The 144,179-nt window shown below is 46.3% G+C and overlaps 3 protein-coding genes across 7 annotated transcripts; 1 reads left to right on the top strand and 2 right to left on the bottom strand.

The window, feature by feature from the left end:
• Positions 1–7,035: 7,035 nt before the first annotated feature.
• cobll1a (cordon-bleu WH2 repeat protein-like 1a) lies at positions 7,036–12,413 on the bottom strand (the record flags this gene model as incomplete). The annotated part of the gene is made up of 5 exons (XM_084446560.1): positions 7,036–7,104; positions 10,641–10,847; positions 11,410–11,613; positions 11,802–12,003; positions 12,322–12,413. 5 exons carry the CDS (start codon positions 12,411–12,413, stop codon positions 7,036–7,038), a joined length of 774 nt encoding a protein of 257 aa, XP_084302686.1.
• Positions 12,414–20,777: 8,364 nt separating this feature from the next.
• scn1lab (sodium channel, voltage-gated, type I like, alpha b) lies at positions 20,778–77,384 on the top strand (the record flags this gene model as incomplete). 5 transcript variants are annotated; one of them, XM_084447267.1, is made up of 26 exons in its annotated part: positions 20,778–21,044; positions 22,452–22,562; positions 22,732–22,829; positions 23,278–23,406; positions 24,656–24,747; positions 26,393–26,683; positions 31,979–32,042; positions 32,479–32,620; positions 32,862–33,068; positions 33,782–34,057; positions 38,534–38,885; positions 39,436–39,585; positions 40,239–40,477; positions 40,693–40,866; positions 41,054–41,410; positions 44,199–44,759; positions 49,317–49,449; positions 49,953–50,107; positions 51,296–51,469; positions 52,813–52,935; positions 54,015–54,290; positions 54,699–54,752; positions 71,876–72,017; positions 75,353–75,477; positions 75,794–76,064; positions 76,189–77,384. In XM_084447267.1, the coding sequence occupies 26 exons, from the start codon at positions 20,778–20,780 to the stop codon at positions 77,382–77,384; spliced, it is 6,159 nt and encodes a 2,052-aa protein (XP_084303393.1). The 5 variants fall into 5 exon arrangements, with proteins under 5 accessions (XP_084303393.1, XP_084303394.1, XP_084303395.1 ...); XM_084447268.1 differs by having other exon boundaries at positions 38,534–38,875; positions 39,459–39,585; XM_084447269.1 differs by having other exon boundaries at positions 38,534–38,854; positions 39,459–39,585.
• Positions 77,385–89,663: 12,279 nt separating this feature from the next.
• LOC311315863 (cysteine/serine-rich nuclear protein 3-like) lies at positions 89,664–98,555 on the bottom strand (the record flags this gene model as incomplete). Its single annotated transcript, XM_084446561.1, has 5 exons — positions 89,664–90,395; positions 90,438–90,728; positions 96,199–96,510; positions 97,626–97,885; positions 98,417–98,555. 5 exons carry the CDS (start codon positions 98,553–98,555, stop codon positions 89,664–89,666), a joined length of 1,734 nt encoding a protein of 577 aa, XP_084302687.1.
• Positions 98,556–144,179: the final 45,624 nt, after the last annotated feature.

A 144,179-nucleotide genomic window follows, 5' to 3' on the forward strand; every position in this document is an offset into this window, starting at 1 on the left:
TCAAAGACCTTTAGTTGCCGAAAACAATTTTGGCACAAACCGCTCACAAAAATATGATTCCAATCATTATTTACTGCTGCTGCTCAACTAGTTAGCTCTAATTAGAGTTTAAGACATACACAGGCTACTGATCTGATTCCCCTTTTTTTTTTTTTTGGCTTCTTTGCCGGCGTTTGTTTTCTCTTCTCGCCGCCACGCTGAGTGACACTGAGCCTGTCCCTGTCAGGGCGCTCTTGTGTTTCACTTCAGTGCACATTTCACTGTCCTCTGCGCTCCCCCGGCAGACAACAAGGCTTCGGACTGAATACATTATCTCTGCTGTTGTTCTGTTTGTTGTTGTTTTAGCATCGAGGAAAGGAAATGAATTATTAATCATGACAGAGATATGGGTCGCGTGGCATTTTAGGAATTCTATCCATTCATGCGGCGTATTTCCACCAGTTGTAGGCTACTACTAGGTGGGTCCTGTCAGTTCAGTTCATTGTTGGCTCAATACCTAAAGGAATAGTTTGGTATCAGGATCATAAGCCCAGTTATAAGGTTATTTATGATCATAAACAGTGACCCATATAAACAATTTTGACAGACTTTGCACTATTGAGATATTATTGCATTGTTCATGTGGAAACTAAGTACACAATAATCTCAATGGGCGTAATACTGTACATGTGTCCTTCTCCATGGACCTTAATATGGACATATACCTGTAGATCCATTGTGGACTAGCCTACTGTACTAGCACTAATATATCAAGAGTGCAAAGTCTGACAAAATGTTTATATGGGCCTTTGTATATGAAGGCAAATAACTTTAACATGCTAATGATGCTGAATACCGAACTACTCCTTTAAGGTCATGGTCTTGGGGGACTGGACTTAAAGGAAGCAGTTGTATACTCAAATATATAGCACAAAATAAACTTTAATCTACTAAAGAATTAGTTGGCTATAAACAAATATTTGGTTTATCTTTGATAAAGTCTAAATCAAGCATGTCAGATTTTTTTTACATGCAGTTTACACTAACATAATTAGGTTATATTGTCTGGTTTTTGGTGTATTACCTGGTTTACATTACCGCACACCAGGCCATATCCTCAGAATGAGCCTGTTACGTTGACAGCACATTAACTGTAAATAGTGATTACTCTGCCCCCTATTGGTAATAACATAGTATTACATTATCATAGACTACTGCCATCAGATCAGAACAAAATGATCTCGTAAGTACCTCCATGACTGATTCCTCCAGAAGGAAGACTCCAGAAGAAAGACTCCAAAAGCCCCGAAGTGGGAGAACAAAATATTCCATCTTATATTTGATCCCATTGTTTCTATATTATCAGATCAGATCAATAAAGATATGTACATCATCTATATCAGATGAAGATTATAAGGCCACTGATGAAAAATGGACCCGCAAAATTTGTCAGTGGATTGAATATGAGACACAAAGAATTTGTCATAAAGCTACATTTTTCACTCAGAGAGCGTCCCCTATTTATGGGGGAAATGAAGAAAAATGGCGTGAGGAAGTAGGTTGTCCCTATCCATCACGGTTCTCAAGCAGACTAGCCGCGGTCACCCATCAAAACATAGGCCGGACGTTTCTGTTGTTCCTAAACGATTATCGGCCGTGCAGGGTGCTAAGCGAATAACCATGGCTCCATATATCAAGCCTCTCTGTCTGGCTTGGTTGTCAGCTTTGCTTCGCCATGTCCTCTATAAAGAAAGATATGATTAGGAACGCTTGTGTCTTCCTAGGCCAATTCAGCTGTGTGCTTAAATCTTAACCTTACTGTAGGGAATAACACATGGGCGTACGGTAGTAAAATACACAATTGGACAAAATCAGATGTCGTGAAAATCAATATCATTGTGTGAAATATAGCCTATGGTGAGAGAATTTAATGACAGATAGCCTTGTTGAAATTATGGTGTATTTTATATTGGATTATATTAGAAAACACTCCTTGCTTTACATTTACACAGACAACCAACTATTCGTCTCATCAAAGGAGAACATAAATGTAATTTCCATAACATTTGAACCATTTTACCACATACATATTGTACAGAAATACCACTGTAAGCGTCTGACAACACCAATCAGATGAAACCAAGTGATTTTCCATTTTCCAAAGCGCGGAGCGATTGCAAAACATGAGCCGAGGTCAAAGGTTGTCCGCGTTCTTCCCCCGCATCAGTTTCCCAGAATCCCCTCCGGCGGCGCTGGGAACTTTTCAGCCGACTGCGTGTCAGTTTTGGGGAGGCCTGCCAGCCGGGTGTAGAGTCTGCTGCTCTGCTGGGCGGTCCAGGAGAACAGCGCTCTGGGTCACATTCACCCATTGATTATTTCTATCCCAGTAAAGACACTCCCTAAACAAACACATGGAAAAGCAGTCTCTCTCTCTCACACACACACACATGCACAAACACACACGCACACGTACACACACGCACATGCACGTACACGGGCACGCACACACACACTCGCGCACACATACATGCACACACACACACTCTCGCACATGTACACGCACACGCGCACACACGCGCACACACAGCAGTGATACCCCCCTTCTAGCTCACCATTATCCACATTCCCATTCTGTATCCTGAGGCATCAATAAAAACACATTGCAGATGTCATGGATAATGTAAATGTACTCTATAGCTGAATGAACAGATAGATGGATACAGTATGATAAACACAATAATGGAACAGTACTTATGTAGGCTGTGCTGTTATTGATTTCCGTCATTGTCTTGAGTGTTACAGTTGTTTGTATGCCTGTATGCATGTGAGAGAGTGAGTGTGTTATTATTAGTCAATTTCATGGTTTCATGCATGTGAAGTATGTGTGAAGTATGCATGCACACTGTATGCACATATCTGCATTTCTGAGCAGGTGTGTATTCTATTCAACATCCATTTCGATGTTTTGCTCCGTTTGTGTGACGTGTTTCTACGGCCGTGAACACGTGTGCGTTTCGGAGGTGTCATCCTGTATTCACGCCGTGTTTCGCTAGTTAATTCATCCGAGCAAGGCTGTGTTAGTTAATTCATCCGAGTCAGGCTGTGTTAGTTAATTCATCCGAGTCAGGCTGTGTTAGTTAATTCATCCGAGTCAGGCTGTGTTAATTAATTCATCCGAGCCAGGCTAGTTAATTAATCCGAGTCAGGCTGTGTTAGTTAATTAATCCGAGTCAGGCTGTGTTAATTAATTCATCCGAGCCAGGCTAGTTAATTCATCCGAGTCAGGCTGTGTTGAATGCGCCCGAGTGGGGCCCACTCAGATCACATGACCAGTTTGCGCAACTCCGCTACGTCCCCCTCACCCTCCTCATCCTCGCCGCAGAACTGAGCGTCTTCATGTAAATGATCCTGGTTGAGAAACATACTTATCGATATTGAATCACACACAAAGCAACAGCATATAACTCAGTATGACAGAGTCCTGTGCGCATGCTGTTATATGTTGTTGTACCTTCAAATGAGACTCCCTTTGACTTCTCGCTGTCTGTATAATTATCTGACGGTCTCCTGTGTAACGTCTTAGTCAGTCTACAACTCCACCTTTAATGCTTAAAGGGATAATGCCAGTTTTCATTGCACTGGGCTTTGGCAGTTGGGGGGGGGGGGGGGAGGCATGCCTTTAGTGTGTATGCTGGTGTGTGTGGTCGGTGAACACACGTGTGTTTGTGTGTGTGTTTCTCCTTTCCCAACCACCTTTTACCTTTGAGACGTGGCTCTCCCTCAGGGGTGGTAATGGCATTCTCCATGACAACGGCTGTGTGACACGCCGATGCCCTTGAGGGCCGGGACGCCCCCTCCGGAGGGATTGCCACGGAAACACGGCGGGGTCAGGGGTCACCTCCCATCATCCGCTCCCTCCTCTCCTCTGGTGGAGCGAGGGATGGAGAGATAGCCCACTCATAGCCCACTGGGTCCACGGCTAGCCCACTCATAGCCCACTGGGTCCGCAGCTAGCCCACTCATAGCCCACTGGGTCCGCAGCTAGCCCACTCATCCCCTAGACAGGGAGAACTGGCAGCTTCGGCCCCGAGCGTTTGGCTGGGTCTACCGCGCATGGCTGGCTGTCTCTCCATGGCCGGCGCCCGATCGATAGCGCTGTGGAATCATCCTGGTCCCAGCAACGCTGTTGCAAACCAGAGCCCCAAGGCAACGGCCGTTTAACACAACTGTGTGTGTGTACTATGTGGGCATATTCAATAAGGTGTTTAAATATAGAATTAACATGGACCTATTCTTTCAAAAGACAAGACATTTCCAATAATATATCTTATAAATGTTGTATCTCCTAAAAATGTAACAAAAATAATTATTTCTGTTGTAAATTATGTTCTTGAATATGGATCTCTTCAGAGGCGTATATTAAAATTCTAATATGCGGCTAGCTTCATAATATGGGGAAAAAATAATCATACCATTCACAGCATAGATGCCGTAGATATGACAATGTAAGTTAATTGTTCCAGTCTTCTTAAATGTCTGGAATCAAATATCTGCAAATGTCATCCTATGAAGATGAAGCTGTACTTCCTTTTTATCACAAGGTGCAGCACAGTATCTCAGAAGAGAGCAGCAGTCATCTAGGAACTGTATTCTACTGTCACCTAGTGGACAAAAAACAGAACACTCCAATTAGTTTATAGATTTCATTGTTTTTGTATAAACTTGAAAATATTTAACGAAATAAAACATTGTATTTACATTGGACACTCCTAAAGAGAACAAAGGGCCTCACTCTATGAAAAAATAAAATTATTTGAAATACTTCCACAATTTTGTCTTTGACAAAGAAGTCATTGCGTCATACCACTTAGTCTTGGCACATCCCAACACAAACCAGAGGAAATAGAAAAGGAAACAGGATGCTGGGAGCAATAAATGGAGGCCCAGCCTGTAAAAACACATTCTCCGTGCATAAAACAAAAATACACAAGAGTGACATAACAAAATGAACACAAGAGTAACATAAGAAAAGTATACTGCATAACATTTGCCAAAAGAAGTGCTTTGAAGTACCTCGCAGGAACGCAACATACACATACTGTAAAAACAGTTGCCGACTATGATCTCTGAAGAATTTATTGTTATCATTAGAAGATTCCACTCCACTGAAAACAATTATCCTGCTAACCTCCCGAGGAATTTGGCAGCTGACCTCAATGTGGGGTCGTTGAGGGAGGGGCACGTGACTGGTCTGGGCTCCCTCTGCGTAAGACGATTGTCTCACCCTAAACAGGAAGTTCCATTCGGAGCGCCACGAGGCAGCCATTCTGGCTCCTGGAGGAGAGAGGACGCAAATATGTTTACATCATGCGCTTCCTCTTCAAGGTCTACGGCGCACACACATGCGCACACACACACACACACGCAAGGGAAGACCCCAGTGACAAACATGAAGATATCTCAGAGATGACCAGACAGAGAGGAAGGTGTCCAACAAGACAGATGTTTCCATACATTCAACCTGGATTGCAAATAGATGACGTTTACTCCTTTCCTGTCTGTAGGGTTCACCTGGGTACAGAGGGTTCACTGACTCTTCATTCTGTCTGTAGGGTTCACCTGGGTACAGAGGGTTCACTGACTCTTCATTCTGTCTGTAGGGTTCACCTGGGTACAGAGGGTTCACTGACTTCATTCTGTCTGTAGGGTTCACCTGGGTACAGAAGGTTCACCGACTCTTCATTCTGTCTGTAGGGTTCACCTGAGTACAGAAGGTTCACCGACTCTTCATTCTGTCTGTAGGGTTCACCTGAGTACAGAGGGTTCACTGACTCTTCATTCTGTCTTAACCATATCCACTTTTACAGAAATAAGCCCTTGTGTGAAAGAAAACTCATCAAGTATGGCGAGCTTAAACAATCCTTGTCCGATCCTCATCAACCATAAAGCAACATGTACAGTAGATCATACTAGAGTGAAAAACAACACTGAGATGAATCAAACTCTGTCTCATCATCATCTTATACTGTAACAGTTAGAACTGTCTCATCGGTGTCATTGGAGGTCAAAATCCCCCTTACCGCGTCGGCGCACAGAGAGGCGGAGTTGGGGGAGGAGCCTGGAGGGCTGCTTGGCAACTCCGGGCATGGGCCTCCGCCCGGCGCAGCCCACTGAGATCTCCGGACCGCCAGCGCCACCGCCTGGGCAAAGCGAGAAGGGACGGTGCCGGTCCTCCTCAGTAACTTGGCGGTGAAATCGGGCGCTTTCTTCCTGGGGGGCGCCGCACGGGACGGCGGATCTCCGGCGAGGGAGGGGCCGGCCGGCGGAGACGGCGGGGCAGGGTCCTTCTGTTCCTCAGAGGAGCACTCGCCGCCGGCGTCGGTTCCTTCCTGGAAGAACAGCGGGGGAGGGGGGGGAGGGAAGCCGTCCTCCTCGTCCTCCTCCCGACGATGCTGCGCCACCGTCCCTGTGCTCACCGCCAAGCCGTTGGTGTTCCGGAATGTTCCACCGCTGGGGTCCTGCTCCGAGGTGAAGGTGACGCGGTCAGCGGGGACGGAGGCCGAAGGCACGGTGGTAGGTGACGCCATCTCCTCGTCGGCCGGCGTCTCTAGATCGTCCTCGGTTTCTTCGGCGGAAGACGCCGACGTCTGGGAAGGCCGGGTCTCACGACCGGACGCGGCCGACGGCGATGAGGGGGAGTCCGTTCCCGAACTGGTTGAGTCAGACTCGGACGCGTGGACCTCGGCCTCTGGACTCTGCGCTGGTCCGGGCTGGTCCTGGGTCCGGCGCCGGCATCCTCTGGATTCGACAGCAGCAGCAACTGCTGGGGTAGCGTGCGTGGGTTCCTCCCGCCTCCGGGCGGGGTCTGAGACCACCAGCGCGGACAGCCCCAGCTCAAACACCCTCTCCCTGACCAGGGACCCCCGTGGAACCACCGTGAAGGTGGTCATCCCCCCACTCTGAGACCCCCCTCTCGGGGTGGGCCGGAGTTTGAGTGGAGAGCCATGCACTGACAACAAAGCTCCGTTGTGAAGAAGAGGTTGTGTTGGGAGGCCATTACAGGCTCTGCTGCTTGGTGGGAAGCGTGGCTGCGTGGCTGAACTCTTCGACGGCCTGACTGGTCGTCTGTTGGCCAGGGAGGTGGTTAGGATCTCAGCCAGGGAGAGGGGAGCAGGGGGCCCAGCTCCCCCGCCAGAGGAAGCAGTATTTGGGGATGGGTGGTTGTCCTCCCCCCTAGGATGGAACAAAGGGCTGGGGGGTGCTAGCAATGGGGGGTCCATCTCCTCACTCTCTCTCTGCTCCTCAACTGTGTATAGTGACGCTTCAGATCCTGAAAAAAACAAGGGAACTGTTAGTAGTGGGCGCCATTACAAAAACTATGGAATAAAATTACTGTATGTGGCAGCATTATCTTCATTCAAAGTGATAGAGACACTACAGTACAAAAAATGTAACTTAGAAAGTTTATTATAATCAATTGACATTGGATTAATACATTTTAGATAACAAAATAAGAATGGGGTATATAGAAGGTTGGAGGTAGGGTGCACTCCAAAATACTTGAAGTACAGTGCTGGACTCAAAAGTGGAATATTCAACAGGGCTGTCTTTAAAAAAAGAACAGACAGCAGCACAGGTCGCGCTCTGACGAAAGCCAAACGCGTCAACGTTGTTACTCAGCCGAAACATGTCAGTGTTGTTACTGGCCAGGATAAATGATGAAAGAGAATTTTTGTCTCAGATTTTTACTGGTCTTGTGCTGCACTATCTCTGTTCTTTTCTTAGACAGCCCGGTTGAAGTGAACTTAAGATCTCACAAAACTTTGTTCATCACATTTGAGATAATTAGGGAAGGTAATGGTAGAAAACATAAAAGAGAGAGAAAAAGGGAGATAGACAGGAGAGAGAGAGAGAAAAAAACATGGAAAGAACAAAAAAACGTTTGGTAAGACAGACAGTTGAGGGTTGAGAGCAAAAGGGGCCTACGGTAAGTGACATCTTGGGAGGATGGAAAATTAGTTTTATATATCATTTGAAAGGTTTGTGAGCTCTATAAAATGGTAAAGGAATAAGGTACCTATCATTTTTACTTTTTGAAATAAAGGCTGAAAACATAAAAGCAAAAGTGAAAACCTTCATGAGTTTGGTGCACAAAAGGCGTAAGTGCAGGTCAAGTATTTACGCCTTTAGTGGTGAGGAATTCTGATATTCTAATGGTGAGGAAATGTCTGTCCTGTATAAATAAAAACAAAGTATTGACCAAATGCCATGCTAGCTACAGTACGTAGCTAGTTCCCCTATAATTGTACAAGGCTGCCAGGTCAAGTCATGCCAAAAAACTGTTTTTCTTTGCCACAAATAGTGGACTTGGAGGAAGCCTTACTTTTACAAGGTTATGAATTTAGTAGTAGAGTAATGAATAAATAATGTTTTTAAATAGGCTGTTATTGACAATTTATAAAATACATTTTAGACTAATCTGGGCTTGTTACTCTCTGTTCCACTAGCACATATTTCTGAATGTCACTTAGGCCCTTAACAACAAGTAATACAATGTTGCTGCACAAAAGTGACATTTTGGCTTAAATGTAATAGTTCTGTAAAATTATGAAAATGGCACTTAGGCCCTTTTTGCGCCTCAATTAAAAAGTGTTACATTAATTCTTTCCTGGTTACCTATAGTATAACTGTATAACCCTAACCCTGTATAGTAGCAGATTCAGTTGTTCATCATCTTGCTAAATAAAGTATCCAGCCTTGTCAACGCAGGTGCTACCACACTAGTTTATGTCTTTACAGCCACGGTAATGTACTGTATATTCATGATAAATGAACGATGCTACTACTATAAACCATGCCCACACACGCACACGCGCACGCGCACGCGCACACGCACACGCACACGCACACACACACACACACACACACACACACACACACACACACACACACACACACACACACAAACTGCGGGTTACACGGGCGAGCATGACAAACAACAGTTACAACAAGAGGTCACAAACTCCCCACCAACGCAAATGAATCACAGCTTATCAAGACAACACACAATGGAGACAGAAGACAGTGGGATAACCAACAGTCCGGAAGCACAAACGGTTAGGAGGAAGAGGAGGCCACCACAGGAGGAGGAGAGGAGCGGGGTGGAGCGGAAGACAGGAGGAGCAGGAGGAGGAGGAGGAGCAGGAGGAGGAGGAAAAGGACACAGCTGTCATTCGCCCCCTTCAGGTGACACAGAGTCTGCAGGTACTGTAGGAGAAAAAGCTCTGCTTTAGAACTGGAAGCTCTGCTTTAGAACTATGGAAACTGCTTTAGAACTATGGAAACTGCTTTAGAACTATGGAAACTGCTTTAGAACTATGGAAACTGCTTTAGAACTATGGAAACTGCTTTAGAACTATGGAAACTGCTTTAGAACTATGGAAACTGCTTTAGAACTATGGAAGCTCTGCTTTAGAACTATGGAAGCTCTGCTTTGGAACTATGGAAACTGCTTTAGAACTATGGAAGCTCTGCTTTAGAATGATGGAAGCTCTGCTTTGGAACTATGGAAACTGCTTTAGAACATAGCCAAGAGTAGACTTCACTTCATTATGAAGAAATGATATGATGTTTAACATGAGACCTTTTATAGGCCATGTCCAACTGATGGAAATTATCATTCTATCAGGTTATGCTGAGAGACTGGACTGGAGACAACTAGGCAACACTGCCCTGGAGAACTGGGGTCCAAGCAAGACTTGTCAGTCAAAGTACATGCTGTGTGAGAGGTGGAAAATGGACTGAACGAAAAAGCTACACTGGTCAATATTGTCATGAATAAAAACAAAACAAAACATCAAGCTGTTCATCAAGTAAACTATTGCAGCAGGGTTTCTAACCTAAAAAATATCATTTCGTTACAAAGGTCACAAGCCAAATCATTTGAAGGTGACTAACCTTTGACCCCTGTGTCCTGGGGTGGTATTTCCTGTGTGTTTACACAGGGGGGAGGAGGGGCTCTCCGCTTGGTCCTCTTTAGGGTCTGTCAGGACACAGGACAATCAGACAGGGCCAGTCTAGAAACACAACCTACATTGCCATCAACTACATGATGTCACAGTCAAGTTACACTATACGTTTAAAACATTAGGAAATCTGGTGCAATTGAATTCTAAACAATGTTTATGAACCTCAAAATTCAGTTTTCCTTGGACGATGAATATTCTGCATTGTATCATTTCATTGCCTTCCAACTGGCTATGATACTCTTGATTAGCAACAAAGCATGTGTTTGTACTATAAAGCCTTCTGTATGGACATTGGGAAAAGAGCTGTTGAGCAAGAACTGGAGAGAAAGTTTGAATTAGTCTGATTCAACGGATGTAGGTTTTGGGAAATAGGCCTGCAATTTGTTTATTTCTGCCCAATCAGTGGTGCCAATTCATGTGGTTGGCCAATCCAGACTATGTAAAACAACAAGCTAGCAACCGCTCCGCTGAAGACGATTGTGATTGGTTTAAATAAATACAGCGTCCCACCCCACCCCCCAATGGTAATGAGTCCAGCCAGACCTTTCTCCAGCGCTGGCACAGCGTAAACAAAGTGTGGAGATAGGTCTGGTTATGCGAGACTTTGTATCTGTCTGAGGATTCAGCACTGACCTGTCCCTCGGGCGAACCCAGCTGGGGGGTGTAGAGGTGGTGGGCGTGGAGGTCGGCGGGGACGCTGTGGGAGGCTCCCATGGGGGGCAGTGGGGCTCGCCTCTTCTTAGGCATGTCTACGGGCAGGCGGTCGGACGCGTGCACGCCCAGCAAGTTAGCGCTGACGTGGTCGTTCACAGCAGGTGAGGGCGGGGCAGTCAGAGCCACCTATTTGGAGGACAAAATTTTAATTAAAAACAATCCAAGCACACATACAGTACATAGCATTATGCTAGGATTTTACAGATGAAATACTAATTTGGACTTGATAGATGTCAGAGGTACGATCGCGTACCTTTTCGGGTTTAATCTTTCTTCTCCTGAATAAACTGAAGAAGCCCTTGTTCTCTTTCTTTGAATTGTTCTCCTCTGTTTTGGGCAGGTTTGCTTCTTCAACACATGCTAATACAGTATGTGAATCATATATATGTTAATAAAGTTTGCTGGGATTCCACAGTTGATTTAAGTTAAAAGAGGTTTTAGTGTCTAATTATAACCAGGTCTATAGTATTCTACCTTCTTGTGTTGGTGATGGTGGCGGTGTTGGTGGTGGTGATGGGATGACATCTGTGGGACTGACAGCTGCTTTTGGGAAGGGGAGGATGACATGTTCACATGCATTACTATGCCTCAGTTTACAAATTTAAAAAAAACTATCTCAGATTGCAAATGTGACAATAAAGCCAAGGTAACAACCCATCCTGTCACCTGCAGTGTCCTTGGAAAACACCTCCCTCACGCCATAGTCATTGAGGGACTTGGTCAGGTCCAAAGGCTCCTGGGAATTGGAGTCCCTCAGTAAAATGGTCGTCTCCACATCGAACTCACACTTCTCACACACTGCTGACATGAGCAGCCCCAGGGGCACTCTGGGATTGACTCGCACAACTGCCTTGTGGGATTTTTTATAGTTGATCAACAGACGCACAGTCGCCTGTCGGATAAAAATCAAATAGGTACACTACATCAAACAGGAACAGGAAATAGGGACACTACATCAAACAGGAACAGTAAAGAGGGACACTAAATCGTGACACAAAACTGAAAATGTGAAGGGACAGTTGCAACACAATACAAATACAAACATTGCATGTGAATCGTGTGGAATTAGTCTGTCTTTACCTCTGGTATATAAGGCCTCCTGATCTTCTCCTCACTTTCTTTGGGTCTCAGTAAGATCTTCTCAGCTTCCAGGCTGCCAATGGGAGAGTTTGCTTTAAAGGTGATGTGGTTTCTATTGGCTGACAGGAGTTCCACAGAGTGCTCTGAAGGGTTCAGGTGATATCTTGCGCAGAGTATGACCAGTAAGTCCATAACAGGCTTGCTAGGGGAATAACAAGAGAGGAATTCAATAATAACTGGCGGTTATATGGTGAATTACAGCTCATGAGATGCAATTCGGCATATTACTGCCAGTTTTGTCTGGTATGCAACATACTGTAGGCTACAAGTCATAAATCCCACCCGTTTGAATGGAACACAGTAATTTATAGATTTGTGTAATCTGAATGAATTTTGCACTTTGAGGTTGTTTTCATAATGAAAAGTGCTTTATAAATTATTATTGGTATTACTATTATCGTTATAATTAATAGTGTTATTATTATTGTTATTAGTTGTTGTTGTTGTAGTTGTACAGTACCTTCCATGCACCGTGGTGGTTTTCTCCAATCCTCCAGGCAGGATAACAGACAGATTGTGGTCCCTCTCCAGTGGGTTCTCCTTCTCTTCCATCGGGCCTCTTCACAGCTCAAACCAATCAAGGATGACCTGCGTGTCAGGTGTGTGTCTAGCCCCAGAAAATCTACAAAAACAAAGCAAACATTCAAGGACACAATTATTTAAATTCGTTCTATAAATATTGTATGCTATCAAAATGTTAGCATACAATTAGCATGCTTGTAGAAGAGCAAGCATTTTTAGGCCATGGACTGTAGATGGTAATATCGATTTTCCGACCTCCTCGTCAAGCGCAGAGCGAAAAATACTCACTTCAACAGATACTAGCCTACCATGTCTTAATGAACTGACTATAAAAACACGCTGGGTCGAATAGATATCAGTAACGCCCAGTGTTTTAGGATCTGCATGCAAGAAGGCATGCCATCGCAACAGCTGTATGTGTGTCAACATATATTGGCACATTGGTCTCTAGTGGATGCTGGCGGTGCTTAAACTATAGAACTGCTCCACATTCGTTAAAAACGTACCCATGCAATTTAAAGAACACTAATAAATAACCGTATCCTAGCCTACTATCGTAGGAATATTGACCTATTCTACCAACTAGCCCACTTGAAACGAAACGTGCAGCCCTGTGACAATCATCTGCTCGTTTTGCCGTCGTGCCTGAATGGAACGACAAGTAGCGATCTAGGCCTAGTCAAATCTACATGTAGGCTCACACAACAACATTGCAATACTATTTTAGTAACTAACCCTAACCCTAAAACGTAATGATGAAACCCTTATCATGACCCATACCATAAACACAGACCACATGTTGCCTTGAGCCACGCTGGTCAGCTCTGGTAATGACTTAAACTAGATTAGCCTGTCACCTGAGAAAGGGGAGATTAGTGCTAAAACTACGTCCAAAGACAATGAGAGAACAATTCTCAAAAAATAGGCTAGCCGTACGCATTTACTCACCTCTTCCATAAATGTTTCCTTCTTCCTACATGACTGTCATGTTTTACTGTGGATCAGATTGTTTGGAAGGAAGGGCTACTAACAGACATACGGGAGAGAGAGAGGTTCTGTTCTGATAATCCTTGTTGAACAGAGAACCTATCACACCTTCTGGCCCTGCCCAAGCTTGTGACATCACCGTGTCCTGTGTTTGCATGTAACCTGTTCAAGTAGCAGCCCAAACACTGCCCGAAAGCTGTTCTCCGGCATTTTTTCAACCAAAGGAAGTCGGAACCCTCCTGCCTTCAATTCACAAAAAGGGTTATAAGCTTCTTATCTCCCTCACCCTGTCATCTCTGTTCAGTATGGCTAATGAGATTAGAATTATTAGTGCCAATGTGCAGTCCTTACTGTGTTTTCAGTTATGTTGGTCAGTGCGATAGGACATAACTGTGGGGTACAATGTAAATGCCAGGGTTTCCCTGAGGGATTACATAAAAGCTTGACCTGACCTATTCGCTGTTCCTGAGTCAGATATTCCTTAATCCCCATAATGGTCCAGGTCTGTGTTGAAGGTGAAGTAATCTGATCCTTCAGTGATTCAGAGCCCTGCCAGTCCTGAGATAGTGAATGAATTGTAGCCTAGGCTAACGGCTAGCTAGCTCAACTGAGTTGAACATGCAGACATCCCATAGAGTCAGAAAGATTACAGAGGGATATTTAATATACAGCAGTGGGCAGGTCCCTGTACGTTCTTCTGCATTCTCTCGTCTAGTGGGAGTTTAATCAAATTAAGTCTAGAGACCACATGGTCACGTTGACTGTAATCTACTAATCTTATTCTTGGTTAGTGATGGCCATTCTCAAAAGAAACAGATGATTGTGGGGTGTGATCCATCACCTACATCGAATGGCTACAGATTAAAAGAAGGAAAGCTGATCGCTCCCGTATGCTCTTACATTCTGTAATGGATCATGTCTTATGCCTTTAGCTGTATTTTGTGAAACACACACACGCACACACACACACACACACACACACACACACACACACACACGCACACACACACACACACACACACGCACACACACACACACACACACACACACACACACACACACACACACAGTACATGAGCTCCTTGAGATGGAGCAACTTGAAATTGGTAATTTTCACTATAAAGCTCTCTCACCTTGCTGGAATTTTACCCCAATATAATTAAACTTGATTTATACAGTAGCGCTGTATGTATTTTGTAGTCTATTTTATATTCCCATTATTTGTCATAATACTTACATGATTCAGACATTTTTTTTTAGATGAGGGAACTATTGAGCTCACCGTTTTATCTCCAAACTGTCCTTACTGTGTTTAGACTACCGTAGCAGTCCAGGTCATGTGAACTCTGTGAAGTGATCCAGGCACGCCTGTGTGTGCGTTTCCTTGTGCGTGCATGAGTGCCTGCGTGTTTGCTTGATTGTCAGCATTTGCACATGCATGTGTGCATGCGCGTGTGTGTGTGTACCACAGCTGATGAGGTTTCCTCTATCACCTGACGAATGTAAGACTTCCATATGGAACTGTGGTATGTCCTGACATTGTGTAGAAGTCAGAACGGAGTAGGAAAGTTTAGCACGTGGACACATCTCCCATCCACTGTGACCTGCTCGAACCATAAGCACCTACTGTATGAGCTGCAGGTTCCGACTGCTTGAACCGGCCTCCCAAATTCATCGCCATTCCTCTAATGAAAAGTACAGGGGAGTCACAGGTCAGTGCTAAGAGGGGAGACCAGCCATGAACTCAGCCTTAAAGACATAGCTGACATTGTTTCAGCAGATTGAAGCCACTCTGCATGCTATGAGACTCTCCATGCATTGGCAAGCACAAGTGTTTCATTGCCGGATTCATGGATTGGTTGGTCTGATGCTACATGTGACTTGGTAGAGTTAGGCTGTTTCAAAGACAGTGAACCTGTCCAGTTAGGTGTGTGTCTTGCCCAAGGACAAAATGAAATGTGGATAGGAGGAGCCAGGATTCGAACCACCGACCCTACGATCATTGATGTAGATGTGGACGGGTTGCTGGTTAGAATCCTCGGACATGACCAGAGATGAGGACAGGTAGAGATTCCCCTGACAGCCGGTAGAGAGCTGTGGAAATTGATGAGACTTTTTTAGCTATGGCAACTGTGTTGCTTGTCTAGGCGCGACAATCTGGAAGAACAAAATAGGTTTGTGGCAGGAAGTCATACAGTAGCATTGGAATGACACAGTGAAGAAGGGATGACGAATCAAGGCAATCATACGGAAAAGTAAGTGCTTCTGATGATTCATACGCCAAAGTGAGTCCCTGTCATAAAATGTACCCTTGCAACATACAATTACTAGCACAGTAATTCACACTCCTTTCAGTACTGTAGACACTCACATGACAAGCACAGAGAAACTCAGAAAGAGCGACTTCCCGCACTTTCTCACTCCTGAATGACTCGACAGTATCTAACGTATAGAACCACTATACCCCCCCCCCCCCCCCAAAAAAAAAGTACCCGATGCCTCCCTGCTTGGCACTCAGCACCAAGGGGTGGATTGGGGGTAAATCCCTGCGACATACTCATGTCCAGGGGGTGTGGCCTACTTGTACATCAAGCTGCCTCACGCTAAAGAATCAGGAGATAGGCTTCCTGTGGGCCACTACGTTCCAGAACCATTGGTTCTCAAGGCTACTTATTGCGTGTACATAACACCCCCATGGTACGCCCATCAGCCATAAGCCAGGCTAGACCTGGCCTGGGTTTCCAACGCGCTTTACAATGGCCTCTCATTCACCCATTCACACACCAATGGCGGAAGCTGCCATGCACGGTGCTAGCCTGCTAGTTCCCAGCTAGCAATTATTTGTTCTAAGAATGTTCTACGAATGTGAAAACATTAGCAGAACATGTTGGGAATGTTTCCCCAATGTTGTGGGAGCATTCCCTGCTAGCTGGGTTGGGAGCAATTTGGCGTTCAGTGTCTCGCCCAAGGACACTTCAACATGGAGGGCTGGGCCCAACATGGCTGGGATTCGAGCCGTCCACCCTGCGGTCATTGGACGATCCACTGTGCCTCTGGAGCCACAGCCGCCTCACAGATAAAATATACTGATAAAACAAACTCTCACAAGCCATGGTAGATTGATATATACCGGAGTGTACCGTAGCAATGCTGGGTAGGCATGGAGACAGACCATAATAAAGGGACAGGTGAACCTCACACACTTCAGTGCATGGCAGTCGACAACAGTGTAGGGCTGAGAGAGGTTGTATGTAGAGGTGGAGATTCAGACACTGTGTATTTGGGATACAGTAAGACAAATCACCAGCAGGGGGCATAAATCCACTAGAATCACGGGGTGGGTCACCCTATACGACACCGACGGTCAAGCGGTGTTCTGGTGAATTCTCTGGAATTCAACACTTGTGTTGTGTTAACACTTTGTTTGCACATTGTCTTAGCGGATGCGTCTTTGGCACGATCCCTTCTCGGCCACGTCATACAGTCTAGTAACTGGGTGTTCCTCGCATGTCTGCTTTGACACGTTCCACTGGTCTGTCCTTTGAGAAGAGAGGAAAGAAAAATGCCCCTGTACTTTCTTCCTCGATGCTTTTAATGCTTTTATGGTGTGAGTGTAAGGTTATGAAGATGAAGGAAAGAGGTCGTAGCCTACTGATTCTTGAAATGGTTCATCATCAATATCATACTCATAAATAATATTTGAAAACAACACAGAACAATAACGTATTTTACATTTGAAAAAACGAGAGAAAATAATACACATTATTTATGACATATCACATTCGGATTATTTGACCATTCTGTCTGTGTGGTTATGTCCACTGTTACTTCCAGAAGTTTCGGCATTTTACATGAAATGCATTTAGCATAAAAGCCTATATGCTACTTTCACTGCACGGTGACGGCTTTGGGAACATTCAATTCCCACCCTGTATGTCTTTCCAAACCGGAAGCGCAGATCGATTTTTGTTTTACAAGAGCTGCTACAATCTTACCACGGTCCTTTTCACCTTTGATATAGCCTATGAATCGCCTACCTGCGTATATATAGCCTAGCTTTAGAAGAGGGGCGCATCTTTAATTCAGTAGGCTAGGCTTTCAGTGAGAAAGGATAATTCGCTCGGATAATTGTGATGGGATCCACCTTTGTGAGTAAAGCCACCTGCCGGGGATTATAATGGTGGTGAGTAGGATCGTTATGTCAGATCTGTCGGAAGAGCGCTATTAAAATACACAACATAAGCGCGGTAGGCCTAGTGATGAAAACATATTTAAGGCTTTTCATAATAAGATCACAACTGATATTTCTTTTCACGTTTCCAGACAGCAAACATGTTCATTCAAATTATATAGCCTATTAGGCCTAGGTGAATCAGTGTTACTTTACCTGGCATTTTGTTTATGATTTCCATTATGGTTTTTAATAACCTTTAATGACGTCAATTTTAGATTCAGAGAGGATTTAGAAACCTCTGTATTGTTTATAGGACATTTTCGTTTTGGGTCATGCACGAGATTGAAGGACCGAGGCATATACCGTTATGATCTAAGTTTGTCTGGAAATATGATACATAAATGCGTAGCCTACAATATTTTGACAAAATGTGTAAGTAAGGCTTTTCCCATGGATAGGCCTCCACCAATGCCTGATCATTCAATGCCGTGTATTAAAAGGGGCAGAAGCGAATTGGATTGATTTTGAGTTAACCTCTTTCAGGAAGTAAGATTTACCCGACTAGGACAGACAAAATACAGAGAAAATAGATCTAAATAAAATCTGTATTCCTGCTTCAAGTATGCTAATGGTTCTATAGTGTAGAACAGGAGGAATAGCCACATCTGGCAAGGGCACGCCCAGGCGCATCGGATTCATTCAGTTGTACAGACCGCGAGGATGGTTGGGTGGCTGACGTGTTTGGAAAAAACGCTCAACCTCTCTGTAGTTACTGTGTTTCGTCAATTGATTGAGAGCGACATGGCTACGTGTGTTCCTTCAGGTCCTTGTCCGTTCCAAGTATAATCTGAGCCTCGATTTTGGAGCTGAGCGTGTCAGACTAGGCTGCAGGAGCTGGGTGGAGATGTTAGAAGCCATAGTCCTGAAAGCGCTCGGAGACATGGCGCCAGTTATTACCTCCTCTGCTTTTTTTGAATATTAAGGTATGGCATCAAGACTCACCTTGTTTTAGCAGTTGCCTGTTTATCCTCGTGTATGCTACATATTTCGTCACATATTGATTTCCAAGTGTTCTAGATTTGTCTGTCGGGCTTTTAGACCATGAATTGAAACCTCTAACTTATCTCACACATATTCTTGTATTTTAGACTATGCTACGCGATGGAAAAATGTCAGATATATTTTTGTAGGCTTGAATATAGTGTACCATCTATTTTCTACCTGTTGCCAACTGCAACCAGCGGTGTTGTTTTTCAGCACCACGGAGAGCGACCGCTGTTTACAAATTATGCAATAATTCGACGTTGGCTAAATGATCGATTAGTACAGGCCAGAAATGAATTTGTTAGTATATGATATTTGTTTTATGGGATAGAGAAGGCCTCAGATCACTTTTGTTTAGATCCCATGGTTCCGTCTAGTGATGCGTAGGCTAACACAATTCTTAGAAAGACAACCACGTTTATGCCATTTTTCGAAGGCTTTTTGCTAAGGCTAAGACGTCTTGAGCTGTTAGATTTTTCTGTGACGAGATGTGTCATTTAACTAGCTGTCTCTTGAGATGTTTAATATGTCCGAACCACATCGCTTTTGGAAACCCTCGAGTAGTCCATGATGAGCTCCCATTATTTAGTCCATCGTAGAGAATATTGAAATACTTAATAGCCGTTTTTGGTAGCCTATAGTCTGCTGTGTGTGATTCCAGGCCCTGTCTAGCAAGGGGTGGGTGTGTGGAGGGCCGAAGGTCGACCAGGCCTCTACTTCTATCCCTCACGCTTGACATGCTGTCAACTTTCATATCAGAGCAGTAGGTCCCCAGGCAGCCTTTAAAACACAAGCTGATGGCTCCCCTCGTGGGAGAAGCTAGTTGATATTCTCTATACATTACGACTATGATGACAGGAATATCCTGCCTCCAATGTAACTCAATTCATGTTCCAAGACATGTTTTAGCAGTAACTATAAATGTCTCAGACTTATTTGTAAGATCATGACTACATTATATAAGGTTAAAAATGCAATGATTGCACTGAGATCAAGAGACACCAAACCAAATCATAGACATAAAACGTAAAAAAAGAAGAAGTTCAAAAAAAAAGAAATCTAAAAAGATCCCTCAGTGACCAAGCATAATGTAATGTAATAAATCATGTACTACATGGTGGGGTGTCACCAGCCCCGTGTGTTTTGGTCCCAGGCACGGGAAGCTCCTCCCTGTTACCAGACAGGCCGCGTACGGTGTCTCCAGAGGGACAACACACCCCTCTGAAGGCGGAGAGGTTTAGACGGCATGGGCGGTTTGTTTCTAATGGCCCACCAGGGTTTTGGGGTAGAACTTGTTTGTACTTGGCCGTTTGTCCCCTGGGGGGGAGGGGGGGGGGGGGGGCGGCAGGTGAGCCCTTGGGTGCATGGGAAGGGAGGGGTGAATCGCAACGCGCGAGAAAACGAGATATCTGTCAATGTTTGGAGTAGCATCGCAAGATGTATCCAAAACAAAAATGTGGATTGCGCTACTGTCCGGTGCGCAACTGTCCGGTGCAGTGTAGGGTTTTGAAATGCACCGTTGCCATCCTAAGCCAGCGGGCTTTAGCATATGTGGTATCTCAGCAGCCAGACTACAAAGCAGAGGATGAAGGGATCATTTTTGCCTGGCGCTCGGCTGAGGGAGTGACCCTCGGCGCTCTCCTCCTCGCGTTGTCCACCCTGGTCTTCTGCGGCCATGTCCCTCTGCATCACCTCAGGGACCTCGTCGCCCCCCGCCCCAAACCAAAGACATCACCCCTGCCCCGGCCCAAAGACCCCAACCCCGCCCCAGCCCAAACCTCATCCCCGCCCTAGCCCAAACCTCACCCCTGTCCCAGCCCAAACCTCACCCCCGCCCCAGCCCAAAGACCTCACCCCTGCCCCAGCACAAACCTCACCCCCGCCCCAACTCAAAGACCTCACCCCTGCCCCAGCCCAATCCTCACCCCCGCCCCAGCTCAAAGACCTCACCTCTGCCCCAGCCCAAACCTCACCTCTGCCCCAGCCCAAACCTCACCCCCGCCCCAGCCCAAACCTCACCCCCGCCCCAGCTCAAAGACCTCATCCCTGCCCCAGCCCAAACCTCACTCCTGCCCCAGCCCAAACCTCACCCCCACCCCAGACCAAGACCTCACCTCTGCCCCTCCCTCTCCGCAGCCCCCTCCCCGGGCGGAGCCCCACGCTTCCCCTTGAAGGAGCAGGATGACAAGATGGCACAGCTGCTTGTACCGCCCGGACCTGACAGCTTCCGCCCCTTCTGCCCCGAGTCGCTGGCCGCCATCGAGAGGCGCATTGCAGAGGAGGAGGCCCGGAGACCGCGGACGGACCGCCGCAGCGACGGCGATGACGAGGACGGACCCAAGCCCAACAGCGACCTGGAGGCAGGGAAGTCCCTCCCCTTCATCTATGGGGACATCCCCTCAGGCATGGTCTCCACACCGCTGGAGGACTTGGACACCTTCTACAGCAATCAGAAAGTGAGTCCAGAACAGAGCTGTACTGGGTTCTACACCCAGACCAGAAAAGAGCTGTACTGGGTTCTACACCCAGACCAGTAGAGAGCTATACTTGGTTCTAGACCATACCAGACCAGAGCTGTACTGGGTTCTAGACCCAGACCAGACCAGAACTGTAGCTAGGTGAGTTCTAGACCATACCAAACCAGAGCTGTACTGGAACAAGGTGAGTTCCAAACCATACCAGACCAGAACCAAACATCAAATGAATAAATAAAATATTCAAATGTGAACAGTAGCAAGCAGGATACGTTCTAATCTCAATAGATCCAATAGCAATTATTTTAAGGACTTGATTGTTGTAGTCTTGGTGCACTGTATTATTGTACACAATGCCTGCGTAATAGCTACAGTTGCTGCAATTACGTTTACCCTTTAGAAAAGTAGAAATGTGCTATTCTAGTGTTTCTTTCTCCACATCAGGAGAGAGCATTAGGGGCTATTGTGCATCGCGATGCAACTAAAAATAAGTACAACACAATCACATAAATAGACAGAGCAGCGTTTGCCTGCCAACGGGGTGAGCATGCAATACTGTACGCCCTTCAAGGGTCACATCACAGACAGTCTGCAGGGGCGTTATAAGACAGTGGCAGGTATGGAGATATACTCCAAAATAAGAACTGGTGATCGGGACTGCGGTGCCAGCTGAAGTCATCCAGCTACACACACACACACAGACACACACACACACAAAGTGTGTCCCCGGGGCATGGACTGTGCCAGACAGAGGGAGGAGAAGTAACAACATGTCTGTCCCAGGATAGCAGAGGTCTGTGCGAAACTGCGCAGTACGCCATCACATTCTGTGTACTCTGTCAGGTGCGTCGAATGTTTTCTGGAGTCAGAATCCAAATCGGATTTCAGATGGTGTGTTTTGGATTTGGCAACAGTTTGCCCCGAATTTGTTTATCAACACCTTGTGTTTTAGCTTAGCGCAACAAGTGGAAAAAGTCAAAGGAGATTATAATACTTTCACTTTTTTAATTTATCTATAATATTAGCAAATGAACCAGGTTACATCTAGAGATACTTTTTGCACTAAAAGATACCCTCAGTACCGCGATCACTATGTAAACAGTGGTCAGTGAGGCCAGGAGAAATCAACAGGCAATATCAACCTCTACATCTGTGGTAAGGAGATACTTTGACACACATCCATTTCACAAACCCTTTTTATTTGCTAAAATAATGTTGCCATGTTGACATTTGGATAATAATGTTGCCATACTGTATGAAGTAAGACATTCACATTACAGTAAGTTGCTATTGTTTTCTCACTCTCACTAACGTACTCTCACTAATATTAATCATTCTCTCTCTCTCTCTCTCTCTCTCTCTCTCTCTCTCTCTCGCTCTCATTTTCAGACCTTTATAGTATTGAATCGAGGGAAGGCAATCTTCCGTTTCAATGCCACTCCTGCCTTGTACATCTTAAGCCCCTTCAACCCTCTAAGGAAAATATCGATTAAAGTTTTAGTACATTCATATCCTTTCACAACAAGGGATAAACACATGCTAATCATTGCATTGTACAGCACATGGTTTGCTCAGTGTTCATTGTTAGGTATGCTTTGTGTGAATGTTCAGGATGAATGGCTTTGCTTTTTGAATCCTGAATGAGAATGTTCAGTTCCTTGACCTGAGTGCTTCTACCATGTTCAGCATGCTGATAATGTTCACCATCCTGACCAACTGTGCGTTCATGACCCTGAGCAACCCCCCAGAATGGGCCAAGAATGTAGAGTAAGTCCCTGACTTCTAACATTGTTCAGCTTTGTTCCACACTCGTCCATCAGGAAAGTGACATGATAGAAAGATGTCACTGGTCCATATAGAATGTGTGGATTGCTGTTTCATGGCACTATGAATTTTTCAGTCCATATTTAGCCTGTCCAGTGTTTAAAACAAAACAAAAATTCCTGTAAAAAGTGTAATCTCTTTGTAAATCACTGAACATGGATGGATACTGTAGCAGTGGCTCTTGCACTGTATACAAAAGTCTTAATATACAAAGCATCTGCTTTACTGGCAAGAATGTCCAGTATATGTTTTTCTCTCAATGCTATTTCCACTCATTGTTTTTCTTCCATATTCTGCCTCCCTCTCTCTCTCTCTCTCTCTCTCTCTCTCTCTCTCTCTCTCTCTCTCTCTCTCTCTCTCTCTCTCTCTATCTCTCTCACCCTCTGACCAGGTACACATTCACAGGGATTTATACCTTTGAGTCCCTCATCAAGATTTTGGCCAGAGGATTCTGTCTGGGGAAGTTCACCTTCCTTCGTGACCCATGGAACTGGCTGGATTTCAGTGTTATCCTCATGGCGTGAGTAGCCCAGTCCCTACAGATGCGTCCACATTAATTTAAACCCCTAAAAATAGATGATAAAGCTTTCCTAACCTTGAATAGATACTTCCCCAGGATGCAATGGCTATTATGCCACTATCAGTCCTGTAAGCATTTCACTTCTCAGAGGTCGGATTGGCCTGCCCCTCTCAAACATTTAGGCCCAATCCCAATACCCCCCCTTAGCCCTAGCCCTTGGCCCTACCCCTACATCTGTAGGGCAGTGTGTCCCATTCCTTTTAGCTTCTAGGGATAGGGAGCATATCGAGGGCTAGTGGGCGTTCAAACAGCCCTCTAAAACGAGGGTTTTCAGATGCTGACTTGAAACCGAGGGGTAGATGAAGACTCACACAATGCTTTGCGAACCGAGGCAGTGATATGAAACATAGCTGCCGGTTCCGTGAAAGATTGCAAATAATCATTCATAAATTGTAAATTCTGTGGAAAAACCTAGTTTAATGTACAGTAGATGCGAAGCAACATGACATTGGATCGTTATGACACACATTTCAGAAATGCAATGTTGAATCTAATGTAATCAATAGAACTTTGTGTAAACAACGATTTTTGAGTGACAGTTGATTCCATGTCTCGTTCGTGATCAAGTCTGAAAAATAATCCAGTAGCATTTTTTTTTTTGCACTTCCCTTCTCATCTGATATCAGTGCATTTATATGGGCAGGACTAACGTTAACAGAAGATGTGTAAACATGTTTCCTGGCTGTACAATTGATTAATCTGTCTTGTTCTGTCCTGAAATTTGGTCAGATTTGTCTCTATAATAATATTAATATAATTATTATACTCTAACATCCCAGGGACTCCACAGAAGATCAGGCAACTAATACAATAATTCAGATTGAAGACGTAGCGAGTGATGTCCCATTTCTTAGCTAAAGATTTCAACCCCTATCCTTTGTGGCTCCGTTCTGAAGGGCCAGTCGAGGGCTCTCCAAAACTAGGGGCTAGGGTTAAGGATTGGGATTGGGCCTTAGACTGAGTTATCCGGCTTGGGTTCAAATCATAATCCTGCATGCTCTTGCAATGGATTTAGACCCCTACAGCAACAGGATCTTATATTTCTGTATCACGGTTGAGTAGCCTAAGCTAGCTAGCTGCATGCATGTGTGTGTGTGCATGCATGTGTGTGTGTGTGTGCATGGGTGTGCGTGCACATTTGTGTGCCTTTGTGCATAACTGACTGGTAACTGTGCATTTGATCCTGCAGGTATATAACAGAGTTTGTAAACCTAGGCAATGTTTCAGCTCTGCGCACATTCAGAGTATTGCGAGCTTTGAAAACTATCTCAGTGATCCCAGGTAAGGCATCTCTGTGCCTGCTGCCAACGCATCAGCCATGTTGTCTCCGTGTGTGACTGTTTGTCCCCCCTCCCCCCCTATCCCACCCACCCCTCTACCCTCACCCGTTTGTCTTATTTTGGTGTGCGTGTGTATTTGTTTGTGTGTGTGTGTGTACGACCACCAACCCCCCCCCCACCCCCACCCCCCCAATTGTCCCCTTTACCCCAAACAATCCCCCTCCCCCGCCCTCCCCCTCCTTCCCTTACAGATATGTGACAGAGTTTGTGGACCTGGGCAATGTCTCAGCACTGAGAACCTTCAGGGTTCTGCGAGCCCTGAAAACTATATCAGTCATCCCAGGTGAGGGAGCCAGGGTCGTAGGTCACAGGCTTAATGCCCCCCACCCACCCCCCGCAAGAAAAAAAACGCTAAAGGCTAAAGGCTGGCCTTCACCTCCATCTGAGCTATTCTGCTGCCCACATCTCACTATAGCTGGCCTGAAGAGGAAACACCTCTCTCTCTCTCTCTCCCTGTCCCTCTCTCTCTCTCTCTCCTTCTCTATCTCTCCCTGTCCCTCTCTCCCTGTCTCTCTCTCTCTTCTCTCTCTCTCTCCCTCTCTCTCTCTCTCTCTCTCTCTCTCTCTCCCTCTCTCTCTCTCCCTCTCTCTGCCCCAAGGCCAGCAAAAGCAGGAATCTGGGCCCAGTCCACAGTGATGGAAAGGATTCTTAGCTTATAGACCCATTACTCAAGTGCATTTCCTGTTATGGGATGCACCATCCCTTGCCTTGGGAATTATTGGTAGATTTTTTTAAATCGTTTATCTCTCTCATCTTTTTGCATGAGACATTGCAAAAGCCTTTTTTTTTCTCCCAGTGTCGATGAGCAGTAGTGTGTGTATGTAGGAATCCTCTCCTCCTGGTGTTGTGTTTGTGTGTGCATGTCTTGTTAAACTGTGTTGTTATTGGGTATTGTGACATGGTGAGTGATGTTTTTTACAATGCCATAACACACACTCTAACAAAATACTGTGGAAGCATTTCTAGGTTTCATGAGAGATCACCTCATTGGCCCTATGCTTAGTGTGGGGCTATCTAACCATAGTCTGCTCACATTCTCTCCCATCACACCCACACATATGGTCCCTGTCAAACTGCGAAGGTTAATTTAATTTCTTATGTAAGTGTAGTGCTGCAGTGATAGTACTTAGGATGTGAAAGGGATTGTAAGCAAAGCGATCAATAATTGAATCTAAATTATATTTCTCGGTAGGCGTTTTTCAGGCCTTGCTTTGGGCACCTCAAGGGGTCCCTGGAACTTGGAATGACAAACACAAGATACAGTACCATCTCCAAAAGCAACAACTTCCTGTTAACAGTTTGCCAAGGCCATTGTCAGTGTGTAATGAAAAGAGCTACTAACAGCACCATGTCTGGAGCTCTGCATTAGAGTTCCAGGGTATCTCACCTAGGTTCTTGTATGAATGGCATAAATACATATACACCCATGCAGGAACCTGGAATATTGATCTCCTCTGCACGCTTGCTAGCTACCGTTAGCAGCTAAGCATTTTCCCGCTTATTTTCCACACGTGAACCTGTGGACTCACTGTCTGCTAACCAAAGACCTTCCGGTGTGTTCTTTCCTTCCGTCTGCCGTTGGGCAGGGCTGAAGACCATCGTACGCGCCCTCATCCAGTCGGTGAAAAAGCTGTCGGACGTCATGATCCTCACCGTCTTCTGCCTCAGCGTCTTCGCCCTGATCGGCCTGCAGCTCTTCATGGGAAACCTGAGGAACAAGTGCGTCCGCGTTCTCACGCCCAACAGCACGGACGCCGACGACTTCCTGCTCCTGAACGGGACTCTGCTCCTGAACGCAACGCTGAACCCGGACCTGAATGAGACCGACCTGAACATCACCGGCCTCTTCAACTGGACGGACTACATTTCGGATAAGAGTAAGTGCTCCCGGCCTTTGTTGTGTCTGCGCGGCGTGCGAGAGGTTAACGAGGAGTCGAGTTACGAGGCCCCAGACGGTCTGAATCACACACTCCTCACTTGATATAGCGAGTGGGGGGGGGGGGGGGGCTGGAGGCAGCCCGGACCCCGCCCGATGACGATGCAGCCCGTGATAGGGAGTGACAGCGATGGCCGGGAGGAGGATCCGTGCTCTAACGAGGCCTGGTGGGAAACCATGGCGAACGTGTTGGATAATCGGCTAAACAATCCCCCCACCTCCTCTCTCCTCGCTCCCGTCTGTGTGTGACACACGCGCTGCTTCACGCCCGGGGAGACTGAGTCACTGCCTGTGAGTGGTGCGATGAGGAGACACAGACCAGCAGCATGACACACTGATTTGAGAGAGAGAGAGGAGAGGGAATGATATGGTAGAGAGAGAGAGAGAGAGAGCAAGAGAGAGGTATGGCAGAAGGATAGAAGGAATAGGAAGAGCTAAAGGAAGGAGAGAGAATGATGAACTCTTTTTCTCTGCCATGAACCCTGGACGATTTATCCTTTGTACATGTTATGTTAATTGATACATCTGAATTAGAATGGGAGAGTGAGTCATAGAGATCTGCTAGCGAGGCATCATCTCTCTCTTTCTGTCTTTCTGTCTTTGTTTCTTTCTTTCTGTCTTTGTTTCTTTGTTTCTTTCTGTCTTTCTGTCTTTGTTTCTTTCTTTCTGTCTTTGTTTCTTTGTTTCTTTCTTTGTTTCTTTGTTTCTTTGTTTGTTTGTTTGTTTGTTTGTTTCTTTCTTTCTTTCTTTCCTTTCTTTCTTTCTTGTTATCCTACAGAATGTTTTTCTTGAGTTCTACTGGTCTTGTTCATGAGCTTTCATGCTATACCATTTTCAAGCTGGGACCGTGTTGAAACCAGGCCAGGTCTTTTGTGTGTTGGCTGGCTTGTTTCTGTGCGGGACTGGTAGGACGGTAATGTTTGATAAATAAAGATGGGTCTTGTCACCTGGACACATCAGTTCCAATGCTTCCAATGCTAATCCAGCACAATGAGAGCGAGATAGCCAGTAAGCTCATGGGCTCACAACAACTAGCAGCAGCTTCCATAACATTAATGGTAGCGGTCAGTGGCTAAAGCAGTTACACTGATGATTCCTGTAATGTTAGCTATTTTGCTGCAATGGGTTCAACTGGATAAAGGTCATGACTTGCTGTTTTGCACTTTGTAGAAGATTTTTAACTGATCTAGTTAAAAAGGATTGCCAAGATTCGCTCAAACAGGTTAAGTCTGGTTTATTGAGAAAACATACGAGCGCAAGGACTTCAGGACAACACACGTGAGTTGTTCATCCAACAGAAGTGCCGCAGTCTGGTCTTGCACGGCTTATATTCAAAGCAACACAGGTATGACGCTTCCAGGGATGTGATTGGCTAACCCATTGTACACGTCATATTAAATGGCAGGCATTATCAACAGTGGTCGAGAATACAGACACGTGACATGAGAAAAGGCAGTAATTCTTGCAGGGACAATGGGACAAAGGATGGTTATTCTGGAGCAGACAACGTCTAGGTGTGTTGACCTCCTGGAGGTCATCCTGTCATAAATTAGATTAGCACAGCTATGTGAAAGGTTGAGGGAGGTGGTGAGGTGGTGAAACAACAATTTCTATGACAATTCTCCACTAGGTGGAGCAGAGTTAAAAAGGCCTGAGAATTCTATTATGAAACATTTAAGAAAAATTAGATTATTTTTTTTCCACATGCAAATGATGCACCAAAACTTGGTTCAGAAATTTGACAGGAAACAAGGTAAAAAGATGACACGATTACTAGTCTAAAAAGGGGAAAACCATTCACCAAAAAAAACTTGATTTAAAGTTTGACAGAAACAATGTAAAAAGATGACATGGTTACCAGTGTAAAACAGTCGAAGTTCTGAAAAGGGCAAAAAACCTCTTGTTCAATTTAGAGGAAAAAAACCCAAATAAATAACCCTTCAAACTCATTTATCGGCTCATGTTTCAACCATTATAGCTCTTCTAAAACAAATATCATACATTTCTTCAAGATAATTTCAAAGTTCATTCACTCCTGTTGTGGATAATCAAATGTCATTGGGGAAAATAAGGCGGCGACTCTTCTGGATCGCAGCTTCCATGTTTGCGTGTCTGAATGTTCAATGTTGGTTCCAGTGTGTGCGTGTGTGCGTGTGTTTTGATGCAGTCATTGCTGTTGAGCTTGTCCACTGAATGTTCTATGTAGGTTCCAGAGAGTGTGTGTGTGTGTGTATGTGGTGTCTTGTGAGGTCATGGCTGTTGAGCCTCTCCATGTTGTCATAACAACGACCACGAGAAGGAGGTGACCGGCAAGGTCACTCTCCGATTGCTCATCAGAGGAGAGGACAGTGTGGCGGCCCACTGCTTTGCCCTTGAGATCTCTGGTTCGGCTGCATGGACCGTCCTCTGCTGCTTGGACCCCCCGGCAACGGCTCTCATGGACCCACAAAATCCAAGAGGGTTCGTTCAAAACCTACCTGTGAGTTCAGGAAGCCAGTGAAAGAACGGGGGAAATCATCTCACCTTGTGCTCTGGCGCAAGAGAGAAGATTGCTTTTCCAAAAACCCACTATGGATCCGACATGTCTGCCGACCCGTTCATCCACTCGGATCCTGAAGCAACACAAGCAGTTCTCCCTTTTCATCCGTGTCGCCAACTGTAAAAGATTTTTAACTGATCAAGTTAAAAAGGATTTGCCAAGATTCGCTCAAACAGGTTAAGTCTGTTTTTTTGAGAAAACATACGAGCGCAAGGACTTCAGGACAACACATGTGAGTGGTTCATCCAACAGAAGTGCCGCAGTCTGGTCTTGCGCAGCCTTATATTCAAAGCAACACAAATATGACGCTTCCAGGGATGTGATTGGCTAACCCATTGTACACGTCCTATTAAATGGCAGGCATCATCAACAGTGGTCGAGAATACAGACACATGACATGAGAAAAGGCGATCATTCTTGCAGGGACAATGGGACAAAGGATGGTTATTCTGGAGCAGACAGCGTCTAGGTGTGTTGACCTCCTGGAGGTCATCCTGTCATAAATTAGATTAGCACAGCTATGTGAAAGGTTGAGGGAGGTGGTGAGGTGGTGAAACTACAATTTCTATGACAACTTCCCTTTAGGTGGTGAATAAGTAGACCCAGGACACAGTGGGTTATTTGGACATCTACTAGGATCTTGATATTATATTGATATGAAGATATGTTTATGGTTATTCTGGAGCAGACAATGTCTAGGTGATCATGGACACAGTCACTCCCATCCATGATCAGATACTGCTGTCTGGCCATGTCCTGTCCGGGTGGGGCTTGCACCTGAAGACCATCTTTGGGGGGGCTGGACATCAGCGTTGCACAGCAGCCGACATGCATTAAAATAGTGCATTAAAATATTGGCCAAAAATAACATTTATATAAAGCCTTTTTTGTGTCGCGTAGACATACAGTACATTTAATCTTCATAATAACATGATATGGTGTTGAATAAAAACAGTGGTCAGAGCAGATTCCTGGTGCCACAGCACAGGTGGTGTTGTAGTCCTATCCCCAACTGAAAATATTGATCTAGTGATTAGTCAACCCATTGCTAAATCACAAACTACTAAGCTATCCCATAGGAATGAGCCTATAACCATACCAGCTGGGCAAGCTGACTTAGCTAGCTACCTAACCTAGCCCTAATGATATTGTCCTGCTCGATTGCTGTGCAACATATCAACTGACCAGTTGTTAAATGTATTTCACAACACTGGTTATTCTACTCACGAGACAGTCCCAGTCAGCTGACATTGCTTGCTGTGTGAATGGTTTAGCTACGTACGTTGTGAGGCAAGTGTTGGTGACAAGGACTAGCTAGCTTGTAGTAGCTAACCTTAGCTAAAGCACTTTGAGAGAACGTGCACAGTATCTCCAACTCCTCGGGCCTTGAGTTAGGTAGCTAACACTAGCTAGCGTGTTAGCTAGCACTAGCTAATGTTAGCTAGCTATCATTGGGCTTCATTTCCTGAACTTAGCTTTAGCTGAGCGTGCAGCCAGGTTATGGGTTACTGTTTACTTCAGATATTACTCTACATTTCAACTAGCCCTTCTCAGTCCCGTTGTTACATTCCTGTCGGCCTAGTTAAGAGAGGCGCTCATATTTACAAGTGTCAGATAAACATGAAACTTCACTTACCTAAGCAACCGGGTCTATTTTAACAAATGCTGGGTTTTGAAGCCTCGGCGCTACCAATAAACAACTTATTTAGACGCATTCTGTCCGAGTGAAATTATTTTTCCGAGGTAGTCTTCTTCTGTGGTGGTGGCGGTGCTTTGAAGCTTCAACCCAGCATTTGTTAAAATAGACACTTTTGCTTAGGTAAGTGAAGTTTCATGTTTATCTGATACTTGTAAATATGAGTGCCTCTCCTAACTAGGCCGACACCGATTTATTTTGACGGCAAAGTGAATGGACCAGCAAAGGACTGTTGTCTGGCATGAGCGAGCGGAATGCGACAACGGGACTGAGAAGGGCTACATTTCAACCAGACATTACAGTGAAACCAGGTAGTCAAAATAACTTACCTGATATAAAATGGGCACCCCAAACACAGGCATTTTTGATTTTCCTCAGTCCAGTCCGTACGCTTAATAATGGCGATTTCGTCTGTCTTCCTCTGCTACTGTTACAAGAATGCGCGCGCATACTTGGCTGACTAGGCTGTAAAAGGGTCTATAATTAACAAATATGACCCACGCTCGTTACATAACTTCTACAACATCCAGTTTCAAAATATGTCATGGTACCTTGGTATGTCTACACCAAGGATTGAACTCACAACCTTCGAGGTGCACTATCCACTCGTCCACCGCTGACCTGGGAATTCTGTGGAGTCTTTTTGTTTTGATGTTCTGGGACCACTGCCTCTTGTGGTAGCAACATAGAACTGCAGGTCAACAACGACAAGAAAGAGGAAGGGAGCGACAAATAGGATTCCCTCTTCTTGGTGTGTCGGCACACAAAAACATACTTCCTGAACTCGCTCTCTCTTTTTAGAGCACTTTTACCTAGCTACTGCGTTGATGTTTGATACCAAAACATACAGCTGAGAGACTATCCAGGGCCTATGATGTTTAGACTTTTCAGTCCTTCCTTATATTGTTCCCTCCTGAAGACGGGCTTGACTCATTCTCTCTCTCTCTCTCTCTCTCTCTCTCTCTCTCTCTCTCTCTCCCTCTGTCTCTCTTCTTCCCTAGATAATTACTATTTCCTCCCCAACCGCAGGGACGCACTCCTCTGTGGGAATGGGAGTGGCGCTGGGTAAGACTGGCTTGACATGTTTTATTTATACGGCCAATTAGAAACGGCACCATGCATGTTGATTTAGCTACAGCCTCCTCCGTTTAAGACAACCAAGCTTCGCTTCAGTGATGCAAACAGCAATGAGCACAATCCAAAACCATAGACGTGTTTGCCATTCGATATGGAGTCTGTGTCGTAAAGTAATTCAGAGGATTTTTGTTTAGTGATTAGGCGGCTGTTTTGTAAGGATGTGTCAAGCTTAGCTGTACTGTACTGGTCAAGCTGAGCTCGGCTACTGTGTTCCATCGTAGTTGTTGGAAAATGTCAAGTCAGAAGGAAAGCGCAGTTCATCTCTGGTCAGCGAGATGATGTGAATAATGGCCAGTGTGCAGTTGTTGTTTATGTACGTTATCGTTAGCGGTGGGTCCGTTCACTCCCATGGTTCACTCCGCAGGCAGTGTCCAGAGGGCTTCTCTTGCATCAAAGCGGGCCGGAACCCAGACTACGGCTACACCAGCTTCGACACGTTCAGCTGGGCCTTCCTGTCACTGTTCCGACTCATGACCCAGGACTTCTGGGAGAACCTCTACCAGCAGGTAGGGAGACTGTAAAAAAAAAAAAAAAAAATTCATTGGAAGACGCATGTTGATCCAGTGTCTGGGGTTAGAGTGTGTTTCTCTCTCTCTCTCTTTCTCTCTCTCTCTCTTGCTCTTTTTCACTCTTATCTTTTTCATGTTCTTTTTCTCTCCACCTCTCCTCCTCCCTTTCTTTTCCTGTGTGTGTGCGTGTGTGTGTGTGCGCGTGCACATGCGTGCACGTGTGCCTTATACCTCCCAGACGTTGCGTGCGGCCGGTAAGCCCTACATGATCTTCTTCGTGCTGGTCATCTTCCTGGGCTCCTTCTACCTGGTCAACCTGATCCTGGCCGTGGTTGCCATGGCCTACGACGAGCAGAACCAGGCCACCATCGAGGAGGCCCAGCAGAAGGAGGAGGAGTTCCAGGCCATGCTGGAGCAGCTGAAACGGCAGCAGGAGGAGGCGCAGGTAGGAACCATCTCCCCTTGGTCAAAAAATCACCCTTGCTCCCTACCATATAACTCAGCTCAGCCTCGCCATGCCCTATGAACACTCCCCCCACCACACACACACACACACACACACTTCCGTTTTTTTTCAGTTTCTAGAGAGTGCTCAAATGCGCATTACTATGGGAATGTGATGGATAGAGAGAGCGAACATTGAGGGTTCCTTGGTAGATTCCTGCTGCTTGTCCGTGATCTTCCCAGTGATAGGCTACTTCGGTAAAAGAAAGCGTTGGTTTTGAAAGCAACATGAGCCTGGCGTCGCCATCCTGATCATGGGAGCTGGCATTCAAAATGTCAGCTCACATGATCAGTATGGCTGTGCCAGGCTAAAGCAACATGGTTTGAGATTCACGAGGACTTTATTCTTATATAACATTCCCTACAATAGCAGTCGGTCCACATGGCTGGTAGCTTAACTACCAGTATTATTAATAGATTGCCTTCAGGCTTTTAGCTACCATTTTCCATTGCTCACTCTTTCTCCCTGCGTCACTCAAAACCTAACCCTCCAATTTTAGGCGGTGTTTGACTCTGATTTGATTTTGTAATTTATTTTGCCTCTGCTGTTAAAAGCCTTGCAGCGCGGGGCTCGGCTCCGTTCACGGAAGCCCCTCAAAGACGGGTGTCCGTTACCGTGACAACTGTGGTGTTGTGCTCGCGATTGGCTGGCAGGTTGCCGCGGCAGCAGCGACGGAGAGCGGGGAGTACAGCGGGAGAGGGCGCCCCTCTTCGTCCTCCTCGGGGACGTCCAAGCTCAGCTCCAAGAGTGCCAAGGAGCAGCGCAACCGCAGGAAGAAGAGGAAGCAGAGGGAGGAGGAGGAGGAGCGCGCCGCCCGCGACAAGTTCCACAAGTCGGAGTCGGAGGACAGCATCAAGCGCTCCAGCTTCCGCTTCTCCATCGACGCCAACAGGCTGTCGTACGAGAAGAGGTGCTCCTCGCCCAACCAGGTGAGAGGTCTCATGGCAAAAATGTCCATGATTGGTCGGTCCCCTGTTTGAATCACTCCCCTCGGTGCCGTTAACCTCCTCTACATCGCACGCTATCGTCATCGTATCGATCGGTCGGTGATCATCATCTACCATCATCATCATATCGATCGGTCAGTGATCATCATAATCATCATCATCATCATATCGATCAGTCAGTGATCATCATCTATCATTATCATCATCATCATCATATCAATTAGTCAGTGATCATAATCATCATCATCATCATAGATAGATAGATAGATAGATACATACATGTACCTACATATACAATGTACATACATACATACATACATACATACATACATCAATCAATCAATCAAAGCTTTATTTGTATAGCGCATTTCATACCCAGAGGCAACACAATGCGCTTTACAGAGAACAAGGGAGGTGGGCAGACGACCCACTCTCTACATATTCCAGAGGGAAGCAAAAAAACAGTAATCACCCGGGGGCCAGATAAGTGAGCTGTAAAAATTCTTCCCTGACCCCTCTCAACAAGGCGATCAAGCAAGCTCCAGGAGTATGTTTGTCTACCGGCTAAGAACATTTATGAAGCAATACATTGCATGGAATTACATTTCAGAGTGAGAGAGGCTAAAAGCATCATAGGAGAAAGAATATTCTACGGACATGCTACATCATCCACAGTAGACACAGGGGTATCTATCGGACTCAGGGTGGTCTGCTGGTGACAGTGGGGCATCCACTGGACCTGGTTAGAAGATAGGAGGGAGAGAGAGAGGCACTAGGGAGAGGGAAGGCAGAGGGAACATACATACATACATACATTACTTGTTGGAAATGCAGATACAGAACATGCATAGTAACAATAGGCATAAAAAAGAAGAACAACAAGGACTACAGACTACTCTTATACTGTATAATATAGGATATAATAGAATATGTACATACATCCAGTCTGTATAAATAGATATGTATAGGAATACACATCCATCCATCCATCCATCCATCCATCCATCCATCCATCCATCCATCCATCCATCCATCCATCCATCCATCCATCCATCCATCCATCCATCCATCCATCCATCCATCCATCCATCCATCCATCCATCCATCCATCCATCCATCCATCCATCCATCCATCCATCCATCCATCCATCCATCCATCCATCCATCCATCCATCCATCCATCCATCCATCCATCCATCCATCCATCCATCCATCCATCCATCCATCCATCCATCCATCCATCCATCCATCCATCCATCCATCCATCCATCCATCCATCCATCCATCCATCCATCCATCCATCCATCCATCCATCCATCCATCCATCCATCCATCCATCCATCCATCCATCCATCCATCCATCCATCCATCCATCCATCCATCCATCCATCCATCCATCCATCCATCCATCCATCCATCCATCCATCCATCCATCCATCCATCCATCCATCCATCCATCCATCCATCCATCCATCCATCCATCCATCCATCCATCCATCCATCCATCCATCCATCCATCCATCCATCCATCCATCCATCCATCCATCCATCCATCCATCCATCCATCCATCCATCCATCCATCCATCCATCCATCCATCCATCCATCCATCCATCCATCCATCCATCCATCCATCCATCCATCCATCCATCCATCCATCCATCCATCCATCCATCCATCCATCCATCCATCCATCCATCCATCCATCCATCCATCCATCCATCCATCCATCCATCCATCCATCCATCCATCCATCCATCCATCCATCCATCCATCCATCCATCCATCCATCCATCCATCCATCCATCCATCCATCCATCCATCCATCCATCCATCCATCCATCCATCCATCCATCCATCCATCCATCCATCCATCCATCCAGGCTGTATAGATATAATACTAGGGATGCACCGAATGAAACTTTTTGGCCGAAACCGAAATTTCTGTAAACATTTGGCCTAATACCGAATGCGTACAGGATTTTTTTCATTTATTTTGCCAGTTTTTGTATCATTGTATAAATTAAATAAATGCTACAAATGCTTTCAAAGAAAAAACTACAAGTTGATGTATATATAATATTTTTGTTTTTATCATTCCAGCAGACCAGGCTATACCAACAAAGCCCAATAATTGAAAATAAATAGATAAATTAGTATTTGGCCAATGCTCAGCAAATGCTCTCCCTGAATAGCCTATATAAGGTGCTTAAAGAAAGTTAACATAACATCTGTCTTCTCTGTAGGACAGGGCTACAACAAAAAAGTGCACAGGGATAAACCCACAACAAATGAAAAATTGCCCTTTTAGACAGCCTACATTCGACTTCTTCAGGAAAAGTGTCAGATTCTTGTTTATAAACATAGCCTACACCACGCTATACCAACAAAGCACAACAATAACTGAAAATAAATTACAAAATAAAATGTTATCTGACAAATATTTTCCTTGAATAGCCTATTATAACATGTCTTTTCTGTTGAGCTACAACGGAAATGTGCAAAGGGATAAAGCCACAAAACAAATGAATAATCGCCCTTTTAGACAATATAGGCCTATGTTCTACTTCTTCAGGAAAAGTGGCAGGTTCTTCTTTATGAACAGTAGCTTCTCTGCTTTCTCACATGAAAGTCGGTTGCTGTCTGTGCTTGTGCATGGAGCAGACAAGTACTAAACTGTCCCTCGCTGTCTGTGCTTGTGCATGGAGCAGACAAGTACTAAACTGTCCCTCGCTGTCTGTGCTTGTGCATGGAGCAGACAAGTACTTACCATCTGTGCAAGGTCAGGAAAGCGGCCTTGATTGGTCCTCCAATATCTGAGAGGGTTGTCGCTCCTAGGGGTGGGGACTTCTGAGACATAGCTGTTTAACTGTTGAGCTTGCCTGTAATTTGGGTTAATCTCTTTGAGGATTTTGTCAAACGTATCAAACAGCGAGGGTACCCGTGGTTTCTGCAGTGTGCTGCGTGCCCCGTCTCCATCTGTGCCGTGCGCTCCATTTCCAAGCGGCCTTTCCGTCAAATCCTTCCAAATCCAAGTCTCCTGCGTCTGTACATCTTCAGTGCACTTGCATTTTCTCTGTCTGTGTCTCGGGTCAAACTCAGGTGGAACTTCCATGGCATTGGCTCCATTTTTGAGCTTCAGAAAGCAGTGAATCCCACTCATTTCTCAGTGAAATTATTCCCTGAATTAGAGCCTCAATATTAGCCATTTCCTGGTCCAAAGATAAGCTACCACACTGAAAGAGCAAATTCCGATCTTCAATGTTGCAGTATTTTTACCAAGACACTGCACAACACAATTGCTTTAAATGATGTGAAATATTCCGTCAGTCCTCTTGCTCGTTGGATAATTTGCCGGATGATATGATGCATTCAATGGCTTCGATGACACTGGGGAGATGGTGAGCCACTGGTCTGACTGTGTCAATATCGCGCGCTCCATCGTGTATCACTCAGACTGTGGAGGGAACATTGCGTTCTCTCTTTCCATATAGACCACCGATCTGGACTGGCGCTGAATGGTATATAGAGGCGATTAATGCAGCCCAACAAGGTTCCATTTCTTTCATGATTCGACAGCATGTACACCGACTAGATTCAGTGTATGCGAAGCGCAGGGGGAAAATGGGGCTTTACTTGGAAAATTTGGACTTGCACACCTTTCACTTTGCCCGACATATTACTTCCATTATCGTAGCCCTGTCCGCGGCAATCAGCGATGTCAATTCCGTGTCTTTGTAGAGCTCCCTCTATTATGCTTGTCTTTCCCGTCTTGGGGTGGGGCTCTACAGCTCGTCAGAGGGGATGGGAGGGGTTGTCCAGGATAGACTTCAGTTTGTCCTTCATCCTCCTCCTCTCCACCACAGTCTCCAGGCTGTCCAGTTATCATCATCATCATCATCATCTTATCGATCAGTCAGTGGTCATCATCCTCATGTTATCGGTATTGGGGTCATTATGATCATCACAACTACTGCTTTCTCACTGCTTACTTACTCCTCTATTTCTATCTCTTTCTCTCCCCGTCTCTCTCTCTCCCCCTTTCAACACTCTCCTTATCTGTCCCTCCCTCCCTCTCTCTCTCGGTCTCTCTCTCCTTCCCTCCCTCCCTCTCTCCCTCTCTCCCTCCCTTCCTCCCTCCCTCCCTCCCTCTCTCTCTCTCTCCCTCCCTCTCTCTCTCTCTCTCTCTCTCTCCCTCCCTCCCTCCCTCTCTCCTCCCTCCCTCCCTCTCTCTCTCCCTCCCTCCCTCCTTCCCTCCCTCTCTCCTCCCTCCCTCTCTCTCTCTCTCTCCCTCCCTCTCTCCCTCCCTCTCACTCTCCCCCCCTCACTCTCCCTCCCTCCCTCCCTCTCCCTCCTTCCCTCCCTCTCTCCCTCCCTCCCTCCCTCTCTCCTCCCTCTCTCCCTCCCTCTCTCCCTCCCTCTCTCCCTCTCTCTCTCCCTCCCTCCCTCCCTCCCTCAGTCGCTCCTCAGTATCCGTGGTTCCCTGTTCTCCCCGCGGAGGAACAGCCGCGCCAGTCTGTTCAGCTTCCGGGGCCGGGCGCGTGACGTGGGCTCCGAGAACGACTTCGCCGACGACGAGCACAGCACCCTGGAGGACAACGACAGCCGGCGCGGCTCCCTGTTCGTGCCGAGACGTGGGGAGCGCCGCGGCAGCACGCTGAGCCAGACCAGCCTGGGGGCGCCCCGCATCATCCTGCCTGCCAACGGCAAGATGCACTGCGCTGTGGACTGCAACGGCGTGGTCTCCCTGGTGGGCGGCACCTCCGTGCCAACCTCGCCCGTCGGCCTGCTCCTGCCCGAGGTGAGCTACAGTACCGCACAGGCCGGGCACCGGCGGCAGCGGCGGCGGTCGCCAGACCCGGGGATATTAGTTCATTCATTTCCAGACCTTTGGGGAAAGAGGTGGCTCCATTATATATGTTCATATAGGCTCTCAACCTATTTACCAACAAATCTAAATCAAATCAAATCAAACCACAGACAGACAGACGTTCACATACTGTAACTGTCCACAAGCCAGATAGATGTTCACATACTGTAACTGTCCACAAGCCTTGTTTTTATTGGCTACAAGCAGCAACACAAGATTCACATTCAAAACATTCCACTTTTGCACACTTGAGTCATGTCATTCATCGCACCGTAGGGTGCCTAGTAGGGAGAGAGGTAGGGGTAGACCGATAGGTGTGGGCAGTTTCAGTGGGTTTGGGTGTGGGCGTGAACGAGAGACGGTGTGGGCAAACGCTCAGCTCTACAGGGAATACATTGTGACTCCACACACACTTTTACTAATACTCACTAATGCTAGTATAACTCGTACTTACTAATAATAGTATAGTCTACCACTCATAATACTCTGAGAATGTATTCCAACCTCTCTTCAGGGGACGACCACAGACTCGGAGCTGAAGAGGAGGCGCTCTCCCCGGACATCCATGGACTACCTGGAGGAGCCGGGGGCCAGACAGAGAGCCATGAGCATTGCTAGTATCCTCACCAACACCATGGAGGGTGGGCGCCTTTTATAGGGCTGGGTTAAAAAAAATCGTTTGATTCAGAATCGATTCATGAATCCCAAAATCGATCTTTCGAAAATCGATTTAATGAATGAATGAATAAATGAAGGAATGAATAGTTCATTAATTCATTCAATAATTCATTCATTCATTTTTGGAAATCAGTATCGATACCCAGCCCTAGTATTGATGTGTTGTGTTACTTGGCAGTCTTGTAATTAAGGTTACAGCTAAAAAAAAAAAGGTTTTAGTAACACCAACCGAATCGATATTGAATCGAATCGAGATAATCGATTCTGAACCGTGTGAATCGGAATCGAATCGATTCTTGAAATTCGAATCGATACCCAGCCCTACGCCTTGATCACCAGTCACTCCTCTTCTTTAACGGACGACGTTGTCGTCTTCTGCTTCCCGCTGTGTGTTCTGCTATATTGGGATCCGTGGTTGTCATTGAATAGTCAGGGTGATTGCGCAATAAGAATGAAATAATGGTAAACACTATCTTTCTAAGAATGACAATAACTGTGATTGATCTTTCTTCTACATTGTACATGTAAGTCATCCATATTTAATAACTATCCTCTTACTGTGTGTGTGTGTGTGTGTGCGTGTGTACGCGTGTGCATGTGTGTGTGTACTGTCCAGAACTTGAAGAGTCGAGACAGAAGTGTCCGCCGTGCTGGTACAAGTTTGCCAACACTTACCTTATCTGGGACTGCTGCCCACTGTGGCTGAAGATCAAGGAGATCGTCCACCTGGTGGTGATGGACCCGTTCGTGGACCTGGCCATCACCATCTGTATAGTTCTCAACACCCTATTCATGGCCATGGAGCACTACCCCATGACCAAAGAGTTTGATGGTGTTCTTTCCGTGGGGAACCTAGTAAGTGTCTCTGACTGTGGAAATAGTTTTTGTTTCAGCATTGCAGAAAGCCGCATTGTGGGTACAGTCTATGCTGTAAGCGTTGAAGCAGCTTAAGTCTAAGAGAAACCGATACATTCTTTCATGCGGACTTCCGGAATGTGTATCTCCTGTGTGTGTGTGTGTGTGTGTGTGTGTGTGTGTGTGTGTGTGTGTGTGTGTGTGTGTGTGTATAGGTGTTCACTGGCATCTTCACAGCTGAGATGTGCTTCAAGATCATCGCTCTTGATCCCTACTACTACTTCCAGGAGGGCTGGAATATATTTGATGGCATCATTGTCAGCTTGAGTCTGATGGAGTTGGGATTGGCTAACGTGGAAGGGTTGTCTGTGCTCAGATCGTTCCGATTGGTTAGTGTACCGTATGCACCTTACAGCTGCTATAGGCTTCAATGATTGCTTTCAATGATTGCACATTTTTCTAGATTGTCTTTTGTCTGGAAAAACCTATGGCCCAAGCTCTGAAGAAGTGTACTGGAACAAAACCCAAAGCTACACTGTGGCCTTACTCCTTCACTTTTCTTTTGTTTTGCAATAGTTGAGAGTTTTCAAACTGGCCAAATCCTGGCCCACCTTGAACATGCTGATCAAGATCATCGGTAACTCGGTGGGCGCCCTGGGTAACCTTACCCTGGTCCTGGCCATCATCGTCTTCATCTTCGCTGTGGTGGGCATGCAGCTGTTCGGGAAGAGCTACCGAGAGAGCGTGTGCAAGATCGCAGAAGACGGCAAGCTGCCGCGCTGGCACATGCACGACTTCTTCCACTCCTTCCTCATCGTGTTCCGGGTGCTGTGTGGAGAGTGGATCGAGACCATGTGGGACTGCATGGAGGTGGCTGGCCAGGGGATGTGCCTCGTGGTCTTCATGATGGTCATGGTCATAGGCAACCTGGTGGTGAGTAGTAGTAGGTGTACTAGTAGTACTGAAGTAGTAGTAGTAGTACCAGTAGTAGTAGTAGTAGTAGTAGTAGTAGTAGTAGTAGTAGTAGTAGTAGTAGTGGTGGTGGTAGTAGTACTGAAGTAGTAGTAGTAGTAGTAGTAGTAGTACTGTAGTAGTAGTGGTATTTGTAGTAGTAGTTGTAATAGCAGCACAATAGTGGCATAGTAGTAATACACAATGTAGGACTACATAAAGGTAGCTGGTCAGACCATCTGTCTCATCCGATGGTCTGTTGATTATTGATTTGAGTCTTATGAATCTTTTATTTAAAAAAAATAGCCCCCAGCCCCCTCCCAAAAATCCCATCATTTTTTGCCAGAGGGCCAAATCCAAAATACCTGCTGGCACCATCTTGAAAAATTTACTTTTGAACCAAAGCACCTAGAATCATGTATTATGAAGACACTTATTAATGTATGTCAACCACATGATTCCAATTCTGCCATCAGTTTGACATTATGACAGAATTTTGACCCAGAAATCCAAGGTGGCTGTCAACCAGTAGAGTGAAAATGTAACTTTTGTACGGGAAGGTAAGATGTGGTGTTTCAGGATTGTTAAATTAAAGTTTAAGTCCACTATTTTGGTCTTTGGGGCCTACTGTTGGCTTGTTTTACAGTACATGAACCTGACACATTGACACTACAGTATATGTCCCTGATCACCTGAGTACTGAGCCATCGATTCTACATTAATCTCATACAGTAGCAGTGAGCACTGTCGTGACTGTTTATATCAACAGCCGAACACTTCTATTATCATTTTCGTCAAGACAAACAACAGTAGGCTACTGTTAATAGGGCCTTGAATCAACGAATCGAGTTTATCCCCCAAACAGGGAGGAACCATCAATTTAATAGCGTAGGCTACTTGCAAACTGTGGAAAGCCAGCTGGACATGCCGCTTCATATATAAACCGTGAATCATCGAGAAAGTATCAACAAATAAATAACATAACCACACACTCAGATTTTGGGTTTCTATGTAACCCTCCAAAAATATGTAGGCTAGTCCAGTCCTAGTTTACAATGAATGATAAGGCTGAGGTAAGCCTGTATCCTAAGAGACTCGCATCCATGCTGATGTGGGATAGGCTACTGTATTTCGACACAAATGGGCTAATGTGAATTTATCTGTTAATCAATAGGCTAGGCCTAATAGCAGCCAAGCACTTAAATGTCAATTTGACTGGACTCAATCACTATTAGCCAATATAGCGAGTATATTATTGTGAACACTTGCATTTACAATGGCCTATTATCATCGGGGGACCTCATTTCAATGTTGCATACAAAGACATTAAATATACAATCAATAAATAGCCTACTGTAGCACTGTAATGCGGTAGCCTATTCATTTGATCAGAGCTGCTAGCAGGACAGGCTCAGAAGAAATGCATTTAGCCTAGTTTGACCATCATTGACCGGATGGCTGACCATAGTAGACAGTCAAATAACGTACCTAAATAAATAAATAATAAGGTGAACAGTAGCCTAGTAATAATAAGATATAATATATTGTTATCACAGCAGCGCAGGCAGAGATTACAATTAGAGCTTGGATTCGAGATTATTTTAAAAGCAGGGAATGCGCACCGGACATGGAAGACAAATGTAGGCTATTTGTTGGTGACTGTTGGCGTTGGTTGAATCCTCCCCACCCCACAACTCATCACGTTTATTTGAATATAAATAGCATTGGGAAGGGGGAAGGGCAGTCCAGTTCCTACTTTAGCTGTCTAGCTCGCTAGCTACGGTCAAGCTGTAGGCTAAATGCATTTCTTCTGAGCCAGTCCCGCTAAACTCTGAGCAGCTCTGACATTATCGAATGCATAGCATACCGCATTATAGTGCTACCGTATTTATTGATTGTAGCGTATTAATGTCTTTGTATGCTCGGCATCATTGAAATGAGGTCCCCGGTTTCCAAGTTTAGGGGTCTGGATCTAAAGGAATGAATTAAGCAGTGGCGTCTGGTGGGTCCTGGCACCAGGTATGCCAGAGCCAGTGGAGCGGCTTCTACCACCCGTGCAAATTTTTTGCATGCCCTGACGGGAGGTTTCTAGGCACTAGAACGGACCTTGAGCAGTTTCCCCAGCCAAAAGGAACCTCAAATCCGGAGGCCTTTGGATATGACCGGAGACACCTTTTGGCACTGGAAATCCGGAACTGCGTTCTAGTGTAATGGGCAGATCCGGAGGCTTTTGAAAAAAACCTAGGCCCTATAGGAATAGACCTACATTGTAAAGCTGTGTTCACTTCACATTATACAATGTGCAGTGCTACTACAGTACATTATACACATACACAGTGTGTGAGGATGAACGCTAGAAGCGCTACAAGGGGAGTGAGCTAAGAGATGATCACCCTGGTGGTAGGGCTCCTCTTGTGTGTTAGTTTTGACTGTCGTGGGCGTGGCCGAGTGACTGTCGTGGGTGTGGCCGAGTGACTGTCGTGGGCGTGGCCGAGTGAACTGGTTTGTAATTTCGCTGAGGTTCTTTTTATATGCCATTCGTGGTTTACTGGGACAGGTGTGAACACATTGGACAGACTTGCACCACAGCGCATAGAATTGACTGATCCCTAACACCTGCCCTGCCGCGACATCACACGGCATAAAACTGCGTGAAACTCTGCCCTGTCCCACATATTGATTTAACCGTATTTACCGTAAAATATCCAAACCAACAGGGGAACTGAGGCAGGCGTTGACCGCTCTCCTCCCTGTCTCCGTGCACCCCCAGGTCTTGAATCTCTTCCTGGCCCTGCTGCTCAGCTCGTTCAGCGCTGACAACCTGGCGGCCACCGACGACGACAGCGAGATGAACAACCTGCAGGTGGCGGTGGGCCGCATCCAGCGCGGCTTCGCCTTCATTAAGGCCGCGCTGCGCCAGTTCCTCCAGAGCGTCTGCTTCGGGGACACCGCCAAGCGGGGCTCGGCCGAGGAGAGCAAGCCCCTGGACGATCTGCAGCACAGCAACGGCAAGGGCAACTGTGTCTCCAACCACACCTCGGTGGAGATCACCAAGGAGCCCTGCGGAGGAGAAGGAGGAGGAGGAGGGGGGGGGTACCTTAAGGAGGGTAACGGGAAGCCCGGAGGGGGCCTGGGGCTGGTGGGCGTGGGGGTCGGGGGGGACAGCCTGGGGTCAGTGAGGTACCCCCTGGAGGAGTGCGACTACATGTCTTTCATCCACAACCCTAGTCTGACGGTGACGGTGCCCATCGCCGTGGGAGAGTCGGACTTTGAGAACCCGAACACGGAGGACTACAGCAGCGACTCGTCCGACGTGGAGGGCAGCAAAGAGGTAAGGAGGAGTGCCAGGAACCCACGCCTCTGCGTTAAGTAGGGACCCACACAGCTGTCACTTCCTGTTTTTGATTGGCGCCCTCTGCTGGATTCGAGCATCCACACTAGCATACTATTGAGAACGCTCACCCCTCTAATGGCTTCCTTCTAAGTAGTATACTTGTGAGCACTTTAGAGTGCTGTATGACGGCTATTGAATCTCAGGCTGATCTTATTTTCACAGACAATATGACGTAAGAATTTGTGCTGACTCATGTAGGCATCGCATCATTGTTGTATTTAACTATTGAGGATATTGTTTTCAGACTGTTGCAAAGCCTTGGGCATCAAAACAGTACAGGGACTGCATAGTCATAAGAAATAATGAGATGGAAATGCCTTTGGCCAAAGTACTGTACCAGGTACAGATTTTAGATGTACTGTAGATTGTAGATCACAGCAGGCGTGTGTGTGTGTGTGTGTGTGTGTGTGTGTGTGTGTGTGTGTGTGTGTGTGTGTGTGTGTGTGTGTGTGTGTGTGTGTGCATGTGTTACATGGATGAATGAGCGGACCGGCTAGAGGATACTCTTGACTATTATTCACGCCTGTTGAGCAGCACGCCTTGGGTGAACTGATGCTGTATGTGTGTTTCTCTCCATCTGTGTGTGTCTGTTGTGCGTGTGGGAATTTGCATGGATGAATTATCACCCATTTAGCCTCATAAATATGACACCACACTGTGTATTCATAATGATTGTTCGATTTTGCAGAACAAATCTAAAATATCACTGATTACTTGGTAAAATAGCATTGGTTCTGATTACACTTTAAATGGAGCCGAGTAGAAACCAGAAGGCAAAAAAAAAAAAGAAGGAATATAAAGAAATTAAAAGAGAATAAGACAAATACAAAAATACTCACAGATACACAGATATGTATACCTCACAAACAAAGTGATGGACGGTAAATTTGCTTTAAGGTCACATCTACAGTAGGTGGCCCTTGACGTTGCCCCCTCAGTCTGGCCCCTGTAGCACTGGGGCATTCTCAATGCCGAGAGTTTCTATAATTAAATCGCAGACGACTGGATCAACCTCCAATAAATCAGAACAGCAAATCACATTATGTAAATCATGTGTCTGGATTGCAACATTTGCCAGTCATGGTACTGTAGATGAACCTATAAAATCAGAGTGTGCTGATTGTCCCAGTTCCATCAAAAATGCAGACCGAAATGTAGGCTATATGAGAGAGTCCAGACTGATTCCTGGAGTGAAACCGAATGTGAGCTTGCAAGATCAGGATGGTCTACCAGGCTAGACTATCGCAATTATACGCTCTACTGATACTGTAAATAAGCCCTGTAGGCAACCTTCAAGTTTGAAAGAATTTTCTGGGCCACCCCTAGGGGTGTCAGCCTGCCTGAGTGGGCACCATGCCAGCTTCTTGCGATGGGGTATAATACCAAGCTGAAGTCTATTTGGGGCCCTGGCACCACATGCTCTACATTTGAGTCAGACAGTGCAGTCGAATGTTACAGCTGAATTATTGCCTACCTGTTCCAAGGGATCGATGGGATTTTTAGTTGTGTGTGTGTGTGCGCGTGTGTGTGTGTGTGTATGTGTGTGTGCGCATGCGTATGTGAGGATGTTTGTGCCTGCATATGTACTTTTTTCTCTTACACGCATTCTGAAGATGTGGTCCTCCAGAACAATTTCTACAATTACAAGTGGCAGGACTGTCTGTTGAAGTGTATCTGAACCGAAGTCTTTCTTTTCTCTGTAGCTAACCTGTTGCTCTGATATGCCTTCTGGCCGATGAAAAAGACTGGACGTGTGGTTGTATGATTCGTACCTTGATTAACACCCCTTTTATTATTGCAGCTGTGTCACAGACGCTCTCAAGGTTTTCAATGAGAGAAGGAGAATTGTAAGACCACTTTATTGTACCATAGCACTAACCACGATGATTGACCCCCTCCCTACCCCTTTTGGCAGCACACTTGATGCTGTGTTCTTTACTTTGCCCGTATATCCCCTCCCCTCCATGACCTATCTCCAAGCATCAGAATGTTTTACAGTTGAAATCTATACGGAATGAGCAGCATCACCCTTTATTCCATTGACAGACAAACTCATCAAACATGTTTTTGTATTGATTTCTTTGCTTGGTTTTGATTGGTTTGAGACTTGATTGGCATCCAACACCGAGAGCTTGAGAATGAAAAAAGAGAGGAGTCGGAGGACGAGGAGAGACAAATGGAGGGATGAATTTTGCTGTAGTTGTTCAAAATTCATTGGACTGAAACATAGCCCATCCATACACATGACGCATACTTGTACCTTGCCTGTGAACGTTATCAATGGCAGAATGAGGAAAGCTATATTTTTGAATCAGTTTGATTAGAAGTTGGTAGGATTCAAGAACAAGCTTTGAATTTGCTGGGTGTCAAAAGTATTTAATAACACATAAGGTACATAGACTCTAGACTAAGGCTCAATTGATTCGCGATAATACTGTACAGTAATACGCTTGTCTTTTACATATCCTAAATAGGGTCCTTGGTTTTTCTTTGCCTGCCGATCTGAACAGGAAACCTCCTGCCGTCCCTTGTAGTACAGAACTGTGGTCAGGAAAAACACAGGGCCCTAATCAGAAAGGACACGCATCACACAACCCAGTGCAGATAGTCTGCCTACACAGAGAAACACTATATCTCCGGATGTTTTTTTGATCTTATGTGTTATTCTATTTGAGCCCCCCAGCAACTGAGCTGGTGCATACCGTTGTGTGCCCTGAACCCTGTGCAGCAATTATAACAAACACGCCTGCAGAATCAGACACAAATTATTGCCTTCAAAAACACAGGGCAGGAGAGCAACCTCAGTCTTTATACAGTATTTATCCTGAGCAGAGAGAGGAGAGGGGCAGGGTTGGGCATTAGGGGGAACAGAGAGACACACTTTGGGGGGGGGGTGAGCGGGTTAATAACAGGGCCGTGGATAACTAGACCCCCTCTTGGAACAGTGTGTATCTTGTGAGCAGCATGCTTCCATCAACCCCATGCCGTATTAGCTGGGTCCCACGGCAATCAGGGCTGCTGCACTGTCTAGGATGACATGTTCCTGTCCTATATCTTTCTCAGACCCAAATATGAACATACGCCATGTTTCTCTCTAATGAAAACAGGCAGGGAATAAAAAATAATAATAAAAAACGGTCCTTTATGCAGATTATGTTTTAATATACGCTGCATTTCGAATATATATATTTTGCGTTTGATTTAAAGCTGCATAGATAACTCGGCACATTGGTGGCCCCTCTGCTGATAAAAATGCAGTATACTAGCAGTATACTAGCCAGTACACTGAAATTCTAAAACAATAAATTCACAGGGTTCTTATGCGGACTTAACACCCAAAATATTTTTTGGGTCTTGCTAAGGCCAATTCATAATCTATTAGCTATTTAACTATAAAAAAAAACTTCTCATGCAGCTTTAAAGCACACCTCAGTGCTCCAACTTAAAAAATAAAAAAAATAAAAAAATTGCAGGGGACACAGTCTATAGCTATAAATGAATGGAAGAATACATCTCAAGGCCAACATGATCTCAACCTAAATTAAGCCCCAAGAGGACCTTTCAACCAACAGTATGTGCTTGTCCTATGTTACGTCCTGCGCTAGAACGATCAGAAGGTTGGAGCACTTAACCTGGCTTACACAGATCACAAGATTGGAGCACCATACTTGTCTTATACAGCCCTATATGGTTTCTGGGGTATGCATGAGTGCTCATCCTTCATATGACAATGCCAGATCACATGCTGTCTTACAAACAGTGCACAGTACTGGTTTTTGCTGGTAAGCTAATGTGGTAACCCGTCTATTTCAACAACAACCAAAAAACGAAGAAGCTTTGATACTGCTTTTTAACGGTATGGAAATAATGTGTTTTCATGTCATTGAGGAAAATGTTTAGTGTTTTGTGGGGTGAGGCTGGGGATGTGGGCGGGGGAATTGATTTAGAAGACTTTTGGAGGTGGGCGGGGGTTGGGGGAGTAATTAAGTAAACAATATTGATCAATCCTGGGTCATTTTTCAGTGGACATGAAAATACTTTGGCACACCTTCTGCTTGGTCCGATTTCAGGCTTGAATTGAAAATGCACCGGAATATGCATGCCCCCTCGAACTGAGGCCATATCAAACGTATCCACAGAGCATTTCAGCAAAGCCAAACTTTCCCTGTGACATGTGTTGCCCACATCGTCCAATTGGAGCTTAAACTTACAAGGCCTGTAGGTACTTTTGATCGAAGCTGCATGTAATGATGATGATGATGATGGTGGTGGTTATGATCCAAAGAGTCCAACTCTTGTGAGCTTCTGTATCGCACAGTGAAGGTCATATCTCCAGATCAAGGTGACAGTAGGCACAACATGTGAATGGAGAATGACTGTAACCATGCTTGGCTCAGAAGGTTGGCTCCTGTGCAAAGGTGAAGAGGAGTACTGGACTTTGTGTTCGTCCAGACATGGACCGGTAACAAACCTTACTCTCCTCCGTCCCTGCAGAAGCTAGCAGAGCCCCGGATCCTCAGCTCCTCTGAGGGGAGCACGGTGGACGTCCGGCCCCCTGGGGACGGGGGAGAGTCAGTGGAGCTGGAGCCTGAGGAGTCCCTGGATCCAGAGGCTTGCTTCACTGAGGGTGAGAGAGAGAGGGACGATGGGGCGGGGGGATTGGGGCCTGGGGGTTAGAGTTTCGAAGGAAAAGTGACAAAGAAAGACGAAGGTGTTGGGAAGGATGATAAAAGGGTAGGAGACAGAGAAAGAGAGAGAAGTGTGTGACTCCCAACACATGCCTTTCACTGTATCACTGTGACCTTGGCAAAGAGGAGTCAGTGTGCAGAAGCCAGAGACAACACACTCTACTGTACATCCACTCCACCACACTCTCTATCTTCTCGCTGAGCCCTCTGTGTCTCTCCTGCTTTCTCTCTCTCATCTCTTGCTGTCCTCTCTCCCTCTTTCTTTCTTTCTTTCTTTCTTTCTTTCTTTCTTTCTTTCTTTCTTTCTTTCTTTCTTTCTTTCTTTCTTTCTTTCTTTCTTTCTTTCTTTCTTCTCTATCATTTCAATTCAATAAGATTTATTGGCAGGAAATACTCAGTACATTCTCTCTCTCTCTCTCTTTCTCGTCTTCCTTCTCCACAGGCTGCGTAAGCAGGTTCCAGTGCTGCCAGGTCAACATAGATAAGGGCAGGTGGAAGATGTGGTGGAATCTAAGGAAAACATGCTTCATCATAGTGGAACACAACTGGTTTGAAACCTTCATCATCTTCATGATTCTGCTCAGTAGTGGAGCCCTGGTGAGCTGTGTGTGTGTGTGTCTGTCTGTCTGTCTGTCTGTGTGTGTGGATGGATGAGAGCGATTTTGTTTATGTAAAATCATATGCAGTACTACCATGATCCTCCGCCTTAAGCACCAATTGTACCTATTGTATTTTTGGTTTGCTATTCTTGCACTTTGCCTTCAGCACTAGATTATGCCCTTAGAGGCAGATGTACTAACATGTTAGCGGCCGTTTTTGGCGTTATTCTGTCGCAATGTTCGCCTGACAACATGGCATGGTATGTACGAACAGACCGCACATGAGGAGTTGCGCAGGGAGAGACTGATTAATATGCCGCGGTGGAAATTTCTACACCTTTCAAAAGCAGGAGTAATCCTGTTGCGCATAACCCACCAGCCTACACATGACCATATCCCCTGTTAATTCTGAACATACAGTTTAATGAACTTTATGAACATGGGGGAGCAATTACCGGTATTATTCATTGGGTCGTCCTCAGACGAGCTTGACAGCGAAGTCTCCAATCATCTCGGTCTTCCATACATCCAGCCAGTTCTGCAGAACTCTCCACTCCTGCGTTCCTCCTCAGTTCATCCACGTGTGTTGGTGTGGGACGTCCTCTTAATCGGTGCCCGTGTGTCGGCTCCCAGAGCACCAGCTTGCTGGCTGGGAGTTCATGGTGTCTGTGGCAGTGGCCAGCAAGTTTCATCCTCCTGGATGCCACTTTCTCACTCAGCTTTGGTAGCCCCCCATTCAATAGTTTTGATAATCTGATATTCGTGCATAGCCTACTAATCAAATTGGCTAGGATTGATTTAATATGTCCTGATGTATTAAGACCTGAAATTATTCAAATGCAGTAAATTGCGATTTTAACGTGGACTGGAGCATTCACAATTTAGACACATCCACTGACTGATCCATTGGCACCATTCAGGGCTACAAGGTTTTGCGGACTGCCCAAGGCACTACTTACGCTGTGCTCGCAAGCAGTACATCTGCGCCTTAGTCACTTAGAAAGGAGATGCACTTGTGAGTTCTGGCAAGAAGTATGACACTGACTTCCTATGATAAATGCAATTATTGTAAGTCACTTTGAATAAAAGCATCAGCTAAATGACTGTAATGTAATATAATGTACTGTAATATGCCCTTGCAACTTTTGGAAAACAAGACAATATCTCATCTTTCTTGTCCCTGTAGGCGTTTGAGGACATCTACATAGAGCAGAGGAAGAACATTAAGACTGTACTGGAGTACGCTGACAAAGTCTTCACCTATATCTTCATCCTGGAGATGCTGCTTAAATGGGTGGCATACGGATTTGTCAAATACTTCACTAATGCCTGGTGCTGGCTGGACTTCCTCATTGTAGATGTATGTATTATTTCAAGTTTGATTTGATGGTATAGTATACGTTTTTAGGTAATTATTATGCAAATAAATGTAGTGATTGAAATGCTTGCTTGATTATAGCATTATGCTTCTGTCAGAAGTGACATGATAATTTTAGCTTATTAGAAGTTGGCAAAAGGCATTTAGACTCCCTCGTCTGTCTGTGAAAATGTCCCCTGGTCCATGTTTAGTCATCGGAGGGGTCTCATCAGTGTTTAGTCATCGGAGGGGTCTCATCAGTGTTTAGTCATTGGAGGGGTCTCATCAGTGTTTAGTCATCGGAGGGGTCTCATCAGTGTTTAGTCATTGGAGGCGTCTCATCAGTGTTTAGTCATCGGAGGTGACTCATCAGTGTTTAGTCATTGGAGGCGTCTCATCAGTGTTTAGTCATTGGAGGTGTCTCATCAGTGTTTAGTCATCGGAGGGGTCTCATCAGTGTTTAGTCATCGGAGGCGTCTCATCAGTGTTTAGTCATCGGAGGGGTCTCATCAGTGTTTAGTCATTGGAGGTGTCTCATCAGTGTTTAGTCATCGGAGGGGTCTCATCAGTGTTTAGTCATCGGAGGGGTCTCATCAGTGTTTAGTCATCGGAGGTGACTCATCAGTGTTTAGTCATTGGAGGGGTCTCATCAGTGTTTAGTCATCGGAGGCGTCTCATCAGTGTTTAGTCATCGGAGGGGTCTCATCAGTGTTTAGTCATCGGAGGGGTCTCATCAGTGTTTAGTCATTGGAGGTGACTCATCAGTGTTTAGAGGCTAATTTCCCTTATGAAACAAAAATGTATTTTCTTTGCATAAGGGTTGGCCTCTGATTAGTCACTGACTGCCGATTTCCACGTTTAAAGTATTACTAACGAGTCCTGGACTCTAGCGAGTTTTCGTAGCATATTTGGCACACAAGGTGAGATTTACTTTCGACTTTATTCAACGTTAACTCTCACTTGACAGAGGTTTTTATTACATCAATTTGTTTATTAGCTAAATTAGTTTTTCATTTAGTCCTGTCTATACGCTCCTGATGAAATAATGTTCAAATGCAGCTGGATCTGAAAGATAGGCTAATGTGCTGGCTCTGCCCCTCTGCCCATGTTTTGTGGCGCTTTACTCCAAACTAAGTGATCGGAGGTCTGATCAATGTTTAGTCGTTGCAGGTGTCTGAGACCTTGGATAAGGCTATGCCTGCCATTGAGAAATGAATTGTTTTATGTCTATGTATCTAATATATGGCTGTGCAATATACTGTATGTACTGTAGAAGTTTCTTAGGCTCACTCTCTCCTGTCTTTCTGTGAGATTGTCTTCCCTGACTCTGGTTCTCTCTGTCTCAGGTGTCTCTGGTCAGTGTGGTAGCCAATGCTCTGGGCTACTCGGAGCTGAGCGCCATCAAGTCCCTGCGAACGCTGCGTGCCCTCCGGCCCCTGAGGGCCCTGTCACGCTTCGAAGGAATGAGGGTAAGGGTCGACACTGAGAAACAAAACAAACCGTTTAGTTGCCGTATCTTGCTTTTTTCGATGCACCATTTTGTACCATGTACACTTTTCTTGTCTGGTGCAATTTGTCATTTGGAAGTATTGGAATGCCATAGCTAAATGTCACAAGTGTTCTATTGTAAGTGAGTAGAGATTTCTTAGATCACGTTAGTGTCAAATTTGACATTTTGTTGTGGTTTCAGCAAGAACAGTATGTCTTGAGAAAGTGTATAGAGGGACAACAGGAAGCAGTGATGTTTGCTTTTTATACAATGCATGCCTGGCCAGATTTCTAGAAATGTCTATTTTTTCTCCTAATGTGGTAGACATAGACTTCTGTATCTGCATGACTCTCTCTACATCGTCTCAATGGATTCTGTATATAAATGTGTTCTCTGTTGCTTGTGTTGGTGCCTTTGACATGAAATGTTTCTTTGTTATGTGTCTTTTTTCATTTACAGTAAACAAATGTTGTGACTTCATCACGCCTCTCTAAGGTTTTATTCTGTTTTGCTTTTACCTCTTGAAAGTGAAGTGTTGCACCTCCTCTCACTCCTTCATCCCTCTCTACCAAACTAGTTACTCCTCTATGCTCCTAGACTTGCATCGCTTGTAACTTGTATCTTGCTTGTATCTAATGTGCTAAAACACGACATGCTTTTAAGATGTTTAATATAAATTTAGTCACAGTTAAATGTGTATATTATAATGTTTTTCAGAACTTATCAAAGAGAATTGACCTGTTTCAGTATGATAGTATAACCCCTCGTGCTCCAGTAGTCTTAAACATCCCAGCTTTAGAACTTCTCTGGATTGAAAATTGCTATTCAATCTAAGCCGGTAACAGGGCTTCCTGGGTAAGGCAAAAAATTATTTTCTCAAGCAGAGTAATACACAAGGATAAACCACTTTCGACAATGTTAAGGGAAACCCTTTTCGCGCCACATTTGCTGGCAGTACAAAACAAACGACTCTCTCTCTGCCTTACCCATGGAACCCCTGGCCATCGGTGACACAGGAAGAAGCCTTGACTTAGTGGCGTGTCATGTGATTGGCTGCAGGTGGTGGTGAACGCCCTCCTGGGCGCCATCCCCTCCATCATGAACGTGCTGCTAGTGTGCCTCATCTTCTGGCTCATCTTCAGCATAATGGGGGTCAACCTGTTCGCCGGCAAGTACTACTACTGCGTTAACACCACCACCGACGAGATCTTCCCCATCGACGTGGTCGACAACAAGACCGAATGCCTGGCCCTGGCCAATGACAGCGCCCGCTGGAAGAACGTCAAGATCAACTTCGACAACGTGGGGGCAGGGTACCTGGCCCTGCTGCAGGTGGTGAGTGGGCGTGGTCTCTTTGATAGACGAGTCGTTAATGATAAACAGACTTAAAAGAAGCTTGTTGCAGATGTTTTCATTGGAATGGTGTAAGTTATGTTGGCTATGTGAGGCAGGGTTCGACCAGTGGGGGCGGAGAGAAGAGGCGTGCAAGGCTGGTCGGCCTTTTTAACACTCTTTCATGATCGTTTTAAGGAAGTTACAGTACATGCTTGTCATTTTGTATTTCTACTACTAATGATATGCCACTTATTGCTGCCCTTCAAAACACTGTGTTGTATGATTTTACTAAAGGCTGTGAACATTCTACCAAAATAACTCTCCTTACCTACCAGCGGTGGAGCCTGACTGGAGAAGCTGAAGCTAATCATCTTCCTCACAGTTTAACTCATGTTATTCTTCTCCTAGGCAACGTTTAAAGGTTGGATGGACATTATGTACGCAGCTGTAGACTCCCGCAATGTGAGTAGATGTTGTATATCAGGATACTCAAATTCTAAATACAAATCCTAAAGGTCCACCTTTTTTTCGTCCCCCACCCGGCGACAGCCGAAGGGGGGGGGTGCTTTAGATTGGCCGGTGTCAGGTGTCATCGTGAGTCAGAGAATGAGTGAGTCTGGCAGTGCCCCCGTAGTACCAGAATCCACCACAAAAGGGGCGCCTTTCCAATACATTTTTCCATTGACAAGTGCCGCGTTTCCCGATAAAGAACCTTATTAAGGAACCCTTCTTGAGCAACCCTTTGTATGGGAGTTAAGAAGTACTTTGGAGCCAAGTACATTTAGATTTTTACATCAAAAACTATGCTTGGTGTCTCAGTATAGTCTCAGACAAGTTAACTCGGGAAACTATGTACTTTCTACATCCGCAGAGAGTAGAGCTTGAGGTGTTTAGTAGAGCTAGATATGTTTGTATTTACACATTCATTATAGGACTTAAAGGAGTAGTAAAGGGAAAGTACATGTTTAGCCCTGTTTTAAGGTTACTTATGATCATATACAATGGTTCAGATCAAAACGTTGACAAAACTAGCACTTTTGAGAAAGTCTGATAATTGCTCTACCACCGTTTTGGTCATACAATGGATGTGGGTGGGCACCTTGAAAAATCTTTCAAAAACATGTTAAACTCTCGATTTCAAAGACAAGAAGCTCACCGAGGGGGCAATTGGTGTCCGTTGGTGTTCTTACGTACATCAAATTCGCCGCAAAGTATGAATCCCTGTAGGGTTTAATTGATCATTTTATGAAATCCATTGACTTGTATTGACGCGACCATTGTAGATGTGTAGATCAATCCACAGAGGGGATTCAGGAAGCGGAACTACTTACGGTAGCTATTGTTATTGTTTATGTTGCTAGGCTACCTAGTTTGCGGAAGTTTACACATGTATGTGTTAAATAGTTCTATGCTAAATATTTAAAAAAGCCTTGTAGCACCCGATAATGTAATAATTAACTGATAATGTAATAACGCCTGATAATGTAATAAAAGTTTGACTTAAAGTCCAGGTTAACCCAGTTCAAATTTTTGTTATGAGCTTCACACACCACAGGAAAACATGTCATTAACCACCCAGCCAAATCTGAGTGATTAAAAATGTCGCTAAGTATATAAAATAAGGCTTCAAAATCGGTTAAAAATCAGCAGCATTCTCTGGTCTGAGACTGTGGGGGCGTGTCTGCTGAAGGCACCGAAGCCACACCCAATTGCGTGGGGAGGGGGTGTGGAGGGAAGAACCTGTCAAATAGTACCGTTCTCTGGTCGGCATATTGTCACACTGGCACGCCGTCTCTTTTGTGGAAGGAAGGCACAGCTTTGTGAAAACAGAGAGGAGTTGAAATTACACTTGTCTAATGAGTCAAACGCACAGATGCTTCCTCCTAACCTACCTCCTGACAAACAACACAGGTAAAACTGTAGCTACTCTATACCAACGCGCCAGTGTTACTGCCCTTAGATGCAAAATACAAAAACAGGCAACGAGGAATGTATGAGTCTGTCCCTATTTTCTCCCTGCCACCTCCGGACCCATTCCTATCCCTCCCAGGCGATCCTGTCGTCCCTTGGGATCAATGGAAAAAGTTGTTTCAAATGTACCTTTTAGTCACTGGCTTGAACAGCGCTGATAGCGCGAAGAAGCGTACACTACCGGAGTTGATAATCGGGACAGACTCATCCACTCTCGTTGGCAATGTTATGTGTGAGAATAACGAGCACTCGGCTTCAACTTTCCCTCTCATATCCAACAGAACTGGGATGTTCAGCCAGTAGCCGCCGAGCACCGCTTCACTGGGAGAGGGTGCGTCTTTCTCCAGCTGCAGCTGGTCTACCTAACCATCCCCCTCGCTCCCGCCTCCCGGTCTCCCGCTGGACAAATATACTGTAACCATTATCGGTGAACCCATACGCACATCAGGTGCCACAAATATGGCAGGCAGTTTCTGTATAGTTAACGCTTATAGTCATAATATATCATCCGTAACGTTATTTGGTGGGTGGTCGCCTGGTCGGTGTGTGATAGTATTTTAAACTGATCTAGTCAAAAGATTTACCAAGATACGTTCAAAAGGTTAAGTCTGGTTTATTGTGAAAAACAATACGAGCGCAAGGACTTCCTGAAAAACGCAACAAAGGTGGTTTCGTCAGCCGAAGTCCCGTTTCTGGGTATTGCTGTGGCTTATATGCAATCAAAACAAAGGTACAGTGCTTCCAGGATGTGATTGGCTACTGCATTGCACATATGAATGGCAGGCGTGGCCAAGAGTAAAGACATGTGACATGAGAAAAAGGCGGTAGTTTCTAAGAGGGACAAAGGAACAAAAGGATGGTTATTCTGGAGCAGACAGATGGCCTTCTGGAAGCCATTTTGTATGTTAGCACAGCTATGTGAATACTTAGGGGGAGGTGATGAATTACAAGAGAAGTGAGAGGACAAAGGTTTAAGGTGTTTGGATGTAAATTCCTTCACAATCCCCCATTTGTGCCTGAACAGGTACACAAAAATAAAATATAAAATCCAAACACAAAGTGTAAACAGTCAGCTATGCTATACATGTGGAAAGGAAATAATCTCTCCACTAGGTGGAGCAAAAAAAAAAAAAATTTTTTTTATTATTTTCTTTCCACATGCAAAATCACGCACCAAAACCCCTTGTTTCAGAAATTGACAGGAAACAAGATAAAAAAGATGACATGATTATATACTATTTATAGTCTAAGAGTGGACAACCATTCACCAAAAAACTTGATTTAACAAGGCAAAAAAGATAAAATGGTTACCAGTGTAAGAGGGGCAAAAAACCTCTTGGTCAATTTAGAGGAAAAACCCAAACTTATTTATCAACTCATGTTTCAACCATTGTAACTCTTGTAAACAAATATGATATTTTTCAGATTATTTCAAAGTTCATTCACTCTTGTGAATAATCGCATGTGATGTCCTATGGAACATAGATTCCATGTGTGCGTCTCTGAATGTTTAATGTAGGTTCCAGTGTGTGCGATTAGAGGTGCAGTCATTGTTGTTGAGATTGTCCATGTTGTCATACCACAACCACAAGAAGGAGGTGACCGGCAAGGTCAGTCTCCGATTGCTCATCAGAGGAGAGGAGAGTGTGGCGGTGACTGTCAAGGTCACTCTTGTTCACAGTGTATATCCAACAGTCATTTAGGTGACACTTCTCTTTTGGGCAATAGAATGTCATTGGGGAATGCAAGGCGTCTTCTCTTCTAGATCGCAACTTCAATGAAGCGTTGTTTGAATCAGTTATGTTCAATGTTAGTTGCAGTGTGTGCAGGTGTGTGTGCGTGTGTGGTGCATCTTGTGAGGTCATGGCTGTGGAGTTTCTCCATGTTGCCATCATAACGATCATGAGAAGGAGGTGACCAGCAAGGTCATTTTTCCTCCGATTCCTCGTCAGAGGAGAGGACAGTTGTGGCAGCTCATGGCTTTGGCCTCTGAGCCCTCTGGTTCAGCTGCATCCTTGATCTCCTGGTGTTGGCGATCCCCTGGTGGACCGTCCTCTGCTGCTTGGACCCGTCGGCAATGGCTTGCATGGATCCACGAAGTCCTCTCAGATCGCTGTCTGCGTGGTGAGTAGAACCTGGTACGGCCCGAGCCACCTCGGCGAGTTCCAGCTCCTTCGTCTGTGGTCGCGGACCAGGACCCAATCCCCAGGAGAGATGTGATGCAGGAACCCCTCCTTAGCCTCAGGAATGGCGGTCCTCACTCTGTTGAAGACATCCCTGGCATGGAGAGAGTTCAATAAAATCCATTATTACATGTTCCCATGGCCCACTTGGCCGAGGATGTGCTGACAGTTCCATTTTTTTTTTTTTTGACGGGTAGGTTCCTCCCGCAACATCTACTTCTCTTCAATGTTTTCTGGCCTGTTCTCAGGCTGCTTATCTGCTCCTGGTAGTCTCTTGTCTCCCCACTGGGCAGGTCCACATAGAGCGGTCAGCCAGCGAGCTCTCGGCAGGTGAGGAGGGAGTCCCTGTCCTGGTTCAGCAGGGTGAAGGTGCGGTGGGACACCACACAGCCAGGGCGCCAGCAGCACGTACAGGCTCTTGAACTGAACCCGGTCCATCCCTGTACTGCTCCACGTAGGGCCGGCCCGGGTCGTGCTGCTGGAGGGCTCACCTCGGCGCTCCCGCTCCCCCAGTACAGGCTGATGAAGTGCTCCGTCTGTGGATCCACAGATGAGAGAGACAAACAGAGACAAAACAGAAGAGCAAAAGGAGAGTCCTCTGGTCTCCCTGTTCCCCTCCTTGGTCAGGAACGATTATCAGCAGTCTGTTGGAGATACTCAGAAACATGGTTAAGCGCAAGCTCCTGCTTTGGGGAAAAATGTTGTTATTCAGGCAGGAAAACTTAAACAGGGTGTCTGTTCAAGTGTCATTTAGAGCCAGTCTGCAGTAGCCTACAGTGACATCAGGGGCAGTGTTAGAATGACTTCAACACGCCCAGTCCCCAGTCATGATCAAGGCAATTGGATTTGGCTCTAGAATTTCTCTCGCGATTTTATGAAAATAAAATAAAATAACCACATTCTCGTCTCAACAAAACAACACCCCAACACAAGGGTGAAAGCAAAAATTTCCTGAAGTCAGGATAAAAATAGAGATGGGGCAAAGAAAATGACACTAAAATGAACTGGCTTCATTTACAATTAACTAATCAAAAAATCCATCAAAGCTTCATTTGTATAGCTAAAATTTGTATATCTAAAACCTCCCTCTTCTGTCATTTGAGGACAGAGTATTGGGCCCCGCTTCGGACAAAATGGTCTCTTCCCTGTTTCATACTTATCTGTCGCTCACAGTGAGTCGGTGACATGGCGTTGGCCTTGCATCTCACGAACCCCAGATCGCCCATCTGTAGGGAAACAGGCCAGTAACCTCCATCTCCACCTCCGGTCCTGTGCCCGTCTCCTGGTTCGGCATTCACCCATCACTCCCGGAACGACAGTTGTCTGTAAAAAAACACTCAGAAAAAACACTCAGGCCTGATGAATGTGCCTCAAACTATAAACATGAGATATTTAAAAAAAACATTAAACACATACAAATAACCAAATCATCACACAGCAGCAAAGCAAATCGGGGGCCAGAGAGATAGCCCCATCGAAAGAGAACAGCCCTCAGCGCTGTCTCATATCCTCTTTTTAGCTGGACCAAGAATGACCCTCAAGTCATTCGTGACTCCACACAGTTCATAGCTTCATGCTGGCGAGGGGCAACCACTCCTTGGTAGCCCACACAATGCACTCCAGGAAAATCTGAAAACATCAACACAGAACTTCACAGAAACAGAACATCCTTACGTCCTCAGCTACATCTGTCTTCTTCTGTTTATTTACCTTAAAAAAATATCTCTCTATCTTGGCTAGTTAAAATCTCCCTTATGGGTTGTTCAAGGGAACTCCAGCAGGTGGCGCTCGACCCCAAATTTGAGGCTCTTCCTTTTCATTCAGCTTGCGGTAACTGTGACACCGTTCAATCCAGTGGCCATACTGACCACAATGGAAGCATGAATCATCTCTATCTTCACTTCGATTATACCTTTTTCCTCGCCTAACCCTACCAGAACGCTTCCTATTGTTTCTCTGTCGCCACTGTGGTCGTTGTTGGTTCCACCTCGCACCAGCAGTTTGATTGTCCAGCTGTTGTAACTGAGCAGCTTGTAATCTGGCTGCACCTAGCTTCATTTCTTTCAACTCCCTCTTTTCAATGTGATCACGAAGACGCTCCGCATAGCGGAAATGATCAACAACTTCTTCGAGAGAAGTCGATTCCCAGGTGTGGCACATCAACCTAACTTGGTCGGACAAAGAGGAGAGAGAGTTATTCATCAATTGTTGTTTCAAAATCTTTTTATAATCGGCGTTCGCTTTGTCCATGCCACTGTGTGCGGCGAAAACTGATTCTAGTCGTTCCCAAAATTTCTCGAACTGTTGATCGGAATTTTGTTTGCAATATGTGATACGGTCCCAATCCATCTTTTTAGGGAATCGAGTTTTGATTCTGTTCAACAGCGCAGTGTTTTGTGCAGTAAAATCGACATGAGAAAAAGGCAACGTTATATCAAACGGGTCTTTTACTTCGATCCATTTTAACCCAAGTACTTGTTGCATGATCATGGCGATTTCCTCGGCGTGAGGCTCATACATTCGAACTAAACTGTTAAAAAGATTCTCGAACTCGTTCATGTCTTTGGTTGGATCGGGCAAGGTTTTAGCAACATCACGGAGTTCGTCTGAACGCCACGGTCTGTACACCCTGATTTCAGGGGTCCAGGCCGCGTGGCCCTCTTCATCATCTGTTTGAGACGGTCGGGGATTAGGGTTCGGGCATCGTACCATTGGGGCTAGGAGTTGCGGTTCCTCCAGACTATTACTAGCTATTTGTAGTTGTTCCAAATTTAACTTAGCCTCAGATATGGCTCTAGCCAATTCTTTCTTCCTGTCCTGCTTTTGCTCGGACGAATACCTCGTAGAAAGGGGCGCGCTTAACTCGTATTGTAGAGGGGAGAGAGAAGGGGCGTGGCTAAATGCGGGAGCAGCAACAGCCTGGTTGGGTGTGAGCACGGAGCAACGAGTCGAGGGGGGGGGGGGAAATCAAATTTTAAATCAGAGTTATTCTGCTGGGGAAATGGTGGAGAGACTGTTTGCGGAACCTCCTTGTCTTTCCTTCCTGACCTAAAAACCCGCTCTCGTGCTACTCTCTCCCAAATCTTAAAAACAGACCAGTCTATAGAATTAACAGGCTTTTCCCTTAACCTAATCATCTCAACCACCTCTAGCTGAGCCCGAATCTTAGAATTTAACACTAAAATGTCAGATGTGGATGTAAGAAATCGAAAATGCTTTAGCACATAACGAAATCTGCCAACAAACGCTCGCAGAATAATGCTTCAGCGCAACAATCTCCTCAGGGCTAGACAAAATGCAAGTTAGCAGTAGAATCCTGTGACATCCTCTAGCCATATGTTAGTAGCCGGTGTTACAGGGACACCTAGTGGTGCTCCCAAAATGTTGCATGTATGACCCGGATGTGGTCTATGGCCGTGCGCGGGGAATTCAGTTTAATAAAGGCTATACTGCGAAAAACCCTAATAAACACGACGCAGCCTAAAACCCCAAAACAGCAATGAAAGGAAACCTTATGGTTAACTCACGGCGGGAAAGAATACAATTTCGAAAGAAACAGACACATTAACCCGCTTTGTACTCACCCAGTCAGGAATTCCTTTGTTCTCTGGCTCAATGGCGGATCACCGGGACAGTTGTTTTCCTGCGTCTCCCAGACAACCAGCTAGCCTACTGGAAAAGTATACAAAAATACTTACAATACAAAGCAAGAGCCGAAGCTCAAAAATGCACTCAAAAATCCCACTGAGCCGGCGAAAAATAGCGCTTAGACAAACAAAGACAACACAAGGACAAAAACAGACACTCCGGAGATTAGCTGGTAATCGCACTCACTGCGAACTTCAACCCATTTGGAAATCGCACTCACTGCGAACTTCAACCCTGTGGGAATCGCACTATCTGCGAACTTCAACCCTGTGGGAATCGCACTATCTGCGAACTTCAACCCTGTGGGAATCGCACTATCTGCGAACTTCAACCCTGTGGAAATCGCACTATCTGCGAACTTCAATAGGTTCCCTTCTGTGCTAATTCTGGAACATCGAGCTAAAGCAACCCAAAACGTTATCCTAGAAGTGCACTCTCACTTCTTAACTACAGCCGAGCCGACAAACAATCTAAACTGTAGTCTACATCAACTGTAAGGGAGCGAGTCCCAAACCCAAAATTACACCTCTTCTGAAGAGAACCCCCGGTAGCCTAAACAAGGACGAAGTCAGAGAACAATGCAATATCACCAATCCTAAACTGCCATTGTTAAAAACAACGCCTTTCGCCACCACCTTCCCCGGGGAGTTTTGCTTTCAACAATACGCCAGACCATCACAATCCGAAACTAAAACAAGGCAAATACAACTCAGAACCATAAGAGGGTTCGTTTAAACGTACCTGTGAGCTTCAAGAATCCAGTGGAAGAACTGAGGAAATAATCTCGGCGTGCGCTCTGGCGCAAGAGAGAAAATTGTGACCGCCGCTGGTAATTTGGTCCTCAACTAGGCATTTTCATTTTTCAGTTTTTTACAGATTATGAAAGTGCAGATTGTAAGCTTTCAAATGAGGTCTCATACATTGAAATCTGAACATATTTGAAGAAGATATGCTTATTTGAATGCTAGTACTGCCAAATCAACTTAGCTGAGAAATCCCCCTCCAAAGTTCTCCAACATTTTCACACCTGACTGCCAGGTAATGGGCGTGAACAATAGCCTGGTAACCCCACCCCCAGCCACTCCCCCACTGGACGATCTGTCATTATCTGTCAGAGTGGCTGTCAACTTGGGGTATTACCTGAGAGTGGCAGCCAAGTGGGGTGCTCTCTCACTGATGACCCCACACTCTTTGAGTCAGTATTAATCTTGTGTTGTGAATGCAGTTAAGAACAATATAAGATGAAGTTCAAATTTAACGTTCTTTATTGTCACATACATGATATAAAGTACAAGCATAAGTAGTTAAGTGTACAAAAAAAGGCAACAGTCTAAGTGTTAAAGTGTACAGTCAGTTGTCTGTTTTATAGACAAGGTGCATAGTGTTCATTGTGATCAAGTCAATCAATCAATGCTTTATTTATATAGCGCATTTCATACCCAGAGGCAACACAATGCGCTTTACAGAGAACAAGGGAGGTGGGCAGACATCCCACCCCTACATATTCCAGAGGGAAGCAAAAAACAGTAATCACCCGGGGGCCAGATAAGTGAGCTGTAAAAATTCTTCCCTGACCCCTCTCAACGAGGCGATCGAGCAAGCTCCCGGAGTATGTTTGTCTACCGGCTAAGAACATTTATAGAGCAATAAATAACATTAAATTACATTTTCAGAGTAAGAGAGGCTAATAACATCATAGGAGAGACATGGCAAACATTGGTGTATGTCTGTGTGTGCATAAATGTGCCTGGGCCCAGATAGAGGCAGGGTTTTGGGTAGGGTGGGGGGTAGGAAAAGGATACGGACCCGGGTTAGGGTGAGGGGAAGGGGATCTTAGCCCAGGACTGGTGTATGTCAGTGTGTGTGTGAGTGTGCCTGGGTCCAGGTAGAGGCAGGGGTCAGGGGTAAGGTGGGGGTAGGAAGAGGATACGGACCCGGGGTAGGGTGAGGGGAAGGGGGTACTGGACCCAGGCCTAAGGCCGGAAGTGGACTGTTGTATGTCTGTGTGTGCGTGTGTGTGTGTTAACTAATTTGCTACGACATCTGCAGCAGACACAGGGGTATCTATCGGACTCAGGGTGGTCTACTGGTGGTCTACTTTGGGGTATACTTTGCTGTATACTTTGGGGTACTTTGCTGTATACTTCGGGGTACTTTGTGGTATTTTGCAGTATTTTGCAGTACTTTGCATTATACTTTGGAGTACTTTACAGTACTTTGTGGTATGCTTTGGAGTACTTTGAGGTACTTTGTGGTATACTTTGGAGTACTTTGAGATACTTGGTGATTAGTAGGGCCCTTCAAAAAGGGGTTCAGTATTTTATCTTAGCCTATATAGTAGGAGACAGGATTTAATTTAAGACATAGTTTTAACTATATGAATTGAAAGCAAAATGTATGAGGCAAATTATGTGAGGCTGCTGTTCATAAACTATAGTTAAGAGCTGCTATCCATTGACTATATTTCAGATTGCAATACCATAACTCCCCCAATACTCATCTCTAAACTCAGCAACTTTCTCAACACTGGAGACAGTCTACCTCTCACCCTCAACACTGGAGAAAGTCACCCTCTCACCCTCAACACTGGGCTGTTTCATATCCTCTGTACAAACACAACTGCATAGTTACCTACAATTCCAGCTCAATTATCAATTCACTGATGACAGCTGCGGTAGGCCTGATCTCCAACACTCTCTACAGTGACTTGTCCTGCATGGTGTTGCTTCCATAGCATGTTGGTAGTGTTGATGTTCTCAGTCAGACGCCCTCTGAATCATGCATATACGGGGATGTTTGTTGTCCATGTCTGGTCCTTGGTGATCTGTACATCAACATACTGTACTTGTAAATACACTGTCTCCACAGGGGTCCCACTGCTGTTCAGGCAATTGGCCGCTCCTGCTTCCTGCTAGTCCACTAGAATCACTTTCATCTTCCTGCTTCCTGCTGTAGTCCACTAGCATCTCCATTATCTTACTGACGTTCAGGTGGAGGTTGTTGCCCTGACAACATTTAGTTTGGCACTCCACCCCCTCCACGAAGGCCTTCTCATTATTGTTGGAGATCAGGCCTACCGCAGCTGTGTCATCAGTGAATTGATAATTGAGCTAGAAGCGTAGGTACAGTAACTATACAGTCGTGTTTGTACAGAGGATATGAAAGAGCCCAGTGTTGAGGGTGAGAGGGTGACTTTCTCCAGTGTTTAGGGTGAGAGAAGATGAGGTGAGGCTGTCCACTCTCAACACCTGAGGTCTGCCCTTCAGGAAGTCCAGGATCCACCTGTGCAGGAAGGGTTTAATCTCCAATCTCCATCCTGCATTTGGAGATGAGTATGGGGGAGTTGTGTGGGCATTACTGTGCAGGGTTGTGTGATGTGTAGTGCAGTAGATCTGTGGTAGTAGTGCTTGTAGTTAGTGCATGCTGCATGCCGCTTCTGCTTGCCACTCTGCTTTCAGCTACCGCCGCCAGCTAGCCCTCCTTATGGAGGGTGAAAAAGGGAGCCGAGTGCATAAGTCTTCTGCCAGTACAAAGCCACTCCACCGCCAAGACTCCTACAGTGCCTCCCCGCGGCCACACATGGTAAATGTGTAACTCGCGGTCCCAGGCTAAACTGTAGGGGATCTCGGTGTGTGGACACACACTGGCTCCTGCCAACCACTGTCCCAGCTATGGCAAATAGCATCGGCAGATGTGGCTCACAGCCATAGTAGGCAACCCATCTAGGAGAAGGTCACTCCGAACAAAAACCACAGGTGCTGCTTGTGCCTGGCTCCGCACCGTATACCATCTGGAGGTGTGGAGCAAGGGCGGATGAGGGTTTTAAGCCCAAAACGGCCAGAGTAGGGCTGTGAGGAGTTGCGCCCCACAGTCCTTAACCAGCAAAAAGCCCTGATGGAAGAACACTGAAGAGATACCCAGCCCGGAGGAAGCCCGGGGCCCCCGTCTGGAGCCAGGCCCGGACGGAGAGCCCGTCTGCAAGCGCCTGGTGGCTGGGCTTTTCATGGAGCCCGGCCCGGCCCAGCCCGAAAGAGCAACGTGGAAACAACATCTCCGTCTCATCCGTCCCGTGGACCCACCACCCGTGGGAGGAACTGTCAGGGACGGGTGCGCTGCCAACTAGGTGGCAGTGAAGGCAGAGGGCACTGACGGACCGGACCCAGGCGGCAAAGGCTGGCTCTGGGGACATGGAACATGACCTCACTGGGGGGGAAGGAGCCGGAGCTTGTGAGGGAGGTGGAGCGATACCAATTACACCTGGTGGGGCTAACCTCCACGCACAGCACCGGCACCAGAACCAAACTCCTGGATAGGGGTTGTACTTCTCCGGAGTAGCTTATGGTATGGAGCGTAAGGCAGGTATGGCTATACTAGCTAGCCCCCAGCTGAGCGCCTCTGTGCTGGAGTTCACCCCAGTGGACGAGAGGGTCGCCTCCGTGCACCTTAGGACTGTGGGGGGGGGGACTCTGACTGTGGTTTGTGCTTATGCACCGAACAGCAGTTCGGAGTACTCGGCCTTTCTGCAGACCCTAAGTGGAGTCCTATTTGGGACTCCTGCAGGGGACTCCACTGTCCTATTGGGGGACTTCAAGGCACATATGGGCAATGATGGAGAAACTTGAAGGGGTGTGATTGAGAGGCATGGCCACCACGATCTGAACCCGAGTGGTGTTTTGTTGTTGGACTTCTGTGCTAGTCACGGTTTGTCCATAACAAACACCATGTTTGAACACAAGGATGCCCACAAGAACACCTGGCATCAGAAAACCTTAGGTCGATGATCGTTTTTGTTATTGTATCATCTGATCTGAGGCCATGTGTTTTGGACACTCAGGTGAAGAGAGGGGCAGAGCTGTCCACTGATCACCATCTGGTGTTGAGCTGGTTTCGATGGCAGAGGAAGTCTCTGGACAGACCTGGAAAACCCAAGTGTGTAGTGAGGGTTAACTGGGAACGTCTGGAGGAAGAGCCTGTCCGGAGAGATTTCAATTGCCACCTCCGGCAGAACTTTTCAGGCATCCCTGTGGAGGTTGGGGACATCGAACATGAGTGGTCAGTGTTCAAAGCCTCCATTGCTGAAGCTGCGGCTGGGAGCTGTGGCCTGAGGGCCATAGGTACTTCAAGGGGCGGTAACCCCCAGACACCGTGGTGGACACGGGGGGTCAGGGAAGCCGTCCGACTGAAGGAGGGATATGTTAGCCCGGAGGATCCCAAAAGCAGTTGCAGGGTATCGACTGGCCCGGAGGGCTGCAGCTTCGGCCGTGACCAAGGCAAAGCAGTGGGTGTGGGAGCAGTTCAGAGGAACCATGGAGAAGGACTTTCTGTTGGCACCAAGGTGTTTCTGGAAGACCATCAGACACCTCAGGAAGGGAAAGTGGGGGACCATCCAAGCTGTATACAGCAAGGATGGGACACTGCTGACCTCAACTGAGGAGGTTGTTGAGCGTTGGAAGGAGCAATTTGAGGAACTCCTGAACCCGACTAATCCACCCTCTACGATTGAGGCAGAGCCGCAAGATGATGGGGGGTCATCGTCAATTTCCCTGGAGGAGGTCACTGACTTTGTCAAACAACTCCAAAGTGGCAAAGCCCCAGGGACTGATGAGATCCGTCCAGAAATGCTGAAGGCGCTGGGTGTTGAGGGGCTGTCTTGGTTGACACGCCTCTTTAACATTGCGTGGAAGTCTGGGTCAGTGCCAAAGGAGTGGCAGACTGGGGTGGTGGTCCCAATATTCAAAAAAGGGGACCAGAGGGTGTGTGCCAATTACAGAGGCATCACATTACTCAGGCTCCCAGGGAAAGTGTACTCCAAGGTGCTGGAAAGGAGGGTCCGGCCAATAGTCGAACCTCAGATTGAAGAGGAACAATTTCATCCTGGTCGCGGAACCACCAGCCATCCAATCCCTGTACACCCAGAGCAAGAGCTGTGTCCGTGTTCTTGGCAGTAAGTCAAGATTTTAATGGACAGGATATTGAGGCGTAGCCGTGGGGAGGTGGGTTTGCAGTTTGGTGAGCTGGGGATCGCGTCGCTGCTGTTTGCAGATGATGTGGTCCTGATGGCATCATTGGCCTGCGACCTCCAGCACTCTCTGGATAGGTTCGCAACTGAGTGTGAAGTGGCTGGGATGAGAATCAGCACTTCTAAATCTGAGGCCATGGTTCTCAGCAGGAAACCAGTGGTCTGTCCGCTTCGAGTAGGAAATTAGTCCTTACCCCAAGTGAAGGAGTTCAAGTATCTGGGGGTCTTGTTCACAAGTGAGGGAACCATGGAGAGGGAGTTTGGCTGGAGAATCGGAGCAGCTGGTGCGGTTCTGCAGTCGCTTTACCGCACTGTTGTGACGAAAAGAGAGCTGAGCCAAAAGGCAAGCTCTCGATCTACTGGTCTATCTTCGTCCCCACCCTCACCTATGGTCATGAAGGATGGGTCATGACCGAAAGAACGAGATCACAGATACAAGTGACCGAAATGAGTTTTCTCCAGAGGGTGGCTGGGGTCTCCCTGAGAGATTGGGTGAGAAGTTCAGTCATCCAGGAGAGACTCAGAGTAGAGCCGCTGCTCCTTTGCGTTGAAAGGAGCCAGTTGAGGTGGTTCGGGCACCTAGTTTGGATGCCTCCTGGGAGGTGTTCCAGGCGTGTCCGGCTGGTAGGAGGCCACGGGCAGACCTGCAGACTCTGGAGTAGTGAAAAAGGTGACGACATACAAAACTAAAACCCTCTAGATTCACTGAAACTACCATGGTTAACATAAAAAAGGTGGTTGTAGCCAAAAGGTGACAAGTTTGCAGGTCTGCACGGGGTAGACCCAGGACTAGGTGGCGGGACTACATCTCCGCACTGGCCTGTGAGCGGCTAAAGATTCCCCAGGCAGAGCTGGTTGATGCTGCTAGGGAAAGGGATGTCTGGGGCCCCCTGCTGGAACTGCTGCCTCCGCGACCCAACCCCAGATAAGCGGATGAAGATGGATGGATGGATGATGGATGGATATGGGGGAGTTATGGTATTGCAATCTGAAATATAGTCGATGGATAGCAGCTCTTAACTATAGTTGATGAACAGCAGCCTCACATAATTTGCCTCATACACTTTGCTTTCAATTCATAGAATTAAATCAGTTCCTGTCTCCTACTATATAGGCTAAGATAAAATACTGAACCCCTTTTTGAAGGGCCTTACTAATCACTAAGTACCTCACTCTAAAGTATACCACAAAGTACCTCAAAATACTCCAAAGTATACCACAAAGTACTCCAAAGAATAGCGCAAAGTACTGCAAAATACCACAAAGTATACAGCAAAGTACCCCAAAGTGTACAGCAAAGTACCCCAAAGTATACCATGTAGTACCGCAAAGGACCCCAAAGTATATCACAAAGTACTGCAAAGTACTCCAAAGCATACTGCAAAGTATCTCCGTATACCACAAAGTACCACAAATTACCACACATTACTGCAAAGTATGGGTAAGTACCTCAATGTATACCACAAAGTACTACAAAGTACCGCAAAGTATAACGCGAAGTACCCTAAGTATACTGCAAAGTACTGCAAAGTACCACAAAGTACTCCAAAGCACACCACTAAGTACCTCAACGTATATCTAAAAGTATCGCAAAGTACCCCAACGTTTACTGCAAACTACAGCAAAATATCCAAGTACCTCAAAGTACCCCAAAGTATACTGCAGAGTACTGCAAAGTATGGTTGTGTACCCCAAAGTATACCACAAAGTACTGCACAAAGTAAAGCACAAAGTACCGCAAAGTACTCCAAAGCATAGGCTACTGCAAAGTACCTCCGTATACCACAAAGTACCACAAATTACCACACATTACTGCAAAGTATGGGTAAGTACCTCAATGTATACCACAAAGTACTACAAAGTACCCCAAAGTATAACGGAATGTACCCAAAGTATACTGCAAAGAACTGCAGAGTACCAAAAAGTACCCCAAAGTATACCCCTAAGGACCACAAAGTACTCCAAAGCACACCACAAAGTATCTCAAAGTATTCCACAAAGTACTGCAAAGTACCCCAACGTTTACTGCAAACTACCGAAAAATATCAAAGTACCTCAAAGTACCCTAAAGTATACTGCAGAGTACTGCAAAGTATTGCTGTGTACCCCAAAGTATACCACAAAGTACTGCAAAGTATACCAGAGTAGCCCAAAGTATACCACAAAGTACCTCAAAGCACCCCGAAGTATACTGCAAAGTATCATAAGACACACTAAAGTATACACAAGTACCACAAAGTACGCCAAAGTATACCACAAAGGACCCTAACAGTATTATTCATTCGCTTTTTTAGATTATTACATTATCAGTCAAGTATTACGTTACCAGTTTTGAAAAAAAAGACCCACCTGATAATGTAATAACTTGACCAATATTGTAATAAGGTATTACATTATCAGAAAAATGGTATTACATTATCAGTCAGGACATTTTATTACATTATTGGTTAAGTTATTACATTATCAGGTTTTATTACATTTTCGATTGAGTTAAGTCAAACCTTTATTACATTATCAGGCGTTATTACATTATCAGTTAATTGTTACATTATCGGGTGCTACAAGCCTTTCCAGATGAACTAGAATCTTACTTTATGGCGAATTATATGTCAGAACGCCAACTAACACCTTGGTGAGTTTCTTGTCTTTGAAATCGAGAGTTTAACATGTTTTTGAAAGATTTTTCACGGTGCCCACCCACATCCATTGTATGACAAAAACGGTGGTAGAGCAATTATCAGACTTTCTCAAAAGTGCTAGTTTTGTCAACGTTTTGAACTGAACCATTGTATATGATCATAAGTAACCTTAAAACAGGGCTAAACATGTATTTTCCCTTTACTACTCCTTTAAGACCATACAGGTGCATGGACTTGTTTGCCCACTAGATGGAGACGTTATTGTCCTCTTACTCACTCTACCATGGTTTGTCGAGAGATTACTTTGGTCAATCATTGATACACATGATGTGACATTTGTAGCGCCAGATATGTCTGTATCTCAACATCCATTATTGGACTTTTGACCATACAGGTTCATGGACTTGTTGGCTATTAAAACAGCGCTCATCTGTCGTTGCTTTCTACACAAAAAACTGTGTCTCAGTGTAGGGACAGTCCATTCTAGACAGGGGCCTTTTTAGCTTGATTAGTGTCATCAACCACATGAGCTGGTTAGAGCTCACACTCGTTATAAGTTGTTTTTTCAATTGCCAGTACATTAAGATTTGAAGACAAACTAGTATGCTATGTATTTCAGTAAAATTACAGTCTATTCTACTGAGGGACACTTCTACTTTTCAAATCCAGACTTTAGATAAAATAAAATATTCCTGGCTTGTTTACTCATTGTTTTACATGTTCGGGGTTTCATAGATTAGGAGTGTATCATATTAATTCAAAAATAATTTCCATCTTTCCACTCCATCATTGCCACATAGGAATATGCATCATGGGTGGGGGACAACATGTTTACTGTGCACTTGTTTTCTAACAACCCAAAGATCTGTTTATTACGAAAAAATAATAATACAAATCACCATTTTGCCAGCCCCACCCATCCCCCACCCTCTGATTGGTCACAGACTGCGGATTGCCACTTAGTGCACACACGAAAATAGAGCCCAATGTATCAACTATTTGGGGTTTGATATAAAAAAAATAAGACTGCGTTTCCTTTGTTCAACGTGTATTTCTCTGGTAAAGAGTTGTAAATGGTAGACAATAAAATGTGTGTTTTGAGGGGATTTCTTGTGTGTGTTTCAGTTGGAGGATCAGCCCCAGTATGAAGTGAACCTCTACATGTACCTCTACTTTGTCATCTTCATCATCTTTGGCTCCTTCTTCACCCTCAACCTCTTCATTGGTGTCATCATCGACAACTTCAACCAACAGAAGAAAAAGATGAGTATTATGCACACATAGTTTTGTCTGGGTCTCTGTGTATTTGCATTGGCTGGTCTGTGTCACGGCAATGAGGGCGTTGACAGTTCAGTTGGATTAATTTGTATTCACATGGGGCAGGGTGACCGGCAGCACTGAAGACTACACTGAATACAGCAGACATGATATGACACACACACCCTCCAGCTCTCTCGCTTTCATTCTCTCTCTCTCTCTCTCTCTCTCTCTCTCTCACTCACTCACTCACACACACACACACACACACACTCGGGAGTTCTTACATATCCTCCAGCTCTATCTCTCTTTTTTACATTTCCCCCAAAACTCTTTTTTTAGTCTTCAATGGTAAAGGGAACACTCAGCATTGTCTTGTGTCTGCCAACGCTACAGTGCCCACTAACATCTGGGTTTGGTCTTCAGTGTGAAAGGGAACACTCAGCATTCAGTCTTGTGTCTGCCAACGCTGCAGTAGGCACGGGTATTTCTCGGCTCTGATGTTAACACCAACGCCAGGTAGACACGCTAATTCAGAATAGATATACAGATAGATAGCTCTTTATTCCCCCATGGGGAAATTTCTGTTTCACAGCAGATTAAGAGAGTAGGGTTAATAAAATATGCAGAATAAGAATACATAATAAATAGTAAATAGAAAGAGGATAAATAGGGTGGACACAGTTACAAATAAACTAACAAAATAACTAAAAACAGATAATAAAAGAAGTCCATCACAGTACAGTAAGTGCTTTCCAGTCCATAAACGAGGTTCATTAGTCCTGTAAAGTGGCCATCGTGGGCCTCAGAGACCTCGATGCACGCTGGAGGAGTCAGGCGTTGTTATACAGCCGAATGGCTGCAGGGATGAAGCAGCGTCTGAAGCGCTCCTTTGAGCACCTCGGGAACGGGGATGTCATAAAAGCTCCTCTAGGTGTAATGTGTAGGTGTCCCAATGCAGTTGTCCATATACAGTAGTGTATGTAGTAGCCTACCGAATTAAATCAAACTCAAAATTGCTTAAAAACATTTTTGGCTGTTTGCTATCAACATAGGCTAGTCCAGGACTTCTCACAAGCCTCTACTGTTCGTTTGAAGTCTTGCTTCCAATATCACCCGCGACCCTTCTCTAGCGCTTTGTGATGTCAAACGTGACGCGCCAGAAAAAACAACAGAAGGGCGTACTCGTCCTCTGGTAATGTACAAAGCTGTCAATCGCCTATTCATCCTGCATTTCCTCCCCTGCGTTTAAAAAAGCCTGTCTCACTCGCACGCTCTCTCTTTCTCTCTCTCTCCCCTTCTCCTTCCCCCCCCTTCCCCCCCCTCCCCACCCCTCTCTCTCCCCCCTCTCTCCCCCTTCCCCCCCCTCTCTCTCCCCCTCCTCTCCCCCTTCCCCCCCTCTCTCTCCCCCTTCCCCCCCCTCTCTCCCTCCCTCTCTCCCCCCTTCCCCCCTTCCCCTCTCCCTCCATCCTTCCCCCCCTCTCCCACTCATATACATACATAAGAGATATATCTAGTAGTACAAACACTGTATACACATACGTACATACATGCACACCTCCACAACACTCAGAAAGCTCAGGCACTGTTATACAGCTCCGTATTGCACCTGGGTGGGTTGAGCCTGTGGCTGAAAGGGCTCCCCATCTGCCACAGCTCGCCATGCAGGGGATGGGAGGGGCTGTCTAGAATAGACTTGTTATAATGACAATACCCAAACAATAATGAGCAAAGAGGGTAAGCCTTACAAACAAGAAAACACAAAGGGGTGTGCCTAAAACAAAAAGGGCCCTGAGCTTCCCTACCCACTAAAACTACTACTAGGCCCTCAACACTAACCTGACTACTACACAGAAAGAAACTACTACTAGGCCCTCAACACTAACCTAACTACTACACAGAAAGGAACTACTACTAGGCCCTCAACACTAACCTGACTACTACACAGAAACTACTACTAGGCCCTCAACACTAACCTAACTACTACACAGAAATGAACTACTACTAGGCCCTCAACACTAACCTGACTACTACACAGAAAGGAACTACTACTAGGCCCTCAACACTAACCTAACTACTACACAGAAAGGAACTACTACTAGGCCCTCAACACTAACCTGACTACTACACAGAAAGAAACTACTACTAGGCCCTCAACACTAACCTGACTACTACACAGAAACTACTACTAGGTCCTCAACACTAACCTGACTACTACACAGAAAGAAACTACTACTAGGTCCTCAACACTAACCTGACTACTACACAGAAAGGTGCGACACCCACTCGCCCTAACAGTTTACCCACAGGTTTCTTAACTAACCCTTCTCCAAAATGGCTGCTGGAGACCCAGACCCTAACAACTAACAAAAACCCACACAGAACACTAGTATCAAAAATAGAACAAGTAGGCAACAAACAAGCAATGCAACCCTCTCCTGCTCTGCACAGGAAACGAGACAGGATATATAGGTGACATGATCTTTCTCTGATTGGACAACAGGACATGATCTTCCTCTGATTGGACAACAGGACATGATCTTCCTCTGATTGGACAACAGGACAGGGGGATTATTGGACGCAGGTGGAACCAATGATTAGTTGATTGACTGGACACAGACGAGAACAGAAGAGAACAGAAGAGAGAGCAGAACATAACAGAGAACAACAGAGAACAGAACAGAGAGCAGAACAGAGAGCAGAACAGAGAACAGAAGAGAGAGCAGAACAGAGAGCAGAACAGAAGAGAGAGCAGAACAGAGAGCAGAACAGAGAACAACAGAGAACAGAACAGAGAACAGAAGAGAAAACAGAAGAGAGAACAGAAGAGAAAATAGAAGAGAGAACAGAACAGAGAGCAGAACAGAACGATAGGAGGTTGTAACAGTGGCCGCATGTGTCCAAGACAGTTCCTCTGGCATTTCTCCAGAGGAAGGGACAGAAAGAAGAGATGATAGATCAGAGGAATAAGAGAGAGAGAGAGAGGACAGGGATGGAGAGAGGGGGAGGGGGAATACAGTGAGTAATGCTTGGAGCTGCAGCTTCCTGTACATTGATGTGTGTTGGCAAGTCCAGGTGTCTGTGTGTATTTGTGCGCGTGTGTGTGTGGAAGGGGGGGGGGGGGTTGGGGCCCTGAGCTTGGTACAGATGGGTGTCATCGCCACTCCTCCATGGAGTAATGCATCACACATCCACAGGGCAGCACAAGAACAGCTCACAGAGTCCCTGACACGGACATGGTCTGTGGGAGTGTTTGTTTTGCAGTGATTATACAGTATAGATAACGTGACTGAAAGTATAGCGACAAAATGTCCTCTGACCTCCGACTATGTGATTTTAACCAAGGTTTGTGTTGCTCCCCTCACTTTGGCGGTCAGGACATCTTTATGACGGAGGAACAGAAGAAATACTACAACGCCATGAAGAAGCTGGGCTCAAAGAAACCCCAGAAGCCTATTCCCAGGCCGACGGTATTAGCTGTCCTTGGAGTTTATATTTAGAATAATACTCGTCACATTAAGGCATTTTGACCAGACACACACATCAGGTTAAACCTAGACTAGAACTCAAAGGCTCTTTAAAGAGAGAATCTCCACGTAGTTGGTTTAATACAGTATGCACTCAGGGAAATCTAATCTGTACCCTTATATGTTGGTTCCATTGCATAATACTGTCACTCCCACTGAAAACATAATGGTTTCTTGCGATATGCCAAATACAAGAAAAGTAATACATTTAGGAATGAATAACATGTAATTTGTTTGTTCCTCTGTCCCCCTCCACTAGAACATGTTCCAAGGCTGCGTGTTTGACTTCATCACAAAGCAAGCTTTTGATATTATCATCATGATCCTCATCTGCCTTAATATGGTCACTATGATGGTGGAAACGGATGACCAGACTCCAGACATGGACATTATTCTGTACCGGATCAACCTTGTTTTCATAGTGCTCTTCACCGGGGAGTGCGTGCTGAAGATGATATCCCTGCGCCATTACTACTTCACCATTGGCTGGAATGTATTTGACTTTGTGGTTGTCATTCTGTCGATTGTAGGTAAGAACGCAAACGTTTAAGCGATATAAAACAAAATCATTTGAAATAATACTTTAATTTTTTTAATTTTTTAACAAACAATTGTAAATGTTGGTCTAAATGGTGTTTCTGTTTGTCTTTGCAGGCATGTTTTTATCTGAACTTATTGAGAAGTACTTTGTCTCCCCCACGTTATTCCGCGTCATCCGTCTGGCCAGGATAGGGCGGATTCTCCGTCTTATCAAAGGCGCCAAGGGCATCCGGACGCTTCTCTTTGCCTTGATGATGTCACTTCCCGCCTTGTTCAACATCGGCCTCCTGCTCTTCCTGGTCATGTTCATTTATGCCATCTTCGGCATGTCCAACTTCGCCTACGTCAAGCGGGAGGCCGGCATCGACGACATGTTCAACTTCGAGACCTTCGGCAACAGCATGATCTGCCTGTTCCAGATCACCACCTCGGGTGGCTGGGACGGACTGCTGGCTCCCATCCTCAACAAGCGCGAGCCCGACTGCGACAGCCAGATGGAGCACCCAGGAAACCTCTACAAGGGCAACTGTGGCAACCCGTCAGTAGGCATCTTATTCTTCGTCAGCTACATCATCATCTGCTTCCTCATCGTGGTCAACATGTACATCGCCGTCATCCTGGAGAACTTCAGCGTGGCCACGGAGGAGAGCGCCGAGCCGCTGAGCGAGGACGACTTTGAGATGTTCTACGAGGTGTGGGAGCGCTTCGACCCCGACGCCACGCAGTTCGTGGAGTACGAGAAGCTGTCGGACTTCGCGGATGCCCTGGACCCGCCCCTGCGCATTCCCAAGCCCAACAAACTCCAGCTGATCTCCATGGACCTTCCCATGGTGAGTGGGGAGCGCATCCACTGTCTGGACATCCTCTTCGCCTTCACCAAGCGGGTTCTGGGCGAGGGAGGAGAGATGGACCTGCTCCGCGGGCAGATGGAGGAGCGCTTCATGGCCGCCAACCCCTCCAAGGTGTCCTACGAGCCCATCACCAGCACTCTACGCCGGAAGCAGGAGGACATGTCGGCCGTGATCATCCAGAGAGCGTTCCGAGGGTACCTGATTCGCTGCGCCATAAAGAAAGCCTCGGTCCTCTACAGGGAGCAGCTGCGCGAAGGCATGCGAGACCCGGAGAAAGAGGTCCTGGTGGTGGCCAAGTTTACGGAGAACTCCACCTCGGAGAAAACAGACATGACGCCCTCCACGGCCTCGCCGCCCTCGTACAACAGCGTGACGAAGAGTCACGAAAAGGACAAGTACGAAAACGACAAGAGGGAGAAAGAGGACAAAGGGAAAGACTCGAGGGACAAGAAGAAATAAACGGTGATGGAGGGGGGTTAGAGGGGATATTACTTAGAGGTTTTGCGACGAAGTTAAACTTGTTTACAGCCTGAGGATTGGCGTGCGCTTCTATGCCAAACTGACCAAGTCTTAGACCTTGATGAGAGAGATCAAATATAAGGGAGCTATGATATATTAAAGACTGTTTTAAAGTGGTCATACTCTCACAGGACCAAGGGTGATAACCTGTTCCATATCCAACGAACAGTTATGTGGTGGAAATGACAACGTGGAAAAGGCTGTTTGCAAAATGCTTGTGATTTTCCTATCTGGTGTGGTTACTATCTGACACACTTGAGTGTATACTGTTAAGTTGTCTGTAGCTAGTGCCGCTGCTACTCCTGTACATCCAGTGTCTTGAATTAAAAGTTGCTGTATTACTCTGTTTTTCTTTTTTGGGGGGGATTACCGTTTCTTTTTTTTTCATGGCAATTTTTTTTTTTACTCATCGTGTAAACTGAGAGAATGTGTTCACTGTTCCCAACATTTCAAACGGCAAGCGCAGCACAAGGGAAGCTACAGAATATATCCATGTTTGAAGACAAACATTGCGCTGGTTTTCCTCTGCTCCACAGTGCTTGGGGCTAAGACAAACCAAAATTATATCCCTCGTAAAAAAATAAGTCAAAATACAAGCACAAACCCCAACTGTCAAGCCAACGGTGGATGCCACTTTCCAATTGTAAAATTGTGCATCAAATTAATTGCCTTGAATTCGTTTCAAGGAACTAGTCTTTGAATCTGAATGTACGTATGTCAGCAGGTGAAATGAGACATTCACTGATTCTGTATTCAGTTCTGCTTATATTCATTGACGTTCATGGTCATGCTTGTGTCTTCACTCTTGGTCTCTCTTGGTCACTCTCTCTGCCCTGCCTCTCTCAATCTCGTCCTGTTCGCCCCTATCCCTTCTCTATGTCAAAACTCTTGTAAGATACAGTATGTCTACATAATGAATAATACTAAAGGAAAATGTTGATCTTTATCAAAGCTGTCTAACTAGAATATGAGACTATGACACAAGGCATTTAGAAGTTAGATGTCACAAATGTTTGTACATCATACACATATTCAATGATTTTGCCTGAAAAGCAAAGTCGTTCAACATAGTGGTTGCGTTAAGTTTGTAAATAATATGGTTTATAGGCCCGCAGTATGCATTACACTTACATTTGATGTAAGAGCACTTTTTATCCTCACCCCTATGTAATAACTTGTATGGATATTACACAATTTGTATGTATGTGTGTGTGTGCGTGCGTGTGTGTGTGTGTGTGTGTGTGCGTGCGCGTGTATGCATGGCTGTCTTTGTGTATGTGTGTATTCAAACTGGGGTCTACGGTTGGCTTACGTTATGATTGTTATAAATAGTGTTTTTAACTGTAGATATGTGTGCTTTTTAAAATTCAGGTTTGGTTCTTCATTTTTCTATCAATTATTCTGCACTGTAACAGATGGAACTCATGTATGGTCCACATTTCTGTAGATATGAACCATGAAACAGTCGGTAGCCATCTCTCATTGAAGCTTGTAGTGTACTAGTGAACTGCATGCAGGTCCCAACAACTATCCGCTCATATGGTGATATTATTTTAAAATGCCAAAAGAATAAAGAACATATTTTTTGTACTTGCTTGTTAAATTGCTCTATTAATTTATCACATTCTGTTCCATTCAATGGTTCAATGATGATACTGTATATGACACCAGGTTTGCAGTCTACCGTCTATGAGAAAGTGTGATTGCATACTACCGAATATTTGGTTGAAGGGATCATTCATGTGATTCAAGTACATGTTACACAAAAAATGTATCAATTTGCAAACTCTGTGACAAGTGACATTTTTGTTATAACCAAAGATGTGACAACGAAACACAAAATTTAGATTTCCAAAATAAAAAAAAATTGGGGAAGCATATTTTGTACATAGATTATTTTCTCTGGTGATAAGACGTTAAGTCATATGATATGAGTAGGCAAGATAGATAAAGCTTTGCTAATAACATTATACTTTAACTCTAAAATGAAGACTTTTAGTGTTGCAGGGGTGCAAACTTGTAAGCGAGACAGATAGTGAAATGTAGAGAAGCAGATATGACCTTAGCTAGACCATAGCTCCTCCTCTGGGCATAGACAGATAGTGAACTGTAGAGAACCTGGTCCAGATATGACTATTAGCCCCTGAGACAGAACCTCTCTATCCCTATCAATCCAGAAGTAGAGGGCAGCTGAGAATACTTAGACGCTAACATCTTGGGAACATGAATAAAATATATTGACTTCTCAGAAAATAAAGGATTTGTCTTCTGTCTAGACGTCAGTTGGTTTTTGTGTTAAGCAATGTATTCATACTGGAAGAACAGGGAGTGGCTGGGTTCATTCTGCTCAAGAACATACAGGTGGATTTCCTAAGGGCACTATGACAGAAATATGTACAGTATTTTACACTACAATATATGTGTATAATGGCACAAAATAATGTAGACTAAAGAAGAGTGGGAGGGTTAGGGAGATGGTGCCTATGCAGAAAAATGTGTCAGTTCATGCACCTGACATTCATCTTTTTGTGGCTTTAATTGCCAATTCCGTTTTTCAGTTAAACCTGCCAAAAGGCCTTGAACAGTTTTACCTAGCTTATGGTATGACAGCAGACAGACTGATTGATGCTTTTTCTTTCTTTCTTTTTTAAGCTGCCTCAGTTTTGCAATGAGAACCAACACACCAGTAGACTATTCTGCTCCTCGTTGTACAATTGAATGATCACTGCCTGTTGTAGTTTTATCGGGTTAGTAGAACTGTCAAGTTCTGGACCTGGCACATGAAAGACCTACGGTACCAGATGTGTTATGTGTCTTGAACACTGCTCATATCATGATCCTCAGCGCGTGCTAGCAATGCTGACCTGTGTCACAGATAGGTGGCAGGTATGGGTCAGGGTGGTTATGCTAGAGAGAGAGGGAGAGAAAGAGAGAGAGAGAGAAAGAGAGAGAGAAAGAAAGAGAGAGAGCAGGGTTGAGAGACTAGGAGACAGAGAAAGAGAGAGACTGAGAGAGAGAAGGAGAAAGAGAGACAGAGAGAAAGAAGGAGAGAGAGAAAGAGAGAGAGACCCTCCAGTCTCCAAACGCTTTGCTGTTCCTGCTGGAGATTCTCCTTGCCTGTTGCCTGGCAACCTGACATCACTGCTCCCCCGCTTGTGATTGATCAGTAGTGTCTCCCGGCTGCCTACCCATAATACCTTGCTGTGAAGCAGGCACACCCATGGAGCTACTGTATGGTCACCCCCCCCCCCCCCCAATCCCCAACCCCCTGTCATTTCATTCCTTGGTCAAGGAATACTGTGGATGTAGAATACATAGATTGGATTAATTGATTTCACCATATTGTCTCTTAAAGGTGCAGACCCCCATTAAGGAATATTGTTCTATGAGCCAAGTGGGTATACCCCATGCCCTACACTAGTGAGACAAACATGGAGGTACAGTTTGCTCATCAGCTCCTCTAGAGGCTGGGAGAAAAAGCAAAATGGCACCAGTATCTTAAAAGAACTACTAATGTAGTTCTTAACATATCAAATAACTGGGTCTTCTCGAGGAGGGTATTTCTTAGAACACAAACTTGACATTAATTGCCATTATGTTTATAGTTAATAATAACACTGACCCTCACAGGACAATGTGCCTGACTACCTGGCCAGCCAGGGCACTTGAGGGCTACATGGATCGCTTGGAAACAACATGGATGGCTCCAAACAAACAATGCTAGTCACTCTCACACCTGCACTCAGGAAGAGGCCGGATGACTGACTCATGTGTGCAGTGTAGCCGGTGAAAGACCAACTCGCTCCTAGAGGGAAACGCATCTATTCAAACACTCTGAAAATGTGTGTAGTGTACCTACAACCTGCTGATCAATATGCACTGCATATGATCTGATAGGTGACACAATATCTTTATTCTTATTTCTTTATTTGTTTCTGTACAAAAATATGACCAGCCCCATATAAGATCAGATTTTTCAAGGGAGGCATTTTAGTTGGGCCCAGGTCTCCCAAGACTTCCTTGGTGTGCTCTTATGTAGGCATTAGCTTACGGTGCTAAATTTAAGTAAGTAAACTAATAATTATAGTCGTTGAAGCAGATTGATTTGGTTTCAAACTACAATGGTGTCCAAAATGGAGCATGGAGAAAATGTATGTTAATTAAGCCAAGGAGACCATCTAGAGGCACAAAACAGAATTACATGGAATATAGTAGAATATTCTAGTGAAGGTAGCTGTTGACTATAATATTTATAAATGTTGCCCTAAATAAACTGAAAATGTTTAATTATGTAATTATCAATGCCAACATTTCTAAAGAGCCAACTAAATTTATGGAAAAAGTGGAGATAACATTTTCCATATATATTTATTTTCAAATGCTGATGGTTATGGAAAAAAAACAAGTGAAAAAATAATTGACAGATTTGGCCCCAGCGTCCTGTCTTCAGCAGCAGAGACATTAAACTAAACTAACTAGGCTATAAGAGCTCAGTGCACTTCATGGCCATCATGAAACAAAAAAAAGAAGAATACCAAAACACAATAAATAGCCATTTTCACATTGACAACAATATATACTGCAAAAGTTTGTTAGACTGCTCACTATCAATCACCTGAACATGAACGCTTTGGCACTCAAACATCACAGACTCATTGGCTGAGGGGGGTGGGTGATGTCACAGAAGGAAGGGGGGGGGAGCACAAGCACCTATGGAGAGAGACAGAGAGGGGAGGGTAGTAGAGAGACAGAGAGGGGAGGGCACTACAGAGACAGAGAGGGGAGGGCACTAGAGAGACAGAGAGGGGAGGGTAGTAGAGAGACAGAGAGGGGAGGGTAGTAGAGAGACAGAGAGGGGAGGGCACTACAGAGACAGAGAGGGGAGGGCACTAGAGAGACAGAGAGGGGAGGGTAGTAGAGAGACAGAGAGGGGAGGGCACTAGAGAGACAGAGAGGGGAGGGCACTAGAGAGACAGAGAGGGGAGGGTAGTAGAGAGACAGAGGGGAGAGGGTAGTAGAGAGACAGAGGGGAGGGCACTAGAGAGACAGAGAGGGGAGGACACTAGAGAGACAGAGAGGGGAGGACACTAGAGAGACAGAGGGGAGGACACTAGAAAGACAGAGAGGGGAGGACACTAGAGAGACAGAGAGGGGAGGACACTAGAGAGACAGAGAGGGGAGCACACTAGAGAGACAGAGAGGGGAGGACACTAGAGAGACAGAGAGGGGAGGACACTAGAGAGACAGAGAGGGGAGGACACTAGAGAGTCAGAGAGGGGAGGACACTAGAGAGACAGAGAGGGGAGGACACTAGAGAGACAGAGAGGGGAGGACACTAGAGAGAGACAGAGAGGGGAGGACACTAGAGAGACAGAGAGGGGAGGACACTAGAGAGACAGAGAGGGGAGGACACTAGAGAGACAGAGAGGGGAGGACACTAGAGACAGAGGGGAGGACACTAGAGAGACAGAGAGGGGAGGACACTAGAGACACCGAGGGGAGGACACTAGAGAGACCGAGAGGGGAGGACACTAGAGAGAGACAGAGAGGGGAGGACACTAGAAAGACCGAGGGGGGGGTCAACGGTGGAGAGAAGACTGTGGTAAGGTGCGATGGTTGGTTATTTTCAGACCACTGGGGAAATACAATTAATGCATTAAATGCTAGTTATTCATCAGCTGTGACATCACCACATCACTCCTTCTTCCTTGTGCTTTAAGATAACCAAGAGACAGTCTGAGAGGATGTGACAAAAGTGACCACTGCAATGATCAAGATTAAGAAAAAAACATACAATAGCAGTACTGCAAAGGTATCCTGCATCTTTTAACTGAATAAGGCGTCTTCAGAGATCAAACTACGCTTCAAGTCCTTTCCATGACATGCCAAGCATTTGGCTGGATAATAATATTTGCGACGCGACCCCGGATAAGCGGATGAAGATGGATAGATGGATGGATGGATAATATTCGCCCTTAAAGATTAGGGAGGTTGAGGATTGTCTGAAAACAACATAATAAAGTATAAATGCTCCTTAAGACATTAAATGTTCACAAATATTTTTTTTCTTTTTTACAAATTACATGCCATTTTATATAACAAGGTATTCAACAGTAATATCAGACAATACAGGAAAAACACAAAGTACAACACAAAAGATTTGACTGGACCTCACAACCTTGATTCGTCATACATGCCAGCCACAGCCAGTTTCAACATGCTGCCATCATCAAACCAATAAGAATCTTATAAAAACTGCAAATTCTCTTCATCTAACTGATGTCCATAGCTATCAATCGTAGTTCTTTTTAGTTAAAATAACATGATTCTTTCATTTAAGACCATAAGTAATCTAACATCAATGAACAGCCAGTGTCAAATACCAGTTACACGTTCAGATCATGGAAATGCCAGCTGCATGTGCAACATCAGTGAGCAGACTTCAATGAGGTTAAACTATTAATCTTAATTAGTTGATTCATGTACAGTATAGCTTTTGCTATCAACCTCCTAAATTGCTCCTTTTAAAAGTGCATTATCAGGATCATCTAAGGCTCCTGGTCAATCTTTTTTTTTTTACTTTTTTTTTTATTGCTTCCACATAATTCACAATTCACAAAACACACATAAAACAAACAAACATTGTCAGTGGGATATTCGATACATACAGAGCAGTGCTACCCCAAAGTAATTAAGTCCTTTTTCCATTGGGTTATGTGGTGTCTCTATGCTGGGTCCTGTAGGCAGTCCATTTGTCCCATTTCCCATTAAATTCCTCTTGCTGGAGTCTCAAAATGTGTGTGAGTCTTTCCATGTCGAAGATTTCCTCAACCGTGTCCCTCCAGTTATCCAAGGTCGGAGGGTCCTCTTTGTACCATTTCCTGGTGATTGCCTTCTTTGTCGCTGCCAATATGACTTTGAGCAGATATCGGTCTTCTCCATGTACATCATCACTTATCAGATTTCCCAGATACAACACCTCACAAGTCCTAGGTAAGCCATATCCCAGTATTGTCTTCAATTCTACCCATACATCATTCCAGTACGTACTCAACTTCTTACATCCCCAAAAGATATGTGTGTGATCTGCGTTTGCTTCTCCACAAAGCCTCCAGCATGTCTGCTGCGTTAATGATGATTTACTTTTTATCTTAGGAGTAATAAAGAATCTGACTATATTTTTCCAACAGAACTCTTTCCACATCCTGGAGCTAGTGGTGGTTTGTTGTGTTTTACATATATTCTCCCAGTTCTCTTCAGTTAATACAATTTTGTTTTCTTTCTCCCATTTATTTCTAATATACGATGTGGAGAATCCTCTGCTCGACACTAATCCTTGATACAATACAGATATTTCTCTGCCTGTTTTGTTCTGGTACGCCTTACACAAAGCCCCAATCACTTTATTTTGTTCTTGAGGAATATCTGGTTTTATTTCTTTCTCAAAGAAATCTCTAACCTGTACATACCCAAACAAATCATGATCCTCCAAATCATATTCAGTCTTCAGTTCTTGAAACCCCTTAATTTTGCCCTGTTCAATTATAACACTTATTGCTGTAATACCTTTTTTGGCCCATTTTTCAAATCTATTATCGAGCACCCCCGGTTTAAATTTAGGGTTATACGCCAACCAGCTCAGAACCTTAACCCCTCCCTCCAACTTATATTTCCTGACCACCGTAAACCAGATACCCAGCGTAAATTTAGTAATCGGATCCAGCTTATTCTCATTTGCCTTAAACTTATCCCTATTAGCTATCATACTTTGAACATGTTCTCCCTCCATTTTCAGCTCAATATCTTTCCATCTTGCAGTATAATTTGCATTGCACCAGTATACCATAGGTCGGAGCTGTGCAGCGTAATAATATTCTAAGAGGTTCGGTAAAGCCAACCCACCTTTACCCTTGGGAAGTTGAAGAGTTGTGTACTTTATTCTGGGCTTCTTCCCTCCCCATATAAATCTAGAGATTTTTTTATCCCATTCCACAAACTGCAGTTTTGGAATTTCTATTGGTAAAGATTGAAACAAGTAGAGAATTCTCGGCAATAGGTTCATCTTAATGATTTCTATTCTTGAGCTGAAGTCTAGTGTAAGCACTGACCATCTCTCCATATCCTTTTGAATTTCCTGGTTTAGAGCTCTATAATTAGCTTCATACAAAGTCGTTAAACTATTTGTAATATTCACTCCTAGGTATTTTATAGTTTTTGCGTCCCATCTAAGATTGTATGCTTGTAGGATAGTTTGTGTTGGGGTATAATTTATGGGTAAAACCTGTGTTTTGGCTACGTTGACTCTATATCCTGACAAGTAACCGAAGTATTCTAGCAACTTCATAAGTGTAGGGAGACCAGTGTTTGGTTGTCGTAAATAAACTAGGACATCATCCGCAAATAACCCTATCGTGTGTTCTTTACCATTCACCTTGATCCCTTCAATATCCTTCTCCTGTCGGATTGCTTGCGCTAAAGGTTCAATGAAAATCGCGAACAGGGTCGGGGAAAGACAGCATCCCTGTCTAGTTGACCTTTCCAATTTAAACCAATTCGTAAGGTTGCCGTTTATTTTTATTCTCGCCCTTGGATCTTGATATAGCGTTTTGATGCAATTAACCGAATCCTGATTAAATCCCAGTCTTTCCAGGCAAAGGTATAAAAACCTCCAGCCTACGCTGTCAAACGCCTTTTCGGCATCTAGACTAATTAGTACTGCTCCTTCTCTCCTTCTTTGTGTCTCATCAATTATATGTAATGTCCGTCTAATGTTGTCTTGTGTTTGTCGTCCTTTAATAAATCCTGATTGGTCCTCGTCTATTAAATCAGTCATAAAGGTCCCTAGTCTTTTGGATAGGATGGATGTATATATCTTATAGTCACAATTAAGAATCGAAATGGGTCTGTAGCTTTCACAAAGTTCCTTGTTCTTGCCCTCCTTGGGGATCACTGTAATTATTGCTTCTTTCCATGAGGGGGGGATGTTGCCTTTCTTTAAGGTGCTATTGAAGGATGCTAATAACAGTGGACTTAATTCTTCCTTAAAAGTTCTGTACCATTCGGCCGGAAATCCGTCACTCCCTGGTGCCTTATTTGTTTTTAAATTTTTTATTGCGTCCTCTAATTCTTGTGCTGTGATATTTGAATTTATTGTCTTGTTTTGCTGTTCCCCTATTGATGGCAGGTCTAATGAGTTTAAAAATGTTTTGATTGTCTCTTCATCTGCTGAAGCGGGTTGTGAGTACAGGTTTTTATAATAATTTTCGAAAATATTATCGATCTTTCCGGGTTCAAATTCTATGGTATTGGTTATGGGGTCTCTGATTTTATTAATTGAATTTTGTGTCTGTTTCTTTCTTATTCGTCTGGCCAATAGTTTTGTCGCTCTAGGTCCCGCTTCGTAATATGTTTGCTTCAGATATCTACTTTTCTTTTCCACTTCATTCTCTAATATGTGATTCACTTTCTTCTTTACCTCTTTAATTTGACAAATTAATCCTGGATCATTTGTATTCTTATGTTGTTGTTCTAAGATTTTAAGCTCTCCAATCTTCTCCTGATATAATGCCAGTCTTGATTTTTTAAGGTATGCTGTTCGGGATATTAGTTTGCCACGCATCACTGCCTTCATAGCATCCCATATGATAGTGGAATCTACTTCCCCATTTTCATTTTCTTCCCTATAGAATCTTATCTCCTTTTTAATCTCATCTATGTAACTTGTGTCGTTCAGGATACTGACATTCATCCTCCAGGTTGTATTCTTCCTCCTACTGTTTAAGTTTAGAGTTAGGTAGAGGGCACTATGGTCAGATACATCCGCTACTCCTATCTTGCATTCCTCTGCTCTGAATCTATCTACTGTATTCATCAAAAAGTAATCTATTCTTGTGTAGACCGAGTGAGGGGGCGAAAAGTAGGTGTAATCCTTCTCGAGTGGGTGTAGTTCTCTCCATATGTCTACTATTCCCAATTCTATTAATGCAGTTTTAACATATCGAGTCAACTGATTTTTTGTATGTTTCTTTATACTAGTAGTATCTAAATTTTGGTTCAAGATTACATTAAAATCCCCCCCACATATCAATATCCCTTCCGTTTCTTGGGCGATGACTTCAAATAATTTCTTAAAAAAAGGCTTGCCACTTTCCGGGGGTGCGTAAACATTTATCATCGTAACCATTTGATCCTCCATTTTTCCTTTAACTAAAATATACCTCCCTTCTTTATCCCTTATTTCTTTTATGTTCTCAAACTGTGTTGTAGTAGCTATTAAAATTGCCACCCCCCTCCTACTTCCCCCTTTATATGAGCTATAGAATGTATTATTAAATCCAAACCGTTTTAATTTTTCATGTTCTTGATCTGATAAGTGTGTTTCCTGTAAGTAAGTGACCTGTGTTCTTTCCTTTTTTAACTTTGCAAAAACCTTCCCCCTTTTCTTTGGATTATTCAACCCATTTACATTTAAAGACACCACTTTAATATGGTTAGGTTGCATCTTGCCCTTTCACTAACTGTTCCACTTTCCCACTGACATTTCTAACATAAACAACATTAAGAACAATAACACAAAAACACTTGAACATGTGCTTCCGATAACAGTGGGCTTCTTTAACTAAGCCCTTATCCCTGTTGGGAGGAGAGGGGGAAATCCTACTATCAAGGCGGAGCCCCTCACTAGTGATGGGTGACCCTAATGGTCCTCCCTTCCGTCTAGTAATGTCCAACATTTCACAAATCTTGCTCTACCAGTCCGGTTTTTGATTAAAGAAGTCCTTGATTAAAGTGCACAGAGTTTATGACTAACGTTAATCTATGCCTGTGTTTATAAACAGATGACTCGACCATGCTAGGCTACGTTACCTCCCTTATCTTTCAAATGCTCCTTTTTCATCTCCGGTACTCATGTAGTCTTCCCTGTACGCGTCGTGACAGTTCGTTTTGTCCACCTGGGTCTCCGGCGCGCTGCCACTGCGATGCTCCTTGTATCCGTTCCTCCAACGTGCGTCTCCCTACGGCTTCTTTGCTCCGGACATCCAGGCCTCTTTTTCTCATTTCTCCCGCTGCGTCCACCGCGTTGTCGTAGAGTTTGGATCCGTCAGCCCAGTGTATCCTGATCCTCGTTAACGGCGTTTGGAATCTGATGCCTTTCTCTTTCAAAACTTTCTTTACTTCGGCGTATGCTTTCCTTTTCTGCACCACCTCGGTAGCATAGTCGTGGTCGAAGAATAGTGGTTTGCCATCTAGATTCACCCGTTTCTGCCAAGCCTTCTTTAGCACCATCTCCTTCGTTTCAAACTCGAGGAAGTTAACTATTACGGAACGCGGTGTTTCCCCGGGAGCGGGCTTCCTAGCTGCCGCTCTATGCGCCCGCTGAATCGACAAGTTGGTCCCGTCTGGCAGTGTTAGCTCGCTCCGGAGTAAATCCTCAATAAAGCGGGGAACAGAGTCACCTTCTTTACCCTCGGGGATCCCGAATATGCGTATATTGTTTCGCCTTGAGCGCCCCTCTAAGTCGGTCAACTTGTCTTTGAGTTCCCTCTGTCCCTGAAGTGCTGTCAGAAGGGCTTCCTTGGCGTCCATGTTCCATGTCTCGAGCTCGTCGATGCGTACTTCGGCCTCTCCGATACTTTTCTTCTGGTCCTGCAGCTCGTCGTTGTTTGCTTTAAGTTGGTTGGTAATCTCTTCCTTAAAATTGGAGAATTCCTGCCTGAAATTAGTATTTAGTTCTTCTTTCATGGCCGTTAGATTATTATTCATGTCTTGTTTGAGTTCACGGATCTCTTTGGTAATATCAGCGAAGCCTTTGCATAGCGTCTGCGCCTCTGCCTGGGCGTCGGTTTCGCCGCCATTTTCTTCACGTTCCGTGTTTTTGTCGATTTCGTGCATTTTCTCTCGTTTTCCTGTGTCCCTTCGACTTCGTCGGCTACCCCCGTTCATTCCTTGTTGAATTTAGTATTGAATTCGTTATTTATCATTTGCCAGGGAGCTTCTTTTTGTCATTGACTGGTAGGAGCTCTATCTTATGCTGCCATCTTTCTCAGCGCTTAACCGGAAGTCTCCTGGTCAATCTTAAGTCTCAGATCGGTCAAACCTGTTATTCAACCTGCTGTTTCATTTCATGTGAAGATAAAGTCATGATATTACTGACATATCGTGGAAATGAGATTACATTCAAGGACTCATACAGTAAGTAGTACACTATCCTTGAGTGTCTTAAAAAATGCTTCCTGTTAACCCTGGGCAGCCTTTTTGGTAAGGCAGAGAGGACACCTCTGTCATCCCATTGAAGGACCCCTCTTTTTCATTCTCCCCAGTCCCCACAGTGAGTGATAGCTCAGGGTGTGGATTCTTGGTCAGAAGGTTCTGGGCGCGCCTCTGATCGTGCGATTTAACCGTCTCACCACCGGGGGCGACGTTGCCTTCCTGGGTGCCTGAGGATCTCGCCGTGCCTGCAGGAGCTTCTGCGGAGGGGCTTCCAGGGTGATTTCCATTTTCTCCCTCTGTCTGCCTGCGGTTGTCTGTGTGCGGTGGCTGGGAGGGGGTCTCAGGCCGCTCCCTGGATGCCGTGGGCTCCTCTATGTTGGGGAGTGATGGTGTGGTCTCCCCCGCGTTGGGGAGCTCTCTGGAGGCTTGGGTCGGGGTGTGCGGGGTGTGTGCTGCGCTCGCGGAGCTGTCCGTCTGGCGAGACTCTGTTGACGGCCCGTGGCGGTGAGATTTGGGGCAGGCGTGGTCTGAGAAACCCAACGCAGAGCAGAGAGGAAGCACTTCTGTCTGGGGAACTGGGGGGACGCTCCATCCATCGTCTGAGCACTCCCAGTCATCCTCATCTTCCTCCTCCTCCTCCTCGTCACTCGTTTCTAGGCTGTGGGTGCTGCAGTCTGAAAGGCCACTGCATAAACTACTCCCACCGTCATCCTCCTCGTCTTCATAGTCTTCTTCATCATCATCATCATCATCATCATCATCGTCATCGTCGTCATCCTCCTCTTCCTCCTCGTCTTCGTGTCGGTCTGCGTTGTTGGCGGTCTGCAAATGCATGATGTGAGTCTGCGGCGCCGGGTCCGTCAGATGGCACTGCGGACCGCTGTGGGCGGGGACGTCTCCGCGGTAGGCGTTGGGGGCATGCGGCGGCAGCTGCTCGCCGTTCTTCTCCAGCTGCAGCTTCATGATGGTGTGCAGGAAGTGGGTGCGCACGCGGACGGGGTTGAACTCCACCCTCCCGGACGTGTTGCCGCAGCCACCCTGGCTGCAGCTGCAAGGGAAGGACATCCGGTCCACCTGGGAACACAGTCCCCCCCGCCCCCACATCACACTTGATCAGTTCCTACCGTTAGCGCCGTTCACTTTGTAACACTGATCGGACCAGACTGAGGTGGCGCGCGAGATAAACGCGAGATACGGTACTTCAGGTTACAGTAAGTGCCTGGCTCATAAGTCTGGGTTAAATGTGACTACTTTAGATACTGACATGTAGGTAGATGCAGCTGACAAAAGACTGGTACACATGTTATGTATTATGTGAATCAGAATTACGTTTACATTAGAAAAACAAAAGATTGTCAGACCGGCAGACTGATATAAAGTAGTTATAGAGACAAACTGAGACGTGGAAAATAGACAGCCAGACAGCCAGACAGACAGAGACACACAGCCAGCCAGCCAGACGGATGAAGTCAAACAAAGACATTCACTGTCTTACACACAGCCAGCCAGCCAGACAGACAGACAGACAGACAGACAGGCAGACAGGCAGACACACACACACACAATGTGGCATCCTCCTGGCCGGGAGCCCACGGGACGCTGCCACAGGAGCGCTCCGGGGTGTCACCTCCGCGCTCCACACTGGGCTTCAGCACCACGGACAGCGCCGCAGGTACACCAAAAACCCCGCCAACCAGGCTGCCACGGGAGACACCGTTCAGCACCATGGACAGCGGTTACCAGGACAACCCTGCCACATGGCTGCTGCCAATTCCCTAATCAACCCTCGAGAGCGGCGACGGCAGCAGTGGGGAATTACCGTAATGAGGAGTCAGCCTTCAAAAGCCGAGGGCAGAGGGACAAACGGGAGTCTCAGGACTCAGTAAGTTGAACTTGACGGGGTGAAGACAAGATTTACTTAACTTTTTTTTTCTATTCTCTTCCCTCATCTCGTTGGATTCCAGATGGGAGGTGTTACTCTGGTCACAGGCACACAACTGCAGGAGGGCATGAACTCATGTCCAGACTCGGCACCCGACGACGACATTGAGGCCTACCTGGAACTCTTCGAGCGCACGGCCAACCGGGAGAGCCTGCTACAACCTTGGGCAGGATGAGGCCGCCGACTACCCCACCCTCAAAGCCGCTATCCTCTCCCTGTACGGGGTGAACCTCTAGGTGAGAGCTCAACAGTGGCATGACTGGGAGATCGACCTCCGGGGGTCGGTGCGGAGCCAGATGACCCAGCTAACCCGTCTCACTAGGAGGTGGCTTACCACCGGGACGGGACCCACCGCCGTCGACCGCCTGGTCCTGGACCCGGACCCTGAGGGCCCTCCCACCGGCAGCCCGCCGACAAACCGCCCTCCAGCACCCCGTCTCCGTCGAGGACTTGCTGGAGGTCCTGGAGAGTATCCAGGCCACCGAACAGCTCATGGCCTCCAGCTCCCGCCGGCAACAGGAGGAAACCGTGGAGAGAACCAGGCGGGAACCCCCGCGTACGCCCCGGACCGACCAACAGGGAACCCAGGCACCACAGAGAAGGGGACCAAGCCAGACGGAGCTCTGGAGATGCTTTGCCTGCAGAGAGGCAGGCCATCTAGCCCAACAATGTCCCCAACAGGATGTGACCATGAAGTCGACCAGCGGAGGTGACGACCGCAGAGGCCCCAGACCAGTGCTGCTGACCACCTGTTTGGCCTATCAGGGGACATGTTCGCCTTGGTGGACACCGGCAGTGGTGTCACCCTGATCCGGGCGGATCTCGCCACCGGCAACCCCGGTTTGGAAATCGAGGTGGGGTGTGTGTACGGCGTCACCCAGACCTACCCGACCACCACCGTGGAGGTGCCCCCTCCCCGGGGCTCCTTCTCCATGCCGGAAAGCATGGTGCCCGGACTCCCGGCCCCCCTGCTGGTGGGCCGTGACCGCCCGATTTATGCCTGCCTCCTGTCAGCCCCTGGAGCGGGCCAAGTCCAGCGGCGCCTTCCCCGGAAGAAGAAACCGGTGTGCCTTGTCTCCCAGCTGGCTCTGTCCACATCAGACGCCAGCACGGGACGCTCCTCTCCTTCCTCGGGAGGACACTCCGCCGAGCCAGACTCGGAGTCCGAGGCAGAGGAAGCCTCTGGCCTCCTTGACACCGACCCACTCCCCGAGGAGGCCAACAGTTCCCCGCTGACTGTTCTCGGACTTCCCGGTCTCCGAAGCTGACCAGGGGCGACCACCAGGCCGCTTTGCAATGGCGCAATTGGAGGATGAAAACCTGCGCCACGCCTGGAGTAACGTCAAGGCGCACGACGGAAAAGTCCCCTCGTTCCCCCCTACTTTTGCACCAAGAACAAACTCCTATACAGTGTGGTTGAACAGAACGATGTCGTTGTGGAACAACTGGTTGTCCCCAAGTGTTTTGTCACCAAGGTGCTGTTCATGGCGCATAACCACATCCTGGGAGCCCACCCGGGGATGGACAAAACCCAGGAGAGGATACTGGCCCGGTTCTACTGGCCCAGGGTGAAACAGGCCGCTGTCCAACACTGTCAGCGCTGAGACCTGCCAGCTGCATGCACCCCAGCCCCACTACAGCAACCCCCTCGTTCCCCTCCCCATCATCGAGGTGCCCTTAGACGGGATAGCGATGGACATTGTTGGGCCGCTACCCAAGTCTGGTCGCAGACACAGCTACATCTGTCGACTGCGCCACCCGCTATCCCGAAGCTCTCCCACTCCAGGCCGCCACAGCCAAGGCGGTTGCCCGGGAGCTAGTCCTATTTTTTAGTCGGGTGGGGGTGTCCAAAGAGGTACTAACTGACCAAGGCTCATGTTTTATGTCCTCAGTCCTGAAGGAGGTGTTGCAGCTCCTATGGGTCAAGCAGCTGAGGACGTCCATGTACCACCCTCAGATGGACGGCCCATGGAGCACTTCAACAAGACCCTCAAACACATGCTCAAGAAGGTAACAGAGGTGAACGCAAAAGACTGGGACCAGTTGCTGCCGTATGTGTTGTTTGCTATCCGTGAAGTGCCCCAAGCCTCGACAGGGTTCTCACCGTTCGAGCTGCTGTTCGGGAGAAGACCCTGAGGACTCCTCGATGTCGCCAAAGAGGCCTGGGAGACCCGGCCCTCGCCCCACCGGACAGTGATCGAACACGTGGACACCATGCAGCAACAGCTCCGGCAGGTATGGCTACTGGTCTGGGAGAACCTTGAGCGGGCCCTGCAGAGCCAGGCCCGAACCTACAACCGCGGGGCCCAGCTAAGGGAGTTCCAGGTTGGCGACAAGGTGTTGGTGCTCGTGCCCACGGTCGACTGCAAGTTATTGGCCCGGTGGAGGGGACTGTACGAGGTGATTGAACGGGTGTCGGAGGTCAACTACCGGGTCTGTTAGCCAGGTAGGTGGAAACCCACCCAAATCTACCATGTTAACCTGTTGAAAATGTACCAGGAACCAGACGAGCCCGCGGGGGACGTGGTGACCGCCTTCCTGACCAGCCCGACCCCACCAGAGGTACCTCGGGGAGAACAACTGGGACCCGACCAGGTGCAGGACCTAAAGGAGTTAGTTATGCAGAATCAGGACATCTTCTCTGACCTGCCGGGCCGCACCACCCTGGTCCACCACGAGATCCACACACCACCAGGCCAGTACATTCGCCTTCGGCCCTACCGCATCCCTGTGGCCCGGAGGAAAGCCATAAAGACGGAGGTACAGACCATGTTAGACCGAGGCGTGATCGAGGAGTCCCATAGTCCCTGGTCCAGCCCCATAGTCCTAGTCCCTAAACCCGAAGGCTCCTGGCGTTTTTGCAATGATTTCAGGAAGCTTAACGAGATATCACGGCTCGATGCCTACCCCATGCCCTGGGTGGACAAGCTCATCGAGCGGCTAGGCCCGGCCGGTTCATTTCCACCCTCGACCTAACCAAAGGCTATTGGCAGGTGCCTCTTTCCCCAGGCGAAGGAGAAAACGGTGTCCATGACCCCCGACGGCCAGTTCCAATACACCGTGCTGCCGTTCGGAGTGCATGGGGCCCCCGAGACCTTCCAATGGCTGATGGACCGGGTTCTCACACCACACCGGGAGTACGCGTGGCGGCCTACCTCGACGACATCATGGTGGACAGCGGCGCCTGGGAGGTCCACCTGTCCCATCTCCGGGCTGTCCTGCGAGCCCTCCGCCGTGCAGGTCTGACCGCCAACGTCCGAAAGTATAGGCTGGGCCTGGAGGAGGCCTCCTACCTCGGGTTCAACATTGGCCGGGGCTGCGTCCGGCCCTAAGAGAGGAAAGTCGACGCCATCACCTCTTGGCCAAACCCGATGACGAAGCACCAGGTGAGGTCATTTCTGGGGCTGGTAGGGTACTACAGCGATTCATCCCGGGCTTTGTCACCCTGGCGGCACCCCTGCACGACCTGACCCAGAAGAGCCTCCCGGACAAGGTGAAGCTGGGGCCAGAGCCTACCCAGGCCTTCCAGACCCTCGGGCAGGCCCTGTGCCAGGAACCCGTCCTCACCTCCGACTTCGACTGCCTATTCGTGGTTCACACCGATGCCTCCGACGTGGGCCTGGGGCGACGAGGAGCACCCAGTGGTCTTCGCCAGCCGGAAGCTGCTGTCCCTGGCAATCAAATGGCCCCTGGGTCACTTCCAATACTACCTCCTGGGCCGTAGGTTCCGCCTCATCGCTGATCACGCACCCCTGAGCCTAAAGGACTTCGACTTCCAGGTGTGGCACCGGCCTGGCCTGGCCCACGGCAACGGCGACGTGCTGTCCCGCCGGGATTCCTTCCTGGGGCTCCGCGGTGCCGACCCCGGCCTCGGTCCGAGGGGGGGGGGGGGCAATGTGGCATCCTCCTGGCCGGGAGCCCGCGGGACGCTGCCACAGGAGCGCTCCGGGGCGTCACCTCCGCGCTCCACACCGGGCTTCAGCACCATGGACAGCGCCACAGGTACACCAAAAACCCCGCCAACCAGGCTGCCATGGGAGACACCGTTCAGCACCATGGACAGCATGGCCAGGTGGTGAGTCTACTGGCCCTTCTTGGTTACCAGGGCAACCCTGCCACATGGCTGCTGGGGGGGAATTACCATAATGAGGAGTCAGCCTTCAAAAGCCGAGGGCAGAGGAACAAACGGGAGTCTCAGGACTCAGTAAGTTGAACTTCACGGGGTGAAGATGAGATTTACTTACCGTTCCCTAACCCCATTTTTCTCTCTGTTTAACCTCAGGAAGAACCATAAATCCAGTGTCGGAGGACCTATGCAGCCCTGCTGACGGACCCCTCAGACGAATGCCAGGCAAACCCTTTTTGTTGAGTTAATCCAATTTTTGCCTACTTTGGTGTTGGCTAAATAAATGCGTATTGAGCGCGGACTAGCTCCCTGTCTGGACCTCTGTTGCTGTGCTCCCCCTCTATCTGCCCTGCCGGGTGCCTACAACACACACACACCAAGCCAGCCAGACAGACTCGCACACACCGAGCCAGACAGACAGCCAGACAGATAGCCACACAGACAGGTGGTTGTTGGTAGTAGTGGAGGGCCCTCACCACAGCTCCATTTACCTGGCACTGGATGCCGGCCAGGCTGCAAGCGCAGGTCTCGGGGTGGCAGCGCCCCCTGCAGGCACAGCCGCACTCCTCCCGTGACACGCGGATGGCTCGCAGCTCGCGCTTCTCCTCCGCGTCGATGCGCCGCACGCCGGACGCCCGCAGCAGGGCGCGGCGCCGCCTGGTGGTCAGCGGCTGCAGGAAGAAGTAGTCGTCCACCTCCGCGTTGTCCAGGTCCAGCTCCTCCTCCGGGATGTCGTCCGCGGTGAGCGACTCGGCCTCATCCGACGCCACCGTGCCGTTCTTGGTGAGCTGAGGACAAACCGTGATAGAATTCAGATTCAGTTAGGTTTTTGCCGGGTAGGTTTTCACACTGTTGGGTCATGGCAATAATTATTACACGGCTCTCTGAAATACTCTATCCTGATTGGACAATTGTGCATTCTACAGGTTAATTAGGCTTGGAGCAATAATCACTGCTGCCAAGGGCAAAACATTATGTCTATGGCAGACAGTTGGAGGTTGTCTGAAAGTTGCTGAACATTCTAAACATAACGGTTGGCTTTTCGAAAAATGAATATTGCCCAGACACACGGAAACTGCACGGAACCAAGAGTTGCTAGGGACGCGTTGCTGGGACTCGTAGCTGAAGCCGATAATGTCTTTGTAAACAAGAATTTATAATGAACAAAATGAAATATATATGTATCAATATTTTGTCTCTGTGTAGGCTATTAATGTCGTTGGTAAGTAGCCGTGGAATAAGCAGGATAACATACGACCAGCCGGTGATTATTGAAAACTAAGAGCCTGACACTGCGTTCGGAACCCTTCGCCCAGTGTGATGATGGATTTTATTCATTTATTTATTTGTGGTTTAAAAATAACACAGTACGATAAAAGCCTAGAGGATGACACCTGCAAAGCACCTCACAACACTTATTTACAATGCTGTCCTTGATAACTAATGACGTTACAGCTTTAGTACGTTCAGCTTCAGAAAAATGGCGTTTTTCAGCGAGGTGTGGGAACATCCAGTTCTCTTCACTACGGAAGGTGGGCTACTTTGGGAGGCAGGGGAAAGACTTCCTGCTATATTGAAGTGCCTCACTGCAATTTCATTATAATGGTGCATTCGTATATGACTGTGCAGCTCCTTTTCTGCCTGGATTATTAATGAAAGGCTCCACACAACTGTATTTGCCTCCCCCTTTTTTTGCATAACACTCTTATCTTACACTCAGTTCAGACATCATTAGGTGCAGGACAGGCTAGGAGTGGAGCATATTCTGCAGACTAACATATTTTAGATCTGGATCTATATTTGATATTATTCAGCTTGAGGCAAATTGTCCGCGTGTCGGACTGGACAACGTGCCGTACTGGACCGCGCCGGACGCCTCTGGGACCGCCTGGCCGCCGCCCACCTTGAGTTTGATGGCGCTGAGTCTCTCCTCTCTCAGGTGGTCTCGCAGCATGTCCCGGTGGCTACTCTCCTGCTCCAGCGCGAACTGGCCCAGGGTGAAGCGCTGGACCCAGCAGTGGCGCGTGGACATGCCCAGGGTGCTGCCGCCCTGCGTGGGCACGCTGGTGAAGCCCTGGCGCCGGCTGAAGTAGTACACGGTCACGCCCTCAAAGCTCACGCTGCGGCCGCGCGCACACTTCTCTCTCCTCAGAACGGAAGAAGCTAAGGGAGGGGAGGGGGGAGGAGGAGAGGAGGGGGGAGAGGGATAGAGAGGAGGGGAGAAGAGGGGGCGAAAGTCACTCAGACAGACTGGCAGAGAGAGAAACAGTCACTCAGAAAGATGGAGAGAAAGAGTAGCCCAGAAGATGGAGAGAGAGAGGAAGAAAGAGAGAGAGGGAGAGAGAGAGGAAGAAAGAGAGAGAGGGAGAGAGAGGGAGTGGGAGAGAGAGAGGGGAGAGAGAGTGAGAGAGAGAGAGAGAGAGGGAGGGAGAGTGAGAGAGAGGGAGGGAGAGAGAGAGAGAGAGGGAGGGAGAGAGAGAGAGAGAGAGGGAGAGAGAGGTAGAGAGAGAGAGAGGGAGAGGGAGAGGGAGAGGGAGAGAGAGAGGGAGAGAGAGAGGTAGAGAGAGAGAGAGGGAGGGAGAGAGAGAGAGAGGGAGAGAGAGAGAGGGAGAGAGAGGGGGAGAGGTAGAGAGAGAGAGAGGTAGAGAGGTAGAGAGAGAGAGAGAGTTCACAGTAAGTAGGTGCATGACATACTGGCGAGGGGGGCGGGGCTGACGCTGTCGCTGCTGTTACCGCTGTCACTGGCCGACACCTCGTCATCAGACCCCCGCAGAGACAGGCAGGGGGAGGGGCCGTCCACCTCCTCAAACTTCCTCTTTAAGATGCCACTCATCCTGAAGTCCCGCCCACCGTCCGCCCCTGCGTCAACACAGACAGCAGTAGCCTGATATCAGACCGGATTGTCAACTCGTTACACATGAGATCCTGAGTCTGACGTTGCTTCCACTCTAGACGATTTCCATGGGGGAGGGGAGATTCGACTTTGCGGCACCCATTGGACCGATCATTTCATACTTGGAGAAACAGCTGTTTCGTATAGCAACGCGAGACCTAAGAATCAGTCAACTGGTGGAGTGGGCAGATTGGAAAGTCTGGTCCCAGGCTGAGTCAGCAGAGCTACGTCATCTTACCGCTCGCTGGGCAGAGTCACGTCAAAAGCGTGGTCGAGGTCCAGAGCTGGGTCTGGCTGAACTTGGGATGAAGGTTATGGTAAAGTACACACACTTCAATGTGCATAAACCTGCTACCTTGCTCCTTGGTTCAACCTTTATTTCAACAGGCAAGTCAATTAAGAACAGATTCTCATTTACAATGGCGGCCTGAGTAGTGACAGCAGCCACTTGAGGGGACAGGCGAGGATAAACACAGGTTAAAAGTAGAAAAATACATCAACAATAGCAACTAATAGACACAAAATACATCAACAATAAAAACTTATAGACACAAAATACATCAACAATAACAACTAATCATAGACACAAAAAACACATCACAACAATAGCATCCAAACATCAACAATACTAACAACCAAACAAACAACCAAACAAAAGCACACAAAGACACAAACAAGCAAATAACGAACGGAAATAGGCAATATGGGGAGAGGACACGTGAATGTTAGGGGGACATTACCTGGAGGAAAAACAGTTGCAGGAATCAGTGAGAATGTCTGAGATGGCATCTTTAAAGGAGGAAATGGAGATGACTTTTTTCCAGTTTCAGTTTTTTTTTTTTTGCAGAGCATTCCAGTTGGAGTGCTACGTGAATACATACACATACATGAATACATACACATACGTGAATACATACACATACGAACACAAGATCTCTCGTGGCCAGCAGAGGATGTCTGATTTGATTTGCGTGGGACAAATGTTTTCAAATCACGGCCCCTCGAAACCCATTCACACGCACGCACACACGCGCGCACACACACACACACAAGCTACTGTAGGTATGGCCGCATAATAAATGTTATTATAATGGGGGATGGGGACATCAGAGTTTCTGCTGTGATCAACTCTCACTACAACACATGTGTTCCTTCCACTGCCGTGATCTCTGCTGCCTAATGCATATATTTACTACTGTGGTTGTTTGAGAGCAATCTTGATGTAAACAAATCTGCCTGATTTGTATTAACAGCAGTTGCCAGTGTATGTGTGTGTGTTTGTGTGTGTGTGCGCAAGTGCGTGTGTGTGTGCATGCGTGTGTGTGCATGTGTATGTGTGTGTGTGTGTGTGTGTGTGTGTGTGTGTGTGTGTGTCTGTGTGTGAGGGGGTTGGTACTGTCAAACATTAGTTTGAAGGTCAGCCACAAGCATTAGATTACACATTATGTAATAGTAATGTTTGGCATGCAGCTATCAGAGCCATGTTTTAACCTTGTGATTCCCGGCTGTGGTCTAGTTCTCTCCCTGTCCCCCTTAATCAAATTAAACAGCTTTATCTCACTTTTTATAATCACTGAGGGTGAATGAGAAGGGACCCTTCAATGGCAGCTGGCCTATCACTAAGACTAATACACAAAATGGATGAGGACGTGTGTAAGGGTCTGCTGCTCTCATTGTTCACACATCTATAGTCCTCCAATACCCAGGATGCACTGCCCCACCTTCTATTATATATATATATATATATATATATATATATATATATATATATATATATATATATATATATATAATAGAAGAGTGTGGTTGCTATGGTGATTTGAGTACTCTCCTGTATTTCTTTTTTTAGAGATAAGACATCAAATAGCTGACATACTGTAGCAGAGCAAGAAATAAATAAAGGCATGATATTTAAAAGGACACAAGTTCTCATAATCAGTCAAAAGCAGGTGATGGACATTTCCACAGAGCTGGAGTTGTGTCTGTACCCAGCCGGGGTCTCTGGGTGATGTCTTCAAAGCAATGCTGGGATTTCGGGACGAGCAGCGGCCAGATAGACCCTCTCCTGCTGCCCTGGCGTGTCCCTCGGTGAACTACAGTACGGTATGATATGATGACATCATGCAGCAGAGCAATGCAGCCCCCCCCCCATCACCCCCCCCCCCTTTCTCTCTCTCCCTCTTTCTCTCTCCGTCTTTCTCTCTTCTCTCTCACTCCCTCTTTCTCTCTCTCTCTCTCCCTCTTTCTCTCTCTCCCTCTTTCTCTCTCTCCCTCTCTCTCTCTCTCCCTCTTTCTCTCTGTCTTTCTCTCTCTCTCCCTCTTTCACTCTCTCCCTCTTTCTCTCTCTCCCTCTTTCTCTCTCTCTCCCTCTTTCTCTCTCTCCCTCCCTCTTTCTCTCTCTCCCTCTTTCTCTCTCTCTCTTTCTCTCTCGCTCTTGCTCTCTCTCCCTCTTTCTCTCCCTCTGTCTCTCTCTCTCCATTTCACTTACATTATCCTGTTGCTCCCAGTGTCCTGAGAGAATCCATCTCCTGCCCCTCCCTCCATCTTCCATCACTCCGTTCTAGGGAGGGGGGGGGGGGGTACATACAGGACTGTATACAGGAGCAGAACGAAGCTGCACCCCCCCCTCCCAGAAAGCGCGGAGGCCGTCCTGTGGCCGTGCTGCATAGATCATTGTTGGAGGTTTCCCTGTCTGCAGCAGGCGGTCTCTCACAGTCTTTGCTGTTAATCATCATCACCGCTGAGTCTTAAACATCACACACACTTACGCACTCACACACGCACTCACACACAATATCTCACGCTGTTACATTAGTTACAAAGCTAATTAAATACAATTGAACACTAGGCGGATATTCCACCATAAAACACCACGACAATTCGGGCACTATAGCTATAGGCCCCAATTCAACATAACCATGACTGACCTGGATCCTGTCTGGTCTAGAGGTTCCAGGAAGTCCTGTACTTGGTGGGCGCCCTGCAGTATTTACAAGGCGGACATGTTATGGTAGTCACACAGAGAGGGCTGCCATGGCGCTCTGTCTCCCTCCTGGAGGAATGAAGCTGAACTGACTGTGTATCCTCCCTCCTACAGAACCACCCGGTTCACACTGCTATCCTCTCCACTGCTATTGTTTAGAAGCGAGTCTTTCTCTCTCTCTCTCTCTCTCTCTCTCTCTCTCTCTCTCTCTCTACCTCACACACACACACACACACACACACACACACACACACACACACACACCTCTAGCCCCCCCCCCTCTTCTCTCACTGCCTTATCTGGCGCTTTTGCAGTCTGCTCTCAGCCAGCTTCTACCCACTCTCCCCCACTCCCCCCACGTCTCCCCCCCCACTCGTTAGCTGCTGCCGGCTGAGCCACTGGAGCCTGCCTGAGGTGGAGGAAGTCCTTGGAGAGAGAGAGGGAGAGGGAGAGAGAGGGAGAGAGAGAGAGGGAAAGAGAGAGGGAGACAGAGAGGGAGAGAGAGAGAGAAGAGAGAGGGAGATGGAGAGAGAGAGGGAGAGAGGAGAGAGAGGGAGAGAGAGAGAGAGAGAGAGAGAGAGGGAGATGAGGGGGGGGGGGTAACGGTTTATGTTGCGATATAAAACCCCTCTCTGCTGCACACAAAACACACAGTGCGGGTCAATCTGCTCACAGGGCTGCCACAAATGGCATAGGGGTAGCAAGCAACGCTCGGAGGCTAGCATGCTACAGGCTAGAACACCATAAGCACTAACAATACCAGCAGCGCTCATCTCCTTGTCCTAGTCCACTATTAGGTAGTGAGCTACACTGCGCAGCTGGCTTTGCTATTGCAAGCTAGCCGCACTTGATGGCGAATGCGGCCGAACTGTCAGCTCTCGTTTCTCTATACTGTACCACTTTCTTTACTAGGCTACCCTCACGGTTGTAGCTACCACCACTTCTCTCCTCCTCCTCCTTCTCTGCGTGGATTCACTGGGGTCATTCATGGCTAGATGGGGTCATTAATGTTTGATAGATTACCTCATACAGTAGTATCCTGAGGGCACACTACTACAGTGCTTTAAAGTCTGGGGTGAATTAGCTATTGCGGCTAGGCTAGCTAGCTACAGTAGCTAGCTTATTCTACCAGGGATTCCTCTTCTACGTTAAGAGGAGAGCAGAGATAAGCTCAAATGCACTGATTCATAATAACAACCCTCCCACATAAGCCTGTAAAGTGCACCATGTTGTAGCCTGTCTGTGGCAGCAGCCTTGCGCTCACAGAATTAGGCCAGCAACTGAAAGGTCCCCGGTTCAAATCCAGAGTCCCGAGTAAAGGGTTGGGGTTGGCGGGGTTTGATCCTGCTGCTTGATATCACCAAGTCCACCTGACCATAGCTGCCGTTGTTGCCCTTGAGCAAGGCAGCGAACCCTTATACTGGGTTGTAGCCGAGCAGTTCTCTCAGTAATGTTGCGCGGTGAGTGTCTGTGTCTGCCTCTCTTCCTGAACAGTCCCACCCCACAATCCCTAACCAGGCCGCTAGAAAAGGAAGTACTGGATATGTTCTCATCAGCTCAGCCTTGAAGAGATCACACACATATCTCTCTCTCTCTCTCTCTCTCTCTCACTCACTCACACACACACACACACACACTCAGGCAGACAAACAGCCAGACAGACAGACAAACAGTATTAATGGGAGAAAATGTTTTTTCCAGCCATAGATTTGCGAGGAGAGACAGAGTGAGCCTAACCCTAACCCTCAGACAGAGAAAAATCTAAAATTAGCCTGTGTGGAGAGACCAGTGAATGGAATGGGGTACGGTCACTCCGTAATGCATTCAGATTGCCTGCCATCATGCTCTTAACAAACAGAGACAGTGTCCCAGAGAGAGAACCTTTTCCTCAATGAGAGACTGTCAGGGTAGCTTGGTGAATTGCCAAAACTAAAGCTATTCTCTGGATTTAGACATAATGGTCAGTCACTTTGTACAAAGACTGTTGCTATAGCAATGTCATGCTAGAACACTTTTGTTGGTCCATTACGGCCACACCGTTTTGAGACCGTGCACACAGTGTACCCGAAGCAAGAACATATTTAACCTTTAAATATTGTACTGTATCACACACACACACACCACCTGTATAATATATCAACCTCCCCCTGGGTGTTATAAAATGTGATGTTGTAGGTAGTCTAACGTTGTCACAGAGTTATAACTGTAATGTCACGTTGAAGTAACCTTGCCATTATGCTGACAAGTGCAGAACATGTTGCCTACATCGCAACATGTTTTAAAGGGCAATCCCAGTGAGCCGGTTATATTCCCACCTCACAAAGAAGAGCTTTTTTGGAGAACAGAGTGTGATGGCGATGCTAGAACAAAGACAGGCATGGCGGGGTTCAGTAGCCTAGGTGGGGGGCCAGTTGGATAGGCCGTGATTCTGTTTTCCACAGCGAGACTAGTCCTCGTTCCGCCTCACGGAATTCTGCTTAATTGCATCACATAAAAAAAAAAAAATATATATATATATATAAATCACTGTGGTAGATTTCACCATCAGCCTACTTCTCTCTCTCCCTCTCTCTCCCCCTCCCTCTCACCCTCTCCATCTCTAACCTCCCTCCTCCATCGGCCCCCTCTGTTTCTCTCCCTCCCTCTCTCTCCCTCCCTCTGTTCCTCCCTCTCTCCATCTCTAACCTCCCTCCTCCAACGGCCCCCTCTAACTCTGTTTCTCTCACCACTCACCAGAAAGGATGGAGAAAGAGAGTAATTAGCCAGATGACAGAGAGGGATGTCAAAGGTCCTCTCTCCGTCTCTACGCGCTGTTTATTTGTTTCAGTAGCGACAGGACAGCAGTAAAAGCTGGGTGTAATGAGGCTTAGCGACGGTGTGTGAGAGAGGAGAGCAAACACTCCTCGACATAATCGTTTAACACTTAACCTCCGTTTTGCGGTGGTCTCCCTTCTCAGCGTGCGCGCGTGGCACATGCTACTCAAAGCTAAAATGCTAGCACTAGCACTTCCTTAGCACTGTTGCCTCACAGCAAGAACGTCCTGGGTTTCATTCATGGAGCTTGGGACGTTGTCGACACCAATGCCGTTCTCCCCAGGGTCGTTAGGTATGCAGGTGTGGTTATCTCCCGGGACTTTGTGTGTGGAGTTTGAATGTTCTCCCCGTGTTCACAAGGGTTTCCCCCATAAAAGAAGCCATTACGAAAATCATGCAGAATACTTTGTGAAGAATTCGGACTCCGACTTCACGTTTAGTTCGATCTGCACTCTTCTTCCCACAAAGCGAGTGTTTATACAGTTTCCACCACTCTGAACAGACTGAACATCACAAAAGGAGCAGCTTGTCACAAAAAAGAGGCTATTTTAAGTTTTGAGATGATCACTCTCAAGTGAACCTATGGCTAGCTACTCCTATAACATCCACGAGAATAAACTACGAGAGCACTACAATAGGAACCTACATAATAGTTTACAAGTAGCCTAATACATTAATGTATGAAGTCTCCGACGTACTTCAGGCGAGGCACGGATGTCAACGCCGGGCTAATCGGCAGAGGCTAATCAGTCACACCCCGTATGACGCAACCCACCAGCTGACTGTCAGCTGTCATAGCATTGGTTCAACTCGCTAGAGCGCATGTATTTAAGCTGTCAAAACACGTCATTGTTCGCTCTTGCCATTACTGCTGATCGCTCGTATCTGCGCGCTCGCTGCTTCCGCGTTCTCTGCTCTTGCGTCCGCTCTGCCATTACTGCTGTATCTGCGCGCTCGCCCCACCTCCTCCCCCACTCCGCCTGTGTTCTGTCGATGTCATCTCTGTTGTCGTTGTTGCTCTCTGTTCCGGGGGTATTGCTGCTTTCTTCTGGTATTCCACTATGCGTCGGCTAGTGGAAGCCGGCGAATTATACTAGCTTAGTCTCTGTGGCGCTCCGTGGTGATCGTGGGCCGAAACATCTCCGAAGGGCCATCCAGCGGTCCCTCCGGTCACCATGGAGGCAGAGACACTAGGCTGTATCTCCTTCGGACTCCAAGAAGCACTGGCCCGTGGAGGCCAGGGACTATAACCTCAAGACGTACCTTTTCGACCTAGCCTACAATCACTAGCTAGGACCTTGAGACACAGAAAGGCAGCCTCAAACCTACCTGTGAATCCTCTGTATACATTGGTATGTATCCTGCTATGCAATGTATGTATATCAAGTAGTGTACAGAAGCTGGTTATCCTGAAACAGGCTTGTTCTGTTCAGACTGCTGTATTGCTTCAATGACTCAGTGTGCTACTAACCATTTTCTGTCTCCCCTAGTGCCTCTCTCTCTCCCTCCTATCCTCTAACCAGGTCCAGTGTCAGCTGCGGAGCTGTGGATATCGTAGTATTTAGTACACACACACACACGTACACACAGACACACATCAGTCCACATCCGGCTTAGGCCTGGACCTGATGCTCTTAGCCTTTCTTGCTCCGAAAATTTAATTTAATGTTATTTACTGTTCTTTAAATGTTCTTAGCCATTAGACAAATATATTCTAGGAGCTTGCCCCAGGTTGCCTGTTTCAATATCTGCGTGGTCTGTATGGCTCTATGTGCTACTAACCCTGCTCTGCCTTCCCTCTGCCTTCCCTCTCCCTAGTGCCTCTCTCTCTCCCTCTTATCTTCTAACCAGGTCCAGTGGATGCCCCACTGTCACCAGCAGACCTCCCGAAGTCCGATAGATACCCCTGTGTCTGCTGTGGATGATGTAGCATGTCCGTAGAATATTCTCTCTCCTATGATGCTTTTAGCCTCTCTCACTCTGAAATGTAATTTAATGCAATGTATTGCTTTATAAATGTTCTTAGCGGGTAGACAAACATACTCCTGGAGCTTGCTTGATCGCCTTGTTGAGAGGGGTCAGGGAAGAATTTTTACAGCTCACTTATCTGGCCCCCGGGTGATTACTGTTTTTTTGCTTCCCTCTGGAATATGTAGAGAGTGGGTCGTATGCCCACCTCCCTTGTTCTCTGTAAAGCGCATTGTGTTTCCTCTGGGTATGAAATGCGCTATACAAATAAAGCTTTGATTGATTGATTGATATAATGTACAGCAGTCCTCCTGTGGCGCTCTTTGACGGTCTTAGTGGGCTGAGTTACCTCCGAACGTCTTCCCGATCGCGGCCCACTCTGATTGTCATAGAGGCAGGGGGCTAGATGCCGTTCCCTCTTCCGGCCCGGCACTCTGGGCCAAGCGGCCCGGAGGGGGGGAACATCTAGATTGCCGCTTTCCACATGCGTGGAAGGCAGGGGGCCCCCCGAACAGATCACACCGCCAGAATTCATTTGAGTAAAAAATTAATATGCTGTATATATTATTGCATGCTAATAAATGGGTCAATTTTGACTAAAGTGATCTCGACTGAAATTATATTATTTATCCTTCCTCACATTTATTGTGCTTAGAGTTGGCAGATAAAAAGGGATGAATCCCAGATTACGTAATACTTAAACTGGATCAACTGTAGTTTTAATGAGGCAGATATAGCCTAGTTGTGGTTATGGTTTCGACAGTCAAAAGACACTCAACACTCAAAGATAACAAAAGGGAGCCAGGTTCTGCCAGGGAGTTGGAATTCGGCAACACCCCGACTCCCTGGCGGAATCTGACTCCCCTTCGCTATCTTTGAGTTGAATTGGTATTGTCTGCTCTCCTTGGGGGAAAAGACGACGGGATGGGTTAAGAGCAGAAGAAGCATCTGCGACCCTGATGCATGTGTATGTGTGTGTGTTCCCTGTGTTGTTCATTATCACAAGTGTGTCTGAGTCAAGTGCATCTAGAATGCTGTATGACGCATCAAATAATTCTTCTTCTTCTACATGCCAGGTGAACTACTCAGTCTGTCAGATGACCTCAGCACAGAGTCCAGGGAGAGTGAACATCGTGGCTTTTAAACACACCGCTCTTTTTTAACAAGTCGCTGTGTTCTTTCCTAGGGGGTCTGAAGTGCACTACCCTGGAGACGGAGAGAACATTCCAATCAGCTGCCATGGCAACCTGCCATGAGGAGAGGGGGGGGGGGGGTGTAGAGTGGTGGTGGGGGGAGCAGGAGGAGGAGGTGTTCGGTGTGGGAGGAAGGGTTTGGTTTGGGGGAGTGGGAGAGCCTGCACTAACGCTGAAGCATGAGGTAGCAGGCTGGAGCTGGGAGGGACAGATCCACGTCTCCACAAAGGGGCGTCATTATGCGCGCCTTGAAAGCACAAACGGGATCCAACACGAGGACCACTCACGCATAATAGAATCGGGTTACGAACGTAGACTCAGACAGATTGATTACATAAACATTATTCAGAATCTATAGTCGACTCAACAGGGACTCTCACGATCGCAAGACCCTTCAGCTATATAAATGTCTCTGCTGAAAAAACGGTATTACACAGTAGATTAACGATGGCTTATATGTCTCACCAACGAATCAATGAATGATTGAACGCTGTATTTGAACAGCATCAGGATACTACTACCGAGAAAGACTGACACATAATCAAATACATCCCACTTTGAGACGTGTCCTGGGTAAACAGATCCTACACAGTGATCACATGCACATTATCATGCTCAACACCCTGTGCTAATGCTATTAAACCACAGGTATTAACTTGATGATGAATTTGATAGGCTAGACTGGAGTGTTTCAGTTACAGTAGGCTAGACAGGCTAGACTGGAGTGTTTCAGTTACAGTAGGCTAGACAGGCTAGACTGGAGTGTTTCAGTTACAGTAGGCTAGAGAGGCTAGACTGGAGTGTTTCAGTTACAGTAGGCTAGACAGGCTAGACTGGAATGTTTCAGTTACAGTAGGCTAGACAGGCTAGACTGGAGTGTGCCGTAGTAGGCAGTAGGCTAGACAGGCTAGACTGGAGTGTTTCAGTTACAGTAGGCTAGACAGGCTAGACTGGAGTGTGCCGTAGTAGGCAGTAGGCTAGACAGGCTTGACTGAAAGACGAGTGTGAAAGGCCGCATTCTTGTCTGTGTTTTTCTCTATTATATTTGCATTGAGAAAGAACACCCCGGCACTTTAGCCAGTTAATTTTCCCTACAGTTGTGGTACAATACAGTCTCTGCACTGTTGTGTCTTATCATTGCATCCTGTCTAATGGTGTCTCCGTGTTATGCACCAATTGACCAAAGCAAATTCCTAATGTAAAAACTACCATGGCAAATAAAATGGATTCTGATCCTGAAACTATTGGGGTCTGTCTAGGGGCATGTGAGAATGAAAATATGTTTTCGCACATCAGCGGGACCTGCACACGACCAGTCCCCTTGTGTGCAAGCCAAGTATTCAATTTATCAGACATAACATACAAGGCAGACACCTACTTTAAATGCAGAGTGGTCCGCTCAGTTTGTTGGCATTAGGATGTTTCCAGCCTGGAAATAAATGGACAAATAACTGAATCAGCAACTTGTGAATGGTGCTCCGTTACAGGTTTGTGTGTGTGTGTGTGTGTGTGAGTGTGTGTGTGTGTGTGTGAGAGAGAGAGAGAGAGAGAGAGAGAGAGAGAGAGAGAGAGAGAGAGAGAGAGAGAAACAGACACACAGAGACAGAGAGAGAGATAGAGAGAGAGTGAGAGGCAGACAGAGAGTGTGTGTATGTGTGTTTGAAAGAGACAGAAAGACAGTCAGACAGAGTGATGCAGAGAGAGAGTGTGAGAAAGAGAGATGCTCACTTTCTCTTAGGTGATGGACTGTATAATTGGTTTTCAAGTGATGCCCATGAGGGGGATGAACTCTGACTCTCTGACCCCTTATTAGATGTGGAGAGTAACTCGCCTCCATCAAACTTATCAGAATGGGTTCATACTGCAGTTTAAATAGTGAATTTATTGGCAGAGCTTCACCGAGTTTGCCGGGTGTGTCACACTTATCTCTGTCAGGCACCCGTCGCCGATCTAGTCGTCAGCCTGCGCTGCTTTTAAATCACATCCGTTATGTATGACAGATAAGGATGGAATCCTATTGATGATTAATGAGTCGCTAAGTGTGTGTGTGTGTGTGTGTGTGTGTGTGTGTGTGTGTGCGCGCGCGCGCGCGCGGTCTGCAGGCAGGTTATAACTGCTATGACGACCGAGTCAATGGACAGCAAATACACGAGTCATCTCCAAAATAATCAAAACAAATGATACACCTACATGCACGTTAATCTCGTTGCGTCATAACTTTGTGTGCATATCTGCTCATACCAGCCTAATCAGCTCTGTATACACTCGGATAAATTATAGTATGCTTGGCCTATCACAATTACATTATTTTTAGGCTCGCAGAATTACACACAACTGAGGTATAAATAACCATAACTTACCATTCGGCTTCTCAAACCATCACGAAAATTTGGCGAGGATTTGGATTCGGCAATGGCTTATGGCTACATCAACTGGCAAAATGGCTTACAGTAAGCAGGCGCAATATCTGTGCACATGAGCGTCTACTTGTTATTCGACTATACTCAACGATTCTGTGAAATTGAGAATGTTGCACATGTAGGCTATGGGGAAACCTTGAACACCGCGGCAGAGCCAGTGAATCAGTTGTGCGAAGGGTGAAGCTGAGTGGCAACGTGACGACGGTATAGCCAATCCTTCCCAGGTGAATCAAATCATGCGCGGTCTATGCAAATACCATTGAGTTTAATCCAGCATCACCGAACGTAAACCAAACATTTTGGCTTTCCGCTTTTGTGACTATGGATTGTAAACATATTATATATGTATATTTAGTGTTCATTTATATTGCTGGATAAAACAGTTTAATCAATAGCACACACAGATAGGCTAATCTTCATAGTAAAACGTAAATGTTTCCAAAAGTAGGCTGCTTATAGGCTACGTTTGTGTGTGTGTGCGTGTGTGTGCACTGTGATTGTGTGAAAAAGGGAGGGGGTAGGAGAGGAGTCTCAGAGAGAGAGAGAGCGAGATGTCCCTTTCGTGACATTGTGTGACAAACGTTAGGCCTATAAGATTACATTTCAGTTAACAAACGGTAGGGGGCGCCAAAAGACTTGAGAAAAAAGAAAAACATTGAGTCGTCCTTTAGCATATTTTATCCAAGCTATCACTGTAAAAAGTATGTTGTCATTTGTGAGTAGGGGGGGAAACATGTCACATCCTCCACACTCCCCTATCCCACCTAGACAAGAGCAAGGGGGGACATGTGGAATTATGTGACACTGCTATTGACTACAGCTCAGCTTTTAACACCATAACTCTTTGGCCTCCAGGCTCGTCACCAAGCTCAGGGCTCTGCGGCTATAGACAGCTCCCCCCGAAGGATCCTGGACTTCCTGACAGGCAGACCCCAGGTGGTGAAAGTTGGCAGCCACACCTCATCCCCACTCACCCTCAACACAGGAGCCCCCCAGAGCTGTGTCCTGTCCCCACTACTGTACACCCTGTACACACACAACTGTACACAACCACCTTTAACACAGTTCCATCGTTAAGTTTGCTGACGACACAGCAGTGATAGGCCTGATCTCAAATAATTATGAGAGGGCCTATCTGGAGGAGGTGAGGGATCTGACCCAGTGGTGTCAGGAAAACAACCTCCATCTGAACTACAGCAAGACAAAGGAGATGCTGGTGGACTTTGGGAGGAACCAGGAGAGGAACTAAACCCCTCTAATCATCAACGGGACCCCTGTAGAGAGAGTGGACAGCTTCAAATTGTTCTGTGCTTGCCAAGATTTAAAATATTAGATTTGGAAATATATAAAATCAATTATCTTGTTTTAAAAGTCATGTACTAGTGTATATCTTAGGATTCATGGGATATTCTTAAATTGATCATGTCTTTTATGCCTCAATTAGTCAGGAAATGTTTGGTAAAACAAACTACATTATATAGAATACCAATTTGTACCTATCTTTCACACCAAAAAAAAACTTGTTTCAAGATTCATTGACACAAACTCAAGTTCAATGGTTTGATTTAATAATCACACATTGGGTTGCAAAGGGCTTCAACTTTTTTGTGTCCTATAACAGCTTTTTTCAATAACTTTTTATTTAATTTATTTTTGGATTGTATCCCATTTTCACCCAATTTGGTATCCAATTTACCCTGACCTAGTGTCCAATTAGCCCCTACTAACTGCTGAGGATTTGTCAGACAGCCTGGGCGGTCAGCAATACAAAGGGTTGAGACAACTCCTTGACTATCTCAGCTCCTAAACTGTAATTCCGACACCGGACAGGGTTGCTGTTGTGTGACGAACCCTCAAGCCTAGATTAAACTAACCACCCTCCGGGAATGGCGGCCCAATAGGCCACTCTATCTGGGATCCGGCCATACTCGGATCTGGCGAGACCATTGCTGCTACACAATTGTGGACCCCTATAGCAGGGAACTTAAACATAGCCTAGTTGGGGGGGGGGGGAAACATAAAATGCAATTCAGTACTAATTTCACCAAACATACAACAGCCATCCCTTCACGCTGTAAACCTCAGCAAAATTCGGATTCGGATGAATTTCGCGGAGGTTTACAGCGTGAAGGGATGGCTGTTGTATGTTTGGTGAAATTAGTACTGTTTACAAGTTACTGTTGCAGAGGCAAAAGGACCTATGGTGTTTACAGGACGACTTCAGAGCTTGGTAAGCATAAACCATGTAATTCCTGAACTTGAAATCCATGTTTATCATGCTTTTTAGAGTTTTTCGAGTGTGCCCATAGCTAACAACGAGCCAGGGTGAGAGCCAACGTTATTGACACAGAACTCTGTACTGCACAAAACAGAAATATTTTAACCTGTACTAGTCAGATGCATGCCAGGGAAGCCAGGAAGGGCTAAACATGAAATTCAGTGTCCTTATCCTTTAATGTTATGGAAGCTGCTGTTGTGAGCTAACTGGCTATCATGGTCTTATTGTGCAACTTTACGGCTGCTATTAGCAGACGGCTAATACAGTAAGTGAAAATCATGATATTACTCATTTAATAACTACTAGCTAGCTAGAACTTGCTAGCGTCCTTAGTAGTGCCCTACTAGATAAATAGATAATAGCTAGCGATGGGTTCTAGACTCCCTTTTTTCAGTTGAAGTTGAACTTTTTGGGCTAAAGCGCAGGCTTTAAAAAGCTGTTCTGACGAGGATGGTTGGTTTTTGGCAAGACTCTTCTGTACAGAGACAGACAGACGGTGGACAGATTGCTGAAGTACCAATTCTTCCACCACTTCCACCATAATTCTTCAAAGCAACGATGACCTCAGCGATGACAACCTCACTCCAGGTATGTGCTAAATGCTAAAAGTAGGAAGATGAAAGTGTGCCATTGTAAGACAGTTGAATTGCTCACTCGACAGTATAAATACCGCCCACTCGCGCCATCCAAGAGCGAGCTTTTTGGCGGCATAACTGGTAGCTGTTTTTATGAGAGGTGGTTACAGTATGTCCGTTTGCAAATCAGAGGACCGGGGTTCAACCCCTGTGTGGGCAAGTTGCGGGAAGAGGCAGTACTGAAGAGTGACACATTGACACCTGTTAGTGATGCCGTCAGTGTTGCCAACTCTTCAGTAAGGGAAGTAGCTATTTGCTGTCCCAGAAGTCGCTAGATTGGGGCTAGCAACTTCTGGGACAGCCAATAGCTACTCCCCTTACTGAAGAGTTGGCAACACTGGGTCCAGCTCATGTCCATGTAGGGTCTGGGGAACTGGGTCACATCTGAGTTCTGGTCCAGCTCATGTCCAGGTAGGGTCTGGGGAACTGGGTCACATCTGAGTTCTGGTCCAGCTCATGTCCAGGTAGGGTCTGGGGAACTGGGTCACATCTGAGTTCTGGTCCAGCTCATGTCCAGGTAGGGTCTGGGGGACTGGGTCACATCTGGGTTCTGATCCAACTCTTGTAAGAGAGGGGTCAGCATGGTACTGGTCCAACTTCTAAGGCTCTTGTCTTTATACCGCGCAAACAGTGCCATACCAATTGTTTTCGTTCAAATGACACTCTCCTGCTGTCGGTCCCTAAGACTGAATACTGATCTTCTATAATTATACTTATTATACTTCTTAAAGTCGCACAGAAATTTTAAAAAAGCATGCTGTCCCATTTTGGTTCACATAATTGGTCATAGTGTTCACCTATTCAACGATGTATGCAAAAAAAATATACAAAATTCTACTTTTGTTGTAATCTTATATCAAAGTACAGTAGGACCCCACTTATCCGAACCCAACGGGACCGAAGGTCGTTCGTATCTCTGAAATGTCCAGATGACTGAAACTTATGTTAAAATGCTGTCTGAAATCGGCATGCTTTCCCATTGAAGTGAACAAGGGAGTTGATAGCTATAGCTAAAACGTCCACTGTAGCTACATAGCTAGACTAGCTTTTTAGCTAGAGAGTTAAAAGTCGGAGTTGAATGCTATCAACTAGCTAACTAGCTAGCTAACATTGTGAAAAGCTGTTAATTCAGGATAGCTGGAAATTGATATATTTGCATTAATAGCAGCCTCATATGTTTGTAAACGTGAACTTTGCGAATAGGTAGGTAAGACTGAGTTTGTAGGCTTAGGCTATCACAGAAGAAGAAGCGCCACATCCGGTCACAGGTCGACACAACCATACAACAACGCAAGAGTGCTTTCCATGTGGAATTGATAGTAGCTAGAAATGTTTGGTGATCATAACAAAAATTGGACGCGGATGAATCTAAGCATCTCCGGCTCTGTTGACAGTACAAGTCACTGGATGTAATGTGATGTATAAAACCGCATGATGGATAAAAGACGCATAAATTACTTTGTGGAGCTATTGCTTAAATCACTGGCTAGCTACCTAATATAACTTAGCAAATGTGCTCATCCTGAAGCTTGGTTGCTAACTAGCCAGCGAATGATAGCTTGCAAGTACTGTATGTTGAGCCAATGTCAAGTAGCTATGGACCAGGCGAGTAGTTGCGGAGAAAAGATGCAGCAATCTGAATTACCCCAATGCGTTGCACGGCCTCTCAAAAGATATATCTTGTCAAATCGCAGTTGTACAGTTTCAGAAAGTTGCAGGCTGCATTCTCCGCAAGTTCGCAACGTTCTAAAACTGTTTTGTTGCGTTGCTTTGCCGATCTTTGATCTGAACTGGGCTTCAAGCCAAGTCAAATGTGTTTGTGGGATATACCCTGCTATGTCATGATTCTTACTGATCATGTAGCCTAACACTTCTGGCTCACACAACAGTCAGAATATTGGTTTCTCTTTCCCTCCATCTCACACTCTTACCCCCACCCCCACCCTCCTCCTCTTCCCTCCCTCCCCTTCTCCCCCTCCTCAGGGTTTTTCCTGTCAGTCCCGTGCTATGCTGGGTTTAAACTGCTGCAATGTCAAAGCCCATTGTGTTACTAATGCCCTTCCTGTTTCCTTCTCCTTCTGTTCTTCTACTTCCTCTCCTCTTCTTCTCCTCTATTTTCTCTCTGTTTTACTCTACATCTCCAGCAGTGTTTTTCACCTGCTGCCTTCAAACGTGACTGAGTCATCTCTCAAACACAAGCTGTCTCCCAGAGTGAAAACCCACTGTGATCCAGAGGACGTCAGGTTTCAGTGTGTTACGATGGGCTCTACTCACACTCTACTCACACTCAACTTTCAATTCTAATTTGGAATTTGATTCTCTTATTCCGATTCTCACCTGGTAACAATTGAAGAGAGGCACTTGAATTACCAACACCTAGAGGATGTGTTGAATTGGTAATCTAACTCTTCAAGCATTAATACCGTCCATATTGAATCCGTATTGAATTACTAGCTTTTCAATGGTGTATCTCAATCAATCAATCAATCAATCAAAGCTTTATTTGTATGTAAGACAGTTGAATTGCTCACTCGACAGTATAAATACCGCCCACTCGCGCCATCCAAGAGCGAGCTTTTTGGCGGCATAACTGGTAGCTGTTTTTATGAGAGGTGGTTACAGTATGTAACAGTGAGACCAGTGAGCTCAGTGAGAAGGAGATGAAGCTGACATCATCCGCCTTGAGGCGCTCAGCTCCGCCAACAGCTGGACAGACTTAGTCTATGAGCCGCATGCAGGTAACACCACACACACACTCTCAACTACACAGATAACACGATCCCACACACACATCTTCTAAGCTATGATGTTGACTAACAGCTGTGTGCTGTGTTCTCCCAGGGAGAGAGAGAGAGAGAGCTGAAGGCAGAGAACGACCGTCTGAAGCTGGAGAGTCAGGGTTGCAGGCCTCCATCTCCTCCTGCCTCCTCACACACACCCACTTCTGGCCCTGGACTTACAGCCCCAACCTCACCACATCCACCAGCCTGGGTAAGACAAGACAGACGTGTCTGTCTGTCTGTCTGTCTGTCTGTCTGTCTGTCTGTCTGTCTGTCTGTCTGTCTCTGTCTGTCTGTTAACTCTCTTCCCTCCTCTCAGACATGCTGCTGGACCACACCAGCGGGGAGGCGTGATGAAGGAAGGACTACACTTCAAAATGGTGGTCAGCCTGGACGAGGACAGCAAATGGGGAGAGGTGAGACTGACCTTGAGGTTGAACAGGGCTCAGGGCCCACATTACATTACATTACAGTCATTTAGCAGATGCTTTTATCCAAAGCGACTAACAATAATTGCATTTAACGTAGGAAAAGCCAATGTACTACTACTTGCCAGAACTCACAAGTGCATCTTCTTTCTAAAACAAGTGACTAAGAGCATAATCTAGTGCTGAAGGCAAAGTGCAAGAATAGCAATCTAAAGTACAGTGCAATACAATACAATAAGTGCTTAGGAGGGAGGATTGTTGTAGTACTTCTTGCCTGCGACGAAAGATGGGCAGCGACTCTGCTGTCCTGACATCAGTAAGCAGTTCATTCCACCACTGCGGGGCCAGGACAGAGAAGAGGCGTGACCGTGTTGATCGACTGCAGGGGCCTCGGAGTGACGGGGCAACCAGTCGCCCCGAGGTAGCAGAGCGTAGCGGTCGGTAGGGGGTGTAGGGTTTGACCATGGCCTGGAGGTAGGAGGGGGCTGTTCCTTTCATTGCCCTGTAGGTTAGTGCCAGAGTTTTAAACTGGATGCGAGCTGCTACAGGGAGCCAGTGTAGGGAACGGAGAAGGGAAGTTGTGTGGGAGAACTTGTGGTGGTTGAACACCAGGCGAGCAGCAGCTTTCTGGACAAGTTCCAGAGGTTTAATGGCTGAAGCCGGGGCCCCAGCGAGGAGGGAGTTGCAGATGACCAGGGCCTGGATGAGTACCTGCGCCGTTTCTTCAGTGAGGAAAGGGCGAATCCTCCTGATGTTGTAGAGCATGAATCTGCAGGAGCGTGTGACGGATGTGACATGTGCGGAAAACGACAGTTGGTCATCCAGGGTCACACCCAGATTCCTCACAGTCCGAGTCGGGGTCACCACTGTGTCTTCAATGGTGATGGCCAGGTCCCGGTGCGGGCAGCCCTTCCCCGGGAGGAACAGCAGCTCAGTCTTGTCCAGATTGAGCTTGAGGTGATGGGTCGTCATCCACTCCGAGATGTCAGCCAAGCACCCAGCTATGCGTGTCTCCACTTGTGTATCAGAAGGGGGAAATGACAGGACCAGTTGGGTGTCAGTGGCATAGCAGTGATAGGAGAAGCCATGCGAGCGAATGACAGAGCCCAGAGATGTAGTGTAGAGGGAAAACGGGAGAGGACTCAGGACAGACCCTTGTGGAACCTCCGTAGTCAGACTACGCGGTTCTGACATTGACCCTCTCCATGTCACCTGGTAGTAGCGGCCCGTCAGGTAGGATGCAAACAGGGAGTGTGCAGAGCCAGTGACACCTTTCTCCTCGAGGGTGGAGAGGATGATCTGGTGGTCTACCCTATCAAATGCTGCTGACAGGTCTAGGAGTATCAGGACAGAGGAGAGAGAGTTCGCTCTCGCGGCATGGAGTGACTCCGTCACTGCAAGGAGGGCGGTCTCTGTCGAGTGGCCAGCCTTGAACCCGGACTGGTGGGGGTCTAGGAGGTTAGTCTGGTGGAGGTACGAAGACGGTTGGTTAAAGACGGCACGTTCAAGTGTTTTGGATAGAAAGGATAGAAGGGAAACCGGTCTGTAGTTTTTGAAATCAGAGGGGTCGAGAGATGCTTTCTTTAGGAGGGGGGTGACTCTGGCAGTCTTGAAAGTGGAGGGAAAGCATCCTGATACAAGATATGTGTTGATGAGGTGGGTTAGGAAGGGAAGGAGTTTGGGTGCAAAAGACTGAAGGAGAGTCGAGGGAACAGGGTCTAAGGAGCACCTGGTGGGGCGGTTAGATGTTACAAGGTTGAGGGGCTCGTTGGGGTAGAGGGGATAAGGTGGGGCGTGGAGAGGAGAGGGGGATCGAAGAGAGGGTGGGGGGGTGAGGTTTGTGCACGGAGCGTTGATGTCACACAACGGCGACATCATCCTGATCTTGTCTGTTTCTTCACACGGAGTTCAGACTCTGCCACTTCCTGATTGGCTGCATCGGCGTGAGCAGTAAAACAAAGTGGGACGTCCTGGACGGCATGGTCCGCTGGCTTTTCAAGGTAATCACCTCCCCCCTTCACCTCTCCCCCCTTTACATCACAGCGGTATTATTCAGATGTTATTATGAATACAGATATATCTTGAAAATAGTATTGTTTTAGCCATTCATGTATGTGTGTGTTTCCTGCAGGAGGATATCAGCTATGTGGACCCCGTCAGTCAGCACAGCGTCGAGGATACAGTATCGGAGACTTGTATCACTATAGTGACCCCAGACTACCAGCAGGTGGGATAAATTGTATCCCCCATGTGAAGTGTATTATTTATTTGTTCTTCTTTACATTTATGATTCATGTGCACTAATTGTTTTGTGAGCTTTTGCCGCCTCTGCAGTCTTGCCAACATTGGCAGAGGTGAAAAGATGCCCACTGGACAAATGGCTATACACATTCTGTGGGACATACTGTACTGATTTGTAGCAACTGTTTATCTACTAGCTGACTTATTGCTGCATCTTGCATGCCTGTCCTGAATGTTTCAGAGGGCAGATGCTAACCTTTTTCTAATCAAGAAGCAGCTGTTCATAGCTCTGTCTGCATCACTACACTGAGGTGACATGTTGGTTGTACTGTCTGATCACAACACTAAGAGTTCTAATTTTTAACATATCTATCTGTCTCATTCATTGTCTGCACCTATTTTATCATTGTATCTGAGGCTTCACATGTTTGGTGATAGAACCTCAGTGGGTGAGAACAGACGTGCTGAATAGACATAAAGATTTAGGAATGGGCTGCATCTTTCCATCCATTTAAAAATAAATATGTATTATTTTATGCCAACCTACATTGTCTAGCTCTAACCCTAATATAAAAGCATGTCAATACATAATTACTAATAAGCCACACACATGTATGATGGTTTGGTTTCTTTCAGATACATTAACTAAGAGGGGCAGGTGTATAAGCAGTAACAAAAAGGTGTATAACCAGTTCTTGGACATGGTTCCAGTGAGTGATGGGAAGGATGACACTGTTGCTACTGCTATCAGAGATGTCATTCACAGGAAACAGTTAGAATTAGAAGCTCTATGGACTTTAAACAAACGGAGCAGCAGTGTAATTCCCTCAGGCATAGTGAATTAGATTAGTGGCTCCTTTCTGGTACTCTTATTTTGACAATGAAGGGCCTCTTAATTTTGTACCAGTTTTACATGCACTTTGACAGGAAGTCCGCCATCTTAGTTCTTCAGCCACATGTGTGAATGTTTACACAGAAACAATCTGCTGCAATATTTCTTCTGTTTATTCCTTTGACAGCATCATCTGTGAGTATTTGTTTTGCGCATAACTTTGAACTATTTTATCTGTATTTTTGGATATTAGCTAATTGTTAGCATATTTGTATTCCTTGTTAACTATAGCCTTCCTGAAACTATATGGGCAGTAAGGAGTTTCTACAGTATGTTAATATTTATTTTACAGTACTCTTTGTTCATTTTGTTAGTTTCACTCTGATTCATATTGTCTATGAGAGTGTGGTCCAATAAAACACCAATATTCATTTGAATGGAGTTTAGCTTGCTACTGAATTGTATACCGCGCACGCACAAGGAGAGCAGTACAAGCAGCAATGCAGGTAGGATGATTTTACTCTCCATGTGAGTGTGCTTCTGAGCAAGAAATATATCATATATGAATTTCCTGTTTGACATTTATTTTCTCATTTAAACAGAATGTAATCTCATTTAATGGAAGTAAAGGACACAAGGTGGATGTCACAGCATGGAACCATTGAAGCCCTACAGAAGAACCTGACTCACAGCATGGAGCCATTGAAGCCCTACAGAAGAACCTGACTCACAGCATGGAGCCATTGAAGCCCTACAGAAGAACCTGACTCACAGCATGGAGCCATTGAAGCCCTGCAGAAGAACCTGACTCACAGCATGGAGCCATTGAAGCCCTGCAGAAGAACCTGACTCACAGCATGGAGCCATTGAAGCGCTGCAGAAGAACCTGACTCACAGCATGGAGCCATTGAAGCCCTGCAGAAGAACCTGACTCACAGCATGGAGCCATTGAAGCCCTGCAGAAGAACCTGACTCACAGCATGGAGCCATTGAAGCCCTACAGAAGAACCTGACTCACAGCATGGAGCCATTGAAGCCCTGCAGTCTTGCCAACATTGGCAGAGGTGAAAAGATGCCCGCTGGACAAATGGATATACACATTCTGTGGGAAATACTGTACAGATTTGTAGCAACTGTTTATCTACAAGCTGACTCATTGCTGCATCTTGCTTGGCTGTCCTGAATGTTTCAGAGGGCAGATGATAACCTTTTTCTAATCAAGGAGCAGCTGTTCATAGCTCTGTCTGCATCACTACACTGAGGTGACATGTTGGTTGTACTGTCTGATCACAACACTAAGAGTTCTAATTTTTAACTCATCCATCCATCCTTCCATCCCATTCATTCCATTCATTGTCTGCACCTGTTTAATTATTGTATCTGAGGCTTCACATGTTTGGTGATGGGACCTCAGTGGGTGAGAACAGACATGCTGAATAGACATAAAGATTTAGGAATGGGCTGCATCTTTCCATCCATTTAAAAATAAATATGTATTACTTTATGCCAACCTACGTTCAGTCTAGCCCTAACCCTAATGTCTTAGAGTGCATGAAGTGTCGGCCAGCTGTGTCATGTGTGTGTGTGTGTAATTTTTAACTCATCCATCCATCCATCCATCCTTCCTTCCATCCCATTCATTCCATTCATTGTCTGCACCTGTTTAGTTATTGTATCTGAGGCTTCACATGTTTGGTGATGGGACCTCAGTGGGTAGAACCTCAGTGGGTGAGAACAGACGTGCTGAATAGACATAAAGATGTAGGCATGGGCAGCATCTTTCCATTCATTTAAAAATAAATATGTATTATTTTATGCCAACCTACATTTAGTCTAGCCCTAACCCCAAGTGTCGGCCAGCTGTGTCATGTGTGTGTGTCTCCATTCTCAGCGTCAGTACATCCAGTTTGATAGTTCACCTGGGCCAGCAGACTATGCAGAGCCTCGACCCAAACAAGCTGTCCTGAATGGTCTCCCAGGGGCCTCATTTATCAAAGAGCGTGTAAATTCTGGTGTAAAAGAGGGCGTATGACGAAAACGCGGAAAATGCGAAATGTAGCGTACGACGAGAATATTTACACGCTTTTCGGATCTATCAAAAATGTCGTACGCTCCGAAATCCGAGACTGGCGGAGAAGAGAGCGTACGCGCACGCGCCCCGTGTTCCGCCCTCTCCACGCCCAAATTCAACCATATATGGTCAAAACTATGACAGGGCACAACGTGGATACCCCGGAAGGAACCGACATAATATAGCGTGGAGCATTAGGACAGACAAAGACGTTTATGGAAAAACGCGGAAAGAAGAGAAACTTTTCGGAGACGGAGGTGCATGTGCTTGTTGGTGAGGTCCACGCGAGGAAAGAAAATCATCTTCGGAAGGTAAGCTATTTGTACGAGCCTACATTTGTCTGATCGCTCCTACAGTTTAGGTAGCCTACTGTACGTGTCGTGCATCATGTATGTGGCGTAGGCTACACGGACATGCTGTATTATGTGTGAGGAAAGCAAACATTCCACACATTCTGTGGTAGGCTATGATTGATTCAGGACCAAAAACAGGGAACGATAACACAGATGACCACTTCATAATGTTAGACCACATTATTAAGACTCTCATCTAAATCACCCGGTAAATCACACTTAAGCATTTATTTGGCTGCCAACAGAAAAACATATCAATTGAATATGGCTACACAATAAAATGTTTAATGCATAATCAAGTTAACAGACAAACTCAAAGAAAATGACTGAAATTGTTTCTCCAGACTCTGACGTGGGGTGGGACTCAGAGGAGGGGGAGTCTGCAGTGGTCCTTGACCTGACGGTCGTGCCCCCGCCGGTTGCAGCCTCTACATCCAGTGCCACGACCTCCAGTGCCTCCACCTCCAGCGCACCGGCCTCCACCTCCAGTGCCATCTCCAGCGCCTCCGTCTCCACCGCCCACGCCTCCACCTCCGGCTGCCAGCGTCCCTGCCTCAAGGGTCCCTGAGGGCTGGGCTTCCTCTCAGACGCTGTGCTGGAGGCTCATGACCCTAGAGGCCCAGAGGGAAATGGCAGAAGGGATTGGGGCAGTTGTGGGGCAGTTGTTCAGCAGTTGTTGGAGGTCACCACACTACACCACCAGAGCCAACAGGACATCCTCACTGCACTTCATTCCCTCACACATGCTGTCACGGACCTCACACTGTCACTCACTACCACACTCACGGACCTCACACAGTCACTCACTACCACACTCAAGGACCTCACACAGTCACTCACTACCACACTCACGGACCTCACACATTCACTCACAAACGCACTCACACACCTCACACAGTCACCCACCAACAGACAATAAAATGGTAGAAATGTGAACCTTACTTGTTTGTGTCTTCATAGCTGGCGCATGACCTCAGTGTGGGCCCTTTGGCCCCGCTGGTAAACCTCATGACGGGGAGGGGGCTGAGGGCTTGGGTCCTCATTTTGTGGTGGGGTCTTGACTGGTTCTCATTCTTATCAGCTTTGAATATACATCTTGGCAAACATAACAGAATGATGTACAAGGAGGGGACAGATACCTAGTGAAAGTACTATTGGTTGCTAGTAAAAAGACAATAATGAGGGCTTGGTATAAGGTGGAACCCCCAACCAAGGAGCAGTGGTGGGTGTTGTGGAGGAGATTTATGAGATTTATTTATGCATTGAGGATGCAGGAAGGAAAGTTTGAAGGGAGATGGGAAAAATGGATGGATTATAGAAGGAAGTGTGATGATACCACTAATATTAAAATTGTCATATTTGAGTAAGAAAAAAAAGCTGCATGGATGGAAGTACCCATAAGCTGTTATTGTAAGTTTTTATGTTTTATTGTATTGTCGTTGTATGGATGGAAAATGCTAATAAAGATTAAAGTAAATAAGACAAATAATATGTATCTTGGCTATGGACACACCAACAAGCCAGCCGTCACGCGCAGCGCCTGCCTCCAGTCTAGCCCCACCCTGCTGTGCGCCAGGATGAATGAGTCATGCGTGGAGCCAGGCCACCGTGCCACTACACTTGTGATGAGCATGTCGGCGTCACATATGATTTGGGTATTTCTAGTGTGCACATTTTAGCGATTCACATAGACGTATTCATTCACTGATGGTGCCCTTATGTGGGTGCAGTCGCCATCGCCGTCACCTCTTTGGAGTTCTATCTCGGCCAGTAGGCCGAGTAGCGCCGGATTCATTTAGGCTCGCATTACGCACAGGAGGACTGTCATTTATATGCTTACCAAAGAGCAAACAGGTCCACATGATCACATATTAATGACAATCTAATTGGTCAATTATTGCCGTTTGATGGAGTGCCTGCATTAGGTGTGTGACATATAGCGCGGAAAGGTTTGGGACAGCGCATAGGTTCAGTTTGGGGAACAAATCCATATCGGACCATTAATGAGCCGGTTAGAGGACACGTCAAATCTTGCATTGCGATATATATTGGTGCTGAATTGGGCTATTAGCCTACATGATTGTGCGTTCATGAACTGTCGCTCTTATTCTCTCCGTCAAACATAGTAATTCACCGACGCACCACCTGCGTCGCCAGTTCCCCCTGTGTTCAAAAAGGGCGTAGAACACCGTGTAAATCGGTACGACAACTTGAGAGGTGTCGTACAAAAGCGCGGAGAAAGGCGACTAAATTTCCGCCCTTTCGGCTTGATAAATCGCAATGTGGGGGGGGGAAATGGCGTACGCCTGAAATCACGAAAAAGACCGTGTAAAAGAAGGCGTACCTCAATGATAAATGAGGCCCCAGGTCACCCACCATCACAGCTACAACAGCGACACCAACAACCTCTGCTACAACTCTGGTCAGCTGGCAACTTCAACCACCACATCAGACCAGTCTGCCTGACAGCAGCGGGCACCACCTACCACCTACCTACCAGGCTAGCACAGGTAAACCTAGCACCTACCTACCAGACTAGCACAGGTAAACATACCACCTACCTACCAGGCTAGCACAGGTAAACATACCACCTACCAGGCTAGCACAGGTAAACCTACCACCTACCTACCAGGCTAGCACAGGTAAACCTAGCACCTACCTACCAGGCTAGCACAGGTAAACCTAGCACCTACCTACCAGGCTAGCACAGGTAAACCTAGCACCTACCTACCAGGCTAGCACAGGTAAATCTAGCACCTACCTACCAGGCTAGCACAGGTAAACCTATCACCTACCTACCAGGCTAGCACAGGTAAATCTAGCACCTACCTACCAGGCTAGCACAGGTAAACCTATCACCTACCTACCAGGCTAGCACAGGTAAACCTACCTACCAGGCTGGCACAGGTAAACCTAGCACCTACCTACCAGGCTAGCACAGGTAAACCTAGCACCTACCTACCAGGCTAGCACAGGTAAACCTAGCACCTACTGTACCCATCAGGCTGGAACAGGAACTAGGATGGTCTTTATGCTGATATGGATCAACACAATCATAGCCTTTTATACCCACTAACCCCAGATGACTTGAGTATTGGATTGGTTTCCAGGGAATCACAAATCCAGGAAAAAGCACAAGTCACAAGAGACAAAAAAGCCCTCTACCTCCCCCTTGTGGCTATAGCTGTAAATAACCTTCTGTTTCATAATAATATTTCCACCAAGTCACTATGTTATCTTCCTACTGTGACCTCTCTCATCTCTGTTGAATATATATATATTACCTTAACACACAAAAAGGAAGAGAGACCCGGCCCGGAGGAAGCCCGGGGCCCTCGTCTGGAGCCAGGCCCAGACGGAGGGTCCGCATGCGAGCGCCTGGTGGCCGGGCTTACCACGGAGCCCGGCCGGGCCCAGCCCGAATAAGCAACGTGGAAACACCATCTCCTCCTCCATCGTCCCGTGGACCCACCACCCGCGGGAGGAATTGTCGGGGTCGGGTGCGCTGCCAACTAGGTGGCGGTGAAGGCGGGGGGCACCGACGGACCGGACCCGAGCGGCAAAGGCTGGCTCTGGGGACATGGAACGTGACCTCGCTGGGGGGGAAGGAGCCGGAGCTTGTGAGGGAGGTGGAGCGATACCAATTACACCTGGTGGGGCTAACCTCCACGCACAGCACCGGCGCCGGAACCAAACTCCTGGATAGGGGTTGGACCCTGTTCTTCTCCGGAGTTGCTCACGGTATGAGGCGTAAGGCAGGTGTGGCTATACTAGCTAGCCCCCAGCTGAGCGCCTCTGTGCTGGAGTTCACCCCAGTGGATGAGAGGGTCGCCTCCCTGCGCCTTAGGACTGTGGGGGGGGGGACTCTGACTGTGGTTTGTGCTTATGCACCGAACAGCAGTTCAGAGTACTCAGCCTTCCTGCAGACCCTGAGTGGAGTCCTTTTGGGGGCTCCTGCAGGGGACTCCAGTGTCCTACTGGGGGACTTCAATGCACACGTAGGCAATGATGGAGAAACTTGGAGGGGCGTGATTGGGAGGCATGGCCACCACGATCTGAACCCGAGTGGTGTTTTGTTGTTGGACTTCTGTGCTAGTCACGGTTTGTCCATAACAAACACCATGTTCGAACACAAGGATGCCCACAAGTACACCTGGCATCAGAACACCTTAGGCCGAAGGTCGATGATCGATTTCGTTATCGTATCATCTGATCTGAGGCCATGCGTTTTGGACACTCGGGTAAAGAGAGGGGCAGAGCTGTCCACTGATCACCATCTGGTGGTGAGCTGGTTTCGATGGCGGGGGAAACTTCTGGACAGACCTGGAAAACCCAAGCGTGTAGTGAGGGTGAACTGGGAACGTCTGGAGGAAGAGCCTGTCCGGAGAGATTTCAATTGCCACCTCCGGCAGAGCTTCTCAGGCATCCCTGTGGAGGTTGGGGACATCGAGCATGAGTGGTCGGTGTTCAAAGCCTCCATTGCTGAAGCTGCGGCTGGGAGCTGTGGCCTGAGGGCCATAGGTACCTCAAGGGGCGGTAACCCTCGGACACCGTGGTGGACAGCGGTGGTGAGGGAAGCCGTCCGACTGAAGAAGGAGGCCTTCCGGGATATGTTAGCCCGGGAGACCCCAGAAACAGTTGCAGGGTATCGACTGGCCCGGAGGGCTGCGGCTTCGGCCGTGACCAAGGCAAAGCAGCGGGTGTGGGAGGAGTTCGGAGAAACCATGGAGAAGGACTTTCGGTCGGCACCAAAGTGTTTCTGGAAGACCATCAGACACCTCAGGAAGGGAAAGCGGGGGACCATCCAAGCTGTATACAGCAAGGAGGGGACACTGCTGACCTCAACTGAGGAGGTTGTTGAGCGTTGGAAGGAGCACTTTGAGGAACTCCTGAACCCGACTAATCCACCCTCTACGAACGAGGCAGAGCCGGAAGATGATGGGGGGTCGTCAATGTCCTTGGAGGAGGTCACTGAGGTAGTCAAACAACTCCACAGTGGCAGAGCCCCAGGGACTGATGAGATCCGTCCAGAAATGCTGAAGGCGCTGGGTGTAGAGGGGCTGTCTTGGTTGACACGCCTCTGTAACATTGCGTGGAAGTCTGGGTCAGTGCCGAAGGAGTGGCAGACTGGGGTGGTGGTCCCCATATTCAAAAAAGGGGACCAGAGGGTGTGTGCGAATTATAGAGGCATCACATTACTCAGCCTCCCAGGGAAAGTTTACTCCAAGGTGCTGGAAAGGAGGGTCCGGCCGATAGTCGAACCTCAGATCGAAGAGGAACAATGCGGATTTCGTCCTGGTCGTGGAACTACCGACCAGCTCTTCACTCTCGCAAGGATCTTGGAGGGGGCTTGGGAGTTTGCCCAACCTGTCTACATGTGTTTTGTGGACTTGGAGAAGGCTTACGACCGGGTCCCTCGAGAGGTCTTGTGGAGGGTTATGCGGGAGTATGGGGTGAGGGGGTCCCTACTTAGGGCCATCCAATCCCTGTACACCCAGAGCGAGAGCTGTGTCCGGGTCCTCGGCAGTAAGTCGTCTTCCTTTCCGGTGGGTGTTGGCCTCCGCCAGGGCTGCGCTTTGTCACCAATCCTGTTTGTGATTTTCATGGACAGGATATCGAGGCGTAGCCGGGGGGAGGAGGGTTTGCAGTTCGGTGAGCTGGGGATCACGTCACTGCTTTTTGCAGATGATGTGGTCCTGATGGCATCAGCTGCCTGCGACCTCCAGCACTCTCTGGATAGGTTCGCAACTGAGTGTGAAGCGGCTGGGATGAGAATAAGCACTTCTAAATCTGAGGCCATGGTTCTCAGCAGGAAACCGGTGGCCTGTCCGCTCCGAGTAGGAAATGAGTCCTTACCCCAAGTGAAGGAGTTCAAGTATCTGGGGGTCTTGTTCACGAGTGAGGGAACCATGGAGAGGGAGTTTGGCCGGAGAATTGGAGCAGCTGGTGCGGTTCTGCAGTCGCTTTACCGCACTGTTGTGACGAAAAGAGAGCTGAGCCAAAAGGCAAAGCTCTCGATCTACCGGTCTATCTTCGTCCCCACCCTCACCTATGGTCATGAAGGATGGGTCATGACCGAAAGAACGAGATCACGGATACAAGCGGCCGAAATGAGTTTTCTCCGGAGGGTGGCTGGGGTCTCCCTGAGAGATCGGGTGAGAAGTTCAGTCATCCGGGAGAGACTCGGAGTAGAGCCGCTGCTCCTTTGCGTCGAAAGGAGCCAGTTGAGGTGGTTCGGGCATCTAGTGAGGATGCCTCCTGGGCGCCTCCCTAGGGAGGTGTTCCAGGCGTGTCCGGCTGGGAGGAGGCCGCGGGGTAGACCCAGGACTAGGTGGCGGGACTACATCTCCGCACTGGCCTGTGAGCGGCTAAAGATTCCCCAGGCAGAGCTGGTTGATGCTGCTAGGGAAAGGGATGTCTGGGGCCCCCTGCTGGAGCTGCTGCCTCCGCGACCCGACCCTGGATAAGCGGATGAAGATGATGATGATGATGATGATGACCTTAACACACGTCTACTGGCTCATGAGCCCATCATACCAGTTATCCCAACTACCTACTTAGTTTGGCTCTGCTTCTGGGATGTGACTATTTTACCAAGCTGGAAGTACATTCTCATTAAAATATGACTTACAAACATCTGTAGTTTAACAAATTAGAAATAATTTCTTCCTTCTCTGATTCCAAGGTTGATCAAAGGAACAACTGCTGATCACATGGAATAGTGGATGGCATGTTAGAGATGCTGGTAAGTGGTCGAGGAGCCTCTCCTGGCAGAGGTACTTCCTGGAACCCATAGACATCACCAGATGCCTGGTTTTGTCCCTGGTGATGCTCTGGCAGGCCTGTACTGCAACTGTCTTCAGGTACTGCTTGTTATTTGGGCAGTTTCCCTTCAGTTTTCAATCAATCAATCAATCAATCAATCAATCAAAGCTTTATTTGTATAGCGCATTTCATACCCAGAGGCAACACAATGCGCTTTACAGAGAACAAGGGAGGTGGGCATACGACCCACTCTCTACATATTCCAGAGGGAAGCCAAAAAACAGTAATCACCCGGGGGCCAGATAAGTGAGCTGTAAAAATTCTTCCCTGACCCCTCTCAACAAGGCGATCGATCAAGCTCCAGGAGTATGTTTGTCTACCGGCTAAGAACAGTTTTGTGTTCAGCAAGTGCAATGCATGCTCAATAGAATTCAGGTCAGGTGATTGACTTGGACATTGCAGAACATTCCATGTCTTTTCCTTTAAAAACAATTTGGTTGCTTTCACAGTATGATTCAGGTCATTGTCCATCTGCACTGTGAAGCGCCATCCAATGAGCTCAAGCTGTTGGATGAATATGAGCAGATAATCTTGCCCACAACACTTCATGCTGTAACCAGGTAACTGGAAATTGTATTGACTTCACCTTTTGAAGTGTGTCTGTGTATTAGGGAGACTCACAGAGGACATCCCTGCTAACATCCATGTTCTCTCCACAGTGGAGGAGTGATGATGTAATTTGACAGGATAGAGGAGGTCAACAAGCTGGTCCCTACAGCAGGTAAGACCCTCTGAACTACACTACTCAAGACCTCTCTCTCCCAGAAGTAATGGACAATATGTTCTATGCAGCAGGTGATGATATTCCAACCTTAACTTCTGTCTCTCTTCTCAGTTGTGGACATAGTGAAGAACTACTTAGCAGATTATGATGCAGTGTGCACACTCTACGGGAGGTCTACATGAGCTGTTGGGTTAGAATACACACTGTGTGATGCTGAGGCATTGCTAGGCAAGGCAAGGCAAGTTTATTTGTATAGCACATTTCAGCAACAAGGCAAAGTGCTTTACATGAGACATTAAAAGCATCAAGACAAAGTTCAACACATAAAAGGTCATATAAAACAAAATTCAAAAAAGGACACTTTTCTTTATCACATACTGAAACCTCTCTGTGCTGTGCTATTCTTCATCATCATCGGGTCGTCCACAGATGGGCCTCCTATGTTTGTCTCCAGTTATCCCGGTCCTGTTAGGTGCCAACAATGTATCCTTTCCCACTTTTATGTAGCCAGTCCATGTGTCTCTCCTGTCTCTCTACCTCAGCTGATCAGCTTCCTCAGGTCCTCAGGGTGCCACTCAACAAAGACATAAGGGTGACACTCGTTTTTTCTTTCTTTCTTTCTTTCTTTCTTTCTTTCTTTCTTTCTTTCTTTCTTTCTTTCTTTCTTTCTTTCTTTCTTTCTAACTTTGTGTGTGTGTGTGTGTCTGTCTGCCTGCCTGCCTGCCTGCACAGGTGGTCTGACTGTTTGGATGATGAAGCAGAAACAGTGATGCAGTTACAGTACGCAGCGAGCTCAGTGAGAAGGAGATGAAGCTGACAGACATCCTGATAGGCGCTCAGCTCTGCCCACCAGCTGGACCAGCATCACACACACCCCCACCCCCAGCCCCGGACTGTCCCAGCCCACCCCTGGCTCCGGACTGTTCCAGCCCAGCTCCGCCCCGCCCCCGGCCCGTCCCAGAACACCCCCAGCCCCGGACTGTCCCAGCCCACCCCTGGCTCCGGACTGTTGCAGACCAGCCCCGCCCCCGGCCCGTCCCAGAACACCCCCGGCCCCGGACTGTACCAGCACAGCCCCGCCCCCGGCCCCGGACTGTCCCAGCACAGCCTCAATGCCAGAGGTCTATTTCTGACACAGTGCATGGACAGGTTAGAGCACACATACACACACTTTGACATCCTGTCTGCAATAATGATCTTCTGCCACCCTACTCTCTCTCCCCCCTGCTCCCAGGCTATAGCTCCCGCTGTGGTGATTATCTGCAACTGCTGTGCTGTACAGACTGAGAACAAGGAGAGATGGACACAGGGCCTGCCCCCCTAGCAGCTTACCAAGAACGCAGGAATGGTCAGCAACAGACACAACCAATCTGAAACACTTCACTTTAGCCTCAAACAGCGTATGCATAGGCTGTGTTCAGAGATTTCACAGTCACATTCTCTGTGTGTACTTTGCACCGTAGGCTGCGACCCTAACCCCTGCTATGGATGGGAACAGCACCCACTGCCAGGATATAGATCAGGTACCAGTTATGGTCCCTGATCCCCGGATAATAGTTATTGATTAGGGTGATAACCTGTCTATCTATCCATCATTCCTTCTTCCTCATTTTGCTTTGCTGTATGCTGTGATTTCTATCACATTTTTCTCTTTATTTTTGTATGTGATCTCACCTCATTTCAAGTGAACGTTGACTGTAGATTCTTAAAAGGGGAAAATTATACCAAAAGGTTGAATTAACTCTCCCTTTGTTTCTTTCCCTCTTTCAATCTCTCTGCCTCTGTCAGTGTGCTCTGGCCTGGATGTGTTTCCAGCTTGCAGGGTCTGTGAACACAGCCAAGGGGTTCAGCTGTGAGTCATGTCCAACTGAATACTGTGTCATTTATTTAAATGTCAATGTCATTTTCTTTATATAGCACCATTCATACAAATTAAAGTAGCACATAGTGTTTTCCATAAAAAAATACTCACAATAACTTTCCCTCAGTGGTGTGGGAGTGGACCAGACTCCAGAACCTGACTTCTAACTGGCTCCAACGCTCTGTTTCAGGACAACTATAGCACATGAGACCAGTGGGCTGTGGGGAACACTGTTATGAACACACGCCAAATTCTCCCATACATAGGAGTTGTATTTCACTGGCAATGTGGCTGTATGTAAATTAAATGCAGTGTCTCCTTTTTGATGTCACAAACTAGTTTACAACAAGCAGTTTGTTTGGCCAGGGGGTAAGTATGCGGCCCTCCAGGGTTCCACTTGAAACAATGCACGCTGGATGTGGTGGTCCAGGGCATCAGGACCTTGATCGTTGCCCAGTCTTCTTTGGGGGTTAGCCCTACCCATGCACACTACATTTGCACCACACCCTTCGACGAGGGAGCCCCCCGACTTTGGGGTGGTAAGTCCTGAAGTCTGGACCTTGGAACTTAACCTAACCCTAACCCTAACCCCAGCTCTTTCAATCACCTGTCAGAAAAAATATAAAAGTGCTGCCAGTTAGCCATCAAGTTAATGGCAGCTTGGAAGATGAGGGAATTTATGTAGGATTGGTAGTTGTCAAATCACCTAACCCTAATCAGCTCAGGAATAGAGTACAGGGTTAGGGTGTTTCATGAGCCTAAGTCCATTCTCCCTTTCAGAAAGGTTGTCGGTTCAATCCCTGCTACACTGGTTTTGGAAGTGGGATGGTGGCAGTGGGGCCATCGGAGAGGTGCATGAGGACGTGAGGGACTTGGTATAGTGAAGGGTGAGGGAATGCTCCTTCAGACGGAGGGGATAGTGTAATGGCCCTCTATGGCCTGTTAACAGCTGTGCTAAGATAAATGTCTCTCTTGGTGTTGTGGTTAGTGAGCCGGGTTTGGAAGTGAGAGGTTATTGGTTTGATACCCGCTTGGGGCGACTTCTTTCAAACAAACATAATTACATGAGGCAGCATGCTGTCTTCCTTTTTCCTCCCCAAAGCTCTTCTGAGTTTGAGCCCATTCCACTTTGCCCTCGCTGATTGCTCATTCAGCTCAGGTGTGCAGGATCAGCTAGGTGCAGGCACTCAGCTCCTCAAACCACAGCCTGAGGGGTCCTGGGAGCTGTAATTGTAGGGTGGCTGCAATTTTGCCATCTGTAGGCTTCCCCTGGTGGCCATATCAGGGATTGATGGCCCCAGGTTGCCACTAGTCTAACACTCCTTTTTTGACAAGTCAATGGACTATATGCACAACTCCAGTAGTTCCTGAAATTAGACATGCTTCTATTTCCTGTCTTACACTATTGGATGAAATGATTAATCAGGTGTGCCTGATCATTGTGCTGCAGTCAGGCACAACTGATTAATCACTTCATCCAATAGTGTAGGACAGGAAATAGAGAAGCATGTCCAATTTCAGGAAGTACTGGAGTTGTGCATAGTCTATTGACCCAAACTGGTCTTTGCAAACCTTCATAGGCCCCCTAACTGTATGACCAAAGATCAATTAAGCCAGAATAAAACACAATCCTTTAGTCTCACGCACAGTCCCCCAAAGGGACTCCCCCCTACTAGTTTCTTTTCGACTCCCAATACTTACAAAGCATTGACTCCAAACTCTGGTACCATCGTTCCAGCGCACCTTGACTCTCTGGGTGGTGTGCACTTGACACTGTTGTAATCAAGACACTTTTATCCAAAGCGCTTTACAATGAAGACCTCCCATTCACACACATACACACGCAGCAATGGTGGCAGCTCATTGGGAGCAATTTGGGGTTCATTATCTTGCACAAGGACACTTTGAGATGTGGACAGGAGGAGCTGGCATTCGAACTGCCGACCCTACGATCATTGGATTACCCACTTATTATCTCTGAAGATGTTCACTGGGCACTGATGCATTTGGTCAGCTGGCAACTAAACTAATCCTAACCCCCAACCCTAAACTAGAATTCCTCCATCACAGACAGCCAAATAAATAGTTACTCAGGAGCAAACTTTCACAACTTCACCAACCTGCTAGAGAACTACCAAGTCTCCACACATCCAACAGGTGGCTCTCAGTGGGGATTAACATGCACAATGGACCTCATTCCTGAACATTTTCTTAAGTGTCTTCTTAAATATCTTCTTATGAACTTCATAAGACCAACCCTAAGGCCGGAGACACACTGGCAGCTTGCACACGTCTTCGACACGTCTTCGAATCTCCGTTTTTTTACGATGCCGTGTTATCCAACGGGGCTGTTCACAGTGCCTTCATATGAAGGACGTTTCTGAAGTCTTCGTATGTCCCCAGCTCGATCTTTTCGTACGGAATTGGTTCTGATCGATTGTTTCTCGTTTCGTATGCCCGTGAACCAAGCGAAATTAATAGAAAATGAATTGGTTTCAATAATAAATGACAATCGTTATTATTATTCATTCACTGCCATTTGCAGTGTTTGTGTAGAGCTTTTATTTATTTTAGGACACCACGATGCCTTGTAGAATCATGACTATAAACGTGAAACGTAATTGGAAATGATTCAAATATTCTCGTATTTATTATTATTCTCATTTCAAGCCTAGGATGTCTGTAGAATTGATGTGAACCCAATCACCTCGGATTTCTCATAAATTCAGCCCTTGCGGACATGGGCACACTCCAATCTGGCCTACTTACGACAGCTTTTCCGCATTCTTAAATCCTGTTCTTAGACATTTCTTCCTAACTTTTTCTTAACTGCGTTCAGGAATGAGGACCAATATCTTCCAGACAGAGCCGTAGCCAGGGTTAAGAAATTAGGGAGGTCCTAATTGTCAAAAAGGTTTGACAATTTTTGACCGGGGGATGTTTAAATGTCTCTGGTCACCTGATCTCAGGGTCCTTGATGTTGAGGTGTATTGTATGAGTTCTTTGATGTAATCTGGAGCAAGACCATTGAGTGCTTTATATACAAACAGGAGGGTTTTGAACTGTACTCTCTGTCGCACCGGGAGCCAATGGAGGGAGGCCAGGACTGGAGAGATGTGTTCTCTCCTCTTGGTGCCCTTGAGTAGCCTGGCCGCGGCATTCTGCACCAGCTGGAGGCGAGAGATGGTTTCCTCTGAGATCCCGGTGTACAGAGAGTTACAATAGTCCAGTCTGGAGAACACAAGCAGGATGATGAGTCTGTGGAGGTCTTGGAAGGAGAGGAAGGGCTTGATCTTGGCGATGAGGCGGAGTTGGAAAAAGCACGATTTCACCACTGTGCTCACCTGTCCGCTGAACCTCAGGTCAGGGTCGAACACCACTCCCAGGTTCCTGACCTGAGGCTTCAACAGGGCAGTCAGTTCTCCTAGGCCGTCCGTTATCCGGGCGACGGCTGCAGGGGGACCGAAAAGGATGAGTTCGCCCTTGCTCTCATTTAGCTGGAGGAAATTTTTAGCCATTGTCGTATATTTTTAATGCACAACTTTGAGTAAAGAAGTACTTCAGGAGAAAAATGCGGTCGAATCAACAATTTATTGAGAATGCCTTGACACAGGGTCAAATCTTCGGCAATCCTACGTTCTTTCACGAGGCGGCCAGCTTATATGTCCTGGCTTCAGGCCAGGTCTCACATGACAAACAAATTTGCATACAAGGGATATAAACATGATCACAAACGGTCAACTGATGTTCTGACTGGTCAAGGTGTCAACTGGTCTTTGCATCAGCTGAGCTCTTGCCCCCCTTCCTCAGACAATGGGGCTGCTTGGTCCTTCCTGGGATCATGTTACAACTGTAGGCTAACTGACTTCTTCATCCGAGGTGAACTTTAGGTCATGCTGAGCCAGAGATAAAGACAAAGGAATGTTGACTTTAGGACAGGACATCTGTTGTAACTAACCTGTTAAACTACTTCTTAAGTTAACACAGTTCTACCTAAAGTGAAGTTTATTCATTATTCTACTAAAATGATGACTACATGAGAGTAATACGAATGTATTGATGTAATACAGTATGGTACAGTATAAAATATACTACATATCCCCCCAACATTAAACATAACAAACAATCCCCAAAGTACATACAAATAACCAAATCATCACACAGCAGCAAAGCTATCCAGGGGCCAGAGGTTACTAGCACATAGCCCCTATCGAAAGAGAACAGCCCTCAGCGCTGTCTCATATCCTCTTCCCATGCTGGAGCAATCTTCAGACATCAAACACCCAGGTGTCGCAATCCTCTCTGACACCCAGAGAACAACGTCCATAGCAAGATGGTAAGCTTACCCTGTCTGAAACAGGGAGAATACTCCAGGAATGTCCAAGAATGACCCTCAAGTCATTCGTGACTCCACACAGTTCATAGCTTCATGCTGGCGAGGGGCAACCACTCCATGGTAGCCCACACAATGCACTCCAGGATAGTCTGAAAACATCAACACAAAACTACACAAAAAACAGAACATCCCATAGAAATAGTCTAAACCCTAATTACTACAAAACAGAACAATCTAACCAAGGAGACGTGTACACACACCTGAATCAGTAACACAGGTGAAATGTAGGCGACACCCTCAAGCTTGATTGAACAGAAACCCTAAACAGAAATGACATATAAAGCTAAACATCAAGTAACCTCATGTTCCAACATATATCACAAAGAGATAGAAAAGACAAACAAAAGTTAACAGACAAACAACAAGTTTCAGGCAGTCCCCAGGAAGGCACATCCAGGCTCCTCAAAGACCTGCCGCCCAGGGTCCATAGCACCTGAAAGATAACACTCAACACAGACTGGGGTCAATAGCAGAGGGGAAGGCCTAAAGCCAACTCCTCACAAAAACATCATTATGAAAATGAAATTCATACAGTAGAATGCGTAAAAACGAACAGCTTAAGGCCATTCATTAACTAATGAAACATATAAACTCCTAAATCAAAGTGAGAAACATAACCTAAACTCAAACATCTATTCAAAACCTGTCAGACTTTTGAGTTCGCACCGATACCTAAAAGATCATCCTCAGAAACATTCTTACCATCGCTCTTAAGACTCAAAGGCACTTTATCTATTTCATCATAGTCTCTAAAAACCTTCACCTGGTGATGTAACAATAATCCGTCCAGCTAAACTTCTCACTATCCGTTAAACCATAACTCATCAGAAACACTCAATACATCAATATCAGAGAAAGAACTAGAGCAATCCTAAAAATCAAAGCTTTCCATATATCAGACTGTAACCAACTTCTTCAAGAATCCAAACCATTTGAAATGAACAGCTCTGTATACCAATTATCTAAACCTATGTTATATGAAACCATAACTGAATACTCCTACTATCATAAATTCCTGTAATAAACTGAACATTCACCACTTTTTCAATATTTCGCATCACACATTCTTTCTAAACAAGAACACAATAACTAAACTATAACAATAACCATACACCACATGACTTTTTGTTTTGGTTTTTCTGAACAAAAAGATGGTTCATACTCCAGAGTCTATATTCAACTAGCTTGATTCTATAATAATCTTCTGGAGACAAATGTTTCTCCAAAATGTCACAGATGTAATAAAAATATTCCTTATCACTTCAACTTTAGTAATGAACTCAGGCTCATAGGTGACAACGTAGGTTATCACTGTTATCACTCTTCTCAAAAATTGATTCTGGAAACGTAAGAAATACTTGTTGTATTGTAAATCGCTGACGCCACTTAATTAGTTCATGTTCTCCATGTCTCCATTCCAGACATCCGTCAACACTCTTGTAGTGGTTTGTACTGTGGGGTTCAACTCTCTGTTCTTCTGCACCGTCAACATTATGATTGTCACTGTCACTGATTCCCTTGTTGTTTACTTTCTTCATGCACCTGTAGACTTCTACATCACTGTCCATCAGACGTTGTATTTCCATGGCACAGATCCCTCCTTGACCTTCAAGCCATGTTCACTTCCTGCTGGACTTCTCCTTTCCTTCAACTGCACACGTCGATCTGGGGGACTGTCATCATCATCAGTCCCACTCTGTTCTGGATCCTCTTGATGTTAATAGGCGCTGTGCCTATACAGTCACACGGTATTAAGACTGTACTCCTCTACTCAGCTTCAATGGAGATCAGCTGTCTTCTCTTCCGGCTATGAATAGCCATTTCCCGCTTCAACTTTGCTCTCCATTCATCTTCTTTCTGTGATTGATCTCGGTGACTCATCCAAACAGGGGTAAACAGACCAGAATTCCTCCTTAATCTCTAGATTTTCCCATTGCACCTCCTGACAGTGAAGACACACTTTTTCTTCTTCCTGGCTGGTCTTAACCCTCTTGAGCTTGTAACTCATCATCCTCTGATGACATGACTCTTGACATTGCTTGGAGCTGATGGCATCTGTCCAATGACATCCTCGACTTCCTCTTCACCTCCCCCCTTTTTTTATTCTTTTTTTTTTCCGAATTGCTTTTGAATTCTTCAAAATGAATAATAAGTCTTTTCCACACCTCTCCATGTCTGAGGCTGTTGGAAAACAGGGAACGGGAGTGAAGATTGCATCATTGGTTGTTGTTGTTGTTATTGAATCTGTGATTGTTCATTCTGCAAAACAACTTATTTCTTCTCCATTACTTTCCATTTTCCATCCAATAGCTGACTTTGAGAAAGTTTCTTCTTCAGCTCTGCATCTTGTTCCTTCAACTACTTTCTCATTTCCTTCAACTACTTCCTAATTTCCTTCAATTCTACTTCCTAATTTCCTTCAATTCTACTTCCACTGGTACATCCTTGGTCCACGTTGTATCATCTTCATTCAAGTCAGACTCCTCTTTCACTTCTTCACTACTACTACTAGTCTGTTTCATTAGCAACCCTTCCTTTCTATTCAGCACCTGCCATAATCCTTCTAATACCTTCATCATATCCTCCAATATTCACTCCTTCATCTTCAGAAGAGTCACTGTCGCTTCCACACTTTCCCTTTTTGTTTATCTTCTTCTTCTTTTCAGCTGGTGTCAGAGACTGAGCTAACTTCCTGGTTTTGCACTTCACATCAGAATGGGTAGTGATGGTCGTTCTGGCATTTCCCATCTGTATAATATCGTCATTATCATCTTTGATGACATATCTTCCCTCAGTGTTTAGCACAAGTAACTGTGTAAGCCCTAATGGATTCCTTCTGGACTTCATAAGGAGGCGGGGTCAAGACTGGAGCCGTATGGAAGAACGGCACATCAATTACACTCTGCAGCATGTCCGTCTTGTTATTAGCCTCCTCTATTATAGTTCGGGCTGTGGTAGCTGCTGCCTCCACAGCTGCTTTCTGTCTCCGCCCTGCTTTACTGAACAATGTTAAGACTGCAAGTTCAGTATCTCTCTTTTGTTTCCGAGCCTTACCTTGTCTTCCCGTCTTCTGGTGAGCCTTGTATGCATCAATCAGAATGCGCATGATTTGAATGAGTCCATCATCAAAGCTTCCTGAAGACGGCCAAGGCTGTGACAAGTCAGACCATCTCCGTGCCCAACGTTTAGATATAGCACCAATGCCCTTCACTAGGGGATAATCGCGTTCGAGTTGTTCCACCGGTGTGAGCATGGGCACGTTAACACCTATTTCGGATGACATGTTGGAATCCACAAAGATCGATAGACTGATAAAGACTCGAGACTGTTATAAGCCTCTTAAGAGTTCAACCGTGTAAAAATAAACTCTATCAATTAGGCAATTGATAAAGAAACAAACACTCAATCACTCACGGACATGGGACCCTTCTTGCTCTGACTAAACTTCCTATCCAGATCTAATCTTGCTCAATCTCGACCCTAGTCTTCAGCACAGGGAGCGATTGGTCCCATTTAAGCACTTTTAATTGCTACAAATTAAAAACCACAAGGCCTGATTTGACACAAGCTTAGGGTATTGTGCACCAGAGGACAATCCCCTCATTAACCGCTGTATGCCAGAAAATAATAAATTAAAATAAAAAAGATTTGATGTAGACATCGAAATGTCCACACCACTTTGCCTATCCGCAAGTCGAGTCCTATTGTCCGTCCACTCACAATCCTTTCACTCCACACACACACAATATGCAAAGCGTAATATATGTATGTAGGTATATATCAATCTACTAAAGCAAACCCTTAAACCAATGCTTATTCTATCAAAAACCAAGACACCTCTAAACCAGATATCAAACAGACCACCAATCACTCAAGAACCAAAGCTCAACACCAAACCATCTACATCCATTTAACAATTAAACACCCTCAAAACCACTTATATCCAGTATCAAGTAGAATTATTATATATATAACTTATAATAATAAAAAGTTGAATAACTATAAATAATTAATCAAGTAATCAATAAAATATTGAATAATTAATCAATTAATGAACTAACCATTTATCCTTAATATCAAATCAAGTAACTAAACCAATCAATCACCTTATCATAAAACACCAAGCCTCAAATGCATATCAACCACTCAAAACAATTAAATCAGGTGATCAGTCTAGTTCAATTAATGAGCATTAATCAGCAATTCAGGCTTACTTTTTGATGGATGGATGGATGGATGGTCTGGAATTGGTGACTGGTAAGGACAAAAACTATTCCGGATATAACTGCAAACAGATTTACTTAAAGGGGAAAGAACAATTAATCACAAAGCAATGATAATTTAAATATATATTTGCTATCACAACCCATTATTCTAAAAATCAAAAGACTGTCATGTATGATAGTAAACAATAGATGGCAGCACTAGACAACCTAATATGTTATACCTGCGATATACTTATAACAACCACTAGTGGGCGACATTGGACAACAGAGGTGAGAAGGATGAAAGATTTATTCATATCCCTAAAATATAGCTAACGCTACACCGCTCCTCAATTTATGAAGATTGAAGAAGGGTTTAATTAATAAAAGTTATGATTGACTAGTGGATTGCTACTAGGGTTTGAGTGCTGGTTATCAGCATTGATTGGTAGACACCAATATCCCTGAAAGTGCCCACCTGGCCCAGATTCAGCATCCACTTATGAATTTATTAATTAATAATTCTAATCTAATCCAGTCGCCCCATACACCGCACGACCCACTGGATGAATTATCTTTCCCTAATTTCTAAAGATAGGAAAGACAGAGAAAGACAAAGAGACCCAGGCACACTCACACAACACACTGACATACACCAGTCCTGGGCTCAGATCCCCTTCCCCTCACCCTAACCCGGGTCCGTATCCTTTTCCTACCCCCCACCCTACCCCAACCCCTGCCTCTATCGGGGCCCAGGCACGCACACACACACACACACACACATTAGTGTTTGCCACACCTCTCCCATGATGCTCTTAGCCTTTCTTGCTCTGAAAATGTAGTTTGACGTAATGTATTGCTCTATATATGGCTCCGTGTGCTACTAACCCTGTTCTGCCTCCCCTCTCCCTAGTGCCTCTCTCTCTCCCTCCTATCTTCTAACCAGGTCCAGTGGATGCCCCACTGTCACCAGTAGACCACCCTGAGTCCGATAGATACCCCTGTGTCTGCTGCAGATGTCGTAGCAAATTAGTTAACACACACACACGCACACACAGACATACAACAGTCCACTTCCGGCCTTAGGCCTGGGTCCAGTACCCCCTTCCCCTCACCCTACCCAGGGTCCGTATCCTCTTCCTACCCCCACCCTACCCCTGACCCCTGCCTCTACCTGGACCCAGGCACACTCACACACACACTGACAGACACCAGTCCTGGGCTCAGATCCCCTTCCCCTCACCCTAACCCGGATCCGTATCCTTTTCCTACCCCCCACCCTACCCCAACCCCTGCCTCTATCTGGGCCCAGGCACATTTATGCACACACAGACATACACCAATGTTTGCCATGTCTCTCCTATGATGTTATTAGCCTCTCTTACTCTGAAAATGTATTTTAATGTTATTTATTGCTCTATAAATGTTCTTAGCCGGTAGACAAACATACTCCAGGAGCTTGCTCGATCGCCTCGTTGAGAGGGGTCAGGGAAGAATTTTTACAGCTCACTTATCTGGCCCCCGGGTGATTACTGTTTTTTTGCTTCCCTCTGGAATATGTAGGGGTGGGATGTCTGCCCACCTCCCTTGTTCTCTGTAAAGCGCATTGTGTTGCCTCTGGGTATGAAATGCGCTATATAAATAAAGCTTTGATTGATTGATTGAGAGAAAGGAATGAGAAAGAAAGAGAGAGAGACAGATAGAGAGACAGTTGGGTGACTTCACTCTGTCCGCACAAGACAGCACAACCCCCCCTAATAGGCCAGTGAACGCGTTTCACTGACCCCCCTTTCACAGCTGTTTTATGAGGGATAGGAATTTAGCTGCATGAGGACATGCGGCCTCACCCATAGAAGACAATTAAACAGAAATACCAGCAAATAGTATTTTCATTAACTCAACTTTCAAACATATAATGGGTCCAACTAACAAACACACAACCTCAACTTTACTCAAGACACAAAAGACGCAACACACGTTCTCCACACGCTCTCCTTTCACACCGACACAGCCCATGTGTCTTCACACACAAAAGATCAAAGGGCACACACGCATAGCCACTCACGTGGGAGAGAGAACCATACCATACCATACCATTTTATTTATAGAGCACATTTAAAAACAACAAAGTTGACCAAAGTGCTGTACAAGTCAAACAACAATAACACACAAAGAGCACATAGTAAAACATACGCAGTATGTCACATGAAAAAGGACAAAAGAACAAAAGGATCTCCCTTCCCTCACACATCCAGGTTCTTGTGACTACACAGAAATATTCAACAAGTAATATCTACATTAAACTAATCTCAAATATACAATGGACCTACTAGACAGTTACAAGGAACATGAAAGACACAGAACGTAGCAGACAGCCAGACACATTTTAACGATAGACACACGCAGTGCTCCGGTTTAGCCTGCGCACACACGGTACCTCAATTTCCTTTTCTCTACACTAATATGCAAACTTATGCATTAAATTTAACCGGCTTTCTTTATAGACATTGAACTTCACTAAGCTCAAGTCTTCACTAAACTTGCGCAAACTTATGCGTCTTTTCAAACCTGAACATAACAAGCACGCACCATCAAATGTGCGTTGGCTTTTGAACAGATCTCGCACAAACTTGTGTCTTTTATCAGTTTCTAGACCTGAACTTACAAGTCAGTGCAAACTATGCGTCTTAATTAGCCTACACAATTTAACTTATTCTCCTTATTTATCGGAAGTTCTTTATAGCAACAGCAAATTTGACTGTCAAGACAATTAAGTTCTATACCTCACAGAACATCGGAAGTCGCTTCTCAACTCGTGGTTCTTCTCCGAGCATCCTCAGGGAAGTAAGCTTTGGTTGTGAATCTTGTCGAAAAGAGGCAAATCCCGTCATCTTGATCTTTGCTGTTTTAGCTATCCAATTCCCCATCGCCAGAATGTCGTATATTTTTAATGCACAACTTTAAGTAAAGAAGTCCTTCAGGAGAAAAATGCGGTCGAATCAACAATTTATTGAGCATGCCTTTAAACAGGGTCAAATCTTCGACAATACTACTTTCTTTCACGAGGCGACCAGCTTATATGTCCTGGCTTCAGGCCAGGTCTCACATGACAAACAAATTTGCATACAAGGGATATAAACATGATCACAAACGGTCAACTGATGTTCTGACTGGTCAAGGTGTCAACTGGTCTTTGTATCAGCTGAGCTCTTGCCCCCCTTCCTCAGACAATGGGGCTGCTTGGTCCTTCCTGGGATCATGTTACAACTGTAGGCTAACTGACTTCTTCATCCGTGGTGAACTTTAGGTCACGCTGACCCAGAGATAAAGACAAAGGAATGTTGACTTTAGGAAAGGACATCTGTTGTAACTAACCTGTTAAACTACTTAAGTTAACACAGTTCTACCTAAAGTGAAGTTTATTCATTATTCTACTAAAATGATTACTACATGAGAGTAATACAAATGTATTGATGTAATACAGTATGGTACAGTATAAAAATATACTACACCATCCAGTCTTTAATGTCTCTCAGACAGTCCATGAGACGGACATATCCGTTTGGGTCAACTGTGTCGAGTGGGAGGTAAAGTTGGGTGTCGTCTGCATAGCAATGAAATGAGATGTGGTGGCGCTGGATGACTTGGCCGAGGGGGAGCATGTAGAGTGTGAAGAGGACCGGGCCTTGAATAGAGCCCTGAGAGACCTACATCAGTGTAGCAGGTAGGGATGGAAATATTGCTTCTAAAGTTGTTCACCTTCTCCAGGAAAAAGGTCTGGAGAGCCTCACATTTTGTGGTGGATGCTTCCAGAACTGCAGATGGGGGGCGAGTATGGTCCTGAAAAGAGTTTTGGCGATTTTGGGAGTTGGAAGTGATAAGGTTCGCAAAGTACTTGGTCCTTTCTGCTTTCACTAGCTTATGATAGGTTTCTGCGTTTTCTCTCATTATTTCAAATGATATCTGGAGCTTGTCTTTTTTCAATTTTCGCTCTGCTCTCCTCCAGGCCTGCCTCTGCGCTCTGGTTGGCTCAGTAAGCCAGGGGGAAGGGCTACACTTCCTCCTTTTCTGCGAGAGGGGCGCAACTGAGTCGAGGGCTGTGAGACAGATAGCATTGAAATGCGTCACAAGCTCCTCTGGGCGCACAGAACGGTCCTCCCCGCTTGTGGTGTTTAAAATTGCGGAGAGCGCGGGGCCGAGTTTCGGGGCTGTGCCAGCATTGATGGACCGAGAGAGACACAGGGCCGTGATACACACAATAAGGACAAAGACACATGAGTTAATGCAAATGTGACCGGGAAATAGCACAGACTATACTAGTTAATCTTTACAACATGAATAACCTTTTGGAGGGCTAGCTGGATCCTCCTGTCTCCAGAGGCTTCTAGTCTCACTGAAAATACATAAATATGGACAAAGACAGAGACACGAGTTACGATCAGTTAATGCAAATGTGACAGGGAAATAATGTACACTAATCTTCACAGCATTAACTACCTTTTGGAAGGGTAGCTGGATCCGCCAGTCATTCAACAGTATGCACCAGTATCTCTGTGT

This window comes from Borostomias antarcticus, assembly GCF_949987555.1.
Source record: "Borostomias antarcticus genome assembly, chromosome: 12".
Classification (NCBI taxonomy): Eukaryota; Metazoa; Chordata; class Actinopteri; order Stomiiformes; family Stomiidae; genus Borostomias; species Borostomias antarcticus.